The sequence below is a fragment of the Sus scrofa genome, chromosome 1 (genome assembly GCF_054392235.1).
Source record: "Sus scrofa isolate SSC_HxYL_T2T_F1_AM1 chromosome 1, Sscrofa_HxYL_maternal_Yorkshire_Landrace_v2.0, whole genome shotgun sequence".
NCBI lineage: Eukaryota > Metazoa > Chordata > Mammalia > Artiodactyla > Suidae > Sus > Sus scrofa.
The window spans coordinates 262,866,132-263,010,310 of record NC_139383.1 but is presented as its reverse complement, the minus strand read 5'-3'; the positions used below and the strand labels follow the sequence as shown (position 1 = coordinate 263,010,310).

At 40.8% G+C, this 144,179-nt stretch overlaps 1 long non-coding RNA gene and 1 pseudogene across 2 annotated transcripts; one reads left to right on the top strand and one right to left on the bottom strand.

The window, feature by feature from the left end:
• Nucleotides 1-3,235: 3,235 nt before the first annotated feature.
• LOC100157583 (protein NDRG3 pseudogene) lies at nucleotides 3,236-5,932 on the bottom strand (annotated as a pseudogene).
• A 21,251-nt stretch (nucleotides 5,933-27,183) lies between these two features.
• Nucleotides 27,184-114,234, top strand: LOC102160537 (uncharacterized). Of its 2 annotated transcripts, XR_014825657.1 has the most exons (4): nucleotides 27,204-27,324; nucleotides 97,498-97,597; nucleotides 113,819-113,942; nucleotides 114,055-114,234. It is a non-coding gene; the product is annotated as an uncharacterized LOC102160537 (long non-coding RNA). The 2 variants fall into 2 exon arrangements; XR_002338984.2 differs by lacking the exon at nucleotides 114,055-114,234 and having other exon boundaries at nucleotides 27,184-27,324; nucleotides 113,819-113,956.
• The last annotated feature ends 29,945 nt before the right edge of the window (nucleotides 114,235-144,179 follow it).

Genomic DNA, 144,179 nt, shown 5'->3' with positions numbered 1-144,179 from the left:
GGAAGAAAGGGAGGATATGTGAGTGAAAGTCGTGGATCTGTTTGCCCAGTTTCCCTCTCTTCTTTCTCATCTCAGTTTAATGGTTTCTAATTTTTAAAGAGAAGTAGAAAGATCAACCACGGAGAGTGAGGGAAGCAGGCATGAATTGCCATCCAGGCTCTCAGAGACTGATAAATGCTGTTGCAGTATCTGCTCTGGGGTAAGGAAAATGAAATCAACCCAGGATGAAAGAAAAGAATGATAGAGCATCTTTGACGGCCTGGAGATCTGTTACATTTGGGTCTGGAGCTAATGATACGTTGGTGCCACTCTCAGGCTGCCAGACTCCCCCGAGGACATGCTAGCTCTTAAAAATTCACTTTTCCATTTCCTTTCATATTATTACATCATTGGTCAAATTATTGACTTTGTTCTGGAATTCAGCTAGCAGGCTTCATTGAATAATGAATAACTTTTGTTTTGTGTAGCAGTTTCCCAGAGCAGCCTGCCACATTAGCAATGGAATCCTTCTCCTTTGTTTGTTGTAGATAATTCTAACTGGATTTATCCTAATAGAAACAATAACTCTAATCAGAATTTCTTGAGTACCTATTATGTTGTAGCGCTGTACTAGACATTTCACATGTATTAGACAGATGTGTACAAGCCATCTCAGGTTCACATGTGGGAACGGAGTCTTGGAGAGAGTCGTTCTTTCAACAAATATTTATTAAGTGTTCTCTACGAGTCAGGTTTCATTCGAGACAGTGGGGAGACATCAGTGAGAAACTAGACGAAGGTCCCTGACCTGTGAAGTCACATTTTAGTGAAAAGTCTAAGTGGGTAACTATCTTAGCACAGGCTGCTATGATAGCATGCCATAGACTGGGTGGCTTATAAACAACAGAAATTTATTTCTTGTTGTTCTGGAGCCTGGAAGTCTATAACATCAAGATGCTGGCTAATTTGACATCTGGAGAGGGCCTGGTTCTTCCTGCTTCGCTGTGTCCTCACCTGGCAAAGGGGGTGAGGGGCTTCCTCTCTGGGTCTCCTTTATAAGGGCACTAATCCTATTCACGAGGCCTCCATCCTCATGTCCTGATCACTTCCTAGAGGTCCTACCTCCAGACTGGGTTTCAACATATGAATTTGGGGTGAGGATGGGGGGTGGAACAGAAGTTTTTAGTAAATGGCAGTAAGTGATTTGCCTAAGTTCTCACAAATAAGCTGCTGCAGTGACTTACCAATTCTTGGCTACCTCGTGTCGATTTCACCTTCCGTTGGTAATCTTTTGGGGACAACTGGCATGTTCTCTATTGAATACATTTTTGAAGGACTATTAATCAAGGTATCCTGTTTTCATATGACTGGTCTAATTGACTAGGCCGATTGAATGATTTTTTTTCATGAAATTTGAATCCCATATAAAGAAAGAACAGGACCAAGAATTTATTAAAATGCACCCATCCTTCTGTTTTCCTGAAGATTTTTTTGAAATGAGATCCTCTGATATGTCTGTGGGTTTTGTCTTTTCTGACTTTGGTTTACTGGCCTTCTGTTCAGTTCTGAGGGCTCCCCCATAATATCACTTCATCCTCATATTTTTTGCTTAAGCCTTAGTTTCTGCTGCTCATCCTCAAGGAACCTAGGATTGTCTAATGGCAGAATCAATCCCCTAACTGCGTGAAGCTTCACCAGTATACATTCTGCAGCACATGGGAGTTCCTAAGAGATTGTTCCAGGGATTTTGGGTTTCTATAAATATCCTGATTTGAAAATTTTCTAAAGCTAGACAGGGCAGGACATCACATCATCTGTGTCTCCCAATACTGAGCCTGACTTAGAAGGGATGAACCCTGCTTCATTTCTCTTGGAATATGGACCAAGCTGGACAGAATAACAAATTAGCTTTTACTCAGTTGGCCCTCCTACCATTGTGAAGTACTTTGAGGACTGGGCAACAGTCTTATGGCAATGACATGGGCTTGGTGTGACATTATTCCAGCTCTACGGGCCCAGTCCACAGCTCCTGCCACCTCTGGAGACTTACAGTCCTGGCCCTGGCTGTCAGTGTGCAGAGGACATTATGAGCACAGGAGGGATAGCCAGTACTGCTGTCAATCTCAGGGGGTCACCTCTGTTTGCAGAAACATGATAATGCCGTTCTGAGTCTCCTTACGGGGCTGCAGCCTTGTGCAAACACTGGGGCACCACTCACATCGTAAGCCTCACAAATGGCACCCCCCAGAGTCAAACCACGACGTGTCTCTGATTCCTGGTGTGGAATTGGCTTCTTGCCGCTTTCTTCTTGCTTGGCGTTGTACCTCTGGATGCTGGCCCAGACTTCTTTCTTTGGACTCTCTTCATGGCTGGTTCCTCACGCTTTCTCTCGGAGTTTCAGACTCAGTCTGAGCTCTGCCCTCTGGATTTATTTTCTGCTCTGTTTTACACAAGAGCTAATTCCAGGTGATGCTTGGGTGTGTGCCGAGACCCTCACTGTTCTTCACGCCTGGCCTGCCTGATGCCTGAGTCTGCCTCTTCTCACTGTCTCTATCAAATGCTACTAAAGAGCCAGTTCTGCCACTTCACAGCTCTCTGCAGTGTAAGGGCGGAGCCATTCCTCAAACTGACAGAGCTCAGCCCAGATACAAACGACGTCCATATATTGTGATGTCTAAATATTTATGTCATATTTCCATTCAACATGTTGTTACAGAAAATATCTTCTGTCTACCTGTCTTGACTAATATACCTTCAAAGTGACTTAGAAGGTCGAGTTTCTTGGACTTCTGACAGTTCCACTCCTAAATATGAGCATGACTTGTGGATTTATCATGTGGGAAGCTGACCCCCAGCCCATCCTCTTTCCTTCTCTGTTCAGCACCATGAGGGGACCCACGGGTATGTGTGTGGATACCCCAGCCTACAGGGATGAACACCACCCATGTCTGCACAAACAGGCCTCTGTTGGCCACTCCCTGGGCCTAGGAATGTCCTAGGTGTGGTCTGCTCTCAGGGTGAAGGCCCAGGGAATTAGCCTGCTCTGGATTGGAAGGGGGCTCAGGGCCATTTTTGGCTGGGAATTCTGGGGTCCATGGAGAAGAAGAATGGTCTTCAGGGAGAAATACAGGCTCTGGGTAACCATGCACCCTTGGCTCCAAGAAAGCCTTGCTCCATGAGAAGGAACATGACCAGAGAATTCCAGGGATCTTCTTCCCCAAGTTTAAAAGTATAATGGTAAAGGGCCACACCAGTCTCATTCTCCTGTAATGCTGACAGCGTATGCCTGTTCAGCCACGCTCTCCATCTTCATTGGGGACATTTGGAGCAGTTGGGAGATAATGGTTATCTGTAGGTCCAAGATGGGGAAAAATTTAAATAGGATGTTTCTGACCTACTTCTCAGAAGGCAATGGCCCTGAAAGGAATCTCATTGTCTCAGGTTTTTCAGATACTTATGTAAGTGATAGAATTTGTTTCTGAATAGCACTGTGGACGAAAATGGCAAGTCCAAATAAGACACAATTCAAATATCATGTACGTAGGAGAAAGTGCCACACAACTCCAAACATCAGGGGATATGTCACTCTCAATTCTGTGCAAGAGTTAAGGACAAATTGTCTTTTAGCTGTTCTGTCTTCATGTCATTCAGCAAACTTTTGTTGAATATCTATTGTTTTGAATTCTGACTGCAAGGCTGGGGAGGAAGGAAATGGAATGCATCTTGAGGGATCGGTAGATTATTACTGGATGAGCAAGTTGGAAGATGTCCTTAAGAGGCAAGTTTCCTTGTCTGTGCGTGCGGATGATAATAGTGTTCTTCTTATAGGGATTTTGTGAGATTATAAGAGTAACAAAGGGAGTTCCCGTCATGGTGCAGCGGAAACGAATCCGAATAGGAACCACAAGGTTGTGGCTTTGATTCTTGGCTTTGCTCAGTGGATTAAGGATTTGGCGTTGCTGTGAGCTGTGGTGTAGTTTTTGGACACGGCTCAGATCCTGTGTTGCTGTGGCTCTGGTGGAGGCCAGCAGCTGTAGCTCCTATTGGACACCATGCCTGGGAACCTCCATGTGCCTCAGGTGCATTAAAAAAAAAAAAAGAGTAAAAAAGGACAGACACATAGATCATAGCTCATGCTCAGTAAAAGTTAGCTATTCCAATTATTATTTTGAGTCCATTTTCTTTTTTTTTTTGTCTTTTTGCTATTTCTTTGGGCCGCTCCTGCGGCATATGGAGGTTCCCAGGCTAGGGGTCGAATCAGAGCTGTAGCCACCGGCCTACACCAGAGCCACAGCAACGCAGGATCCGAGCTGCGTGTGCAGCCTACACCACAGCTCACGGCAACGCCGGATCCTTAACCCACTGAGCAAGGGCAGGGACCGAACCCGCAACCTCATGTTTCTAGTCAGATTCGTTAACCACTGCGCTCCGATGGGAACTCCTGAGTCCATTTTTTTTTTTTTTTTCAGCAGAAGCTCTACAAAAAAGCATGTCTAAAATCACAGAACTATGCACACAGAAACACAGACATGAGTGCTCATACACACATGCTTGGGGAAGCACAGGGAAAAGCTGACAAGAGAAGATATGGAGATTTGAGTAACTAAAGATATGGAATGCTATGGAAGTGGTTCTTGGTACATATGAAAAGTGGGGCAGGCAGGCAGAGAGGATGATAAATCGAGGATACCAGACAGAGTCAGTAGCCATACAGTATTTAAAGATAGATGCCAGTTTGCTGGATGAAGTGTTATATTATGGAGTGGTTGTTTGAAGGAGATTGGACTTGCATGGTCCAGGGGAGGAGCATCTGCTTTGCAGGACCCCTCCATGGTCTGGTGTCTGTCCAGAACATCAGGGGACTCAGAAGATTCTTGAGTTCCATCTGACTGATTGCTGGTGGCATGTAGGCTAAAGGCACTTCTTCCACAGGCAATGCTACTTGAAGTTGAGTGGGTTTGTGATTGGGCAAGCCTAGTCATGCTGGCAAATGGGATGTAGCCCCTTCCCTGCAAAAAGTACCTGAAGGCCTAGATAAGCTTCCCAGGCTGAACTATTTGGGGTAGTCTACCACAGTCTGCCATCTTTAGCAAAGTTGTATTTATAGGATTCAGGTGAGAATTACATTCAACCATAGCCTCAACTGGGGGTGAATTGTTGCCTACCACCAATAAAGCAGAACACTTTAATGTCTTTGATTTGTTATCATTTTGTCTCAGGATGCGTCTTTCAATCTCTAGGTCTTTGCATTTGTTATAAGAACTCAGGAAGAGGTGTAGGTTTTATTGGTTGATACCTTGGGTAATATGCAGTCTGTAGGTTTGAATCAGGTCCAGGTTGGCCTGCAACTCTTCCTGCCCAAAGTGATGAGCCAAAATAATGTCCACAACATCGATTGTCAATCCTGAGAGTTTGAAAGCTGCCCCGTCAATCCAGCCTTTAGCACAAGAGCCAACATTAATGAGTACAAGACCTCCCACAAACTCTGGGTGATTGACTGCAAATCTGCTGAGAATAGAAGCTCTAGCTCCAGCTCCAACACTAAATCTATTTAGATTTAAGTGGTTGAGAACAGAAGGCAGCATTTGGCTAGCTCATCCAGTGTGGGGTACTGGTACCCAGTTGGGGAAGAGGATGCAACTTCCTGCTGGCCCGAGGAGTCCATGGTTCAGACAGCAAAGTGCTGAGTGATTTCTTGCATATCCTCAAAGTTAAAGAATATATTGAAACAGGATTTATAATTGAGACCAATGTCATGGTATGTTATAATAACTGGTCTTTTTCCCTTCGGTAGGCTTCTTATAGTGACATGAACCATACCATATGTTGTTTCTGTATCATGTTCCTGACGGTCAAAGTTCTGGAAGTTTTGTGTACTATTCTTATCATTTAGAAGTGATTTGATCTATGTGAGTTGAACATTCTGAAGTTCATCCATGAGGACAGATGACAATAGAGGAGTCTCAAGGATAAATCAGTAACTCTGAGGCTTGGGCACATGCCGTCAGCACAGCAGTTCTGGCAGTGGGATTTGGGTGGGGGAGATGTTCCAATTATTTTTTCTGAAGGGAACAGCAAGACAAAGATGTGGAACATGAAGAGGTAACTTGTTTGAGAAATTGGGAGCAAGTTTCTGCATAAAAACAGCTTGCACAAGGGAAGTGCCTGGAGATTAGTTTAAAGAACTAATTGAAACCAGATTGTTTTTTTTTTTAACCATAAAATATTTTATATAGCATAATAAAAAGAATAACTTAACTGGTAAGAATAACAAAAATAATACACCCTCTGAAAATAAGTAAAATATAAAATGCATAAATTGGTTAAAAAACAGTGTAACTATATAAATATGTCCTCGCAATTTGTTACATCTTATTGATTCTTCAATAAAGGCATTACACCATTCTAGGTGATGTGATAAACAAGACATAGACTTTACATTGTACCATGGAGAGAAATGGTTATTAATAACACAATTGTAGAACTATATTATTTAATTGTACAGTTGCATTATTTAATTATAATTATCAAAAATTATAATTATCAATTATCAATTATAATTATCAAAAATTCTTTGATGGAGAGGAAATCAGAATCAGTTCTAAGAAGACTTCAGCATTCCAAGAATGATGTCAAATGACCCCTTTCATGGTGGATTATGCACTTATTTACTATGAGATATATTTCTTCTTCAGAGATTCCTTGTTTGTGTATCAATTGCAGATTTTTGGTTTGCACTTTTTCTGAAGTTTTGATATAAGAGTCTATATGTATATGAGATTGTTTTAAGTTGTTGTTCTCTTAATTGCAAGTTATCTCCAGCATCCTGCATTTGTACCCACCTCTTCTCATGATTTCTGATTTTGGTGGTATAATTGTATATGGATGATTTCGTATCTTTATTATATATATACCTTTACTGGTGAGCCTTGTCATTTGTGGCATTTTTGTTTCCTGTTGCTGTCTTTTCTTTTCTGCCTATAGAAGTTCCTTTAGTATTTGTTGTAAGGCTGGTTTAATGTTGCTGAATTATCTCAGCTTTTGCTTATCTGTGAAGGTTTTGATTTCTCCTTCAAATCTGAATGAGAGCCTTGCTGGGTAGAGTAATCTTGGTTGGAGGTTTTTTCCTTTCATCACGTTGAGTATATCATGCCACTCCCTTCTGGCCTGCAGAGTTTCTGGTGAAAAATCTTCCGATAACCTTATTGGGGTTCCCTTGTATGTTACTTGTTTCTTTTCCCTAGCTGCTTTCACGATTTTCTCTTTGTCTTTAATTTTGGTTAGTTTGATTGATATGTGTCTCAGTGTATTCCTCCTTGGGTTTATTTTGTATGGTACTCGTTGTGCTTCCTGGATTTGAGTGAGTGGTTCCTTTCCCATGTTAGGGAAGTTTTCGGCTATTATCTCTTGGAATATTTTCTCTGTTTCCTTCTCTCTCTCTTCTCCTTCTGGCACCCCTATAATATGGATATTGGTGTGTTTAATGTTGTCCCAGAGTTGTCTAAGACTCTCTTCGTTTGTTTTCAATCTTTTTTCTCTTTTCTGTTCTGCAACTGTAATTTCCACTAACTTGTCCTCTACCTTGCTTATTCGTTCTTCTGCCTCCTATATTCTGCTGTTAGCTGCTTCTAGTGAATTTTTTATTTCAGTTATTGTATTTTGCATCTCTTCTTGCCTAAGTTTTATATCTTGTATCTCTTTGGTCAGTGTTTCCTGTAAGTTATCCATCTTTGCCTCCAGTTTATTTCCAATGCCTTGCATCATCTTCAGCATCAACAGTCTAAAGTCTTTTTCCTGGAGGCTAAGAATCTCCTTGTCACTTAGCTGTTTTTCTGGGGTTTTTTCTTTCTCTCTCATCTGAGTTATAGTTCTCTGTCTTTTCATTTTTATACGTTTTTGGTGTGGTGACATTTTTACAGATAATAGGGTTGAGGTCTCTCTTATTTCTGGTGTCTGCCCCCCTGTGGCTGAATTCGGTATGGGGGCTTGCTGTAGGCTTTCTGATGGGAGGGGCTGATGCCTGCCCACTGGTAGGTGGAGCTGATTCTAATCCCTCTGGTGGGTGGGGCTTAGTCTCTGGATGGGATTAGAGGCAGCTGTGTGCCTGAGGGGTCTTTAGGTAGCCTGTTTATTGAGGGGTGGGGCTGTGATCCCACCTGGATTGTTGTTTGCCCTGGGGCTTCTTAGCACTGACTGATGGATGGGGCCAGATTGTCCCAAAATGGCCACCTCCAGAGAAAGGCAGCCACTGAATATTCCCGAGAGCTTTGCCTTCAATGTTCCTCCCTCACAACAAGCCACATTCACCCCTGTTTTCCCAGGATGTCCTCCAAGAACTGCAGTCAGGTTTGACCCAGATTCCTATGGAGACCTCCCTCTGCCCTGGGATCCAGTGCACGTGAAAGTCCATGTGTGCCTTCCAAGAATAGGGTCTCTGTCTCCCCCAGTCCTGTGGAGCTCCTGCACACAAGCCCCACTGGCCTTCAAAGCCAGATGCTCCAGGGGCTCTTTTTCCCAGTGCTGGATACCCGCATGTGAGGGTTTGATGTGGAGCTCAGAACTCTCATTCCTGTAGGTGATTCTCTCTCTCTGAACCAGTTAGTTTTCAGTCTGTGGAGTTTCCCACCCGTGAGGTATGGGGTTGTTTATACCGCGAAATCACCCCTGCCACCTCTTGATGTGTCTTCCTCTTTTTCTTCTGGAGTAGGGTATCTTTTTTAAGGTTTCCGGTCCATTTGGGTGGGGATTGTTCAGCTTTTAGTTGTGAATTTTGTTGTTTTTGGGAGAGAAGTTGAGCTCCAGTCCTTCTATTCACCATCTTAATCCTCTCTCAAAACCAGATTGTTTTATCTGAAAAAATTTAAATATAGTTCCATAGGCAAGGGAACTCACTGATGAGATTAAGGAGAATCTTGAAAGGACAAACATGATGAGATTTATCATTTTAGAAAATTTACTCTTACAGCTGTCATAGAGGACAATTTTGGGATGTAAGAGACTAGAAATAAGATCTGCAATAATTAGGATAATAAATGAGAAGGAATTGAACTGGGCTAAGGTTGTGGAATATATGAGTGGATGGGATTTCCTGTCGTGCTCAGTGGTGATGAATCCAACTAGTATCCATGAGGACTTGGGTTCAATCCTTGGTCTTGCTCAGTGGCTTAAGGATATGGCTTTCCTGTAAACTGTTGTGTAGGTCACCGATTGTGGCTTGGATCTTGTGCTGCTGTAGCTGTGATGTAGGTCAGCAGCTGCAGCTCTGACTCAACCCCTAGTCTGGGAACTTCCCTATGCAGTGGGTGTGGCCCTACAAAGACACACACACAAAAAAGTGGATGAGTGTTGGCAGTAAAGTTACTGGTACTTGGTTCAGAGACTTAGAAAAGTTAAGTGATAAAGGATACTTGAAGGTTTCTGGCTGTGGCAGAAGCACAGATGGAGAGATTATCAATTAAGAAAGGGTGTGACAAGAAGTTCCTTTTGTGGCTCAGTGGTTAATGAACCTGACTAGGATCCATGAGGATGAGGGTTCCATCCCTGGCCTCACTTGGTGGTGCTGGGATCCTGCATTGCCATGAGGTGTGGTGTAGATCACACATGCGCAGACGTGGCTTGGATTCTGCATTGCTGTGGCTGTGGTCTAGGCCAGCAGCTGTAGCTCTGATTCCACCCCTAGCCTGGGAACTTCCATATGCCATGGGTGTGACCCTAAAAAGACAAAAATAAATAAAATAAAGTAACCGTATTCAGAATCTTCTCGACTTTCTAACCCCCCTTGTCTGAAAAATATGAAAACAAAAGGCTTGTTGCACAGAACTACCTTACTCCCCCTTTGAGTTCTTGACAAAGAGGTTATGCTGTCCTTTGGCTTAAGACGAGCTTTTCTAGCTATTTGAGATAAAACCAGTATTTTATCCTGGTCTCTGAAATCATGTGAAAGAAGAACTTCCAAAACATTTTAAAAAACAGAGAAACCAAAGACTTGATTTCAAGTCTCAAAGGCGGCAACATGCATGGATAGAATAAGACTCAAAGGGACCTTCCAAGATAACTTTACTGTGTGTAATTGAAGAGAGTGACAAAGAAAAAGGCATTACTAAAATCAAATTCTTGCTTGCTTTGTTCATGTGAGCACCACATCTTGGTTCTGAGAGTCAAGCAGACGCCAAGGACCTGTATATAATAATTTTAATGGGATTTTTGGAGAACTTGTCAAGAGTCCACACTCTGAAATAACTATATGCTCTACACTGGGCACATCTGCACTTAAATGTGTGTGAAACATCATCAAGTGGGATTCTTACATCATTTCAGGCTCACTACACACTGATATCCATCAGAAGTTGAATCATTTTGTTTCTAATCCAGCCTGGTACCCCATTCTCTTATGTTTTTGCATTTCTACATCAGAACGCCCCTTGCTTATTTCACATCCTACCAGCATTTGCACACAGTTCTTAGTTTTGCATCTCCAAGTGTTCAAATTTCACTTTCTGTACAGAATTTTGATTCTCTGTAATTTGTCCAGTTAAAATGCTCACCATATGCTTGGTCTGAACTTTGGAGGTAGTTTGTCTGTTTTCTGGGTCTGACGGTCTAAAGTTCTGGTGCTTCACCTTGTTTTTCATTCTCCTTGCTGACCTTTTGCTCTTTCACACTCTCCAACAGTGTTTCAGAACCTCTGGCTGCCCATTAGAATCACTGGAGAGGGGCAAGGGGAGAGAGCGTTTAAAACACATACGTGCTTCGACTAACCGGAATCTATAGGGGTGAGACTTGAACATCAATATTTTTTTAAGCTGCCCAAGGGATTCTCATGTGCAGCTTGATTTGAGAAATATTACCATAGGGTTACAAGGGGACATTCTTATGCTATTTCTTTTGGTAGGAATGTACTTCCTTGTTGGGTGCCAAAAGGAAATTAACCATCTAATTCCACAGTGAAGTGATACTTCCTGTGGAACTCTATTAAACATCTCCTTAGCAGCAGTAGCCATATTAGATAAACCTGTGCTTTAGCCTGGTCTCTGAATCATGCTAAAGAAGAACTCCCAAAACATTTTTAAAAAGCAGAGAAACCAAAGGAGGGCCTAATGATGTCAGGGCTCAAAGTCTGTAGCATACATGGATAGAAAGAGACTCAGAGGCATCTTCCAAGATAACTTTTCTGTGTGCAATTTAACAAGTGTCATAGGATGAATAAATCTTTACTAAAATAGAATCCTTAGGAGTTCCTGGGGTGGCTCAGTGGTAATGAACCCAACTAGTATCCATGAGGATGTGGGTTCCATCCCTGGCCTTGTTCAGTGGGTTGGGGATCTGGTGTTGCCATGAGCTGTGGTGCAGACGTGGCTCAGATCCCTCCTTGCTGTGGTGTAGGCTGGCAGTTGTGGCTCCGATTCAGCCCCTAGCCTAGGAACTTCCATATGCTTCAGGTGATGCCCTAAAAAGCAAAATAAATAAATAAATAGAGTTCTTAGCCCATGAATATGGCTATGTAAGCATTTCACATTCAGTATCATGTAGGCTAGTAGCCAGCATTATTAATATAGGAGCACTTTCTTTAAGAATTGGACTTCTGATTACATTCACTTGTAAGTTGACTTTCATGGGGTGGGTGGGTCTCTGTCATTGATACTAAGTTGATGCAGAAGGAGTGATCGACTTTTTTTATTCTAGGACTGGATTTTTTTTTTTTTTTTTAGGTGTGCACCTGAGGCATATGGAAGTTCCCAGATAGGGGTCAAATCAGAGCTGAGCTGCTGACCTATACCACAGCTCAGGGCAATGCTGAATCCTTAACCCACTGAGCAAGGCCATGGATTGAACCCATATCCTCCTGGATGCTAGTTGGGTTCGTAACCCACTGAACCACAACAGGAACTCTCTAGGGCTGGAATTTTTATGATGGGATGGTGGTTGCTCTGTTTTCTACTTCTCCAATCCCTGCCTCTTAGGACTTGAAGATGACACATCAGCTACTCTCTTCAGGCACAGCGATAGGTTAAAGCTTTCTGGAATAATGCTTGGTTCACACCAGCCTGTAGGGGAGGCTAGTGTGGCTGTAGTGTCTTTGTTTCCCAAGCCGTTGTGTATGGGGCCAGAGGTTGAATTCTGAGGGATCATGTCTCATTAGAGACTGAGAAGCAAGTTCAAGATGGCCATAAAGGCAAGAAGCTGGCATGAGGCTATATTTAGAAGCCTCAAGTTCAACTTTGAGCCCAACTCTGGGACCAACAGAGTTCAATGAATGAGGAAAAATGAGAGGTGCACAGATGTGAATGAGTGATTGTGAGGTCTTTTTGAAAATTCTGGAGATGGAGAGTCAAATTTTTGACATCTTCAGGCCAGGTACCTCTGTAGTGAATATTATTTACTAGAGGCTTGGATGGGAGGGGCACTAAAATAAACATTCCCAGAATGGTTTGATACACTCTAGAAGTATTGATATTGCTTACACAAACATCAGTTTTATCTCTGCTCCACATGTAATATTTCAAATTAATATGGTGAAAATGATATTTTAATGAGATTTATTAAGGCAAACAATTTGCGACCCTCGTGAGTATAAGTCCATTGATTCCTCCATTTCTTCATTTGGCAAACATTTATTGGGTGCCCGCCATATGGCTATACCTATGATATAAAATTTATAGAATTCGTAGTTTCCGTCGTGGCTCACCGGTTAATGAATCTGACTAGCATCCATAAGGATGCAGGTTCAATCCCTGGCCTTGCTCAGTGGGTTAAGGATCCAGTGTTGCTGTGAGCTGTGGTGTAGGTCGAAGACGTGGCTTCGATCTGGCGTTGCTGTGTCTGTGGTGCAGGCTGGAAGCTACAGCTCTGATTCGACCCCTAGCCTGGGAACCTTCATATACCATGTGTGTGGCCCTAAAAAGCAAAAAAATTAAAAAAAAATAATAAATAAAAATAAAAAATAAAAAAGTCATAGAAATCATTTTTGCCACTTAAAAAAACTTTATTGAGGTATAATTCATATGTCATAAAATTCACCAATTAAAAGTGTACAATATATATGATTTGCCTATTCTGGACTTTTGCCTATAGATTTGCTTATTCTGAATGTTCAAAATAAATGGAATCACAAAACACATGGTCTTTTGTGACTGGCTTCTTTATTTTTTTATTTTTTGCTTTTTAGGGCCGTGCCTGCAGCATATGGAGGTTCCCAGGCTAGGGGTCAATTCAGAGCTATAGCTGCTGGCCTACCCTACAGCCACAGCAATGCAGGATCTGGGCTGCCTCTGTGACCTACAACACAGCTCATGGCAACGCCGGATCCTTAACCCACTGAGTGAGGCCAGGGATCGAACCTGCAACCTCATGGTTACTAGTTGGAGTGGTGTCCACTGCACCACAACAGGAACTCCTGACTGGCTTCTTCTACTTAACATATTTTCAGGGTAGACTTATGTTGTAGCCTGTATCAGTGCTTCATTCCTTTTTATTGCCAAATAATATTCCACTTTATGGATGCATTGCCTTTTATTTATTCATTAAGTAATGGACTTCTGGCTTATTTCTCCTTTTTTGCTATTGTGAATAATGGTGCTATGGGCATTTGTGTACAAGTTTCTCTGGGACATATATCTAGGAGTGGAATTGCTGGTTATATGGTAACTCTAAGTTTAACCCCATGTTGAGGAACTACCCATCTATTTTCCAAAGTGGCTGCCTCACTTTGCACTTTCGCCAGCACTGCATGGGGGTTCTAATTTCTCTACATCCTTGGATGTTCTTGTTATTATCTGTCTTTTTGATTGTAGCTATCTTAGATTTTGCTACCTTTAATGAAAAGTATATGTTGTTTAAGCCCTTCAGGTTTTCACAATTGTGTTTTACAAATGAAAGGACAGAAATCATGAAATCATGCTGTTGCAATGGAAGATTGTATTTTATGCTGTTTTGGTCTTTATAAAATAAGATGCAGTATGAGAATCTCAGCAGCAAAACAAGACAGATTGTGAGGGATGTATCAACTCTGAATGAAACCCATGAATGAAAATGAATTCATCCGAGAGGGAGAAGCCTCTGGCAGAGTGAGCTCTCAGCATTCTGAGAACCAGGGCTGTTTGGTAAAGTGTGAGCCAGATGCTTAGGGTTGTTTGCCTGATCCCCATGGGAGGATATAAGAGGTCAACACAGCCTCTCAAAAGGCTTCCTCTTAAAAAATGAAAAATATGATTGGCAGGAGTGCAGAAGAAATGCCAAGGTTGAGAACGGGACTGGCTCCCGATTCTCGGACGGAATAATGACCTCTGGATCAGGACATGAGAACAAGAGAACTCTGTATTGCTACCGTTGGGTATAAGGGCCTGCTCTGTTCCAGGCTGACCATCTTGTGCTGCAGGTAACATCTGGAGGCAGGGATGGGAGGCAAGCCTGCAGCTGCTGGCTGTCAGTGTTCCCAGAATCACGCAGACAGCAAGAGGCCTCCTCCTACCAGCCCTTGCATCCTTACCAACTGTGGCCACCCCTCAAATGGAAACCCTTTTTGTCTTCTTGTTCCTCTGTTTGCTTCCTTTCTGTGGAAGTTGTCTTGCCCGACCCAAGTCCACCCTCCTCCTCTCCCCTTCCCCAGCCTTTCCTGTGCACTCTCTGGAACACTCATGCCTTAATAACAAACAGACTCTGTTCTTCTCAATCTCTTGCCTGAACTATCCGCCTCCTGCCTTAACTGAAGCGGGGCTCTCACTTGAAGACACACCCTTCCCTTGCTCGATTGGAGGCTGCCACCCAGCTCTCAGCTACTAGACGGATCGACATCCTCCCCATCCATTGCACTCATAACCCATTCCTCTTCCAGTTCCACTGCAAATGTTCCCTCTGGAGAAGGGCAACCTATCCAGCTAAGCCATCCTTTGTACTCCAGGTCATAGATGTCATCCAGGACTCTTGCTCCCACGTCATATTTGTGGAATGTTCTTGGCTCAGTCTTTGCACTGTCTGAGTAAATGACATGCCCATATGGACAATGGCCCCAGGACCCTAACCTCACAGATTATTGATGTTTTAAACTCTAGTGAATCTCTCTCACCCACTCCAGGATGACACCTTAGTCTCATCATCATACCTCACATGCCCATCTCTTAAATCTTTTTTTTTTTTTTTGTCTTTTTAGGCATATGGATGTTTCCAGTCTAGGGACTGAATTGGAGCTGTAGCTGCTGGCCCACACCACAGCAATGCTAGATCTGAACCACGTCTGTGACCTAAACCACAGCTCATGGCAACGCTGGATCCTTAAACCCACTGAGCAGGGCCAGGGATCGAACCCACATCCTCATGGATACTAGTCAGCTTCGTTACCGCTGAGCCATGATGGGAACTCCCCATGTCTTAAATCTTATGCTCTAATAACTCACTGTTGGCTATAATCTCTCATTCCTTGTTCTATGCCTGTTTTTTCCTCATTCTAGACTGAAATTTCTCTCAACCAAAAATATGTATTAGAGGGGAAAAAAGCAAGGCTTTGGGAGTTCCTTGTGGCACAGTGGGTAAAGATCTGGTGTTGTCATTGCAGCAGCTCTAGTCACTGCTGTGGCCCAAGTTCAGTCCCTGGCCTGGGAATTTCCACATGTGAGACAGGAAAAAAAAAAAAAAAAAAAAAAAAAGCAAGGCTTTGGTTACGTTTTGCTGGCTTTAAACCTGTGTTTTCTGTTCACTAGCTGTCTTTCTTTTTCTCATCTGCTAGTTGTTTAGTTCTCCTTTGAGTGATTTATTTCATGTAGGAGCAGTTTGGAGTCTGCATACCTGAGAATGCTTTTCTGTTACTTTACACATGTCATGTTGTCTAGATGTAGGTTTCTTGTTATTGTGTTTTCCCCCAAAAACTCAAAAAAACATTGCTCCATAGTGCCTATTTTTCTGTCAGTCTGGGGCTGGACTGAGTTTTATTCCTTTCTATCTATCTGGTAGACTGTGGTAGTGTTTTCATCCAGTTGTTCTGGTTCCTTTGGGGAAATCCACATGGTTCTGTTGAGCCTGTTGATAATGATGCCCTGGGGTTTCCATCGTGGCTTAGCAGAAACGAAGCTGACTAGTATCCATGAGGATGCAGGTTCCATCCCTGGCCTCGCTCAGGGGGTTAAGGACCTGGCTTTGCTGTGAGCTGTGGTGTAGGTCGCAGACACAGCTTGGATCCCGGGTGGCTGTGGCATAGGCCAGAGGCTACAGCTCGGATTCCACCCCTAGCCTGGGAACCGCCATATACTGTGGGTACGGCCTTAAGAAGACAAAATAGGTGTTCCTGTCGTGGCTCAGTGGTTAACGAATCTGACTAGGAACCATGAGGTTGCGGGTTCCATCCCTGGCCTTGCTCAGTGGGTTAAGGATCCAACGTTGCTGTGAGCTGTGGTGTAGGTTGCAGATGCGGCTCGGATCCCGAGTTGCTATGGCTCTGGCGTAGGCCGGCGACTAAAGCTCTGATTCAACCCCTAGCCTGGCAACCTCCATATGCTGCAGGAGCGGCCCAAGAAATGGCAAAAAAAAAAAAAAAAAAAAAAAAAGACAAAATAAATAAAATAAATAAATATGCATGCATGCATGCTATGCAGGCCCCGCTCCTCTTCCCCATTCCCCATACAAGGCAAGCAGGTTGGTCAGAGTGTCATAGTCACTGGAAATGGTAATTGCTTCTCAGAGGGGATTCTGACTCTACCTGGCCACTCAGAAGTCCCCTGGGATTGCTGTGAGGAGTTGGGAGAAATAATTGTTTCTGCCAGGTTTGGTTAGTAAGCAATGTGAGTCTGGGGTTACCAAGGGTACTGGTAGCTATCTCTTTATTTTCACTCTGTCTCTACCTACCCACCTATTTTTCAGTCGGTCAATGTATCTACATATCTGTCTATCAATATCTATCTACCTATCTCTAGATATTTCTCGATAGATAAGTAGATAGATATAAATAGATTAGATAAATGTAGAGAGATTGAGAGAGAGTGAATATGGAGATGAAGATGAAGATGAGCAGGGGTATTCAGAATTGAGAAATGAAAAGAGAAAGATAACTCCAAAAATACTCATGGAGCCCAGATTCAGCTGACTCTAAAACCAAATCCATCCTGGACTTCCCAGAACTTTCCAGATTACATGAATCAAAACTTTTTTTTTTTTTTTTTTTTTTTTTTGGCTTAAGTTAACTTTTTTGTTAAGCTCCTTTGAGTTTCTTTCATTTGCAATTGAGGGACTTTTTGACCAGTAGTAATGAATCCCTTTTCCCCTTTGAATATTTATGGGATTCTTTTTCTCATCCATGAAGTTCAAAAATGTCTGCAGAACATGTTTAGGTTGAGGTATCCCCTTAGTAGGTTTGCTTAAATCTGTAAAATCAATCACAAAAGCTTTTTTCCTATTATTATCTCTTAATACTGCTTTTGTTCTATTTGTTCTTTTCTCTGTATGTTGAATATATAAGACTAGTGATTTGAATTTGTCATTTATTGACATTTCAACTTAATCTTTTTTCTTTGTAGGCTGGGAAAACTTCCAACATTTTCTTCCTTGCCATGGATTTGATTTTCTACATTGTGTATATGTGTGTGTGTGTGTGTGTGTGTGTGTGTGTGTGTGTGTGCGCACGCACACACACATATGTATTTATACTTATTTATTTAAAAAATTTTAAATTGAAGTATAGTTGATTTACAATATTGTGTTAGTTTCTGGTCTACAGCAAACTGATTTGGTCATCTATCTATATAACTATGTAGATATATTCTTTTTCATTCTTGTTTATTATAGGATATTGAATATTGCCCCGGGTACTACACAGTAATATATTGTTGGTTATCTCATTTATATATAGTAGTTTGTATCTGCTAATCCCAAACTCCTAATTTACCCCTCCCAACCCCCTCTCCTCTTTGGTAACCATAAATTTGTTCTCTATGTCTATGAGTCTCTGTTTTGTAAATAAGTTCATTTGTGTCATATTTTAGATTCCACATATCAGAGATATCATATAGTGTTTATCTTTCGGGTTTACTTCACGTAATACAATAATCTCTGGGTCCATCCATGTTGATGCAAATGGCATTATTTCATTCTTTTTTTTAATCCTGAGTAGTATTTCATTGTACATATTTACAACATCTTCTTGATCCATTTTCCCGTCAATGGACATTTAGGTTGCTTCCATGTCTTAGCTATTGTAAATAGTGCTGCTATGAATATTCGAGTGTATCTACATTGCATATTTTGATTACTTCTGCTGTATTATTTTTCTTCTATCTTATGGCTGTATTAAATTTAGACTTATTAAAAAATTTTTCTGGAGTTCCTATCATGACACAGCAGAAATGAATCTAATTAGGAACCATGAGGTTGCGGGTTTGATCCCTGGCCTCTCTCCTTGGGTTAAGGATCCAGTGTTGCCGTGAGCCGTGGTGTAGGTCACAGACCAGGCTCAGATCTGATGTTGCTCCAGCTCTGGTGTAGGCTGGCAGCTGCCCCTCCGTTTGGACCCCTAGCTTGGGAACCTCCATATGCTGCAAGTGTGACCCTGAAAAGCTCAAAAAAATATTTTTTTCCTGCCTAGTTCTCGTCTTCTGTGTTTGAGGCTGTAAACGTTCATTAGTCTATATTTTCTCAAATTTGTGGAAAGCACCAAGAAATTCATCTGAAAATTTTCTTCCTGTTACAAATTGTTTTCAAACACATACGCTTCCTCTACAGAATATTTTTGTGTTCATATGCTTGTAAATTTCATAGGCTCCTTTTCCTTCCATTTATATCTTCTTGAATAAAGAGAGGTCTATTTGCCTTTGGTGTTTACCTATTTAACCATAAACAGGGTGGCTGAATCTCCTCCCCATGTATCTGATGGTGATGATAATAATAATACAATAATAGTAATAATTAGATTTTAAGCTGGAGGACTGACTGGCATATATTTACATTGCCAGCAGATTAAGGTGAGTGGAAAGGAGCAGGACTTTGGACTCTTACATGGGCCAGAACGTCATGTTTATTTATCATCTTCTTTCTTTGAAGCTGTTGTGGCCGGATGCTGCATGGCTCTCCACAAGGCATGGCTCTGTCTGTCCTCCATTCTTGTTCTTCTGCCAGTGCCTCAAAAAGAAGCTGTGCCCCTCTGGGGAGAGGTGCTGCTGTTGCAGAGAAAACTTGCCACACTGCCTGCTCCTGCCTGGTGGATGGAGAGCAGGGTGCCTGGGATCTCCTTGAGTAGCTGTTTTTGCAAGATGCTGACTCACAGCTCTAACAAGGGCTTCCCTTCTGTTCTCTGCTGCTCTTCTCCCAGCCTGTGCAGTGCCCCCTCCAGCCCTTTTTATGAATGTTAGTAGGGTTCTGCCAGGATGGTGTCCACTTTCTTTTTTCTCACTAGAGGCTCATAAGTTCTGTCTTTCCATTTGGTTTTTATCAGAATCATTCAGAAGCCACACACAAGCATCCTTTCTCAGTTTTTAGATTTTCTTTCTTTCTTTCTTTCTTTCTTTCTTTCTTTCTTTCTTTCTTTCTTTCTTTCTTTCTTTCTTTCTTTCTTTCTTTCTTTCTTTCTTTCCTTCCTTCTTTCCTTCTTTCCTTCTTTCTTTTTTTTTTTTTTTTGTCTTTCTTGCCATTTCTTGGGCCACTCCTGTGGCATATGGAGGTTCCCAGGCTAGGGGTTGAATCGGAGCTGTAGTCACTGGCCTATGCCAGAGCCACAGCCACATGGGATCTGAGCCGAGTCTGCAACCTACACCACAGCTCATGGCAACACTGGATCGTTAACCCACTGAGCAAGGCCAGGGATCAAACCCACAACCTCATGGTTCCTAGTCGGATTCATTAACCACTGAGCCACTGTGGGAACTCCTAGATTTTCTTTCATTTTTATGTTCCTTTTCTTATTTTGATGGGGTTTGGGAGGAAGAGAGGAAACCTGAGCCCAGTTTTCCAGGTATCTCTTCCATCTATACCCACTTACACCCTCTCCATTGTTCCTGCCTTACCTTATCTGATCACACCTCTCTTTCTTTTTTTAGCCTTTTAGGGCCACACTCTTGGCATATGGAAGTTCCCAGGCTAGGGGTCAAATCAGAGCCGTAGCTGCTGGCCTACATCACAGCCACAGCAAGATGGAATCCAAGCCGCATCTACGACCTATACCACAGCTCAGGGCCATGCTGGATTCTTAACCCACTGACCAAGGCCAGGGATTAAACCCACATCCTCATGGATTCGCTGGATTGGTTCCCTCTGAGCCACGACGGGCACTCCCTGATCGTGTCTCTTTATTGCTAGAGTCCCCTGCTGGCTTTTTCTGCCTCTTCCTGGCACCGCACTCCTGGTGTTGGCACTTGGTTGGATAATGGCATGGCTCCAGGAGATACTTTGTTGTATTAGAATCCTGTTCAATTTCAAGTAACCATAAGGAACTTGACTGTAGCTTCAGTAGAAAACAAGAAGTCCTGGGGTTGTCCATCCAGGCCTGGCAGGGTGACTCAGTGACGCCATCAGGGGCAGGCTCCTTCTGGCCTCCCACCCTACTGTTTTCCATGAGGTCGGCTCACCTCCAGGCTGTCTGCATTTCCCAGGATCGGGGATGGGGAGAGGACAGGGCAGCACCAGGAGACTTCCGCCTACATTTCTTTGGAAGGAATGTGCTTCCTACCACACGCCTAGTGCACAGGAGGCAGGGAAAGTGGGTTGGAACCTTTTACAGACTCTGGCAGAGGCAGGCAAGCAAGGAAAGGCAGGAGAAAGAGGTGGCTCAGCTGGATTCTGGCACTGGCCACCTTTATGGTTCCCAACATCCGCCGGTCAGAGGAAACTCTCCTAGCCATTCATACCCTTGGCCTCAGGATTTTTTGTTGTTGTTGTTGTTGTTGGTCTTTTTGCCATTTCCTGGGCCACTCCCGTGGCATATGGAGGTTCCCAGGCTAGGGGTCTAATCGGAGCTGTAGCTGCCAGCCTACGCCAGAGCCACAGCAACGCAGGATCCGAGCTGCGTCTGCAACCTACACCACAGCTCACGGCAACACCGGATCGTTAACCCACTGAGCAAGGGCAGGGACCGAACCCGCAACCTCATGGTTCCTAGTCGGATTCGTTAACCACTGCGCCACGACGGGAACTCCTGTTTTTTTTTTTAAACACCTAAAAAGTTTTTTTTTTTTTTTAATTTAAGCATAGTTGATTTACACAGTTGTGTCAATTTCGGCTGTACAGCAAATTGACCCAGTCATTCCCACTTCCGGGAATATTATCTGGACGAAACTGCAATTCAAAAGGACACATGCACCCTTATGTTCATTCAGCACTATTCACAATAGCCAAGACATGGAAACAACTTAAATGTCCATCAGCAGATGAATGGATTAAGAAGATGTGGTACATATATACAATGGACTGCCACTCAGCCTTAAAAAATGACAAGAATGCCATTTGCAGCAACATGGATCCAACTAGAGATTCTCATACTAAATGAAGTCAGAAAGAGAAAGAGAAATACCATATGATATCACTTACGTGTGGAAAGTAAAATATGGCACAAATGAACCTATCTACAAAACAGAAACAGACTCACAGACATAGAAGATGCTGTTTTTATAGAAGGAAAAAAATGTCAATTGCAGGGGGAGTGGCTCTAGGTCTGTGCTTTGTTTATTCTTTTCCCCATCTATCACCTCCAGACCTCTGTCTCTCCAAATTGGAGGATATTGTGGTTTTCCCCCAATTTTCTTCCGCTTTATCCCAGCACACAGCACAATTCTTTCAAGAACAGTGACGTGGGTGCAATAGTTGTGGAGACTTACACTATGGGCTTGGAACTTTTCCATGGATTTTACATGGACGACTTTTGTTCCATAGCTGTGCTTCATTTAAAAAATTTTTTTTAGAGTTCTGATCGTGGCACAGTGGAAACAAATCTGACTAGTAACCATGAGGTTGCAGGTTTGAGCCCTTGCCTTGCTCAGTGGGTTAAGGATCTGGCGTTGCCATGGCTGTGGTGTAGGCTGGCGGCTGTAGCTGCGATTGGACCCCTCGCCTGGGAACCTCCATATGCTGTGGGTGTGGCCCTAAAAAGAAAAAAAATTTTTTTTCAGTGTCTTTGGGGAGGGGAGATTGGTAAATATGTATGTCACCAGCTTTCTTTGAAGTGTCCTTGGTGTTTTGTTTTGTGTTTTTGTTGTTGTTGTTGTTGTTTTTTTTGGGTTTTTTTTTGGATGCCAATGATGGTGTGGCCCCAGATCTTCAGGATCCTTGCTGCCCTCATTTCTAATAGTCCAGCAGGTCCTAATTCTTTCTCTTCTGTCCTTTACCCTGTGTGCTCTGGCTGCTCCTTGGCATTTTGGGCCACTCCAGACATGAAGTGGCTTTTTCCATTTCTTTTGTGTGTCTCAATGGTCACAGCAGGTTCACAGTTGCAGCCCAACCCTGGAGAAGGTCAGAGAATGCTAATGGGACATTTAGCAGCAAGGGTTCCTGCTTGACTTTCTGTGGAAAACAAAACTGAATGGACAGAAGGAGGAACACAATTCTATCAGTGCAGAAACAGTCTCAAGATAGGACGGCCTGTGACATAAGCCATTTGTAGATATAATTATAGACATTATTTCACAAGAAATGACAGGGAGGGGCAAGTCACTCTGGTCTGTGTCACCAGAGTACTGAGCGAGTGCTTACTGAGTACTTCTTTTGTAAGACAGAAGGTAGAATTTGAATGTGTTTAGATGCAGTAAGATGTGTACCTTAGAATGATGGTGAAACTTTGAATTTTGAGAATGAATGAAAATTATAATTCTGTGATGTATGCCATTATAATTACAATTCAAAAGACTTTTAACTCACATACCGATGGAGAAACATCAATGCTATTAGGCATTCTTGTTCTCCACCTATGCGTGTGTGATGCCATGAAAAGGCCAGGCGTTTTAGGGTTAGGAAAACTCTAAAGTGTGTGTCCTGGATCTCACATTTACTAACTACAAATTCAGAGAAATTCCTTGGTTTGGGACTCTCCACTTTACCATTTACAGAATGGTGAAAAGTGGTGTATTTTGGAGTTGGAAGTATCACATGACAGGATGAAGTGTGTACATTGCAAAGCATTTTATATATGTAAGTATGTGCTATTTCGTAAACTACTTTTTCATGTAACAAACTACAACACACTTTCTAAGCGGATATGTGATATTTCATTATATATATGACCCACGCATTTACGTTATCTATCTCTCTAGCAAGTATCCTGAGAAGCTTTCAAATATACAGCGCTATTTATTTATTTATTTATTTATTTATTTATTGTCTTTTTGGGGCCGCACCCATGGCATATGGAAGTTCCCAGGCTAGGGGTCGAATAGCCACAACCACAGCAACATCAGATCCAAACTGTGTCTGCGATCTACACCACAGCTCAGGGCAACACCAGATCCTTAACTCATTGAGCAGGGCCAGGGATTGAACTCATGTACGCATGGATACTAGTCGGGTCTGTTAGCCACTGAGCCATGATGGCAACTCCATAAACTGCTTATTCATGTAACAAACTACAAGACACTTTGAGTGTGATATGTCATTATCCATATGACCCAAGCATTTATGTTGTTATCTATCTATCCTGATAAGCTTTCAAATATTCACTACACTATTGCTAACTGCATTCACCATGCTGTACATAGATCTTCAGAATTTATTTATCTTCTGACTGCAAGTTTGTAACTTTCGACCACCTTCACACAGTCCCCCCCACTCCCAATCTCCTAAATTCAGTTTTTATTTATTTGTATCGATTCCACACAGAAGTGAGAGCAAGTGGTTATTTTTATGTATCATTCTGGTTCATTGTAATGACCACTTATCTTTTGTATAATCATGAGAAACTGTTTTTTGTGATAAGAGCTCACTCCCAACTTCTGCAATGCAAAAAAGATGCTACAAATGAGATAAAAAGGCAAAAGGCGATCTTTTTACAAAAGCAAAAATGGCAAATAGCTTTACTTTCTTAATACACAAAGGGCTTTTAAATAAATCAACGAGAAGAGTTGAAAACCCTAATTTAGGTGAAGAATGTGCGTCAGCAGTTTATAGGAAAAACCAAAACCCCAAAACAAATGCTAAATATGTGAAAAGATACTCATTTCTTTTAAAGAAATGTATTAAAATGAGAGTTCTTTTTTCACTTATCAGATGAGTAAAGATTAGAAAGTTTAAAAATATTAAGCATATTTGAGGATATAGAAAAAAAATAGTATGGATATTTAAATTGGTGTGACTTTTTAGGAGTCAGTTTTGTAAAACCTTAAAACATTTCGATGCGGAGTTCCTGTCGTGGCTCAGCAGAAGTGAAACTGACTAGCCTTCATGAGTTAGGGATCCAGTGTTGCCCTGATCTGTGGCATAGGTTGTAGACATGGCTCAGATCTGGCGCTGCTGTGGCTGTGGTATAAGGCCAGTGGCTACAGATCTGAATTGACCCCTACCCTGGGAACCTCCATATGCCATGGGTGTGGCCCTAAAAAACCAAACAACAAAAAAAAATTTCAATGAAAATTTTGACACATTATTCTCCTTCCCAGGATTTTTTTTTTTGGGGGGGGGGTCTTTTTAGGGCCATACCTGTGGCGTATGGATGTTCCCAGGCTAGGGGTCTAATCAGGCTGTAGCTGCAGGCCTATACCACAGCCTTGGCAAGGCGGGATCCAAGCCACATCTGCGACCTACACCACAGCTCACGGGCAACACCAGATCCTTAACCCACTGAGCAAGGCCAGGGATCAAACCCGTATCCTCATGGATCCTGGTCCGGTTTGTTTCCACTGCACCATGATGGGAACTCCTCCTTCCCAGGATTTTATCCTGTAAAAGTACTTGATGAATATCAAAAGATAGCTGGATGAGGATATTCATTATGATATTACTGCGTATGTGTATGTCAGCAAAACAAATACCGCATCTGTAAACTGCCTGTATAGCCTATATATCTCTTAACAAAGCACTGCTCAAATTGATGTATATTCAGGAAATGGAATTTTATATAGCAACCAAAAAAATGGGCTGAGCTCTGCATACTTATTAGAAAAGACATTCCTGATATGTCAATAACCGAAAAAAGCAAGGTCAGACTTGTTGGTATGCTTTTAGGCACTTATGTCATGTGATATTGTTATCAGGTAGAAAAAAATGTGCTTGCATATTTACAGACAATTCTGGTAGAATAAATAAGACATTGTTAACAGTGATTACCTTCTGGGAGTTAGATTGACGGAAGAGGAGAGGAATTTCCTTTTTTTTTTTTTTTTTTTTTTTTGTCTTTTTAGGGCCTCACCCGTGACATATGGAGGTTCTCAGGCTAGGGGTCAAATCAAGAGCTGTAGCTGCCGGCCTACACCACAGCCACAGCAACACCAGATCCCAGCCGCATCTGCGACCTACACCACAGCTCATGGTAACCCCGGATCCTTAACCCACTGAGCGAGGCCAGGGATCAAACCTGTGTCCTCATGGATGCTAGTCGGATTCCTTTCCATTGAGCCATGATGGGAACGACTGAATTTACTTTTCACTCTCTTGGCTTCTGTACCTTTGGAACTAGTCCCCCTCCCAACAATATTTTCTTATGAAAAACTTCAAAATACAGAAAGTTAAAACAAACAACTGAACAGTGAAAAGTAATAAATTCACCACCTTGAAGCCCTAAGAACATTTGCTATGATTGTTTTCGTTCTAAATTGAAAACAAGGATGGTGAGTCATTTTTACAATAGCAAGTAGAGTTCCGCAAGAGGAGTATGTTAGAGTAATTAGTAAAATCAAAAAGGACACAAATCTTCGGAAAGAGAAAACAAAATAATGTGATAAGTATAAGCAGTTGTTAGGAGCAGGAAGTTCAGTATAACAACTCTGGGCCGGACTGAAGACAGAGACTCTGAACCATCAGGAGGGTGTTATTGGCTGTAGTTCTTCAGACCTGAGGGCAAGGGAGGTGGTCCCGGAGCAGAGAAACCTCAGGGCAGGTGGCTTTCTGGCTCACCTGAAAGCCTTCTAAGCCTCTTCTCAGACATTACCAAGTGGTCATCACCAAGAAAACTTGCTAAAAAAGCAATTAACCCTTACAAGCTGTATCTTTGAGTGTAGAAATGAGAGCGCTTACAAAAGTGTTGTAAACTAGTTAGAATCTGAGTGGGGCCTGGAGCGTAGAGTTTTGTTTTTTAAAACCTCCTAATTATTCAACACAGCCACTGCTCCCGGGGTGAAACTTGGTTCGGTAGAAAAGAGTTGATGTCCAGAAATCTGAATTTTTAACAAGCACCCAAGGACTTCACTGCAGGTAAGTGCTGCAAAATACTGTCCTTTTCTAAAGATGTGGTTTATTTAGACCCTGTGAAGATCCAGCTGCTCCAAGAGGCTGCACATGGCTTTGATAGGCGTGTGTATCTTCTCAAACAGCTCTCACTCATTTTCTAGTTGACCTTAATCACTAAACTCCTAAGAAGCAAGCCAAAAAGGGCTTTATCTCTTGGTCAATGATTTCACACGAGGTGTTGGAAACCAGCTTGGACCCGGGGGGCTCTAGAGGAGATTATTATTATTATTCTTTTAATAGGAATACAATTTTATAACTTTTATTTTCCCTTTTTTAAATCTCATTTAAAGTATAAAATTAAAGTAAAAATTAAAGTATGGTTGATTTACAATGTCGTGCCAATTTCTGCTGTGCAGCATAGTGACCCAGTCATACATATATAAACATTCTTTTTCTAGTATTATCTTCCATCATGTTTTATCCCAAGAGGTTGTAGAGCGTTCCCTGTGCCACACAGTAGGACCTCATTCCTTAGCCATTCTTCATGTAATTATTATTTTTTAACTGCCTGGTTGTTTGACGTTTACACTCTGCGTAAGCCATCACTGGAGCATCTGATGCCATCTTCTCTCTGATGTACTGGGTCTTCCTGATGTATGTGGTTTAATACGTTTCCTAAGGGGGAAAAGTCTCCAAGTCCCCTGTCCTGGTGTTTTTCTTTGGCAGCTTCTACCTACGTTATCACAGAGTATTTGAATTCTCATCCATTTTCTTGTGACTTTTGTGGAATGCGCTGGTAGAGCTGCAGCTGTTGCATCTTCTACTTAGAACAGGTTTTCTTCCCCTGAAGGATTAATAGGGAGGCAAACTATTTGCAGTTGCTTCACTCCACCTCTGACAGTTCTTTAACCCCATGAGAAAGAAGAATCTGAGTTCCTCATTCTTTCTCAGAAGGACAATTGTCATGAGTTCTTACTTGCTCTTTTTTTTTTTGTCTGGACCTGTCAATGTAAGCTGAGAATTGGTTTCTATGGCACTCATGAGCTGAAAGAAAACATGCTGTACCAAGTAGTGAGTAACTTCGTTTTTATTTTTATTTTTTAATAACACAATGGACATTTCTTGAGCTCTTCCGGTGTGTCATGTTAAATGCTGGCAACGTGGGTGGAAAAGCAGACAGTGGCAGCCAAGTCTTTGGAGAACCTTGACAACTCCTGGTTGAGAGCATTTCATAGAGGGAGGAACAGCATGAGTAAAGGTCTGAAAGTGAATTGGGAGAAGAGAGACTAGTCAGACATGATTGGGATACAGGGCGATTGGGGAGAAGGAAGATGTTCTTTGATGACTTGGTGCTGCTGTCAGAAATCTGAGCATCACTCCATAGGAAATTACTTATTACTAAAAAAAAATTAAGATATGGAGAACACATCATTCTAGTGTAAAAACACAATAAATAATACCTCCATTTTCTTTTGTAATCAGGTGAGGGAAGTGTGAGAGGAAATGATAAGTGTGGAGATGACGAAAGGAAGAGAAGAAATTCAGATAGAGAGATGGTCGGAAAATAAGTATGAGCAGAGAGAAAGCTACAAAGAGAAAAAGATAGGAAGATACATATCCTCAGGGACAGAACAGTGTCTGGCCCTCTGTAGTTGCTTAGGAAATAGTTATTAAATGAAAGACAGCATGAATGGTGTGAGGAGAAAGAAAAATAAAAGGAAATAGGGAGATGCACATGTCCAGAAAAATATCGAGATATTACAAGAAAAAATATTAACAACCAGTGCAGATAGAAATATATCCAGGGAGTTCCTGTTGTGGCTCTGTGGGTTAAAAACCCAGGTAGTATCCATGCAGATATGGGTTTGATCCCTGGCCTCACTCAGTGGGTTAAAAATCCGGTGTGGCCATGAGCTGTGGTATAGGTCACAGGTGCAGCTTGGATCCCTCGTTGTTGTGGCTGTAGTGTAGGCTGGCAGCTGTAGCTTTGATTTGACCCCTAGCCTGGGAACTTCCAATATGCCTCAAGGCTCTAAAACAAAACAAAACAAAACAAAAAACAAAAAAACCCAAACAAATCCTAAAGCAGCAGATTAGAAAGGGAGAGAGGGAAAGAGGAAGGATTTGGACTCAAGGAGGCTCATCAACTTATATAAATACTACCGAGGAAGTGATTCTTTGTGCTGTGTCTTAGACACTGTGCTGGGTAGGTGTGGTGTTCACATGGGGATAGTCATTCAGTGCTCGTTGTGTTTATCTGTTAAAAAAAATTAAGGTGTTGAAAAGAAATGGAGTCAAATAAGTATTGTAACATGTTGTCATCTCATGATGTTAGTGCTGGGGACATGGGAATTTTGCTGTACTATATTTAAGGGTATGTTTGAAGCTTTTCATAATAAAAAGAGAAGAAATAATAGGACGGTGAACAACTGAACATGGGCTCATCTAGTTCTTCCTCCCTCCCACAAGGTCATAGTTAGATGTAGACACGTGGCAAAAGATGGGGAGGCAGATGGGAGCAGGAGGTCATGTTCTCTCCAAGGGGTTGTGTCCAGGTGACTTTAGGGGGCAATCTGAGGTTGGTGCCTCATGGAATGACAGGTTAGGAAGGAAGCTCGTAAGTCCATTGGTTCGTATTGTTGGGGGAATGCTCCAGGTGTAGACCAGAGAGCGTTACCTCCTTAGAGAATCAGGGTTTCCCAAGGCACAGTGTAGCGACCTGCACACAGGGAGGTATGGAGGTGGGATGAAGAGGGGAGACTGGCTGGGGAGGGGTGGGAAGAGAAGCTGGGGGCCTGGCTTGTAATGTTCAGTAGTAAAGAAGGAGGGGCTGGGTGCAAGCCTTGATGGAGGGTGTGGAAGGATAACAGCTGAATCTGTTGAACTCTCTGGCCACGGAATGTTGACTTGCTGGCCTCTGCAGAGTTCTTTGCCTCCCAGGTGCTGGGCACAGTTGCTCAGAGCGGCTCCTGCAGGGAGGGTCAAAGGGTCAGGAAGGAGGGAGGTCAGAGGAGAGAACTGGAGATACCGGCCTCTGCAAAATGCTCTTATTTTTCTTGGCATTGACAGGTGGTCCAGATGAAATCTAGCTGGGAGCCAAGCCAGTCCACAGATTCCCTTAACCCCCACAATTCCACCACCCCCACAAGGTCCTCTCTTGTTTAAGGCATGTTTAAGGCATCTCTTCTTCACATTTTTTCTTTTAGTGGTCATTCTATGTCAGTGTGTGTTTGCTCAATGACATTTTAAGGGCATAGGCGTAATAAGTAATTCAACTATAGCATTTTTTGAAAATGCAAAACCCGTTTCCTTAATCAAAGAAAATTTAATGTTACTAAGAATTCCAGATAGTTAATATTATTATTATTATTATTTTTGGACTTGGAGGTGCCTAACTCATTAACTGAATGAAAGAAAGATGTTTTGGATGTCTGAGGTTAAGAATTATATTTTCAAAAAATTTATCTTCACAAAGGAAGATTCTTAATGCAATGCTTATTGACTGGTTTAGAAAACCATAAATCCGCTTTATAACATGTTCATGACAATAAACAAACACTGTATCACCATGGATTCCAAGCAAAACCATTATCATGTCCCAAATAAGTACCAGCTGTTTAGAACATCATCATAGAGGGGGATGGGAGAATACAAGCTCCATTAATTATTTCCTTGGTTAGAAAACAAAATCTTCAAACAAAGAGAACATTATATCTGCAAGACACTAGCATTTCTAAGATTCCACCCACAGTGAGGCCAGCGAACATAAAGCCAAGCCTTTCAATGGATTTTGAATCACTTGTATAAACTTGGAAAATTACAACGGAGAGTGAGAGATTGTGTCCAGATAGCTGAAGTCAAAAGACTGGTCTGCTTCCTTTTCTCTCTTCCTCCTGCCTCCCCCCACCCCCTCCCAGAGCTTACCACCCTGGGTACTTGTCTTTAATTCCTTGGCAGCCAGATTGTCATCAAATCCTATTTCTGAAAAATACCATCTATTTCATATGATTCTTCAAAAAGTCAGTTTCAATCCAACTTCAAAACATAGTGGAGTGGGCAGTTTAATAAGAGAGGAAGCCACTGAATCCCAGGCAGTCATGCACACATTATCATATTTTGTCTTTATAACAACCTTCTAGTTGGGTGTTATGATTGTGGTCATCATCACAGTTTCACAGGTAAGGGAACTGGGCCTTAGAGCAGTGGTTCTCAGCTGTGGCTGCCCATTAGCATCCCCTGGGGAACTTATTTTTAAATTTAAAAAAACCAACTTTATTGAGTTACAATTCACATGTAATAATACACACCCACTTTGAGTGCACAATTCAATGAGTTTTGACAAATATAGATCCATGTGTAATCAAAATTTCCGTCACTGCAAAAAATGAGGTTATCACCTCATGCCCCTTTGCACTCAATTGCTGTCATCCTCATCTCCAGTCAACCACTGATCTGCTCTCTGTCAAGACAGATTAGTTTTGCCTGTTCTAGAATTTCATATAAATGGCAGTCACAGAGTACATACTCTTGCGTCTTTTTTCTCGCCCACAGCATAGTACTTTTGAGGTTCATCTGTTCTGATATTGATAGTTTGTTCTTTTTTATTTCTGAGTAGTCTTCTATGGTATGGATATATCATAATTTTTCTACCCATCTGTTAATGGACATTTTTGTTGAAGGTCAGATCTACTGGTTTTCAGAACAGTGCAATAACCAGTACAAAGTCAGGGGCTGATTGATGGGGTTGGGGTTGGGATCCAGGTTGGTTAAATTTCAGAGCCTCATTTTAACCTCTCTACTGTATTGCTTCTCAAAATATCTTAAGTTTGTTTTAAAATAAAATCCCAAACAATTATTAACCTTTCTATTTTCATATTTTATATACCTGTAGAGAAGTGCATATGAAACATATGTAGAGCTAATGAATAAAACACACAGAGTATAAAAACCATACTGATTTCAAAAATAGGACATTAGGGAGTTCCCATCGTGGCTCAGTGCAAACAAATCTGACTAGTATCCACAGGGACGTGGGTCCGATCCCTGGCCTTGCTTGGTGGGTTGGGGATCTGGCATTGCCATGGGCTGTGGTATGAGTCGTTCACATGGCTTGGATCTGGAGTTGCTGTGGCTGTGGCGTGGGCCTGCGGGTACCATTCTGATTTGACCCCTAGCCTGGGAACCTCCATATGCCACCGGTGCGGCCCTGAAAAGACAAAACACACACACACACACACACACACACACACACACACACACAATAGGACATTGTCAGCATCTCAGGAACTCCCTATGTGTTCCCCAATCACCCCCACTCCCCCACCTCCACTCATAACTTTCTCCCTTCTCCTTAGAAGAATTCTACATCATGATTTTTTTGATAATCTTTTTTTTTCATTATGTTTTACCAATTATATGTGCTTTTCTAAACAATATTGTTAAGTTTGCCTGGTTTCGAACTTTACATGGAAGGGTTCATAGGGTGTGTGTTATTATCTTGTGTCTGGCTTTTTTTCCCCCCTCAATGTTATGCTTGTGAGATTCTTCCATCATGTTATGATTATCTATTGTTGCTTCACGTTCATTGTGATATGTTATTCTATTGCATGACTATACCATCATATTTTTACCTTTTTAGGGCTGCACCCATGGCATATGGAGGTTCCAAGGCAAGGGGTCGAATCAGAGCTGTAGCTGCTGGCCTATACCACAGTCATAGCAACATGGGATCTGAGCTGAGTCTGCAACCTACACCACAGCTCACCACAATGCTGGATCCTTAACCCACTGAGCGAGGTGAGGGATCGAACACTTATCCTCATGGATGCTAGTCGGGTTTAACCACTGAGCCATGATGGGAACTCCCCTACTGTACCATAATTTTAAAATCCATTTTAGTGATAACTTTGGGGCTGGTTCTAATTTGGGGCATTTGGTAACATGTTTCCCATTGTGCATATCCATGAGACTCTCTAGAAACAGACTTATCAGGGCATAGGGTCTGACTGTTTTCAAATCAATAGGTAATGCTAATCAAATTTCCAAGCTGGTTATCCTAATTTACCTTCTACCAGCAGTATATGAAATTTCTTTTCTTTTTTTTTTTTGTCTTTTTGCTATTTCTTGGGCCGCTCCTGCGGCATATGGAGGTTCCCAGGCTAGGGGTCTAATCGGAGCTGTGGCCGCCAGCCTACGCCAGAGCCACAGCAACGCAGGATCCGAGCCGCATCTGCAAACTACAACCCAGCTCATGGCAATGCCGGATCGTTAACCCACTGAGCAAGGGCAGGGACCGAACCTGCAACCTCATGGTTCCTAGTCGGATTCGTTAACCACTGCGCCATGACGGGAACTCCAGTATATGAAATTTCTTACTGCTCTACTTTCTAACCAGCACAGGGTAATGTCAAGACTTTAATGTTTGCTAATGAAGTCGTTTTGAAATAATTATAACTTTTGGTTTATATTTTTCTTTCTACCAATAAAATTTAAAATCTTTTCCTATGTTTATTATTTGGAGTTCCTCTTTTGTGAACCATCCGTTTGGAACTTTCATCTATTTTTCTATAGCTTGTTATGTTTTTTAAAATTGATTTATACAAGTTCTTTATAAATTTAGGATTCTAAAATATAGGATTCCTGGAGTTCCCTGGTGGCTCAGCAGTTTAAGGATCCAGCATGGTTATTGCTGTGGCACAGGTTCGATCCCTGGCCCAGGAACTTCCACATGCCACAGGCATGGCCAATAAAAATAAAATAATAAAATAAGATAAAATACAGGATACCTATATTTTAAAAACATCATAGTTTTACTTTTCATATTTAGATTTCAGTTCACATAGAACTAACTTTTGTGTGCATGAGAAAAACTTAATTTCATTTTTCCTCATGTAGATGCCCAGTGGTCCCAGAACCATTTTATTTATTTATTTATTTATTTTTTCCCACTGTACAGCAAGGGGATCAAGTTTTTCTTACATGTATACATTTTTTCCCCCCACCCTTTGTTCTGTTGCAATATGAGTATCTAGACATAGTTCTCAGTGCTACTCAGCAGGACCTCCTTGTAAATTTATTCTAAGCTGTATCTGATAACCCCAAGCTCCTGATCCCTCCCACTCCCTCCCTCTCCCATCGGGCAACCACAAGTCTATTTTTTAAGTTCATGATTTTCTTTTCTGTGGAGATGTTCATTTGTACTGGATATTAGATTCCAGTTATAAGTGATATCATATGGTATTTGTCTTTGTCTTTCTGACTCATTTCACTCAGGATGAGAGTCTCTAGTTCCATCCATGTTGCTGCAAATGGCATTATGTCATTCTTTTTTATGGCTGAGTAGTATTCCATTGTGTATATATACCACCTCTTCCGAATCCAATCATATGTTGATGGACATTTGGGTTGTTTCCATGTCGTGGCTATTGTGAGTAGTGCTGCAATGAACATGCGGGTGCATGTGTCTCTTTTAAGTAGAGTTTTGTCAGGATATATGCCCAAGAGTGGGATTGCAGGGCCAGAACCATTTTTTGACGAGTCTATCCTTTTCCCTCTGATTTATAGTGCTGATCTGCCATATAAAAAGTATCTATGCATGAGTCTGTTCTGGCTTTTCTATTCTGTTGCTTTGGTTGATTTGTCTATCTTAGAGCTATTTCACATATTTTTAATATTCTTAGATCTTTATTTCTATGAAGTCAGCTTATCAAATCTCACACAATGAAACCTATTGGATTTTGATTGACTTTGCAATAAGTCTGTCAATCAATTTGGGGGAATTTATATCTTTAGAATTTTGAGCTTTCAAATCCCTGACATGGTCTATCTCTCCATTTAAAAAAAGTTTTCATTGATAGCTCTTAAGAAAGTTGTATAATTTTCTTTATACAGTTTTGAGTGTCTTTTGTTTGAGTTAATCTTATGTCCTCCCTGTACATGAAGTATTGTCTGTTTAGAGTGTTATCTGTATAGGAGTTCCTGTCATGGCACAGTGGAAACAAATCCAACTAGGAACCATGAGATTGCGGGTCTGATCCCTAGCCTTGCTCAGTGGGTCAAAGATCTGGCATTGCCATGAGCTGTGGTGTAGGCCAGCAACTGTAGCTCTGGTTAACCCCTAGCCTGGGACCATCCATATGCCATGGGTGCAACCCTAAAACATAAAAAAGACCAAAATAAATAAATAAAGTGTTATCTTGTATAAATTTAATAATAAATTTAATTTTGAATGATGGTTGATAGAGGCTAACATAGTCATAATGCTGCCACTTGACAGGGATACTAAAAATATGAAAAATTAGAGAGCATCTTACTTATGACAGTGATGCAAAAATCCTTTAAAAAATTTCACTGGAGTTCCTGTCATGGCTCAGTGGTTAACGAATCCGACTAGGAACCATGAGGCTGCAGGTTCAATCCCTGGCCTTGCTCAGTGGGTTAAGGATCTGGCGTTGCCATGAGCTGTGGTGTAGGTTGCAAATGTGGCTCAGATCCTGTGGCTCTGGTAGGCTGCTGGTTACAGCTGTGATTAGACCCCTAGCCTGGGAACCTCCATATGCTGTGAGTACGGCCCTAGAAAAGACAAAAAGACACACACACACACAAAAATAGCTAATCAAATTCAACACAATATAAAACAGCTAATTTATAATGTCCAAGTTGGATTAATTCCAGGAATACCATGTCAGTCAGGTCAGTCTAATGTTTCTAATACTGGAAACTTTATTATATAATTCACCATACTGACAAATAAAAGGAGGTAAAAATATGATCATTGAGATGGTGCAGAATTTAAAAAAATAAAGTTAAATATCCATTTATGATTTGCAAACTAATAATGGAAGACTACTTTAATCTAAAAATGGTTAGGGGGTTCCCATTGCGGCTCAGTGGTAACAAACCTGACTAGTATCCATGAGGACTCAAGTTCCATCCCTGAACTTGCTCATTGGGTTAAGGATCTGGCATTGCTGTGGCTGTGATGTAGGCTGGCAGCTATAGCTCTGATTTGACCCCTTGCCTGGGAACTTCCATATGCCGCAGGTGCAGCCCTAGAAAAACGTAAATAAATAAATAAGTAAGTAAGTAAGTTTAGGTTCAAAAAGCATAAGGAAACATTTTTGATGGTTAAAAATAGAAAACATCTATCTCTTTTTAGATTAAGATTGCAAGGATGAGTTATGTTTAAGATTAAAATGGAAATCCTTGCCAGATCAATTCAGTAAGAAAAATAAAGAGGGAGTCCCTGTAGTGGCTTAGCAGAAATGAATCTGACTAGTATCCATGAGGATGCAGGCTTGATCCCTGGCCTTGCTTAATGGGTTAAGGATCTGGTGTTGCCATGAGCTGTGGTGTAGGTCACAGACAAGGCTTGGATTTGGCATTGCTGTGCCCGTGGCGTAGGCCAGCAGCTATAGCTCTGATTCAGCCCCTAGCCTGGTAACCTCCATATGCTGGGGGAGTGGCCCTGAAAAGCAGAAAAAAAAAAAAAAAAAAAAAGAAGAAGAAAGAAAGAAAGGCATAATGATAGGAAGAGAAGAAATAAAACTATCATTATTCACAAATGATAATATCTTCACTGAGATTTCAAAAGAATTTGTAGATATATTAGAATTTAAAAAGGAATTTACTAAGTTTGCTTGGTAACAGAAATCACTATGCACAAATCAATTGCATTGCTTAATATCAGCAACCAGTAGTTAATGTAACTGTAGAAATGCATATTGTTTAAAATTGCATGAAGCTATAGATTACCTGGGAATAAATATACCAAATATTTGTGAACTTTTAAGGACAAAACCTAAATATTTCATTAAAATGGCATTAAATTCCATACCAGGCCCATGGATTGGAAGCATCAAAATCATAAAAATGGAGTTCTGTCATGGCTCAGCAGAAACGAATCTGACTAGCATCCATGAAGACACAGGTTCAATCCCTGGCCTCGCTCAGTGGGTTAAGGATCCAGCGTTGTGGTGAGCTGTGGTGTAGGTCGTGGACACTGCTTGGATCTGATGTTGCTGTGGCTGTAGTATAGGCCAGCGGCTACAGCTCTGATTTGACTCCTAGCATATAAATATAAGCTTTGTTTATGACAGAGCTTGCATTGAAGATGTGCTTTACAATAAATGGAGCCATGAAAACTGGTTATTCAAATGTGAGAAGATGAAATTGGATTCCTATTCCTACCATATCCTTCTTCCCAATAAACTCCACCTGTGTGAAAAATTTAAATATGAAAGATAGGAGTTCCTGTTGGTCCTGGCTTAGCAGTAACGAACCCAACTAACATCCATGAGGATGTGGGTTCAATCCCTGGCCGTGCTCAGTGGGTTAAGGAACCGATTTGCCCCCTAGCCTGGGAACTTCCATATATTGTGGAACGTAGTCCTAAAAAAAGCAGCAACAAAAAAACTAAACCCCAAAACAAACAAACATAAATAAATAAATAAATATATATGAAAGATAGAACTACACAATCTATATAGGAATTTATCTTGGAATACACACAAACCATAAGATAAATAATTGATAAATTTGACTCTTCTACAATTAAGTATTCTGTTTAGGAGTTCCTGTTGTGACTCAGTAGTAACGAACTCAACTAGTGTCCATGAGGATGTGGGTTCGATCCCTGGCCTCTCTCAGTGGGTTAAGGATCTGGCGTTGCTGTGGGCTGTGGTGTAGACTGGCAGCTACAGCTCTGATTCAACCCCTAGCCTGGGAACTCCATATGTGGCAGGTGTGGCTCTAAAAAGAAGAATAAAAAAAAAAAGAATTCTGTTTAGTAAATGACATCATAGAAAATAAAGAGATAAAACCTGGAAAATACTTGCAACATATAGAATTGTGAAAAGAAAAGTAATCAGAACATAGTAAAAAATTCTACATAAAAATAAGGAAAAAAAGCCTCAAACAACCCAATAGATAGGCAGGCAGAAGTTTTGAATGACACTTCATAGAAGAGAATAACAGAATAGCTAATACACATATGGAAAGATCTTTACTTTATTACCAATTAGGCAAATGAAAAGTAAAACACTGTGAGATACCCTTTTATACCCTCTGCAACGAAAAACAAATGAAATGTCTGAAAATATCAAGTGCTGATGAGGATACAGCTCGATGAGTGCTATTATATACTTCTGGTGACAATATGAATTTATGCTATAGTATTAGAAAACAGTTTGGTATTATCCAGTTAAAGTGAATATATTCATTACATGTCTGGATATATATATCTGATATTATTGCATTAGGGTACATGTGTAAGTATATTCATAGCAGCCCTTTTTGTAATGGGAAGAATCTAGCAACAAATGTTCACCAGTAGGATGGATAAATACATGGCAGTGTGTGCAGTAGACTGAATGTTTTTGCTCTTCACCAAACTTATGATGAAATCCCAACCCCCCAATAAAAGGTATTAGGAGGGAGGCCTTTGGGAGGTGATTAGGTTATGATGGCAGAGCTCTCATGGTATTCTGTTATAGTGGTCTGAATAGACTAGGATAATATGTTAATAAAATGGAATACAATACAAGAGAATTATGATTCCATTTATTTACCACCATGACATCATGTAATTTTATATTTGGGTATATTATCATATTTGGAAAAACTGTTAAAGGGAAAGGTAAAACAGAAATTTAGGGAAGGTCATGGGAGGAACACACAGAAAGGCTTCTGATATAATGTTCTATTTCTTAACTATTGCTTTTATAAAATACATTTTTATTAATACAATTCTGGCAGTATAAAGTTCCTAGGAAAAAAAACTAAAACAAACCCCGCAACTCCCCATCAAAAATATTATCCTATTAAATGATAATCATTCCACAGTATTCTTTATGCATATATACAGAAAGAATAGATGACATTGAACTTTATTCTAAGGGAAAGAGAAGCCATTTCTGGTTTTGAGATGTGTGTTTTGGAAAGGAAACCAGCACCCCTGGTTGAAGAATATTTTGAGGGGATGGCAAGACTAAGTGCTGGGCAGAGGGATACTGTAGCCTGGGCCACAGTGATGGGAGGACAGTCCAGCACGTGAGGTATAGTCAACAATATGGGCTAGTTGATCAGTTTGGGGAAAAGACAAGAAGAGTCAGGTATGTATAGCGGGTATAAAATATGTATATTTTTAACAAACCTAGATGCGCAAAAATTCTTTAAAACAATTTAAAGGAGTTCCTGCTGTGGTGCAGCAGAAACGAATATGACTGTGACTATGAGGTTGCAGATTTGATCCCTGGCCTGTCTCAGTAGGTTGGGGATCCAGTGTTGCCGTGAGCTGTGGTGTAGGTTGCAGATGTAGCTCGGATCCTGTGTTGCTGTGGCTGTGGTGTAGGCTGGTAGCTTCGATTCAACCCCTAGCCTGGGAACCTCCATATGCTGTGGGCGTGGCCTTAAAAAATTAAATTGAACTCTGAACCTCTCTCCTGCTTTTCTATGGCTCCCTTTCCACACCTTTAAAACCCAGAGAGGTGTATGAAGAGGTCTAATACCTACTCAGAGAAAAACACTCTGGGAGGCCCCTCCAGTCCATATCACTAAAATACTTGTTGTCCAAGCCATGGCAAATGGACCACAGAGGTCCTTTACTGAAGCTGGGAGCCCAGTGCTTATGGATGGAGGCTCCTAAGTTACTCCAAGCATCCATTTCTTGCTGGGTCTTGGTCCCTAACCTAGGTATGGTGGTTAAGGTCAGCAGATGGTGATGCAAAGTCTCTGCTCTAGTGACCAAAACCTTGCAACCTTTTTCTTGCATGAGAAATTCATCTTTTGCCTCCCTGCACCCAAAGGCACTTGCTCTATGCCTTTGCCCTTTGGGACACTAGATCTCTTCAGGTAGTTTTTTAGGGTTTTATTCCTAGGGTCCATGATAGGAAAAATTAATCTTTATTTTCACAGATACCTAACTATGGTTCCCCATGTCCTTCAGTTATGAATGTAGGCTGTAAGCCAAGGTTGTGTTAGGGGTATTTGCAACTTTGTCATTAGTAGGAATCACAGATGTTTTCATATCCTGGGGTCATAGATATCTGGAAACATAGTTTACCAAAGCACTTCTTTTTTTTAAAAAAAATCTTTGATTTTTTTCATGTTTAAAGGTTTTACCAAAGTATACTTGATTACAGTGTGTCAATTTCTGCTGTACAGCAAAGCGATTCGTTTATATATATAAATATATACACACATATCCATTCTTTTCCAGATTCTTTTCCCATATAGGTCATCAACAGAATATTGAGTAGAGTTGCCTGTGCTCCACAGCAGGTCCCCATTGACCATTCCATATACAATAGTGTATATGCCAATCCCGAACCCCCAATCCATCCCTCCTCCCCCACCACTTCCCCTTTGGTAACCATTAGTTTGTTTTAGAAACCTCTGAGTCTGTTTCAGTTTTGTAAATAAGTTCATTTGTATCAATTTTTTTTTAGCTTCCACATAAGTGATATCATATGATGGTTGCCTTTCTCTGACTTACTTCCCTTGGTAGGGTAATCTCTAGGTCCATTCATCTTGCTACAAATGTCATTATTTCATTCATTTTATGGCTGAGTAGGAGTTCCCCTTGTGGCACAGCGGAAATGAATCCGACTAGGAACCATGAGGTTGTGGGTTCGATCCCTGGCCTTGCTCAGTGGGTTAATGATCTGGTGTTGCCGTGAGCTGTGGTGTGGGTTGCAGACGTGGCTCGGGTTCCACGTTGCTGTGGCTGTGGCATAGGCCAGCAGCAACAGCTCCGATTGGACCCCTAACCTGGGAACCTCCACATGCCGTGGGTGTGGCCCTCAAAAAAGACAAAAAAAAAAAAAAAAAAGGACATTTTATGGCTGAGTAATATTTCATTGTATGTACCGCATCTTCTTTATCCATTCTTCTATTGATGGACATTTAGGTTCCTTCCACCTCTTGGCTATTGTAAATAGGACTGCCATAAACACTGGGGTGCAGGTTCCAAATCCTTCCCCTTCCCTGAGCAGGCCACTGTCTACTTCTTTCAGCCTCATCCTACTGGACTTCTACCCTGCTTCTCTAGACTCCAGTTCCTTGGTTGCATTTGCCACACTCCATTCCAGGCCATTGCACATACCATTCAGTCCTAGTATTCCCTCTCGGTCAACTCACTCATATGTGAATGGTAGCTCCTAGGGTTTGTGTAGTGTCCTGCCTGTTGAGCCTTATGCTTCAGCCCTTCCCTATCTTCCCTCCCACTCTTCCATAGAGATATCTACATATCTATGTATCCATCTATTTATATATATATTATTGAAGCATAGTTGACTTACAATGTTGTATTGGTTTTAGGTATTATAACCTGGTGATTCAATATTTTTATCGATTATACGCCATATGAAGTTATTATAAAATATTGACTATATTTCCTCTTTGGTAATCATATCCTTGCATCTTATATCTTTATGTTATACTTTCCATAGAGATATTTTATCTGACCCTCTGGCTTAAATTAATTGCTTCATGTGCTCCAATAGAAACTGGTACTTCTTTTTCTACACATAACGCTTTTAGTTGTTTGTCATCCCGCTAGACTGTAATATCCAGGAGAATAAATACCTTGCGTATTTTAGGATTACTCCCCAGTTCCAGTACAGTACATGACACAATGACACGTAGTAGATGTGTCATTCATTCTTTATCTATTCAATAATATTTGTTAAATACCTCATATGTGCCTAAGTATCTCTCTCTAATACACACACTTATTTATTTATTTTTGGTCTTTTTAAGGCCGCACCTGTGGCATATGGAAGTTCCCAGGCTAGGGATCAAATCAGAGCTGTAGCTGCCTGCCTACTCCACAGCCACAGCAACATGGGATCAGAGCTGAGTCTGCAACCTATACCACAGCTCACGGCAACACTGGATCCTTAACCCACTAAGCAAGGCCAGGGATCGAACCTGCAACCTCATGGATACTATTTGGGTTTATTACTGCTGAGCCATGTTGGAACTCCTGACTTGATTCACTTTATTTATTCATTCATTCATTCATTCATGCTTTTAGGGCCGCATCTGTGGCATATGGAGATTCCCAGGCTAGGGGTCAAATCAGATCTAAACTGTCAGCCTATGCCACAGCCACAGCAACTTAAGATCTGAGCCATATCTGCGACCTACACTGCAGCTCACTGCAACACCGGATCCTCAACCCACTGAGCAAGGCCGGGGATCGAACCCTCAGCCTCGTGGTTACTGGTCAGATTCGTTTCTGCTATGCCACAACGGGAGCTCCTTGATTAATAAGGACTTGTTAGATATATGTGTGAGGCACCAAAGGAGAGACAAAAGATTAGACACACAGGATTCCTGCTCCTATGGTGGCAACAGTGTTGAGTGCTCATGACTATATATCAGAGAGGTAAGCTAAGTGCCGTACGTTGACGTTGGTGTAGTACTAGAGGCCTGATAGAAGCCAACATATCATTTGTTTTCGGGAATCTTTGAGTCTTCATGATGGGGATTGCAGCTGAGCTAGTTCTTGAAGACTGACTACATTTTCCTTTTGTAGGGCACCAGCAGGCTTGTAGGACAGAACCATTACCATCAGCTCAGATGGTGGGTACCTATTTCCTCCTTGTTTCCAGATGAAGCAAGCCGGTGTGGGCATTAATGGTACTTCAGTGATTTCCATTTTCTACCTGAATTCCTTGTTTAAATGATCTATTTACATTGCTACTCTGCATGACACCTATGCCTGGAGATGTCTGCTTGTTGAAAATGAACAAACAGCAACTAGGTATTTCTTATCTCTAATGGATAATCTGCAAAGCCCTTAGCTGGAGCATTTTGTGTGCAATGAATTTTTTAAAAAAAAGAATAAAAGGAATAGAAAGTGAGGGACACACACATCCAGGTGCTTTGTGCAAACATGATGTTATTTTTCTGTCAAGGTGACTTTAAGCTAAGGATATGCAGTTTGGATGTGGTTGACACAGAACTGCGTATGCCTTCTCACTCAGTCTCTCCTTCTCTCTCTTCTTTTTTAGGGCTGTACCCAAGGCATATGGAAGTTCCCAGGCTAGGGGTTGAATCGGAGCTGTAGCTGCTGGCCTACACCACAGCCACAGTAACGTGTCTGCAACCTACACTGCAGCTCACGGCAATGCCAGATTCTTAACCCACTGAGTGAGGCCAGGGATTGAACCCACATCCTCATGGGTACTGGTCACATTCATTACAGCTGAGCCATGGTGGGAACTCCACTCAGTCTCTTCTTTGCGAAAAATGGGCTTGTGTTTGAGGTTCAATGTGTGAACTTCTGTTATGTTGATAAAGCACCATCTTAGTCAGGATACGCTTCTACACAAAAGGTTAACCTGAGTCTGAACTGCTCACTTTAGCCTGCTCTCCCTTTTTGTGCCCTGGGTTCTCAGAATAATGTCTGTAGTGTATCACAAACATCTTTCCTTTCTCCCCCTCCCTCTGAAATAGTCTTTCATGTATTCCTTCATTCCATAAACAAACATTGGTTAATCAACTATTATACACAAGCCATGGTTCTATGGACTTGGGGTACTTTGATCAGGAAAACAGACAAAATCCATATCTAGTGGAGCTTACATTCTAGCAGGGAGAAACAGAACATAAATAATAAATTCGGTTTAAACAAAGACATTACATAGTATTTTTTTTTTCTTTTTTTGCTGCCCTGTGGCATATGGAGTTCCCCAGCCAGGGACCAGATCAGAGCCACAGTTGCGACCTATGCCCCATGTGCCAGGCTGGGGGTTGATCCTACATCCCAGTGATCCAGAGATGGCTCTGATCCTGTTGTGTCCCAGCAAGAGCTCCTGTATGGTATGTTTACAGGTGATTAGTGCTATGAAAAAAATAGAGGGCAAGGAGGTTAGAGAGGAGTGCATGAATTGCAGCTTTAAATGGATTTGTCGAAGTGGGCCTCTGTTAGAACTGGGTTAGCTTCTGGTCCTCTGGGGTGAGAGCCTTCTGGGCAGGGGTGGCCACTCATGCTCAGGCCCTAAGTGGGGCGTTTGCCAGGATTCTCTAGGAACAGCCCAATAGGTTGGCATGATTAAAGTACAGTGAGCAGGAATAGTAGGATTAATAGGAGAGGGAGTGACAGAGGGAGGTAACAGGGACAGTTGGCGTAGGGACTTGTAGAACTTTGTAAGAAATTTGGCTTTTACTCCTAGTGAAGTTCTGCAGGAGAGAAGTGATCCTCTCCCTTTCTTTGTGCTGCTGGCATATATTTTACCTCTACAAAATTGTTAACTATTTTTGCTTTAAGCATCAGTTGACATTTTGGGGAAGTAACTTTTGGACTAATGTTTGCACGATACATTTTTTTTTTTCATTTGCTTACTTTGATATACCTAAGCTTTTTTTTTTTTTTTTTTTCTTTTAAGGGCTGCACCCAGGGCATATGCAAGTTCCCAGACTAGGGGCTGAATTGAAGCTATAGCTGCAGGCCTACACCACAGCCACAGCACTAGGGATCCGAGCCACATCTGTGACCTATACCACAGCTCACAGCAATGTCGGATCCTTAACCAACTGAGCGAGGCCAGGGATCAATCAAATCCGCATCCTCATGGATCCTAGTCAGGTTTGTTAACCACTGAGCCACAAAGGGAACTCCCTACCTATGCTCTTATATTTGAAGGGAGTTTTTTGTAGACAGCATATTAATGGATCATTTTTAAAAAACCTACTCTGGCTATTTTGTTCTTTTAATTGGTATATTTAGATATTTATTTTTTGGGTAATTATTTATATGTTAGGGCTGAAGTCTGCATTTTTACGATTTGTTTTCTGTTTGGTTCCTCTGTTTCACCTTCCTGTGGGTTACATGAACACTTCTTTTGGATTCCACCTTGATTTCTCTATTATCAAGTTTTTGTTGATATCACTTGTATAGTTTTCCTAGTGGTTGTCAAGGGTAACTTTTTATTTTGGTATAATTTTAAACTTAAAAGTTGCAAGGGTTGTATAAAGAACTCCCTTATTCTCTTTTATTTCCTTTAAAAAATTGAAGTAGGCGTTTCCATCGTGGCTCAGTGGTTAATGAATCCGACTAGGAATCATGAGGTTTCGGGTTCCATCCCTGGCCTGACTTAGTGGGTTAAAGATCTGGCATTGCTGTGAGCTGTGGTGTAGGCCGCAGATGTGGCTCGGATCTGGCTTTGCTGTGGCTGTGGCGTAGGCTGGCGGCTACAACTCCGATTCCATTCCTAGCCTGGGAACCTCCATAGGCTGTGGGTGCAGCCCTAGAAAAGACAAAAAGACAAAAAAAAAAATTATAGTTGATTTATTAAGCATTGTATTAGTTTCAGGTGTACAGCTTAGTGATTCAATATTTTTCCAGATTATACTACGTTTAAAGTTATTACAAAATAATGGGTATATTTTCCTTTGCTGTGCAATCTATCCTCATTGCTTATTTACTTTACACATAGTAGTTTATATCTCTTAATCCCATACCCCTCTCTTGCTCCTCCTCTCTTCCTTCTCCCCCCCTGGTAACCACTAGTTTGTTCTCTATATCTGTGAGTCTGTTTCCATTTTGTTATAATCATTTATTGTTTTGTTTTTTAGATTCCCTGTATAAGTGATAACACTGAGTACTTATCTTTCTCAGTCTGACTTATTTTCATTAAGCATAATATCCTTTAAGGTCCATCTATGTTGCTGCAAAAGGTAGAATTTCATTTTTTTAAAATGGCTAATATTCTATTGTGTAGATATGTCACATTGTCTTTATTCCATACATTTGTTGTCAGACACTTCGTTTGCTTCTCTATCTTGGCCATCCTAAATAATGCTTCTGTGAACATAAGGATGCATTTATATTTTTGAATGAGTGTTTTTGTTTTCTTCAGATATATACCCAGGAATGCAATTGCTGGATCATGTGGCAACTCTTATTTTTAGTTTTTTGAGGAACTTCCATACTGTTTTCTGCAGTGGCCGCACAGATTTACTTCCCATCAATAGTATTCAAGTGTTCCCTTTTCTCCACATGCTTGCCAATATTTGTTATTTGTGTTCTTTTTGATGACAGCCAATCTGACTTGTAAGAGGTGACATCTCATTGTGGTTTTGATGTGCATTTCTTTGATGATGAGTTCTGTTGAGCATCTTTTCATGTGTCTGTTGGCCATCTGCATTTCCTCTTTGGAAAAATCTCTCTTCAAATCTACTGCTTATTTTTAATCATGTTGTTTGTTTTACTGATATTGAGTTGTATGGGTTTATATATTTTGGATATTAGCCCCTTAATGGTCATATCGTTTGCAAATATTTTCTCCTCTCTGTAGGTGTCTTTTTGTTTTGACAATGGTTTCCTTTACTGTGCAAAAGCTTTTAAGTTTAATTAGCTTCCACTTGTTTATTTTTGTTTTTTTTTTCCTTTGTCTTAGGAGATAGTTAAAATAAAATGCTACTATGAAGTATGTCAAAGAGTGTTCTGCCTATGTTCTCTTCTGGGGGTTTTATGGTTTTGGGTCTTGCATTTAGGTCTTTAATGCATTTTGAGTTTATTTTTGTATATGGTGTGAGAAAATGTTTTTTTAAAAAAAATTTTTTTAGCTACACATGAGGCCTATGGAAATTCCTGGGCCAGGGATTGAGTCTGAGCCACTGTTGCCACCTATGCCACAGATGCAACATCACCAGATCCTTTAACTCACTGCACTGGGCCAAAGATTGAACCCATACCTCTGCAGTGACCCAAGCCACTGTGGTCAGATTCTTAACCCACTGCACTACAATGAGATCCAGAAGATGTTCTGATTTCATTCTTTTACATGTAGCTATCCAGTTTTCTCAATACCACTTATTGAAGGGACTGTTTTTTCTCCATTTATGTTCTTGCCTTCTTTGTTGTAGATTAATTGACCATAAGTGCTTATGGTTTATTTCTGTACTGTCTATTCTGTTCCATTGATCTATGTGTCTGTTTTTGTGCTAGTTCCATGCTGTTTTAATTACTGTAGCTTTGTAGTATATACTAAAATCAAGGAGTGTGTACTTCTAGCTTTGTCCTTTTTCTAAGGATTGCTTTGCTAGGTCTTTTGTGGTTTTAAATAAATTTTAGGATTATTTGTTTTTGTTCTGTGAAAAGTGTCCTGAATATTTTGACAGGGATTGCATTAAATCAGTAGATTGCTTTGGATAGTATGGACATTTTAGTAGTATGAATTCTTCTTCTTCTTTTTTTCTTTTTGTCTTTTTGCCATTTTTGGGCCATTCCTGTGGCACATGGAGGTTCCCAGGCTAGGGGTCAAATCGGAGCTGTAGCCACCGGCCTACACCAGAGCCACATCAATGCAGCTACACCACAGCTCACGGCAACACCGGATTTTTAACCCACTGAGCAAGGCCAGGGATTGAACCCACAACCTCATGGTTCCTAGTCAGATTCGTTAACCACTGAGCCATGATGGGAACTTCAATATTAGTTCTTCTAATCCAGGAACAAGGAATATCTTTCCATTTCTTTTTATCATCTTCAATATCTTTCATCAATATTTTATAGTTTTCAGAGTATAGGCCTTTCACCTCCTTGGTTAAATTTATTTCTAGGTATTTTATTCTTTTTGATAAAATTCTAAATGGGATTGTTTTCTTGTTTTCTCTTTCTGATAGTTAATTATTAGTGTATAGAAAAGCAATAGGGGAGTTCCCATTATGGTTTATTGGAAATGAATCTGACTGGTAACCATGAGGATGCAGGTTCAATCTCTGGCCTCACTCTGTGGGTTAAGGATCCAGCATTGCTGTGAGCTGTGGTGTAGGTCACAGACGTGGCTCAGATCTGATGTTGCTGTGGCTGTGGCATAGGCTGGCCTCTGCAGCTCTGATTCGACCCCTAGCCTGGGAAATTCCATATGCAGTGGGTGTGGCCCTACAAAGAAAAAGAAAGGAAAAAAAAAAAACCAATGGATTTCTGTGTATTAATCTTGTATCCTGCAACTTTACTGAATTCATTTATTAGTTCTAGTAGTTTTTTGGTGGAGACTTTAGGGTTTTCTATATAGAGTAGCATGTCATCTGCAAGTAGTGATAATTTTACTTTCCTTATAATTTTGATGCCTTTTATTTCTTTTTCTTGTCTCCTTTTATCCTTTTTACTGAGATTCACCAATATTTTATGTATTACCTTATTTGTTTAACATTCTTTTTGTTGGGGTTCCCATCGTGGCTCAGTGGTTAAGGAACCCAACTAGTAACCATGAGGTTGCAGGTTTGATCCCTGGCTTTGCTCAGTGGGTTAAGGATCTGGCATTTGCCATGAGCTGTGGTGTAGGCCACAAACATGGCTCGGATCTTACGTTGCTTTGGCTCTGGCATAGGCCGGTGGCTACAGCTCCAATTCGACTCCTAGGCTGGGAACCTCCATATGCCATGGGTGCAGCCCTAAATAGAGAAAACAAACAAACAAACAAAAAAACCCAACCCCTCCCCCCAAAAAAACCCATTCTTGTCGTGGACTCTGTGTATATGTGTGTGTTTTTGTGAGTAAATATTTTTGAGCCAATTGAGAGTAAACTGAAGGCATTGTGCTTCTTTATCTCTAAATGTTTCAGTATATATTTCCCAAGAATTCTTTTATAGACAAAGTATCGAAATCAGGAAATTTAACATTGATACAATACTATTATCTAATCCACAGTCCATATTCAATTTTAAAAATTGTTTCAGGAATTTCTTCACGGCTCAGAGGGTTAAAAATCCTCCATTGTCACTGCTCTGCATCTGGTTACTGCTGTGGTTTGGGTTTGATCCCTGGCCTGGGAACTTCTGCATGCCATGGCTACAGCAAAAAACAAATTGTTTCCATTATGTCTTTTATAGCCATTTGCCACTCAACCCCTTTAGTCTCTACTCTGGAGCAGTTTTTCATTTTTTTCTGTATATTCCTTAATCCCAATTTTTTAGAATAATAAAGACAATTATTTTCTAGAATGTTCTTTAATCTGGGTTCGTCTGATATTCCTTAAGGAATGATTCACATTACTTATTTATAATAGAGGCAATTTGGAAACAATCTAAATCTGGCATTATAGGGGTATGTTTAAATAAATTAAGATTACTATGAGACACGCAATCATCAAAATGATAGTATAGATATTTTTTTAACATAAAAAGTTCTAAATACATTAAGAACAAAAGACAAGGCATGGAACAGTTTGTAAAAAATAATACAGAGTTCCCATCGTGGCTCAGTGGAAATGAATCTGACAAGTATCCATGAAGATGCAGGTTTAATCCCTGGCCTCACTAGTGGGTTAAGGATCCCCTTGGTGGATTAAGAACCTGGTGTTGCTGTGAGCTGTGGTGTAGGCTGCAGACATAGCTCAGATTTGGTGTTGCTGTGGCTGTGGTGTAGGCCAGCAGCTGCAGCTCTGATTAGACCCCTAGCCTGGGAAACTCTGTGGGCTGTGGGTGTGGACCTAAAAAAAAAAAAAAAAAGATACAGTTTTTGAAGCAAATTTGTAGTTATTTACATGGGCAAATTTGCATACAAATAGTCTGGAAGGAAATACATCAAGCAATTAATTCTAGATGTTATCATCTCTGGGTAATAACCCAGAGATTTTTTTCTTTTCAAATTTTTCTCTTCTTTTTCTACAGTGAAGATCTATTACCCATGCAATTTTAAAAAGGAGAAATTTTTTCCTATAAACTCAACAACATTTTCAAGTTTCAAAACAGAAGTACCTGGATTTTTCTAGGGAAAAAAAAAGAGAGATAAAGAGCCATTACGGTGTAAGGGAAAATACATTGAACTGAGACCAAGACTAAACATTATTATTTACTGCTTATAAGATTTTTGTCAGAGTTCCCATCTTGGCACAGTGGAAATGAATCTGACTAGGAACCATGAGGTTGTGGGTTCGATCCCTGGCCTCACTCAGTGGGTTAAGGATCTGGTGTTGCCATGAGCTGTGGTGTAGGTCACAGATGCAGCTCAAATCCCGAGTTGCTATGGCTGGGGCGTAGGCTGGCAGCTGTAGCTCTGATTTGATGCCTAACCTGTTTCCTCATTTTTAAAATGGGAATCAGGAGTTCCTATTGTGGCTCAGAGGTAACGAACCTGACTTTAGTATCCATGAGGGTTCGATCCGTGGCCTCACTCAGTGGGTTAAGGATCTGGTGTTGCTGTGAACTGCAATGTAGGTCAAAGACCCAGCTTGGATCTGGCATTGCCATGGCTGTGGTGTAGGCCAGTGGCTATGGGTTTGATTCAACCCCTTACCTGGGAACTTGCATATGCCATGGGTATGACCCTAAAAAAATAAAAAATAATAATAAAACGGGAATCACAGTATAACTTTCCTGTCTGCTTCAGAGTTGTTTGGAGGATCAAATGGAATAATGTATTTTGTTGCCGTTAGTGATTTCTAAAAACCAACACCAATAAAAGGTATTCTTATTTTTTTTATGGAAACTATTTCCAGATCATTGCATACCAGAAGTAAATTTTTCCTAAAATTATTTACAATAAAAAAACTTCCAAACTACCAGCATTTGAACTTTGCTCTTGAAAGTGTCTAGTGTTACTAATCTTTTCATCTAGAATAGACAGAGCAGTAAGAGGAATTAGCAGATCAACCACTGTAACATTTAGAACGTACCTATGTCCTCAGCTAAAAAAAAAAAAAAACTTTGTTTTTTTCCATGTCTGCTTCAAGTTTTTTAAACTTATGTGATCAGTTATTTCTTAGCCTCGAAAGATTGTTGAAAGTTCTTCTCTTCAAAGACTTCTGATATGCCACATCCTAGGAAATTGAAACATGGAGGAAGCTGTTAGGGAACATGCAGGTACACGTGGATGATATGAGCTGTCGATCTTTTGGTAATAGTACAGCCCATTTCCGGGATGGGAATGGCTCATTACCTTTTGCTCTGCCTCCAGCCCAGGACTGCAAACCATTGGGAGTAGCAGGGGCTGGAAGATGCAGCATCTGTGGCTGAACCTGATAGCCTATAAGGAGGTACCCAGGCTACGGCAGAGAGACTTCTAGAGCCACCCAGGAATTTTGCTGGAAGCCAAAAGATTTGGAGCAGTAGAGGTGGGAAGAAGCAGGAATGAAGCTCCACCAAAGAGTCTTACAAGGCCACAGACATAGAGCGTTGGTTTTGGTTGTGTTTGTCTATCTAGAGCCATTGGATGGTCCTATCTTAGGCTGGTGGCATTTCACGCCACACATTCATGTACATTCTTTGTAGAATATTTAAGAAATAATAATTGTTCACATAATGCAGTTTGGAGGCCAACCTGGCCCCTTATATCCCATATATAGATATTCGTTATGTTGCACAGAGTTCATAGGAAAAACTTCACAGTGGCAACGTGAAAGAAACTCTTGCTGAACTCAGCCTCTGTCCACCGGGGCCAAAGAGAGATGTGGAGACAGAGTTTTGGGCAAAGGAGAAAAAAATGGTTTTATTGTTTTGCCAGGCAAAGGAGGCCATAGCAAGCTGATATCCTAAAGACTTTCTCTTCCCTTGGGAGAGATTAGGAGGTGGTTTTATAGTTTGAGAGTAGAAAATAGGGCCTTAGATAAGGATCAGGGTAGATTCAAACTTGTATTCTTCTTCAAAGTTGGCGTGTGGTGGCCCCAGGACTGGTTCTGGTGGTCCTCCTCTCTGGTTTTCATTTGTTGGGGTTTTCGTTCTGCAAAAGAACTCAATGATCTTGTTATGTGTATTCCTTGAAGTGGAACAAGGACTCTGCCCCAAGGCTGTGTCTTTGCATCATCCCCTCTCTTCCCTGATTAGCAATTATTTGAACCTATCCTTTTGAACTCAGGGAAGGTCATGAAGGCTGAAGCTTATACCCTAAAAACAAGAAATGGGGGACACAGGAAGGCTTGGATCCAGGAGCCCTGCAGGGCCCTGCTTCGTTTCAAAACTGCTAGGTTTGCCAAGGGAGGAATGCACAAGGCCAAGTTAATAAAGCAAAAGAGATTTATTAAGGCATCAGCGGGGAATGGGCTGAGCTCAAGATGGCACCAGCCCTGACCGTGAGGAGGTGCTAGGCTTATAAAGGATCTGTGGCAGGAATCTGTGGCTGGATGGAGTTCATGGGGGGAATTTGTGCAAAAATAACGAAGAAGGAGGGGAAGGTCAAGGGAAGGATAGGGGTTCAAGTCCCATGACAGAGGGCAGTTAATCCTTGTAGGAGGTTAATCTATGCAGGCAGTTGTTTTCTGCAGGCCATTGTTTTTTGCTGCCCAATTTGAGCCCCCACATTCCGGGAGAGGGTGTCTGGAGCAGGTCTCCAAGGTGAACAGCCACATTTTGGGTTGGTGTGGGGGGGGTCTGTCTCTGTCCTCCTGGGAACCTATCAAAAACCATTTGTAAGTCCATAATACACAGAGTCAGGGGGGTCACTGAGTTACTGTAATGCATGGTTCAGCTAACTTTTTTAAAAAATGATGGCTTAAAAATGCATCCCCGAAGCAATCTAAACAGTTGAGATGTTATCCAAAACCATTTTGCGAAGCAAAATATTATAAACACAAATATTTTTTTTTCTCCTAAAGACAAAAGCTGCTGGAAAATTAAATCTTCAGGGCTTCTTTTAAAGATTTGCTTTTTTTCTTATAAATTTAATATTGAAGAAGGAAATAGATAAAGTAAAGCAACTGATCTATTTATTAAAATCATGGGAGACTTACCTCTGTCAGAGTCCAAGAGCCTTTTTTTATGCTGATTACCTTTTAATTACTTAGGCCATTGGTGTCTCTATTCTAATCTTAAGACATTGCAATAATTTTGATGATTTCAGTAGTGTATAGAGAGGGTCCATACTCAGCATACAGATTTGGGAGATGAGCCAGGCTCGGTTCAAATGCTTGTTTAGTCTTTTTTTCTACCTATTTTCTTTTGGTGAACAATTCTGTATATTATTCTGATACCATGGATAATTTTTTGATGGAATTTAATGCAGAAAGCTCAAACTGACATAGTAATTGCAGCTTACATAGTGTTGATGTGAAGTAATTAAATGACAACATGAGTGACATACTGCAGGAAAATGATGAATGGGGTTTCAAAGAAGCATTATGACATCTTAAAGGCACATAATGAGGAACCCAAAGGGGCATCTTTGTTCTTTTTTCCATTGCCACAAAAGATGATCATTGGGTTAGAAAAGACAGAGTTGCCTATGGAAAAAGCTACTGACAGTCACTTCGGCTTGGAGACACAGAGAGCTACAGCATCACACAGCCTCGGCCTGCATTGCACAGTGAACTCTGGAGGAAAACAAAGTCTTCCATAAGCACCAAATAAATTTCTGAGATAACCACTAAGAATTAGCAGTATGTTCCATGAAGCAAGAAGTAAACAGCCCAGCATAGAACAAATGGTGGGACATACCAAGGAAAAAAGGAACAGTTAGTTGAGTTGATTAAAGATCAGTTGCTTGGCATACCTTATTGAGAGGTGGGATCAGTAATCGCCTTCCCCTTGAATCTGAGCTTACCTTAGTGACCCACTTATAATTCATAGAATGCAGCTGAAGGGACGTTGTGTGATTTCCAAGGCAAGGTTGGAAAAGACCATGCCACTTCCATGTTGACCTCTTCTGGAATACAGAAGCCCATGTTCTGTCACGGGATAGAAGAAGCTCTTTAAGAAGTTCGACTAAAAATAAATAAAATAAATAAATAATAAAATAAAATAAAATAAAATTCATTGAAAAAAAAGGAGAAGTTTGACTACCTTAAGAGTGCCACCTTGGAAAGGGTGTGTGTAGTCAGTGGCGTGCCCAGCAGAAGATCAGTAGCACTTGCCAGCTCCAGGATTGAGCCATTCTGGATGTTCTGCCAGGGAAGCCAGTCATCCAAATGACTCAGCCTCAGTGGACATCTGAATGCACCTGCATGAGGGACCCCAAGTGGGAGCCTTTCCCAAATTCCCGACCCTTGAAATTGTGAGCAAACCCCAACCATTGTAGTTCATATCACTAAATTGTAGAATAATTTTGATGGAGCAAGAAGGATCAGAACAGTCACGTGGCCTCATATATTTTAAGGACAAGTAAAAGCCAAGGTTTCTAATGTCGCTATTCTGCTATGAGAATCCCAGAGCCGGCATTACCCCTGCCAGGGTCTGGTCTTTCATTTCACACATACCCCCCTACGCCCCCTACCCCATTCCTTGCACTCCCTTGGTCATGCCCAGCAGCCCTGCACCAGCCCCAAACCTTAGCAAGCTAGTTCAGGTTTTTCCTAGACTTTTTCCTTATTCTAGTAGTTTCCATCTCTATAAAAATCTACTGTGTGCGAAATTCTTGTTGAGAACCAGCAGGAGAAGAGAAGACGTGTTTTGCTCAAAGCCACTGATTGGATTTTGAATTATTTTGATTCTCTCTGACATTCCAAGAACAAGATGCTTGTTTTTCCAAGATTCTTTCCTGCTGAATAACAGGTTACAAATCATGGTGTAACAGACTTTTGTTGTGAACCAGCCACACGGGCTCAACTGTTCTCTTTTCTTCTTCCCTTTGCTTTTGCCCAGGCTGCCTGCCTTAGGTTACCCTGGAGGCAGGAGGAGCATGTAAGAGGTAGAATATTCTTGACCAATGTATAGACATTTCACATCTTGCCCCTATTATAGTGTCTTATAGTACTGCTCTGGTCAAAATTTAATTAAAATCTAACTCACGATTTAGCAAAATTTTCATGGACCCATAATAGAAAACTCCTGATTCATTATCTATTTGAGGAGAGACAGCAATACTTCCTTCCTCCCTCCCTCCCTTCCTCTCGCTTTTCCTTCGTCCTTCCTTTTTGCTATTTCTTTCTTTTTTTTCCTTTTTAGGGCAGCACCTGCAGCATATGGAAGTTCCCGGGCTAGGGGTCAAATCAGAGCTACAGCTGCCGGCCTACACCACAGCCACAGCAACGCAGGATCTGAGCCACATCTGTGACCTACACCACAGCTCACAGTAACGGCAGATCCTTAACCCACTGAGCGAGACCAGGGATTGAACTTGCATCCTCAGGGATACTAGTCGGATTGTTTCTGCCGCACCACAATGGGAACTACCTTTGTGCTATTTCTTGATTTAAGAAAGAATTTATCGCTTCTGGTATTTTTCCACTTAGAAATAAGTCACTTTATTTTTTCTTATTTATCCATTCAACAAACATTTATTGAGTACCTACCATGTGCTTCTCACCACTCTAGCTATGAGAATCAGTAAACAATACAAAATTCTTGGCCTAATGGAGATTGTATACTTAGTGTGTGTAAAATACTATTCAGAAGAATAAAGTACATTAAGGTAGGTGTAGAGATGGAGCAGAAGCTCTTTATTTAGGAGTGTCATTGTCTTTTTTTTTTTTTGGCTGCGTCCAAGGCATGTGGAAGTTTCTGGGACAGGAATCGATCTTGAGCCACAGTAGCGACATGCCAGATCCTTAACCTGCTGAGCTACCAGGGAACTCCTAGGAGCATCATAATCTTTTTTTGTCTTTTTAGGGCCACACCCATGGCATATGGAGGTTCCCAGGCTTGGGCTTGAATCGGAGTTGTAGCTGCCAGCTATACCACAGGCACAGCAAGGCGGGATCTGAGTCACGTCTGTGACCTGTCCCACAGCTCAGGGCAGTGCCAGGACCATAAGCCACTAAGTGAGGCCAGGGATCTAACCTGCGTTCTCATGGATACTAGTCAGATTCTTTTCTGCTGAGCCATGGTGGGAACTCCCAGGAGTGTCATAGCCTTTTGGATAAAGTAATGGTTGAGCAAAGATCTGAAGGAAGTTCTGTAGACAAAATAATGCCCTGCTCCAAAGCTTTCCATGTTCAAGTCTCTAAAACCCATGCAAGTGTTGGTTCCCTTACATGTAAAAGGGACTTGCAAATATGATTACTGATTTTGAGATGAGATTTTCCAGAGAGGTCCAATATAATCACAAGGGTCCTTATAAGAGGGATGCAGGAGAGACAGTCAGGAGATGTGATAAAGAAGCAGAGTCAGATTTGAAGATGCTAGGTTGTTGGCTTGAAGATGGAGGATGGGACCATGAACCAAGAATGCTGATTGCCTATAGGAGCTGAAAAAGCATGGAAACAGATTCTCCCCTAGAGCTGCCAGAAAGAATACAGCCCTGCTAACACCTTGATTTTAGGACTTCTGGCCTCCAGAACTGTTCAGATAATAAACTTGTGTTGTTTCAAGGCACTAAGTTTGTGGTCATTTGTTCAGACATTAGTTGATACAGCAATGCAGAAGCAAGATTTGCAGGTAACTGGGGAAAGAGAAAACCCAGAGCAGGGCATTGCAAGGTCTCGAGGTGCAAGCACACAGGACGGGTCGAAAAACAGAAAGGAGTCCATGTGGTCATGAGTCAAGGATGTGGAGGAAGCATGTAAGGGTGGTAGGAGGAGATGAGGTGGGAGAACAGGAGGTCTATGGACTTGGACCTTTTCTCTGGGTGAGCTGGCAAGCTCCTGACAGATAAAGCATTATTATGTCTGAAAATGTACAGTCCAGGTGGTTATTATGCTTGGTTTTCTGTAATTGCCACAGTTGCTAATTTTCATGTTATCAGGTCTGCTACATTTTTCCTTCAAGGATTCCTCCATTGTTTTTATGCTTAGAAATTCCTTTCCCACTTTAAGATCAATTAAATAATCAGCTGTAATTACTTTCAGTTTTTTGTTTGCTTTTTTTTCTTTTTTCTTTTTGTCTTTTGGGGCTGTACCCATGGCATATGGGCGTTCCCAGGCCAGGGGTCCAATCGGAGCCATAGCCGCCAGCCTACACCACAGACACAGCAATGTGGGATCTGAGAGGTGTCTGCAGTCTACACCACAGCTCACTGGCAATGTTGGATCCTTAACCCACTGCGCGAGATCAGGGATCGAACCTGCGTCCTCATGGATGCCAGTTGGGTTCGCTACCCACTGAGCCATGGTGGGAGATCCCAGCTTTTTATTTGCTTTTATGGCTGCACCTGTGGCATATAGAAGTTCCTTGGCAGGGACTGAATCCAAGCCACAGCTGTGACCTATGCCACAGCTGTGGCAATGTGGGATCCTTTAACCCATTTTGCTGGGCTGGGGATCGAACCCACACCTCCACAGTGACCTGAACCACTGCACTCAGATTCTTAACCCACTGTACCATGGCGGCTCCATTAATTCTAGTTTTAAAAGGCTTTGTAGCTCCATTTAACATTTTAATCTGGTCTGTTAACTTTTATACATAGTATTAGGCGAGGCTTTCACTTTATTCTTTGTCACTTTTTTTTCTGGGGGAAGCCAATGTTCCCAGTAATATTTGTTAGACAGTTTATTATGTTCCAACTGCTGTGTGACACCATTTTATAATATATTAAGTTCTTATACACACTAAAATCTGTCTTCCGACTACACATTCTGTTCCACTGATGTGTTTGTTTGTTCTGGACCAGGCCCCTTAGGTCTCTAGCAGTGTCTTGAAATATAGATGAGTAAATATTTTTTGAACAACTTGCCAACGGTTTGGAGGTAAGAGGGACTTTGGCTCATTTGGGAAACAAAAATCCATTGTTCATATTGTTGGAGCAGAGGGGGACTTTGGATAGAACGTAATGGGAGGGGACAGTGTCTGGAAATGAGGCCGGAGGCATAGGCAAGCCGTGTAATGCAAGCCGAGTAATATGTACTTTATTACAAGAGCAAATGGAAAATTATTTCTTAAAAGGTTTTAGCAGAGAAGTGACGGGATCCCATACAGCATGCCAAGGCAATCAGAGTCCACATGAACTCAGAGGAGAGCTAGAGCTCCAGGCCAGAGGTGAGCATAGGAATTTGAATTCCCTAGAGGAGGGCGGGATCTTAGGAGTGGGCATTGTACCTCGCCAACAGCTTCCCAAAAGTGAGCCCAACTGATCTTGGAGTCATAGGGAATGGGCAAAATCAATGGTGGCACATCCATAATTTATTATTTTTCATATTGGAATAAACTCTCACCTGTAACCCCAACATGACAGATGATGTTGTAGGAGAATTTTAATGAAACGGACAACAATGTATCACATACTATTAAATGAAACTGAAGGGAGTGGGAGGGCCTGGGAGTTTGGGGTTAGTGGATGCAAACTATTGCATTCGGAGCGGATAAGCAATGAGATCCTGCTGTAGGGCACAGGGACCTAGATCTGATCACTTCTGATGGAACATGATGGAGGATAATGTGAGAAAAAGAATGTGTATACACACACACACACACACACACACACACACATGAATGACTGGGTCACTTTGCTGTACAGCAGAAATTGACAGAACAATACAAATCAACTGTAATAAAAATGAAAAAAATATTAATCTTGCTAAAAAGAAAAAGAAACTGAAGGTCATCTCTGGGTAGTAGATTTATGGGTGAGTCTGACCTTTGCTATTGCTTATTTGAAAAATCTTAAATAATAAACTTGTTATACATTTTATATTTAAAAAGAAAGAAATTTACTCAAAAAAAAGGAGACACTTTGATTCTTTTTATTTTTTTATTTTTCATGTCTGGAATGACTATTTTTTTCTTTCACCATGGAATAACCACTCATGTCGAAATAGCATTCTTCGGCCACCAGTTTACCCCTAGAAAATTCTGTAGGCTTTTCTTTATTTTCTTTTGACATTTTTTTAATTGGAGAGAATTTTGAGGCCAGCCCAATGTTTTTTTGTTTTTGTTTTGGTGGTGATGGTGGTGATTTATTTTTTTGGCCACACCCGAGGGATGTGGAAGTTCCTGGGCCAGGGATCAAACCCACACCATAGCAGAGCCACTGTGGCAACAACACCATATCCTTAACCCACTGTGTCACAAGTACACTCCAGTAGTGGTGATTTTTAACTTTTTAATTTTTTTTTTTCCATTTCTAGGGTCGCTCCCGCAGCATATGGAGGTTCCCAGGCTAGGAGTCTAATCAGAGCTGTAGCCGCCAGCCTACACCAGAGCCACAGCAACACTGGATCCGAGCTGCGTCTGCAACCTACACCACAGCTCACAGCAACTCCAGATCCTCAACCCACTGAGCAAGGCCAGGGATCGATCCCGCAACTTCTTGGTTCCTAGTCAGATTTGTTAACCACTGCGCCACGACGGGAACTCCAACTTTTAAATTTTTAATTAACAAATTTCCTTTGTGGGTAACATTCCGCTTGCCCCTGAAAATAGGGTATTTATCCTTGCAATGAAGTAATTTTGACATAAGTCTTTTTTGATAATTTAGAACTTAATTGCTTTTGATCTGAATATTCTAATCCTTATGTTTTTAAACTCAGAAAAGTTATGACTTCTAAAATTGCTTTGATTTTGTTGGTGTGACAGCACTAACTCCTTGATTAGATTTTCATCTAAGTCCTCTATGTTTATAGTTTCTCACTGAACTTTCAGCTCCTGTCCTTTACAGCTACTTTTTAGGAAGCCTCTTCAAGTTATTTTCCACATTTGCTTTATTTTCCAAGTCATCCCTTCTCTTTAATGACTTCATTACAGATTTTTGTTTGTTTGTTTTTGTTTTTTCTAGGGCCGCACCTGAGGCATATGGAGGTTCCCAGGCTATGGGTCGAATCAGAGCTGTAGCCTCCAGCCTACACCACAGCCACAGCAACATGGGATCTGAGTCACATCTGTGACCTGCACCATAGCTCAAGGCAATGCCAGATCCTTAACCCACTGAGTGAGGCCAGGGATCGAACCGCAACCTCATGGTTCCTAGTCGGATTCATTAACCACTGAGCCACGACAGGAACTTCTCCATTGCAGGTTTTAATTCTGCTATTTCCATGCTAGTTTCCTTTTTGTTTTTCCTTATCTCACTCAGCTCTTGCTCATCTATAATTATTGCCTTTGCTCTCATTTTGTTGCATTCTTACTTGCTCCTGTTCTCTCTCTTTTATATTCATTATGTCCTTTTGGACCCTATTAAGGATGCCAAGTTTTTAAAACTTTTCCTTTGATTTCTGCCAAATATCATTTTCAAAGATGGGTAGGTCTTGGAGGAGTTCCTACTATGGTGCAGTGGGTCAAGGATCTGGTGTTGCTGCAACTGTGGTATAGGTCACAGCTGCTGCTTGGATTTGACCCCTGGCCCAAGAACTTCCATATGCTGTGGATGTGGCCAAAAAAGAAAAAAAAAAGTTAGATAGGTCTCTTTTACATTATCAGAGTAATATTTTCTTTTCCTTGTGTTACATTACTTTTTCCTGTAGGGCATATTTGCATTTTTTTCTTGTTTTTAAAAAAATGAAAAAGTAAAAATTTTATAAACATTTAAGTTAAAACATTTCAATTAAAAACAAATTTTAATTTAAAAATTTCAATGAAAAATTTTCTCTTAAAAATTAAAATTTTTTCTTCTTTTTTAAAAATGATAAGATCTATTTAGACTTGGTGTTTCTGTTATCAGTCAAGATGAGTGGCTTTTCCTTGAGTCTTTGTTCTATCTCATTGCGTGTCCCTTAGCTGAAATTTCATTGCGTTGTGTACATTTGTTGAGTGCATTCTGCTGGAATGAGGCATGCTTTTCTCTTAGCTCCCCTTTTCCAGGGCTGCACCTGTAGCATATGGAAGTTCCCAGGCTAGGGGTCAAATTGGAGCTGCAGCTGCTGGCCTACACCACAGCTCATGGCAATGCCGGATCCTCAACCCACTGAGCGAGGCCAGTGATGGAACCTGCATCCTCACGGAGACTAATCAGGTTCTTAACCCGCAAAGCCATGACTCGAACTCCCTAAGTTCCCCTTTCTGAACCCAAGAACATGTGAAATCCCAGCCTGTGTTGTACATTCTTATCAAGGCTCTTCCCATTTCTGCCTTTGCTGTAGTTCCCTCCTTGTATGGGACCAGAGGGGGAGTGTAGGAGGATGAAGTGTCTCCACTGTCATCTTTTAACCTAGCAGAGTCCTTTGTTTCACGTAGTGAAGCTTGAGAATCCTTGAATTAACTTTTTTCAATCCACCTCCACTGATATTTTAGGGAGTGAAAACTCCTTTCCTTCCATACATTTCCATCATACTCTCTATTAATCTTATTGCTGGTTTCAAATTTTCCTGAATCTTCGTCAGAAGGTTAATGTGTTTTCAGGAAAAGTTGCTGCAGAAGTTAATAAGTAGATACCATTTTACACCAAAGCTTTACATTTCCCTCTATTTGGCAGAAATATCTAAGTCCTGTGTTCAATCAAAATATTTTTTTTCTCAACATCATTTTCTTATATAATTACTTATTCTACTACATACCCCCAATGTCTCAATTAATTTTTCCTTTCATTTTCTTTTTTTTATTAAAAAGAATTTTTTGGAGTATAAATTGATTTACAATGTTCTGTCTATTTCTGCTGTATAGCACAGTGATCCAGTCATAAGTATATATATTTATAGATATCTATATTCTTTTTCTCAAATTACCTTCCATCATGGTCTATCCCAAGATCATTTTCTTTTAAGTCTCTTAAAATCCCTTTTAGAATTTGCAAGGACATAGATAATAAAGGAGTACATGCAATCAATTTTTATTTTAACAAGACTAGCCAAATCATTAAGATTAAAATGATACGTAACTTCAAAAATTAATGATACTCAGATTTCCAAGCCAGGTTGCAAACACTGAATGCCTCCTATGTATTAGTAAATTGATTGTCTACTCAGCAAACTGGGTAAGCACTGTCATATCAACCTCCGTGCCAAGAATAAATGAATTGCAACCCATATTGGAGTTAATAATTTGATGTTTATGCTGCATTCTTGTTTGGAAGCAGATCCTGGACCTTTACAGACTTTTTGTTCATTTTTGAAATAGTCCCTGAGGAAGGAAGTATTTCTATCTCTTTAGACAATGGGTTGTCATGGGCTTACAGATGGATAGACAGGCATTCTTGAGGATATATTTTCCAGCCCATATCTGTCTCCAAATTCTGTTTTTCCTCTGTGTCATGGTGCCTCAGTTTTATCAATATTTCTGTCCCAAAAACAAGGATGGTCTCTTTGATAAAATCTGTACAGATCCAATATACTGTAATAGTTGTGCTCCGTCGCAAGCATTTTGTGTACTGTCATAGTTTCCATGAAATTTTATTCTGTCCAAATTCTCAAAAGCATAATATATGACCAGAGAGCATTTCAAGACTAAGGGAGATTTCTACTCAGTTTCCTAATTGTGTAAAATAACATCATTTTTCTAGAATTGTTCAAGAATGCAAAAGGATATCAATTATTTCTTAAGACATATGTGCTTCACATATCATTAGGCATCCTCTATCCTAAAACATAAAGTTAGTGAATTATTTCATCTGCTTTTGTAAATATTTAATATGGCATCCCTAAATAACACATTAGGCTGGTGAACGCTGATGTGACTGTCACAACTCTCAGTGAAAATTGTTGAAGAAGTTACTGTTTTAGGTTCATATGATGTTAGACTATACATAACAAATGGAGTTAATCTTTGCTGTTAGATGTATTTGGGGGTTCTATCATGCTTAACAAGTGTGTGCACACTGTTTAGCTTGGGTCTTCTTCATGTTCCTTGCCTCTGTCTTTTGTTAAGAATGTTGTTAATGCTCAACCGGAAAGCTTTGTCACTGAAAAAATATGGTAGACCACTGGAATTTCACCCTAACAAGACAAAGTAGAATTTGTACTATGCTATAGCTCCTTCCAAACAGCTGAGTTATCAAGGAACTGAAAACACCCTGTTGAACCTCAGGACTATGTATTTTACTTTGAAATAATGCTACTCAAGAAATGATCCATCTTTCTAGCCATCCATCCATCCATAGAGCTTCACAAAATACTATATAGAAAAGGGTAGTTTTGGAGTGTGGTGATTTAAAACAGTAACTTATCTATTTGCCTAATTAGACTTATTATCAAATCATTTAAAAATTTTGTCTCCTTTATGTTGTGGATAAACATACCCATTTTCCCTTCTTGCGCCCTAGACTTCTCATCCATTTTTACTGGCAGTGAATGTTGCTGCATGTGCGTTCTCTCTCCCACTGGTGTATTAGTATAGATATTACACAAAATGTGATGGGAGAATGTTGTTCTGGTCTGTGGGGAGGCAACGTTCCTGTTTCTCTCCACACCTTCTTCCATGTAAAATTATTTCAAGTTTAGAGTAACTTCCTAGATATCTTTTTTTTTCTATATATGAAAAACAATAACATGATATGGAAAATAGAAAGCCACTCTATGTGTTCTGGTTATAAGAATTTAATATGGGTTTAGAGACCTTCACAATCATTGTACCATAAGAAGAACTGGAGGAATGAAGGGCATGCTACTTCTAAAAGGCTTTATCAGTTAGAGGGATTAGTCAGAAAGAGATTGCTACAGAAAGGGACTCTGGCTTATTGAAGCAAAAAAAGACATTGTTAAAATTTCTCAGAATGTTGAAGGAATGGGGGGATCTTCTAGGTACTGTTTTCTGAGCAAAGGACAGTTCAGAAATGTACTCTAGGGTCTGGGAGGTCCATCTACATCAAAGAAAGAGTATGTCTCTCTGCCTCAGACACATGACTAAATGGAGATGCTCTACCCGTGTCCCTGTAGAGTAATGGTGGGGTTGCCAATCCTGCCACCTTTGGACTGCAGGTACCTTTCTCCATGCCACTCGATCCCATCTTTCACTGATCCTCATTTGTTCATTCCACCAAAAGCTCACTCTCCATTAACATGCCTATGACAGAGAATGGACAAAGGACCTAAGAGCAATCCCGGAACCATGATGGTGCCCTGGGTTGAATGCAGGGATTGATGGAACAGTCCAGAGACCTTACGACTACTGTACAATGAATATTTCTTAAGTAATGTACGATCTCCCCTGAATGCATTGAGTCATCAGTAGACACTGTGTACCATTACCCTAGGGAAATTTCTAGTCTCTGCCTCACAAATATTGAAATATTGCTTCTGACTGTAACCGTGGAAGTGAAACAGGATCGAAACAAGAACTCTTTTTTTAGTTGAACTTATTTTACTAAAGTATAGTTGATTTACAATGCTGTGGCCATTTCGGCTGTACAGCAAAGTGCCCCAGTCGTACCTGTATATACCTTCCTTTTCTTACATTGTCTTCCATCATGGTCTATTCCAGAAGACTGGATATAGTTCCCTGTGCTATAGAGTAAGATCTCCTTGCTTATCTGTTCTGAACATAATAGTTTGCATCTACCAACCCCAAACTCCCTGTCCTCCCACTCCTTCCCCCCTCCCCCTTGACAACCACAAATCTGTTCCCTATGTCTGTGAGTCTGTTTCTGTTTTGTAGGTAGGTTCATTTGTGCCATATGGAAAAGAACTCTCGATACCACATTAACGTATAATGCTGTCGAGGATTTACTGGCAATGCGGTAATATCCAAGCAGTCTGGGAGCCTTAAGAACTCTTCACCTTCTTATCTTCTTGATTGGCTGTAAAAGAGCTATAAACAAGGCAGCTGTCTCAATTTTCCCTGGAAAGCCCTGGTTTACACTTGTTGTCCCAGGGCAATTAATCAATATGGTCCCAGCTTGAATGATAAAATATATAATCGCCCTGTTTATAAATATTTCCCTTCCTCTTGATACCATTATTCCAAAAAATCTCTACACATTTTTAAATCCCTCACTACTTGAACCTATATTCCCTGGTGTTTCGAGCAGATGTTTTTTTTTTGTTTGTTTGTTGTTTTGTTTTCCACGCGTACCTTTCGAAATCACACTTTGGGTTTCCCATTGCCTCTCAAGCACATCCTCATCTGGGATGCTGACTTTGGTGACCTTTTCGTCTGTGAGTAGGTACATGAGCAGGCAGGCTAGTAATCAGAATCCCTGATGGCCCATACCCCAAATTACAGACTTGGCACATTGTGCAAGTTTGTAATGGCTAGGAGAAAACTCATGACATAATGGTAAGTAAAAGAAGAAGGATATAAAACTATTTCCATGTGTGGTACTAATTATGACTTTTTTTATAGCAGTGACTGGAAACTAGTCATGTGACCTGGTAACAGTTTTTGTTACTTTGTGGGAAGATTATGCACCAAATATTATTTTGTCTTTTTTTCATATAAATTGTTTTAAATTCCCCAATTCATACAAGTTCATAATATATTTACAATCAGAAAAAAAGAATGTAAAAATAATTCATCATCCCTTTTGCTTTAAGGAGTTCGATGTCCAAAAAATCGCAGAGATGGCCTAGGAACCCTTAGTAGATGGATTTTAGATTAATGACAAACTCCTCTACCTTTTCTTATTTACAAAGGAAAAGAGGCTCTAAATGAGGTTTTCAGGGCTACTCTATAGTATTTCCTCCAGAGGAAGTAGAGTCAAGGTCTCCTTTGCTATCTGGAAAAAACTCCTAAATTTGTCATTAACCATTAATTTGTCATTGCATTAACCAGTTCACAGTGAATCCAAGGAATATTTACTGGACTAAATGGCCAGTTCTAAGCCCATCTAATAGTTCCTCTTCATATTCCAAAGACAGGTTGTATTATCTACTCCAGACATAAAACAATCAGTTCAGCATTGTGGGCTATTTCTGAGGAATCTGATCTGCCAGTATATCCTTGTGAGAATTCTCATCTCTTTAGAGGTGGCCAGCACAATGTAGTGAAAAGAACATGACTTTCTAAGTCAGGTTATCCTCGGTTTGTTTGAATTTTTAATCTACCACTTACTAATTTATATTAGCTTTGTATCTTTGGATAACTTTTTTTTTTTTTTAAGATTGCTGTGACTCTGTTTCCTTAGAATAATCACAATTTCTCATTGACCATTTGAGGCTTTAAAAATTTTTTTTTTTTTTTTTTTTTTTGTTTGTTTTTGTCTTTTTGCCATTTCTCGGGCTGCTCCCGCAGCATATGGAGGTTCCCAGGCTAGGGGTCTAATCGGAGCTGTAGCCACTGGCCTACACCAGAGCCACAGCAACACAGGATCCAAGCCACGTCTGCAACCTACACCACAGCTCATGGCAACGCCAGATCCTTAACCCACTGAGCAAGGGCAGGGACCGAACCCGCAACCTCATGGTTCCTAGTCGGATTCGTTAACCACTGCGCCACGACAGGAACTCCTAAAAATTTTTTTTAATTGAGGTGTAGTTGATTTATGATGTCATGTTTCAGGTGAACAGCACAGTGATTCAGTTATAAGTATGTTGTGTATATATGTATAATGTATTATTTATTATATATATTTATTTATTATTTTCCAGGTTCTTTTCCCTTTTAGGTTATTACAAAATATTGAGTATAGTTCCCAGTACTATACAGTAAGTCTTTGTTGGTTATCTATTTTACATATAGTGGTGTGTATATGCTAATCCTAGCTTCCCAATTTATCTCTCCCCCCATGCCTCTTTCCCCTTTGGTAACCATAAATTTTCTGTCTGTGAGTCTGTTTGTTGGGAACTTTTTCAAAGGTTTCTTCTTGGTGCCAGGTTTATAAATGGTTTGCTCTAGTGGTTGGGATACAGAGACTGGCAAGTGAAGGGGACTGGCAAATTGAGTCTGTCCATTGGCTCTATTGCTTTGGCTTCTGTTGCATGTTGCTGCTGCAAGGTTGGTTCTGCTTAGCCAGATGAGTGCCTGTCTGCAGAGAAGGGAATGTTTTTGAAGATCTGGATTCCTGCCAGTGCTACAGTGGTTCCTGGCTGGACTGCCGTGTTCTGAGCTTGGTCACTGTTCTGCAAAAAGTTCAACCCTAGGCCAGAGTGGCTGCGTCTGTAGAACGTCCTCGCTAGGTCACCTGCTGCCTTTCTTCTTATAAGCTCATCTTGAGGCTATACCACATACTCAAGAAAGGCCAGTTTTCGCCCCCTTAATGATTTCCCCTCATGTTACTGAATGGGTGGAGTGGACCTACTCTGGGATCCTAGCCAGGCTGGGAGTTTCTTTTTCTGATTGAATCCCGTAGTCACTAATGAAACCAGTGCTGAGACTGGAATAGCACAAGCTTTATTCAATGGCCAAAAAATGGAGACTTGGGAACCTAGTTCACAAATAAACTTCTCAACCTAATTCCAATGGAGACACCAATATCTAGGAGAGCTAAGGTGAAAGGAAGGGAATTGGAAAGAGTGGGAGGAATATTCACGAGTTATCTGAGAGCAGGGGTGAGGTTTGGACCCAGAACTTGATGCAGCTCTCCTTTTCAGTCCTTTAATGGGCTTTTCTAGTTGTTGTTGTGGCAATTGTCAACTGTCAGGGTGCTGGTGGGTGTGTCATTTAGCATGCTAATCAATTACACTGAGCATATAATGAGGCTCAGGGTCTACTGGAAGTCAAATCTTCACCACTTTGGGGCTAGTTGGTGATAACCTGTTCTTAGTTTTTCTCTCTTTGCAGCTTCCTCCTGAAACATAGATGAGAGTAATTGGTTTCTCTTCGAGGGAGGGGTGGGGGTATGATTCTGGAGCAACAGCTTTGGTAAAACTTGGGTGTACTCATTATCACTTCCAGCATCTCTTGCTCAATGGCAAGCTAGTTCATCCCAGATTTCCTGGGTCTTTGATCTTTGGGGAAAAAGCACTCTTCAGGGATGCGTAAATAACCATTATTTAGAGTTCGATTCCATTTTCATTGATAACACTATTCTGTATATGGTGAACTTTATTGCCAATTTTTCTTTTTTATATGTCTGGATTAATTTCGCTTCTGTCTTTAATTCTTTTCTCTTGCTTCTCTTAGATTAATTTATTTTCCAATTCTTTGATGATATTAGCTAATTTTCATTCTTTCTAATTTACTAGAAATACACTGCAAGAATTCATTTTGGTTATATTTTTAGTTTCAAATATGTAAGTACTTATATATTCAGTGTTGTCATCATCATTTTTAATAATCTCGGCTCCAAATATTCTTCTGATTTAACTCAAGGAAAAAGAGATATTATTTAGAAATCAGGTTTGGCTGCTGCGAGAGTGGCTAAAATAAGGCAAATGAACATGGGAGGCAGTCTAGGGTGGAAGGCAGTTTTTCTATCTTGTTATCCCACCAATTTCCACAATAAGCAATTTCCACATTAGGATTTCAGATCAACATTCCTAGCCCACAGAAGGGGAATGGATTTGCAAAGTGTAAGTTGCACCTATCACTACCATCCACATTAGAATTTAGTCACATGGCTGCATCTAGACTCAAGGGATCCTGGGAAATGCAGTCTTTTCCTGGTTGGCCATGTGCCCAATTAAAAGTTCTATTACCAAGTAAAATGGAAAAAAAAAAACAAAACAAAATAGATAAACAGGGAGCAAGTATTAATATCTGACACAGAATTTTAAAAATTTTTCCAGTGGGATTATCTTTTTTAGTTTTTATTTTTAATTTCTAATATTTTTGCAGTGCCTTTTTCTGGTATTTTAATTCATTGATGATTTTTATACCTTTATACATCATTCTATAATTTTTAAATATCCACAGATATTGAAAAGGAATATGTTTTCTCTGTAGGATACAAAGTTGTATACCTATTTATAAATCAGCTCTCCTGCTTCTTGCTGTCTATTCTTAGATAAAATGCTTTGTCCATCAGTAAACACTCCTCCCAGGATCCACCCCTCTGTTGGTTTCCTTTTACTCATTTTCCAGTTTTCTACAACTTCTCTATGAATAGAGATGCTTAGAAATGACAGAATTGTAGGAAATGACAGCTTCACATATCTCAGTGTCATAACTGTATAAAATGTAACATATCTTAGAAATGGCTAATTTGCTATTTTTCACTGACATTAATAAGTACTGTGCAAAATGTGCAACTTTAATAAAAATTAGGAGTTGTAATTACTCAAATAATATTAATAATAACTGGGCTATATTTCAAGTTGTAGTTTCAGCATAAATTCTTATTCCTAAATTTTTTTTATAATAACATAATTTGGTTTTAGATTAAGATTTTAGAAACTACCATAAATTGTAGCCAAAAATTTTATTCAACCTATCTATATTTTCCAGCAGAAAGAACAGGCATCATTCCTTTATTGCTGCATGTCTCCACTATTTAAAAAATTTTTAATTACACCATTATTCACTTGATGTCTTTTAATAAAACTGTATGATTTTATAAACCATGTTTCAGTTTCACATGTGTCCCGAAAAAATTATATGATGCTTTTAAGCAAATCCAAAGTTTTTCATTTTATAAAATATAACTTCTTATATGTAGGTCAAAACTGGAACGTGAAAAATAATACGTAGACCCAGAGTTAAAAATTAGAGTTAAAAATTATAGAAGTGACTTCTTTGAAGATGTGTTTTCCCAGTGTCAGGTTAATAATTTTGTGTGCCCGGCACAGCAGTTCAACTGTAAAAACAATGGAACGCAATCAGTATGGGATTGTTGAGGGGGAGGGAAGAAGAAAGCAGAGAAGGGTGAGGAGGATATGATTTTAACATCTGAAATGCAACTTCATAATGAAAACCAGAGGAGACATGATGTCATACTGTAGAAGGTAGCTCCACTGTATTTTTTTTTTTTTTTTCAAGCTGGCTTGACCTGAGGTCTCAACTAAGTCCAGATGGAAGGAAGGGAGAAATATGTATATATTCCAAGTTTGAAACAAAGACTTAAAGCAGGGGGTTTCTCACTCATGAATTTAACATGCTTGCATTTAAGGCAGACCAAGTAAAGCCACCTCATTATTCCCTCTATGTTGCCTGCTCGCCCCAAGCACTTTTAACTTCTCTCTGAATCTACAGGATGCCCTCTGGCCAGGTTACTTTCCTAAACTGCTAAGGTCAGGAGAGGGGGGCAGGAAATTGTTATTTCATTCCTACCGATGGGGAAGTCATCTATTATTTTTTCATCAACTCTAAGACTCAGGTTTGGCTTTTTTGTTTTGTGTTTGGTTTGCTTTGGTTTTCATATTTTAATATCTCTGAAATTGGGATGGGTCTTATAATCAATAATGCTTCAGATTTTAATTGGCAAAGTTTTTTGTTTGCTTACTTTTGTGGGTTTTTTTTGTGAAACATAAAATAATGTTGCATCCACTGTCAATGTTGTCTTAGGATTTACAAAATATAGTAACTTTAATGAGAGTGACTGATGAAGCACATGGATTTTGCTTTGCTTTGTTTTTATTCGGGAGGGACATCTCAGTTTAAGACCTAGAAAGAAGTCCCCTGGGAGTTGGTCTGTATTCTGTGAAACTTCATTTCGGTGGCTGCTCTTGATTAAGCAAATAGAAAGCCGGTAGCTGCTTTTTACCTGGTGGAAGTTCTCCAACACCACCCCAACCCACCCCAAAAACTCTAGGTAGAGAGGTATCAACTTGCATAAGATGCCCACTACATAAAATAAGGAAAGTTTCCCAATCCGTTATTACAGTGCCAGCAAAACACTGGTACCAAAATCTGACAAATCACACAGGCAGTATTAAAAGGCTACCTTTATGGTCACTGAAACAAAACTTCCTGAAATTCTTACTGCAGGCAGAAAGTTGTACATTTCCAATTGCAGAGGCGAAACAAACAAAAAAAACAACAATTGCTATCTAAAATTCTTACAAAAAACAAAAATGAAACTACATATATATATATAACTGTAGAGAAAAAAAACTACCTAAATTCTTTACAAACCAAATGTATTTTTGGGGGATTTTTTGTCTTTTGTCTTCTTGAGGGCTGCACCTGCAGCCTATGGAGGTTCCCAGGTTGGGGGTCTGTCGGAGCTGTTGCTGCTGGCCTTCGACAGAGCCACAGCAATGCCAGATCTGAGCCGCATCTGCAACCTACATCACAGCTCATGGCAATGCCCGATCCTTAACCCACTGAGTGAGGCCAGGGATTGAACCTGCAACCTCATGGTTCCAGTCAGATTCCTTTCCGCTGCACCACGACGGGAACTCCTACAAAACAAATGTAGAACTACATTAAAAGAGATGTGATTTCTAGGAGTTCCCATTGGCTCAGTGGCTTAAGAACCCAACTAGTATCTGTGAAGACATGGGTTGGATCCCTGGTCTTGCTCAGTGGGTTGAGGATCCATCATTGCAAGGAGCTGCAGTGTAGGCTGCAGCTCAGATCTGGTGTTGCTATGGCTGTGGCATAGGCTAGCAGCTGCAGCTCTGATTAGACACCTAGACTGAGAACTTCCATATGCTGCAGGTGTGGCCCTAAGAAAGATTTTTTTTTAAAAGAGAGAGATATGATTTCTAGGAATATGGAATAGTTTAAAGTTAGAACTAAACATAATATATCACAGTATCATTAGATCAAAGAAAGAAAACCATTTGAACATTTTTATAAATTCTTGAAATAAATTCTCTCCACCTGGAGACGCAAATTTTAAATCCAGCCAAGATAAAATCCAAGGAAAACTAAGGAGCTAGATAACATCATAATAGGATAGTCGATTTCTCTTTCAAATTAGCATGAGCATCATACTTAATAGTAAATGCTGAAGGCATTTTATCAAGACCACAAAGAGGGCAGAAATACTAGCTGTCATCACTTTTTTTCCCTCTCAGTTTTATTGAGCTATGTGATGTGCAGCCCTGAATAAGTTTTTTCATCACTTTTAAAAATAATATTTCGGCTGTTTGAGCCAAGAACAAGGCAATATTAATAATTCTTCTTGTTGATATTTTCAATGAAAACAAACAAAATTGAGAACAAAAAAACATAGAAAAAAATAACAGGAATAAAGAATCCAGTTAAAATAACTATTATTTTTCTCTACGTGAGAAACAACCCATTGGTAAAATTAACAGAAAATATATAATTACAATTTCTACAAAAACAATTTTTAACTTAAGGGAAAACACCCAATAAGAAACCATATTCACATAAAAATGAATAAATGGAATAAAAGATGTTTCCGATATGATGACTCAGTATGTCATCAGTTCTCAGGTTAATTTATGTATTAATGTGATTCCAAGCAAGACTCCAACATGGGGCCTCTCAATTATTGTGCATGTGTATAAGTATGTAAAACCAAGAATATTCAATATATATGCATTAAACATTTTTAACATTGTTTTCATTGAGGTGTAATTAATATAGTAAAATATCCAGATCTTGATTTTCCAGTTCCATGAACTTTTGCAAAATAGATACAGAACATTTTCATATCTCTAGAAAGTTTCCTCATTCTCCCAGTCAGTAGCCCCAATACAGAGGTAACTGCATTATTTCAAACATCATAGATTAATTTTGCCTAATACTAAATTGCATAAAAAATGGAATCTTACAGTAGGGAATCTTTGGAGCTCTTTTTTATATTTATCCATGTAGATAAGTATATCAGCTGTTTGTTCTTTCTCACTGCTCTGTAGCAGTCCATTGTATGACTATAACTCAACTTGTTATCCATTTTCCTATTGATGGACTTTTGGGTTATTTCCAGTTTGGGGCTATTTGGAATAAAGCTGCTATAAACATTCTTGATCAAAGCTTTCTGTGGCTTCATTCATTTCTCTTAGACATATGCATAGGAAGAGAACAGCTAGATCATAGGGTAGATGAATGTTTAACTTGATTAGAAACCCATAAATACCTTTCCAATCTCATTTTTATCACTTTTCCTGCTCCCACCAGCATTGTATATGAAGGCCAGTTACTCTGCATTCTCATCAGTCCTTCATATTGTCAGTCTTTTAATTTTAGCCATTTTCATGGTGTGAAATGATATTTCACTGTTGTTTTTTAATTTTCCTAATTGTCTTAATCCAGTGAGGCTCCTGTGACAAAATTACCATAGACTCCATAGCTTAAATAAAAGCATTTCTTTATTTCTTTTTTTTTCTCAACATTGTTGTTGTATAATTCCCTTTCTATGAAATGTCCAGAAGAGGCAAATCCATATAGACAGAAAGAAGTTTAGTAGTTGCCAGGGGATGGGACAAAAGGGTAATGGCAGTGAGTACTGATGAGCATAGGGTTTCTTTTTGGGGTGATAAAAATTATTTTGAAATTAGATAGTGGTGATGGTGGCACAACCTCATGACTACACTAAACTCCACAGAATTGTACACTCCTTAAAATGGTGAATGTTCACAGACATGGAGAACAGACTTGGGGTTGCCAAGGGGGAGGAGAAAGGGAGTGGGATGGGTTGGGATTTTGGGGTTAGTAGATGCAAACTAATACATTTAGAGTAGATAAGCAATGAGGTGCTACTGTATAGCACTATCCAGTCTCCTTGGATATTCCATGTTGGAAGATAATATAAGAAAAGGAATGTATATTCAACTATGACTGGGTCACTTTGCTGTATAGCAGAAATTGGCACAACACTGTAAGTCAACTATAATTTTTTTAAAATGGGGAATGTTCAGGTGAATATTTTCTCAATGAAGAAAAGGAAAAAGAAAGAAGCAGAACCAAAAAGAACAGAATAAAAATTCAGGCTTCTTGTTTCCTCTGTTTTTTTCCCTTTGCTCCCCTGTTCTTCAGAGTCATTCTCAATACCATTGAGTCTTTACTCTTGTAATTCTCTATTGACTGGGGCATGGGGTGGGGGTGCGGAGGGATGTCACAGTCTCAATGTGCCAAGGGCCAATTCAGAGACCCCTACCCCCTGATGGAATTCTACACCCCCTCATTTCCATTATGTCAGGATATCAGGAACCACATTTAAATACAATGATGGTGGATAGAATTTCATGGAGCAGTTCTTTTACCAGACAGCTTTCAACCATGCATAGAGGCTCTGAAGTATAGAGGGTGTGAGGATCAGGAGGGGACAAAAATTAGATTCAGTGAATATGTACTCACCTGAGAGACCGGAGACCTGGCTACCAGTCCTGGCTCTGATGCTCCCTTCTTGAATGATTTTTTAGAAAATTCCTTTCCTCCTTTAGATTCATTCCCCCACCCCCATGCCCATCATTTCTTATAGGACCCAGTCTTTCCAAGTCCCAGCTCTGCCAATGGTTTGCTGTCTGATCTTGGTCAAGTAGATGTCATTCTCAGGTTTGCCAATGCATCATTTATACTTGGAGAAGATTGGATCTGTCGTTTGACCTTCATTAGGCCAGAAGCTTTTATTTTCATGTCCGAACTCCTCTGCCTGCAGGCCTGGGTTTTGAACTGTTATGGAGTATTTTTTTTGTTCCTGTTATCTCAGCTTCCTTAGATTTCACAACTAGGTCTAGACCAGTGGCTCTTAAGCTAGCCTATATGTGTGTGAAAGTTATTAATTACAGATAGTATCTCATATTTCCCTAATTCTTTGCTTTAAAAAAAAGTTCTGGAGTTCCCATTGTGGCGCAGTGGAAACAAATCCGATTAAGAACCATAAGGTTGTGGGTTCGATCCCTGGCCTCGCTCAGTGGGTTAAGGATCCGGTATTGCCGTGAACTGTGGTGTAGGTTGCAGATGTGGCTCGAATCTGGTGTTGCTGTGGCTCTGGCATAGGCCAGCAGCAACAGCTCTGAATAGACTCCTAGCCTGGGAACCTCCATATGCCGCAGATGTGGCCCTAAAAAGACAAGAGACCAAAAAAAAAAAAAAAAAAAAAAAAAGTTCTATTTTCTCTGTGTTTTAATTTGTTTTTATTGGCCTGTCCTCAAATTCACCAATTCTTTTTCCTGCTATGTCTAGTCTGATATTAAGCCCATCCACTGCTTTACTAATTTTAAGTATTTTAGAATCCCCATTTTATTGCTGTTAGTTCTTTCCATTCCTCTTTTGAAATTCTCCATCTTTTCATAAATTAAGTCTATTTTTTTCTCTAATTTTTAAAACATTGCTAGTAGTGGTGAAAATGCTATAGTCATTTTTAGTTAACCCCACATTTGGGTCATCCATAGTTCTCCTTCTATAGATTATCATTTTCCTTGGAATAAAAGTCACATTTTCCTTCTTTCCATGACTTGTAACTTTTCATTTTGTTTAAAAATTGTAGAGACTGAAGTAAATATTACTTTCCCCCAGAAGTGAGAAAATCTTTTCTTCTTATCAGAAAGCTAAAGGGGAGTGGAGAGGATTTTTACTTTGATCCTATCAGGAATTTAACAGACTGCAGGCTGGTTTGTAGCTATATAGTTAGCTTTAGGTTTCATTTTCTTTCAAATTTCTGGAGAGTGCAATCTTATCTGTGTATACAGCAAGCTCTTCCTTCTAGTGGACTTTGGGATCTATATTTGCTTTCCAGCCTCACCCCCAGATTTCTAGATGTTTCTTCCAAGCAGAAGTCCAATGGGGAGAATTGGTGGCAGGAAGGACTTGCTCTGCATTTGGAGTTCCTAAGATTCTATTTCACTGCATCAATTCACATGGCATTTTCACCATGCCAGTTAGGGGCTTAACTGATTCTCCTTATACCAGCAGATTCTTTTTGTATAAGCTCAGCAAGTGTTCCCAGGAGAAGAGCAGTCCAGGATTTCTGCTCATCCAGGAAGGGCCTGTTCTTCTCTGGAAGTCTTTAGATTCTTTTCATTCATAGCTCTCCAGTGTGTTAAAACATAGGAATTTTTAGTTAATCCATACTTTTATAATTTTTCTGGCGAGAGCAATGATCTGTCCCAACCTTCTACATCTTCACCTGAAGTAAAATTCTGCCATAAAATTGTGGGGAAAGAAAAGAATTATGAAGTGACATTTGCGTCATGGAATTTTGTAACATATTATCATTTCACATTGTGGTGTTGGCACAAGAGCAGACCAATGCAGTTAAGTCACATGGAATAGAATGTCAAGAAATAGGAAAGGTTTTAGCTTGTGATAAAGATAAAGATAAAATTCAATATAAGGAAAAAATATGTATCTGTAAAAGAGTGAAAGTAGAACCTTTTCTCACCCAATACTTCAAAAAGAGATTACATAAAAGTCCATTTAAAAAATAAATCTACAAGGTAAAAATTCTTAAAAATACAGAGGAGCAGATTCTGCTTACAGGGTAAGTAAAATATTTCTAAGAATAAAATTAAAAATAATAGAAGAAAATAAGAAATAGAATTTTTCTACCTCAAAAATTATCATAAACAAATTTAAAAGTCCATCTCCAAAACAGATTAAAATGTATCTATAAAATAAATGATACAGAGTGGTTCTCACCCTCTCTATATAAAGAAGCTCTTATAAACCAACAAGGAAAAGGCAAATAGGAACATGTCTTAGCAAGTAATTCACAAAGACATACAAAGGTTTTAAGATATAAAAATTACATCATTAGTAGTCAAAGATCCATCTTATACCATTTTTTGTTTCTTACTCCATTGTAGTGGGGGGGATAACCTTAATATTCTGTTAAGCTTTAAAAGATAATTTTAAAATAATAAAAATTTGTCAGGGAGTGAATTGCCTAAAACATAGTTAACTTGCAGTATTTGAGAAGCTTGCTTTGCTTCTCTTCAGTCTACTTAAGTAGCTAATTTTTTCTGTGCCCCTAATTGAATGTGTCTTTGTGAAAACTGATTTTCCCAGAACTCACTGGACCTTAGGTCTGCTTAGGGTCAATATATTATAAATTCCACTCATATTTGCCCAGGCTGACATAGAATGTTCAGCCCTTTCAGTCTTACTTGACTATTTTTCTGGTGTCTTACTTCAGCTCATGCTCTTCTACTCTGTGTACCCTTTTGCATATCTGATGTTCAGGAAACCTCCTGAGAACTGTGACTCAGCATCATCACTGCTGCTGGTGTCCGACATGGCAACATCAATGATCTTGCCCCAAGGGTGATTTCTGAATCCTCAGGCCCTGGGGGTATCTGAGTATCACTGCAATTCCTTTAGTCCTCACAAACCAATGCTATGTGTATATGGACAGAATGAGGGAGCCTGCATCCTTCCCGACTCTAGATCATCCTTTGTCACCTGGGTCATATGATGCTCTTTTTTCTCCCTTGGGTTAATAGCTTATTTACCTCTTATAGTCCTTCTGTCTATTCCAAGGCCCCAGATAAGGAATCAAAGTGAAGATAGACCTTTTATTCCATCCCAATTAGAGAATGGTCCCAAGCAAAGTTCATCTGAACTTGTTCCACACACAAATGAGTACAGGCTACCACCTAAGATGCCTGGTCCACCGTTTGTCTATCATGTCCAGATAAGAATGCATCTCCTTTAGGCTCATCCACAACACACAAGAACACATTCACAGGCTGAGGTGGAAATGAAGGAAACTCCATTCCCTTATCTCCTTCTGAATTTGTCCTTCACAGATGTCAGGAAGGAATGAGTGACCCTCCATTCCATGATCCATTTTTGAATTCTCCTTCACCTGTGGTGGAAACTCTACTTCAACCTTGACTGTACGGCAAATACCTGTTTGACCCCAGCTAATCCATTTTGCTCCATGGCCCTCATTTTCTCTCTCCATATGACACATCAATATTTTTACCTGTGGTCCAGGGACATGGTGATGCCACACTGATTGACTCTAGGGAAACAAGTGGTGGAGAAGCCTGTGGCAGACATAGTACAAATTTTAAGACGCTAAGCCAATGAATCAACTAAAGAGGCAAAAACCTCCATAAGAAAGAGGACTGACCTTCTGAGCTTTTGTCCCTCAGGGAATATTAGTTTTACCTTTCCTGCTAAAGTGATGGCAACCAGGCTGGGAATTTAGGATAGATTATTTATTCACTGTGACAGCCCCTCCTCCTTTTTCCCTCCCTCCAAGCCTTTACCCATGACCTTTTCAGACTCTTCAAGTTTTTTTTTTTTAAGACAAATCTCATCAGAGAATCAAAATTAGGTGACTGGGCATCCATCACCTGAGTTATTTTTGTTTCTCTTTGTCTCAGAAAAAGTTTAAACACTTCCCAGATGGTCTGTACCTACGGAAACTCATGGCAGCAACAGCAGCCTTTTAAAAATGTTAAATGATCTCACCGATGATCAGAAAAAAACAAAGGTTCTGTCGTTCCAACTGCATGTGTGGTGGAAGGAAAAAAAAAACGAATTCTTGAAAAAGGCCTGGTGATTAAAACTTTCCCTTGTTAAGAGAGAGATTGCTCAATGGGAAATGGAAGATCACAAATCTTCTGCTTTTGGAACCAAAAAGATAGAGTTATAATATCCTAACAAAAATAAAACCTCTACCCTCAATGAGCTACTCAAACCCTGCATGGCTTAAATAATGTGCGAAGTTAAGTAGAGAGGCCTGCGAGGCAATAATTACCCCAAGGAGGCTGCAGGGAAAGGAAAGTACATTCCAGACACCTAATCATTTACAATTGGGTTTAATGAGGTAGTAATTTACAGCTTCGGGGGTGGAAGTATGGAAAAGGTCCCTGCCAGGAACCGGGCAGACTCTTTAAAATCCCGGAGTTTAATGAAGGCATTGAGGGGTGGAATCATACAGCTGAACTTGTGTAATTCCATCTGCTCAGTGCTTGGACAGGAAGTAAATGACAGGGCACGCGGGACCTACATCTGGAAACAACATGTTTCAAAGGATTTCATAAATCCCGCAGTAAAAGAAGAAGAAGAAGAAAGAAGAAAACAAAACAGAGGTGAAAGGCCAGTGTTGTCGGGGGATGGGGAAGCACAAACAGAGAAGGGCCATTGCAGGGTTTTTTGGGTTTTTTTTTTTTTTTTTTTTTTTAAAGTTTGAGGAAATAACATTTTCTAATGTCAAGGTCAGTCATGGTAATGGTTGACAAAACATACTTGTCAAGCCCAATATGAAAACAGGAGTGACTGATATTTCCTTTCTGGATGGGATTTGGGTGAAAACTGCAAAAGAGTTCAGCCTCCATTGAATTTACCTGAAATGTCCCCTTTTCAAGCTTCCAATAATATTGCTGAAACCTTCTGTATTGTCATCATTTCTTGGGTCATCATCTACTGGGTTAACTGAACCCTTTTTGTCCATGGGTACTTTTAAAATCCAGCTGGCCCTCGAATGAGTTTGTCTTAAAGAGCTGGAACAGGGAGTTCCTGTTGTGGCTCAGTGGTTAACGAATCTGACTAGGAAGCATGAGGTTGTGGGTTTGATCCCTGGCCTCGCTCAGTGGGTTAAGGGCATTGCTGTGAGCTGTGGTGTAGGTTGCAGATGAGGCTCGGATCCCACATTGATGTAGGTTGGTGGCTATAGCTCCAATTAGACCCCTAGCCTGGGAACCTCCATAGGCCCCAGCTGTGGTCCTAGAAAAGACCAAAAAAAAAAAAAAGAAAGAAAAAAAGAGCTGGAAAAGGGTTAAGGGATAATTATGGAGTGTGAGGATAAAAAATAGCTGCTAGACTGGCATCTCATGATGTCATACCAATGACTGGCATCCACAGAATTCAGTAGTTGTTTTCTCCTCATTTAGGCTGCGCGTCCTTCATATTACATTTGCTGTTACCCCATTTCCATTCTCTGATGGGTCAACCTCATTCTACCCAATTTCCAAATCCCCCAAACCCAAAGTTTTCCTCAGTCTTTCCTTTTCTAGTTGTTTCTGGAAGTTAGGAAGAAAGTTGAAGGAACAATGAAGGTAGATGGAATGGAATGGCAAAGAGCCTTTGAGTTTCTTGACTTTTAAGAGCATGGATCCAAGGTTAAAACCCATCCCTTCATCAGGCTATCACAAAATATTACAGAAGGAAATACTACCGACTGTGTGCCACTCAAGCAAGTGGCACTGGGAAGGACAGTCTGGATCAGAATCACATTCACAATTGGAAATGCTAATAACTGGGCTTGCACATTTACTTTGTGCGAGGTGGTTACATGCATTAGTCCATTAGTTCTTTCTGTCATCCTGAAAGTCTAAAACGGGCCATGCTTTTGTTCCATTTTATAGGTTACAAAATCGGGGCTCTTGGAAGTTAATTTAAAAGCTCAAGGTCACTAGGATAGCAGGTGAAATGGAGAATTCCAACTCAAGTCTGATTTGAGAGCCTATAGTCTTTTAACTCCTTTATCATATTGCCTTGATTTTTATATGTTTGGATACCAGATTGTAAAAGAGGACTTTAAAAAGATTTGCCCATGGAATTCTTGCTGTGGTGTCGTGGGTTAAGAATCCAACTGCAGCAGCTCGGGTGGCGGCAGAGGCAAGGGTTTGATCCCCGGGCCTGGCATTGCTGCACCTACATTGTAAGTTGAAATTGTGACTCAGATTCAGTCCCTGGCCTGGGAACTTCCACATGCTGTGGGTTTGGCCATTAAAAAAAAAAAAAAAAAAGACTTGGCCAGAATGCAGAGTGATGATCCCTTGTGACGTCTAAGAAACCATTCCATTCTCCCCCAAAGTGAAAAATTCTACCTTTAAAGTATCTCATATGATATTTGGAATATTGAGTAAAGGAGGAAGAGGAGTGTTCTTTTCTCATGTGATATCTTTTTACTCTACATCTCAGAATCTGGCTCAAAGAAAAGGGACAATTGGTTTTCAAAAGCTTTATTTTCCTCTTTTCCAGAGAATGAGTTGTTTTCCATGTTTTAATTTTGGACACAGTCTTTTGCTGATTAAAAATCAGAAACAAGTTTTTAGGTTTCTCAAGGTCTGTAGTCTACCTTTTGAAAGTCTGGTGAAATCTGTTCACTGGAATAATAATTACTGTTTGGAAAGCTAGGTATGGCTATCCACAATAAGAAACATGTGACAAGGTATTTAGTTATGGTTTCAACCCACGTGAACTGGGAAGGACTTTCGAGTTAAATAAATCCTCCCATGTGTGACAAAAACAAGCTTCGATACGCTATCGGCAATGCCAGCACTGAAATCCGAGACCAGAAGCACTAATGAGGGTGGAAAAAAACTTGAAAAATTTTGATATTAAGCTCTTGTTTCTCTCTTTCTGGTCTGCAGGGTTAACAGCCTGGTTATTGGAATTTCCTTTGGCACTGTTAGTTTATTTCCAGTTTTGAGAATATTATACTGCTAATCTCAGCGAAAGCAACCTCTTACTTGAAAAGTGTATATATACATAGTTACCCACAAATAAGACTATTTTATTTTCTCTCTTTAAATGATCACAGCACTGCTAAAGTAAGTCATCTCTGATTCCTTGGACCAGTGAACACTACCTTGTGTTGGATTGTTGATGTGACTTCCCTGATACCAAAGTCGTGATGTACAAATGACCTCTCAAATACCTTTGGCCTGAGTCAAACGCAAAAGTAAAAATCGAGTCTAGGTGCTGATTTTCTTAATTCTTCAGAGAAGTACACTGATAACCTGTTTATCCAGCATCCTTGGGGGTTGAGCTCTTCCATCAAATAGATTTTTTTCCCCCCAGAAATTTTTACCTCTTCAAATGCAGCCTTTAAAAACTTACAACCAGATTCGATGGATAGCTTTCTAAAATATATGAGTTATCTGTCTGTCTTCTTAAGAAAAAGATACTGAATACTAAAATTTAGATCTTACCCTCTCGACCTCAGATCATTGTTCTAAACAATTCCTGTCTCATGGCACCCTGTACTCAAGCGCAGGAGGAGAATCAGTGCTGTGGTGTGAAGGGCTGTGCTAAGGCTGAATAGAAGCACATTAGGTCATTTAGGTCCTTGGAAAGGCATTTGGAAATTGTGTGTGTCGATGTGTGGGTGTGTTTCCCTCTCCTACCATACCTCACAGCTGGTTACATTTGAGCTTCTGTGGTTGGAATACCTGACCTAAACTTGTGGCTCTGAGAGCCCGCTGAGCTCCTCGTGTGTAAGCTTGGGCTTTGTGACATTTGCTTAGGTCATTTAGAGGCTGTGGTTGTTCCTTTTCTCATTCTGGATGGTGTAGTAGAAATCCTTGACTGCCAGATTACTCACCTCTGAGTCAGCAGGCAGTGTCTCTAATGTTATGCTTATTTTGCAAACTAGTGAATGATTTCACCACTCTCTGCCTCCAATCTTCTTGCTTATAGATCCTACTTTACTGATGACCAGGTCAGCTATTCCCATCACCCCATCAGAAGCCCAGGTGGTAGCATGAAGCTTGGGGTACATGATTTTACTTGTTTTTATTTTTATGTGTGTAACTTTATTTTAATCTACTTTGTAGCCACATTCTTCTGAAATAGAAAGATCATGTTGCTACGGTTGCTTGTTTTTAACCAATTTACAGTTTGCATTTTCTATTTAGTTTTTCATAATCGTGCTTTCTAAGCTCATGGATATGACTTAAATGATAAAAGAATGAGCATAAAAAGACAAGGAAACTTTATGTCGTAGTGTGCTGATTTCATCTGCTGAGGTAATGGGGTACATGATTTTAAAGTCAGGTACATCTGGCTGGAGTTCCTGCTACGGCCGAATGAGTTAAAAACCCCAAATAGTCTCCGTAAGGATGTGGGTTCAATCCGAGCCCTTGCTCAGTAGGTTAAGGATCCAGCGTTGCGGTGAGCTGTGGTGTAGGTCACAGATGCAGCCTGGATCCGGCGTTGCTATGGCTGTGGCACAGATCTGTAGCTGCAGGTTCGATTTGACCCCTAGCCTGGGAACTTCCATATGCTGCCGGTGCGGCCATAAAAAATTTAAAATTAAAAAATTAATTGCATGATCTTACACATGATAATTTATGTATCTCACCTACGCATTTAACCAACATTTACCGAATACTTGTTATGTGCCACGCAATGCTCTGAACTTTACGGCTAGGGTTCATGGAAACTACAGCCTCATTGGGAGAGATAGGCAACAAATAAACAAGTACATATATGATGTGTCTGATGGTGGCGCAAGGAATGTGGAGACGAGAGAGTGTGAGTGATGGGGTAGATTTGGGGATGTTTATGGAAGCTGTTTCCGGCGGAGTGGTTGGGAAGAGAACCTGGTAGAAACGCATTCCAGTGAGATTTGAGATGCCACGCGTAGTCCACCTTTTATAGAAGTTTTGCAGTAGAGGATGGCAGAGACGGGTTATGGTAGCTGGATGGGGGGACAAAGGGGGATGTGGGGTCAAGGGAAGGTTTTATTTTAAGATCTAGCATTTTTGTGCGCTGATGTGAACGGCTCAGTCGAGAGAGGGAAATTGAAGATGCAGGGGAGAGAGGAAATCATTGTCGAAGCAGTGCTCTTGAGTTGGCAAGAAGGATGAAATCTACCACACAAGTAGTAGCTGAGGCTTGGCCACAGCTCGGAGGCCAAGAGTTTACCCAGAGCCACGAGAGAGTTGGGGTACACAAAGCTTGATGTCGGTAGATGCAAAGGGGGAGGTATGTCAAAATCTTTCTCAATTGCCTCTGTTTTCTCAGTGGAAGGGAAAGCAGGTTCCTCATGTGAGAGAGACGATGGCGAGGAAATGTTGGAGGTTTGAAGAGAGAGAAAAAGGTACACACTAGTCCTTTTAGAGAAGAGGCAAGTAAATGAGCTACAGAAACATAACTGAGTTGCCTGGAGGCTCTAAGGGACCATTTGAGATAAGCGGTCCTCAGTACCAAGCTAGTATCATTTCTTTTTTATGCCACACACTTCCCCTATTTTTCTACCTTAAAAAAAAAAAAAGTTGTAAAACTATCATCACCTCTGAGAAGAACTGGATATTTCTGCTTCCATCCTTCCTTTCGCCCTCCTCCACAATTTCTTTGCCTGGTTCCTTCACTCCTAGGAACGTCAGTGGTTTTCTCTTGAATTTCCGAAACAGCTTCCAGACACCATTGCGGGAGCACTCTTGCAATCATTTCTTTGCATAGCTGCTTCCATCCTTATCTCCATGATGCACGTCTTTCTCGTGCTGTATCTTCATATTGTAGATTATTAGATAAATATTTACAGAATGGAGGGAGGAAAGGAAAATAAAAGTTCTGCCTCTTAGTTTCAAATTTACAGTCCTGATAGATGTCCCATTTCTGCTCATCAAAGGTTAAAAAGCGAAGCATCCTTCACTTTTCTGCCTCTAGAGATGGATTGACAGTGATATTTTTTTCCTTTGGATTTATTGTGGTGACTCCATTTATTTACCGAATATTTGTTATTTTTCTTCTGGTGTGTCTGAACACTGAAGACTATTTCTTGGCACCCATTTTAACAAGGCCCCGTCAGAAAAGATTTATTTTTTAACAACTGTTTCCCTTTCAGAGAATGGCAAATTACATAAAACATTTTTAGGTCAAACAAGGCAACTGAGAAATTTTGACTTTGACCACGGCTGAGGCAATTTAATGTGGAGATGGCTGGAGGCATACAGAGGTTCCTGAAGCCACTTGGGGGGCTGTAATTGATTTCAGATGTGCTCCGAGTAACACTGAAGATAAATGTCCCAGAGGTAGATTATTGGAGGGCTCTTGAGCTGTTTCTAATAAAATTTTCTTAAAAATTCCAAGATTTTTTTTTTCTGCAGATGCATATAATAATTCTAGCATGAACTAGCAGGCCTGAATGAAAACTACACGTTTGTTAATAATTTTCCATTTCCCCCTAATTATGAAAGGAATTCATGGTCTCCAGAGAAAAACTGAAAGTTACAGATAACTCTAAAGAACAAAATAGACTTAGTGGATATTTACCTATGTTTATCTAGTTGAGATCATGCAGAATATAGTTTTGATATTATTTTTTATGTGCTCTGATATTCTGAGCTTTCGGTCTCATCATTATAAATACTTCAAGGTATGAAGTCAGTCGTCTTATATATTGTACAGCACTTTTTTCTTCCAGAGGTTCCTATGAAGTATTAAGGATTCATAGAGGCATCTCAAGGCCACCATAGGGCTTGGGGAGAGCAGGAATCCGGACAGAGGTCATTGAGTCAAGGCTCCCCTTGTTCTTTTCAAACAGAGCATCTCCACTTTTAATGAATTTATATATTGGGCTTCTGCACAAAATTCTCCTTGAAGGATTCCTAAGCATATCAAAATTTGAAATCAAGTACCGATGAGCCATAATTTAACCGTTTCACATTTGTTGCATATACAGTTTTTTTTTATAGTTTAAGTAATATCATGGACAACTTTTAAATTGTATTAAAAAGTAATATATTAAATGTAACTTTGTAAATAAATATATAACACATCATATATTTTAATTTTATAAAATATATAAATATATAATTATTTCTTTAGGATTTATACATATATATAAATGGATACAGACCTAGATGCTGGGACAAACATAGATGCCGTTCTATTTTGTTAGATAAATATGACCTGGAGAATGGCTGTGCAGCTTCAACTCCTAACAGCAAAGTGCAAAAGGACCTGTCTCATGGCACACAACTTACCATTTTTTGGTGTTATTTTCTATTTGCTGATTGTGAAATAACACATCATTATTTTAATAAGCAGTTGTTTTATTATGGTGAGGCTAAACTTTAATTTGCATGATTATAAGTGTTATTTTCTTGCATGAATTTTCTTTGCTAATGTTTCTGTTGGAGGATTCATGTTCTTCCAATGGATTTAAAAATTTATACTTTGTCTCTTAGGGTATTAACCTTTTTTTCTTATTCGTTGCTATTTTTCCAGTTTGTCACTTAAATGTTAAGATGTTTTAAATATCACAACATATTTTGTGGAGTCTAATTTATCACTTGTTTGCTTTATGACTCTTCCCATGGCTTTTACATTTGGAAAATCTATTTCCATTTACTTAGACTTTCACCTGTAATTCTGATAGTCCAGTAATTTCATTTTTAAAAATTAACATTGATTCACAAGAGTTTATGTGGGATTAGGATTTGTTTTGTTTTTAATGTACCACAGCTAATTTTCATGTTATTTTAAAAAATAATTTCTACCAGCTTTATTGGACTTTTAAGTGTGAGAATGCAGTTGATTTTATATATTGACCTTTTATATAACTTAGCTAAACTATATTGTTTGCTCTACTAGTTTGCTTGAAGAGCTTTTTTTTTTTTTTTGAGTTTCCAAATGTCAAGAAATATCAACAGAAAATAATTATTGTTTTCCTTCTTCCTCTCCAACCTGTATACCACTTATCTTTTCTTCTTTGTTTGCTCATCTGGCTAGGGCATCTGGTGCAATGTTGAATAGAGGTATTGATTGCGGGTGCCCTTATCACAGTCCTGTCTTCAAAAGGAAGGCTCCAGCCTCTCACCATTTGGGGTGATTATTGTAGGTCTTCAGTTGATTATCTTTATCAGGTTAAGGAATTTCATTTTTATTTTTATTTGCTAAAAGTTCTTTAAAATCATGACTCTTTTGAATAATAAAAATCATTTCCCTTATCCATTGAAATATTCATTTCTTTCCTCTTTTTATTTTGTTACAGTAGTTGAATTATACCAATTAGGTTTTCAGATGTGAACCCATGTGAAATCAGGCATACATTTATTGGTTTTTTTTGCTTTGCTGATTTCAATTTGATAATATTTAGGTACTTTTTTTTTTTTTCTTTTTAGGGCTGCACCAGTGGCATATGGAGGTCCCCAGGCTAGGGGTCAAATCAGAGCTACACCTGCTGGCCTACACCACAGCCACAGCAACACCAGATCTGAGCTGCGTCTGAGACCTACACCACAACTCATGGTGACACCAGATCCTTAACCCACTGAGCGAGGCCAGGGATCGAACCTACAACCTCATGGTTCCTAGTCAGATTCATTTCCTCAGTGCCACAATGGGAACTCCTAGGTACTTTTTTTTTTTTTAAAGATTTTTTTTTTATTATAGTTGATTTACTATGTTCTGTCAATTTCTGCTAAACAGCGAAGTGACCCAGCCATACATACACACACACACACACACACACACACATATATATATATATACACATTCTTTTTCTCACATTATTCTCCATCATGTTCCATCACAAGTGACTAGATATAGTTCCCTGTGCTCTACAGCAGGATCTCATTGCGTATCCATATTTAGGTATGTCTTGATTAATATTTTTAAATGAGACTGAATTAAACTCATTTCTTAGTCCTTCAGTGTACTTTTGAAATCAAGTTTATGTAAACATTATAAAATGAGTCGGAGACTTTCCTTATTCTGTTGTCTGAAGGAGAATATTTAGTAGAATAGACCTACAAAATCAATGGGGCCTGGCTATGCATATGTGAATCATAAAAATAACAAAATTTATTTCTGGTAGGTTGTCTGCAGACGTGGATATGAGCAATGGGATAAGAGGATGCCATCTGTGCCTGCACAGGAAACTGCCTTTTCTGGAACCTGGGCGGATGTAACTTGCTTCGGCCAATAGAATGCAGCTGTAATTATGCTGTGCTGTCTATGGGCCTTGGGAGGCTGGGCAGCTTCTATTTAGGTTTTCTTGTGATCTGTCCCCATGTACAGAAATTCAGGCTAGATGACTGAATGATGAGAGGCGAAAGAGAAAGAGAAAGAGGGGGAAACTGAGAAAAAGGGAGAGACGTCGGTAACAATCCTGGAAGCTCCAGCCCCAGCTGAGCTGCTGTAGTCAACACAATATGAGGTAGAAATAAGTTGCCCCTTCCAAGCCTTACGGAAATTTCAAAATCATGAGAAGCAAGAAATGATTTTCATACTAAATTCCAAAGTATACTTGGGTGTCTTTCTGTCTCTCATCTTTTAGTGGGATTGACATATCTTTTTTTTCCTATGCATCTCTCACATTGTTCATTTTTGGCACCACGCCCACAGCATGTGGAAATTATGGGGCCAGGGATCGAACCCATGCCACAGCAGCAACCTGAGCTGCTGCAGTGACAACACCGGATCCTTAACTTGTTGTGCCACAGAGGACCTAACATTGTTCCTAATATAGTTTGATTCTTAATATAGTTTGATTACATACTTTAATTTTAGTGCAATTCCCCCTTCTTATTCTTGTTTTTTAAAAACATTGGAACTATTGATCTCTGTTTTTTCTTTCAGGTGAACTTCAGAATATTTCTCTTGATTTCCTACACACTTTGGAATTTTCATTAGAATTGCATGACATTTATGAGTTATTTGGGGAAGAATATTTGCGTGGTTTTCTTTACAACATAGCTCATGATTTCACATATTTTTCCATTCCTTAGTCATTTTTTTAGTCTTTACATAGTCTTTAGTTACTTACTAATTCAGAGGGCACATTTCTTTTTTTCTTTCTTTTTTTGTCTTTTTAGGGCTGCACCTGCGGCACACGGAGGTTCCCAGGCTAGGGGTCAAACCAGAGCTACACCTGCCGGCCTATGCCACAGCCACAGCCATGGCAATGCAGGATCCTTAACCCACTGAGCAAGGCCAGGGATCGAACCCAAGTCCTCATAGATACTAGTCAGGTTCGCTACTGCTGAACTGCAATGGGAACTCCCAGAGGGCGCATTTCTTTTTAAGTTCAGATTTGCAGCCCACTGCTAACAAGGGTACAGGACTTTACAGAATGTGCTTTGTATAGCCATCCTATCATCTGGCATTATTTTATTTTCTACTTCACAGTCTTTTTCTATTTTTTTTTTAATTTTATTGTGGTGCTGCTGTATTAGACTACCTGGAGTCACCCTGTGTGCATTAATTGTTGAATTTTTATATCTCTAGCTTGCTGTTGGATGTATGCTGTCTTGGGAAGGGTATGACCTTGGGCAAAGCAATTCTAGGCAGATGAGGTTGACCCCGAATTTGCCGTTAGCTGGAGGCTCACTGCAGACCACGTTCCTCTTAGCTGAGTAGACAGTCTGTTCTTGAAGGTGGACCGGCTGGTGTATTGCTGTGTTCACCACAGCCCAGTTATGAGAAACTTGGGAAAGTTACGTCCTTGGCTTCCCAGCGGAGGTGGATGAGATGGTTCTCTGTAATATCTGCTGCTTCTCACTGTTCTGAATTCTGTCTTTCTCCACCACAGCTCTTTCTTTTTTCCCTGATGGGTGTTTATTTAACTTGCTTTAAAGTCACTGGAGAAGCTTGACTTCCAGCTTTGAAGTAAAGAGTGATGGCAAGACCCTCAGCATGTAGCTGTTCACACATAAGCCACAGCAACGCATGGCCTCGACAGAGCCAGGGCCCCTGTTTCTGGCTCTGGAAGGCGATCCCAATTAAATTGCATGGATGGCTTTCCCTCTAATTGAAACCTCTTGGTATGCCACCGCCTTTGTTTGCCATTTAATCACATTCAGCTGATGCCATCATTTTTAAAAGGTCATCCATAAGCAGAAAAAAAATTTTTTTCTTTCTTTCTACATTACCTGTTTCTCTAATCACCTCAATTAAGTTCTCTTTAGGACCATTACCTAGAGAAAGTGAGACAAATTTAGAACTGGATAATAGCAGAACCCCAGATAGGTTTTTATTAAAATAAAATTATATAAACCAAGTTAGAGGCATAGAATTTCCAAAGAAATATAAAAATCTATTCACAATTCGTCTCAGCAACTAATTCGCAACCGTGATCTGTGATCAAGATGTTTTGAACACGCCTATGCGGTGGCCACTGTTTGGCAATGCCTGCTTAGATTTGGTGCTACCACATTTGCTTTTAAAACTCAGTGTATGATATGCCATTTCTCAGTATTCCATTAGGGTGTTACCAGTTTATGTAAAATTAAACAAAAAAGACCCTAAAACCAAATAAAATGAAATAAAGAAAGCCCCTAGAACTATGGATAAGAGGAGACCGTGTTCCAGAGAACAGAAGGAAATTCCACCAGCTGCGGTGACGCAGAAGTTGGGTGGAAACTGAAAGATCCAAGGCGTAGGTGCTCCGTTAGTAACACCGCTAGAACGTGGCAGGTAGCAAAATACGGCAGAGATTTTGACTCACCTCCACTCTCTGGCCTTAGCTCTGAAAGACAGAAGATTCACCGGCCAGAAAAAGGTCACCCCCCACCTCCCTCAAACATATGAATTTTTTGGTAATATTTTTTGGCCAAATATACTTCTCTCTCTCCCTCAAATTCCTAGTCCCCATCAACGATCCCATTTTGTCGCTCAGGGCAGCAACCTGATGGTTGCACAAACTAATGCGAGGGATACAGGGACGTGTTATTTTCCAAGATGTGTATGTGTTTCAGCGGAGAGATGATTCATCTCAGGGTAAATGAAAAGGATTTACCCTGCAAGGAGGACTTTCAGAGTGGGCTCTGTGAGCAAAGTAAAACCTCAGGCTGCATCAGTTTCCTGTTACAGTCAGAGACATAGAGCTAAACTGGAAGGCTGTGTACACCAGTAGGTCTGGGAGGGAGATCTGGGCAGAATACAAACAAGTGGAAAAAGAGTAAAGATAATCTACTTTGTAGTAGGCAAAAGTCAGTTCTCAATAGATGTCTCCTTGTTTAACCACGAAAAACAAAGCGAAATAACATGATGCTTGTGACATATTAAATTTTTATTTTCATACCGTTATAGTGTTAGCATCTTAAAATGCTGTTCGAAACTTACTTGAAACCTATTTTAATGTCTGTTTGTTATACTGAATGGAGATACTAACACTTTCTTAGATATTTTCCTATTCTCAGATATTCGTATTTTTCACTAGCACAGATGAAGCTCTAGCAACAAAATTTGTGCGAAAGATTCTACTGTAATCAAAGTTTTTGTTAGAGGAGAATCCTAGAACTAGGATTATTGGTCAATGACTATTAATTTTTAAATATCTTGTTACATGCTATCTAGTTTCTAAAATACTATAGTGGAGTTCCTGTCGTGGCTCAGTGGAAATGAATCTGACTAGCATCCATGAGGACGCAGGTCTGATTCCTGGCCTCAATCAGGGGGTTAATGATCCAGCATTGCTGGGAGCTGTGGTGTAGGTCACAGATGTGGCTTGGATCCCGCGTTGCTGTGACTGTGGTGCAGGTCAGCAGCTACAGCTCTTGATTCGACTCTTAGCCTGGGAACTTTCATATGCCACAGGTACGACCCTAAAAAGACAAAAGACAAAAAAAAAAAAAAAAAAAAAAAAAAAAAAAGTAGCAATTTTTTTGCCACCACCACCAGTGTATGCATGCATGCTTATTTTAGTTGACAGCTGCCAGTAGTGGGGTCTTGTGTTTGTTTTCCTTTAATATCATAATTGGTGAAATTGTTGTAACGTTTTTCCTTAGTAGGAAGGTTGAACACTTAGGATTATTGGATGCAGTGATTACTTTCTCTTCTTGTGAAATCTCTGATCACTTACTTCCATTTACTCTGCTAATAACACGGTACGAGAAAAGAGTTTAATGACCTCAGTATCTCTCTAGGTAAAGAAGGAAGACATTGTGACAGCTGAAGGATAGATTATATCCCTAAATTAAATCATGAAAACTCTAACATCCTCAGGATTTTCGAAGGCCTATTTTTATCACTTAAATATCTTATGATTAAATATTAATAATTGTAGTGATATTATTAATGACAGGTATTGTTTATTATTACTTTTCCCCAACTAAGTGCTTTAAGTATTAAATTAAAAAAGTGTTTTAAGGTAAGACCTATATTTTCTTAATGGACAGGAAAAGCAAGACTTAAAGGGACAGAGCGAGGATTCATATCCAATATAAATGATTCCAAAACACAGCTTCCATTCTTCCAGGGTAATCATTCCCCACATTCACACCTGCAAGTCCTTTTCAGAAATGTTACCATCATGGCTCAGTGGTTAATGCATCTGATTAGCATTCATGAGGACACAGGTTCAATCCCTGGCCTTGCTCAGTGGGTTAAGGATCCAGGGATGCCATGAGCTGTGGTGTAGGTTGAAGATGTGGCTCGGATCCAGCATTGTTATGGCTCTGGCGTAGGCTGGCAGCTACAGCTCTGATTTGACCCCTAGCCTGGGAACCTCCATATGCCGCAGGTGTGGCCCTAAAAAGCAAAAAAAAAAAAAAAAAAAAAGGAAAAAGAAATTTTACCATCTTTGTTTAGCTCTCAGCATTTTGTATATCTTAGGTAGTTTTCTTTTAAAAAGAATGCTTTTTAAAGATGGGCACATGATCTTAAAAGTAGTTACTATCCTTGCAAAACAAACTTTTGCTGTCTCAATAATAAAAAGACAGTAAGAAGGGATGTTTCTAAGATGTTTCATATTTGCACCATATTGTGAAATAAAAATGGAAATACAAAATAGCATGTCTCTCTGATCCTATTTTGTTATATATATGTATCCCTTCACAAATATATGCAAATATATGCATAATAAAAAGATAAGTGTATATTCCAAAATGCACACTGGGTTCGCATTTATGAATAATTTAAAATTTTTTAGCGTGTCTCTTTACAAACTATAATATTTATTTGTCCTTTTTATAATCATTGTACTTCATCTTTTTTAATATTTTCAAAGCAACCTAAAGAGAATTAAGGGCAAACACCAGACTTAAACATTTTAAAAAATGGTTATATACTTAATATATAAAGAACCTATGTCATTTTATCACAAACACGTAGGAAATTGCCGCGTAGTAGAATGGCCAAAAATTATGACCTTTGATTCTCATAATAATCTAAAGTAGATAAGACAGATTTTTTTTTTAACAGAAGAAGAAACTACGATTTAAAGACATTTGAGTGATTTTCTCAAAATCAAACAATAAATAATCTATGAAGCCAGCACTAGAACTAAAATTTTCTGTGAATAGGCTGCGGTAGACTCTTAAACCAATTAACATTTCATTTTTAAGGACAAACAGAGCCAAATAAAGCAGCTGCAGTCCCTTGTAACCTGAAAAAATGAGAAAAATGCCTTGGAGAAAATGAAGTCAGAACTTGGATTATCAAGTGGCGATAGGCACCCCCAGGTTGCTATCTGCTGATGGGTGTGCACCTTCTCAATGCAGCCACATGTATTGTATCTTCATCTATATTTTTTTTTAAACAAAGTTTTTAATATCATGGCTTTTGAAATAGAGCTTTAGAACAGCCATCATAGTACTGTGTAGCAGGAAGACACAAAAGCATCTGGAAAAGTAGTTTCTGTCTCATCGACTGCCTATTAAAAGAATTTATTGGTTTGTAACCCAGAGGTTGCTGACCTCTGCGATTGTCAGAAGTAGCACTTCTCTTCAATTCTAAATGAAAAGATCTGAGCCCTCATTATGTTTGACCACAGGAAAGTTAGGCTTTGCCCATTTTTTCCTTTCCCAAGCTCTCTGGGACCGCCTATAGAATATTCGAGTATTTCCTCCATTAGTCCTGAATTTCACTGTGTACTTGGACCAGCGACCTCCCTGTGGCCTGCATCTCTAGTCTTTGGATAATAATTTTTAATTATTTCTTAATTGACTTCCTAAAGACACTGCAGTTCACCTTGGACGGCTTCCACCCGAATATGGACACAGGCCCATCAATTACTACCCAGAGCTCAGCTAAGATCAGGCTGCAACAATTAACCAAATTCTACTAACCATACCAGATAACAAAAGGAGATTCAATATAGAAAAGGAAATTCTAGGTATTTGGTATGAGTACTTTCAGGATTCATACTCCATAACCTAGTCCCTATTCCCAGGACTCTCCAGGCCTCCCATTTTCCCCATCCTATTATGAAGTTATAGGAACTGGTTCACATTCTGCCAATGGGTTGTCTTTGACCTTGTATCCTACAAGAGAATCCAGGGCTTTCAATTCCTCCATGACCCAACAAGGGAAACCCCCCCATCCTCACCCCCTGCCACTCAGTTTTTGCCCAATATTCTAATCAAAAAACCAACAAAAATCAGGAGTTCCCATTGTGGTGCAGCAGAAACAAATCCGGCTAGTATCCACGAGGATGCGGGTTCAATCCCTGGCCTGGCTCAGTGGATTATAGGATCCCAAATTACTGTGAGCTGTGGTGTAGGTTGCAGATGCAGGCCAGCAGCTGTAGCTCTGATTTGACCACTAGCCTGGGAACTTCCATATTCTGCTCTTGTGGTCCTGAAAAAAGTAAAAACAAACAAACAAACAAAAACCTGTACAGAAATGCATTTATCTATAATGAATTCTCCATAAATTCCAAAGAGCTAATACTAACCGACACAGAAATTGATTTTTTAAAATCATAAAGCAAAACACCACACTCAGGGAATTTTTTTTTAAAAAATGTGTAAGTATTGATTCAAAGTGAAATGTAACTAAGAGTGATTATCAGAAAAATACATGATAAAATTTAAGTGTTACTTAAATTATTGTAAGTCACATTCCTTGTGATTTGGAGAAAACTCCAAAGAATAAATCTAAAAATTGCTAGAACTAATAAAACATTAAACCAAAAGTCTGAATTAAAGAAAAATATGTACAGAACTAACTGGTTTTAACTATTTCCCCTAAGAGATAATGAAGAGGTATAAAGAGGCAATGAAAGTTTAAAAAAAAATTAATAAGAAATGTGGGAATCCAATGAATACAGTTATCAAATGTAGCCAGTGATTAAAAAATTCACAGAAGGAGTTCCTATCATGGCTCGGAGGTTAACAAACCTGACTAATATCCATGAGGACGAGGGCTCGATCCCTGGCCTCGCTCAGTGGGTTGGGGATCCGGGGTTGCCCTGAACTGTGGTGTAGGTCACAGACAAGGCTTGGATCCTGCGTTGCTGTGGCTATGGTATCGGCCGGCAGCTACAGCTCCAATTTGACCCCTGGCCTGGGAACTTCCGTATGCCGCAGGTGTGGCCCTTAAAAAAAGAAAAATTCACATAAAAGGGGAGTCCTCTTGTTTGTGCACTCATTCTTTAATTCCGAAACTATCTTTGCACATATGCAGCCAAGGACAGCATTTATCACTGGGATCTCATCAGTGAACAAGACAGACGTCCACTCTGCCTTCATGGATTATTGCTATTATGGGAGATAGACTTTTTTTTTTTTTTTTTTTTTTTTTGTCTTTTTGCCTTTTCTAGGTCTGCTCCCACGGCATATGGAGGTTCCCAGGCTAGGGATCTAATTGGAGCTGTAGCTGCCGGCCTATGCCACAGCCTCAGCAACTCAGGATCCTTAACCCACTGAGCAAGGCCAGGGATCGAACCCGCAATCTCATGGTTTCTAGTCGGATTCGTTTAACCACTGCGCCAGGACAGGAACTCCAAGGGAGATAGACATTTTAAAGATGTGCATACTTAAATGATTACGTGCCTAATTAAAACTGTGATAATTGCATGTAAAAGGTAGGGGCTAGCTACATATGTGTATACCATACGGGGGAAACAGTGGCACGTTTGAGAAGTTCAAAGAAGGCCACAGTGACTGAGTATAGAGGAGGGATGGAAACAGGTGAATTAAAGTTGCAGAGAGAAGGAGAGAGGCCCCGGGTCATGTGGGGTTTTGTGACCCTGCAAAAGATTTTGACCTTTATTCCAAGAGCAGTAGGAAGCCACTGAAATGCTTTATGAGGGTCTAAGAAAATATTAACGACAGGAAAAAAAACCTATCTATCCCACACAAGGGAGAGGCTTTAGAAATTATTTTATAATCAGAGACAAAATACTTTTTCGTTATGAAAAACGTTTCTTGGGACTTTTTAGTGACATGAAAAATGAAGGTGACGGAAGTGAAATTTAGCATCAAGTGTGGTGTCAACCACATGAATATATGAAAAAGTGAGCGATAGTAATAGGGATTGAGGGGTTCAGTGACTATTATTTTTCTGAGTTTTCCACATTGTCTACAGCAAATGGGTGTTTAATTCAATGTAGAAAAATCTTGGAATATTTTAATTTCTGATCCCTTCTGAGTTGGTCCCATCAAATAATTTCCTGGCAGGCCCCATAACTGAATTTGAAGGTAAACTTTATTCATTTACTTTTCTTTGTTTAATTTTATCTGGATATGGATGAGCCTTACACATGTGTGTATGTGGTTTCCCCATCTGTTCACCTGGTAACTTGTATCTTAAGAGTGAACATGTGTGTGCAGAAAAGAGTTAACACAGGGGGCCCCAGATTGCTCTCCTTGGAAATGGCTGTTGGCAAGGTGGCCCCTGATTGGCATCTGGAAATGTGGATTTCTGGAAGGTTTCTACCATTCTCAGAACTGATAAGAGCAGCTCACTCTGCTTGGACAGTTTGGACAAACAATGTGGTTTTTGCTGAATACCTGCTCTCCCTCTGAGAGTTTTGGAACATGCCAGGCAGAGGGTGCCTATGACCAGCCCCCTGGAAAAACCCTCGGTACTGAGTTTCTACTGAGCTTCCCTGGTAGACAGCATTTTACATGTGTTGTCACATTTGTTCCTGGGGATTTAACTGCTTCCCATGTGACTTCACTGGGAGAACACTCTTGGAAGCTTTGCATAATTTCCTCTGGCCTTTGCTTTGACATTTTTGCCATAATAAATCATAGCCATGAATATGATTTTATGCTGAGTCCCGTGAGTCTTCCTAGCAAATCGTCAAACCTGGGGATGGTCTTAGGGACCCCTGACCCAGTCTTCCTGTTGTTGAAACCCTTTTCCAAGAATTGTGTTTTTAATTGACTATGAAAAAATCATTTAAAAGTAAGCTTTTAAGTGAAGAACATGCTGGCGTCATCAATCCAGTGGAATGTGGTGGTATATTTATATTTGCATACGAGAATATGGAAATAATTAAACTTGTGCTCATTTACAGTAAGTGTATTGCTGACTTGGTTTGGGCATTTGTGATTCACAGGGACAGCATTGGGACAGTTGCATTCGAAAACAAAAATTTCTAAATAACTTCCAAATAGTATGCAGGTCACCTAAAACCAAATAGTTCCTACTTTATCATATTTTCTTATTTTGCTCAAAGTTCTTAGAATTCAACACAATATACAGTTTTAGCTTCAAACTTCATGACTATGTATGTGTGTGCGTCTATGTATAGCCCTTTGTTTCACTTAACATTAAATTAAGAATATTTTCAAGTCTGAATATATCCTCCTAGAGCAAAATCTCATTTTCCATAGTGTTTTATCTTATAGGTGTTTTGCATAATCAACTAGTCTCATCTTATGATAATTTCAACATTTTCTTAATTTTTACTACTTAAACCATACTGCTAATAACATCCTTGATCCAGAGTTTTAAAGGATTACATTTTTAAAGAATTACAGAAATATATGAGATGAAAAGATAGAAAGGTATCAACAATTTAAATATATGTAAAAATGAAAGATTAGTTTTCATAGTTTCAAATAATGGCAGAAACTGCAATAAAATGATTATTTGCTTTGTCAGCATAAGAAATAGGAACATATTTGCTAAAAAAGGAATAAGCCATAAAAAGGTTAAAAGACAACAAACTGAGAACAAAGAAACCAAGAAAACTACTTCCAACCCATGCGACAGATTAAAAACAATGGCAATAACTTACATGTTTATTCAGAAAAACAATAAAGGCAGCAATTGATAGATGGGAATCAGTAGGAAATTTACAATGGTCAAGGAAACCATGAAAGTTTTCAGCTTCGTTATGGAAGATAATGAAACACAAATTAAAATATAAATATATGTATTCTTTCTTGTCAATCCAAGTACAATGAAGAATTATAAGACGCCATGTGAACATGGGTTCACTGAAAAACTCATCTACTGGTGAGAGTATAAACTAGCATAATATTTAGCGTATACTAGGCCCCCCACATATTTGTTAATTGAATAAAAATGCATAAAAGTAGGCTTCTAGGACTGCTGATTAAAAAACGGTTTGTGGAGAGTTCCTGCTGTGGCGAAGTGGGTTAAGAATTCAACTATAGCGGCTCAGATCGCTGCAGAGGCATGGGTTGGATCCCTGGTTGCAGGGACAGGTTGCAGCGGCAGCTGGGATTCAATCCCTGTCCCAGGAACCTTCATACACCGTGAATGCAGCCATAAAAAAACAAACCAAGAAACCCCAAATGGTTTGTGAGCACATAGGTTCACCTCGTTCATAAGAAGGTAACTTGGGTTTTGTTGCCTATCAACTCCATTCTCTTTGTTGACAGGCTGCTGGATGTAGTAAATTCAGTAGACACTGTACCTTCTTGCCTTCAGCAAAGTGTGTGACATGACCTTTCCAATGTGCTTATTACCAAGAAAGAGAAATAGTCTTCGGTAAATCAAAAAGTGAATTCTGGCAACATTCGGTTTAGTTGTCATTTGTTGGACATTGTTCTAGATCTACTGAATCGGAATCTATAGCTGAATTCAGGGAATTTACAAGCTACCCACGTGACGCCTAAATGCACTAAGGTCTGAGCACCTATGGGCTGGATGCCAGAAACATGATGAGAACTAATTAAAGCATATGGAGATTTTCATATTTTCTGCAGCCTGTGTCCCCCAAAATGTCCTGATAATCATTTTCATCAGTGACTTTTTTTTTTTTTTTTTTTGTCTTTTTGGGGCTGCACCTGCGGCATATAGAAGTTCCCAGGCTAGGGGCTGAATCAGAGCTACAGCTGCCGGCCTACTCACAGCCACAGCAACGACAGATCTGAGCCGTGTCTTTGACCTACACCACAGCTCATGGCAATGCCGGATCCTTAACCCACTGAACGATGCCAAGGATTGAACCCACATCCTCATGGATACATGTCGGGTTTGTTAACCGCTGAGCCACGAGGGGAACTCCCTATCAATGATTCGCATGATGACCTAGGATTGTTCCTTACAAATTTTCAGATATCACAGGGTTGGCAGAGTCCAGGAATACCTTGAATGACTGCATCAAACGCAAAGGATTGGCCCAACTAGATCAAGATGAAATGTGATGGAAATAAAGGTAAGGCCACATATTTGTTTCCAAATATTACTGCACAATGGACAAAACGATAAAGGTAGTTTTGGCTTAGCAGTACTGATGATGAACAACTTATAGGACTTCAGTCACTAGTCTTTGACTTAGTATCAGCCAACATTGTGAATTAATTGCCCCAAAGGGCTAATATGATCTTAGGGCACATTAATGTAAATGAAGTAACCAGATTAACCACCAAAATAAACCTTTATTTTGTGCCAGTCTGTCCATGTTGAATACATTCAGCTTAGGTGCCAAACTCTAGGGAGGCTATTCATAAATTAACCTGTATTCAGAGAGACTCAGCAAGGCTGAAAGAGCAATTTGAAATTATGCACATGAAGATATATTTAAAGAAGAGGGATTTTTTTTAGCTTGAAATAGAATAAACTAGCATTGGAGAAGGGGATGCATAATTTTTATTTATTATTATTGTGCTTCTTTGATTTATTGTTTTGTTATTTAAAAGTAATGACTGGGTCACTATGCTGTACAGCAGAAATTGACACAACCCTGCAAATCAACTACACTCTAACAAGAAAATAAAAATTGAAAAATACTTCACTGAGCATACTTTTAAACCTTGTAGCATTTCAACACACATGACACAATATCCAAGGGAACTAATTCAGTAACCTCAACCAACTTAAATTTTGTAATATTTTCCAGGTTTTTTTTTTTAAGGATTCTTTCATGTTTATGCTCCCAAAAGAAGTGTATAATCATTTTGTCAAGTAAGAAAAAGTCCTATTAAGATTTTGATTGAGCCAGCACAGAATTTATGGATTAATTTGAGGGAGTTTTCCTCTCCCAAATAAGACAGCCATTGTTTTATGTCTTTCTACAGAGTTCTTCAAACGGAGATATATTTCAAATCCATTGAATTCACTCCCTTTAAAGTGTATAATTTAGTGGATTTTAATATATTCAGAGAGTGTACAAACATCACCAGTAACTACTTCCAGAACATTTTCATCTCCCTGAAAGAAACTCCCTATCCATTAGCAATCACTTCCCACTCCCCCTCCTGCAAGGCCCTGGCAGGCACTAATAAGCTTTCTGTCTCTCTGGATTTGCCTATTCTGGACATTTCACATAAATGGAAACATAATATGTGGCTTTTGGTATCGGAATTATTTCGCTTAGCATAATGTTTTCAAGGTTCATCCATTTTGAAGCATATGTCTTGGATCTTGATTCTTTTTTATGGCTGAGTAATATTCCACTGTATGGACAGACCACATTTGTTTATCTTTTCCTCAGTTGATAGACTGGATGATTTCCACTTCTGCTGTGAACATTGTGTACAAGCTTTGGGGTGAACTACATTTTCAATTTTTTGATATATATGTAGGAGTGGAATTAATCATATGTTATGGTTACTCTGAGTTTAATTTTTTTTTTTTTTGTCTTTTTAGGGATGCACCTGCGGCATATGGAGGTTCCCAGGCTAGGGGTTGAATCAGAGCAGTAGCTTCTGGCCTATGCCACCGCCACTGCAATGCTAGGTCCAAGCTGCATCTATGACCTACACCCTAGCTCACGGCAACACGAGATCCATAACCCACAAGCGAGGCCAGGCATCAAATCTGTGTCCTCATGGATGCTAGTTATTTCCACTGAGCCATGACGGGAACTCCTATATTTAAATTTTTTTTGAAGTTGATACAGTTTTAGTTTCAGTAATTCATCAGTCGCCTATTTCCTGGTTTTCATTGGTAAGATTTCAGAAGTTAACCAAGAATTTTTTATATTAGATATTTTACATAGTTTCTCTTTAAGAATTCTTTTTTATAGTTAATTCTGTTTCAACTTAGGTTTACTTTGATTTTCTTTACTCATATCTTTAACTGATTTTGGTGTATAACAAATCAGTTCTTTTATAATATGATTGCCTCCAATCTGTGTGTTTAAAATTTTTTTTTTCTGGAGTTTCTGTTGTGGCTCAGGAGTAATGAACCCAATTAGTATCCATGAGGATGTGGGCTCGATCCCTGGCCTCACTCATTGGGTTAAGAATCTGGCGTTGCCATGAACTGTGGTATTGGTTGCAGATGCAGTTCAGATCCTGCATTGCTGTGGCTGTGGTGCAGATTGGCAGCTGTAGCTCTGATCCGACTCCTAGTCTGGGAGCCTCTGTATGCCATGGGTGCAGCCCTAAAAAGGAAAAAAAAACTTTTTTTTTTCTTATTTTCCCACCTCCCCAGCTGCTCAGAAAGAATCAGAGTCAGTATAATTTCTGAATCTTTATGTATCAGGGAATAGCTGTCTGTAGCCTCATGAGTGAAAAATAGTGTATATCCGTGTATGATTTTGAAGTCACAGCATTTTCCTCTCAAAATTTATTTCCAGTGACTTTTGACATTTAAATTTGAGCAATAGAAAATATGGCTGGCAATGTTACTCTGTGTTTACATTTTTAGAGAACTGCCAAACTGTTTTCTAAAGTCACTGTACCATTTTACAATTCCATCAGCAATGTACAAGGGTTCTAATTTTCCCCCATCCTCATCAAAACTTGTTACAGTCTTTTTTTAAACTATAGCCATCCTATTGGGTGTGAGGGGGTAGCTCAATGTGGTTCTCATTGGCATATGCTAATGATGTTCAGCATATTTATTGGCACACTAGATTGTTTTCTTTGGAGAAAAGTCTGTTCAGATCCTTTGCCCATTTTTCAGTTGGGTTATTTGTTGAGTTGTAAGTGTGGTTTATATACTGTGGATACAAGTCTCTTAACAGGTATATATGATTTGCAAATATTTTCTCATAGTCTGTGAATTTTTCCACTTTCTTCTTAGTGTCTTTTGAAGCACATGTTTTAATTTTTTATGGAGTCCAGTTTACCTATTTTGTCTTTCATTGTTTCTGTTGATCTCTATGTCTAACCATGTGCAAATGCCATGCAGTCTTGATTATGATAGCTTTGTGGCACATTTTAACATTAGGAAGTGTGGGTCCTCTAACTTCTTTTATAAGATTGTTTTGGCTCCTCTGGATTCCTAGAATTTTCAAACAATCAGCTTGTTAATTTCTGTAAAAATAAAAGGCAGCTAGGATGTTGTTAGCTATTTCATTGAATTTATAGACCAATTTGTAAATAATTTCATACTTAACAATATTGTCTTCCAATCCATGAACATGGAATGTCTTTCCATTTACTTAGGTCCTCACCTTATTTCAATAATGGGTGTAGTTTTCAGTGGTCAAATATTGAACTTAAAAAAAAAACTTACTAAATATTTAATTTATTTATTGTAGGATTGTAAATGAGTTGTTTATAAAATAATTACATTTCTCCTCACCCTTCGTGCTATTGTTGTCTTATATTCTGCTTTTCCATATGATATAAACCCTACAGCACAGTACCATTATTTTTGTTTTAAATGTCAGTTGTGTTTCACAGAAATTAAGGGGAAAATGCTAGTCTTTATATTTACTCAAATATTTACCACTTCCAGTGTTATTTATTCCTTTGTGTCAACACAACTCTTCCTCTGCTGTATCATTTCCTTCACCTTAAAGAAACTTCCTTTAGCATTTCTTATGGTGCAAGTCTACCTGAGTAGAAATTCTCTTAATTTTCCTTTATCTGAAAATGTCTATTTCATTCTCATTTTCAAGAGACATATTCACTAGTTAAAGAATTTTAGGTAGACCTTTTAAATGGATTTGTTCAGCATTTTAAAGAGGACATTCCCTTGTGTCCTATTCTTCATTGTTTATGATAGAAAGTCAGACATCATTTTTACCCTTGTTTTTCTATGTTTAATGTCCTTTTTTCTTCTATAGCTCTTTTAAAAATATTCTCTTTAGTCATTTGATTGCTATATATCCAGGTTTGCTTTTGCTCTCCTTTGAGTTTATGCTACTTGTGGTTTGCTTGGCTTCTGGGATCTGTAGGTTTCTGTTTATCACCAATTTGAGGAACTTTCAGCTATTATGTCTTCAAATATTTTTGACCCTCGTTTTCCTTGTTTATAGGATGTTGCTTTTACTTAAGGTTATTGTTCTATTCCCAAGACATGACATTTCTGGAGTTCTCTACAAGCCTCAGCACTGGCTGGCCTAGAAATTCAACATCTCTCAGCTCCATGTGAACTTTCTTGTTCTTTGTCAGCTCTCAGTCCTATATCATTTCCTCTTTGCTTGCTTTGTGGCATCTCATCCTGTGTGTGTATATATATATATATAGCCCAGCCTTGTTCGAGTAACCCATGGGGCATCTCAAGGAGATTTCAGGATCTCTCCTCTGTACAGCTACTTCTCTTTTTAAAAATTTATTTATTTATTTTTGTCTTTTCTAGGGCCTCACCTGTGGCATATGGAGGTTCCCAGGCTAGAGGTCTAATTGGAGCTGTAGCCGCTGGCCTGTGCCAGAGCCAGGGCAATTTGGGATCCAGGCTGCATCTGCAACCTACACCACAGCTCAGGGCAACGCCGGATCCCCAACCCGCTGAGCAAGGCCAGAGTTGGAACCTGCAAACTCATGGTTCCTAGTGGGAACTACTGAGCCATGACAGGAACTCCGCAGTTACTTCTTTTGAACAATGAAGCACAAATTCCAGTAGCTTCAGTAGCTTCCAACTGTGACTTCAGCTTCATTAGCTCAATGAGACTTCATGTTCTGCTTAGTCTTCACTATTCTACTCAGTTATCTGGAAATTGGCCCCAGGCAGCAATCTAGGGAAAATATGAAGTTATCTCATGCATTTTCCTTCTCTTGAGGTTCACGGTCTTGCATTGCTTGTGGTTCAATACCGAAAGTAGTTGCTTTGCATACTTTGTCCAAGTTTAGAGTTGTTTAGGGTGGTTTACTCTGTCATGGCCAGAAATGGAACCTGCCTTTTCTTGTTAAATACTTTACAGTATGCAAAATATGGAGTCCGATACATCTAATCTCAGTAAGGTTAGTTATTTAAATGCCACAGAAATAATCCAGTAACATAACATTTATTTTTATTTTAGTTTACTTTATTTTGTTTTGTTTTGTTTTATTTTATTTATTTTGTTTTATTTTATTTTTAGAGCCACACGTGTGGCATATGGAGGTTCCCAGGATAGGGGTTCAATTGGAGCTACAGCTGCAGGCCTACGCCACAGCCATAGCAACGCAGGGTCCGAGCCGCATCTGCTACCTACACCACAGCTCACAGCAACACCAGAGCCTTAACCCATTGAGCAAAGCCACATATTGAATCCACAACCTCATGATTCCTGGTTGGGTTCGTTTCCACTCTGCCACAATGGGAACTCCAAGTAATATAACATTTTTTCCCCCTATGGAGATTGAAATCTTTTTTTTTTCTTTTCATTTTTTTCATTATAGCTAGTTTACAGTATTCTGTCAATTTTCTACTGTACAGCATGGTAACCCAGCAAGTAACATAACATTTAAAAACAAGTAAGGTGATCTAGATATAACTCCTCTAGCCACTGAGCTATATTTAAAACAAAAAAACAAACAGGGAGTTCCCGTCGTGGTGCAGCAGTTAACAAATCCGACTAGGAACCATGAGGTTGCGGGTTCCATCCCTGGCCTTGCTCAGTGGGTTGGGGACCTGGCGTTGCCGTGAGCTGTGGTGTGGGCTGCAGACGTGGCTCAGATCCAGTGTTGCTGTGGCTGTGGCGTAGGCCACTGGCTACAGCTCCGATTAAACCCCTAGCCTGGGAACCTCCATATGCTGCAGGAGCGGCCCTAGAAAAGGCAAAAAAAAAAAAGACAAAAAACAAACGACAACAACAACAACAACAAAATAAAACACCATGTTTTTGGGAGTTCACGTAGGGACACAGTGGAAACAATCCGATTAGGAACAATGAGGTTGCATGTTTAATCCTTGGCCTCACTCAGTGGGTTAAGGAGCCAGCGTTGCCGTGAGCTGTGATTTAGGTTGCAGATGTGGCTCAGATCTGATGCTCTGTGGCTGTGGCATAGGCTGGCAGCTGTATCTCTGAATGGACCCCTAGCCTGGGAACCTCCATGTGCTGGGAGTGCAGCCCTAAAAAGCAAAACAAAAAACAAAAACAAAAACATGTTTTGGGGCTATCCCAGTCCATGAGCCACTAGTGGCAGCCTCTTTTAAACTTTGGATTTTGGCTTTGCCGCCTAAGTCTAAGACTCAGTTTCTTTATTTATCAAGTGAGAATAATGACACTTAACTCTGCAGGCTATTGTAAGCGTTAAGTGAGATAAATACAAACAATATTTGGTGCATAATATTCATCCAATAAGTGGATGCTCACCTCGTAGCTCTTTTATCTGTAGGTTCTGGATCCACCACCGTCTTAACTGAGTTAAGTCTGGTGACCCGTCCATTGACTGCCTTTCTCAAAGAGACTGCTGAGACCAGACCTCCCATGCTGCTTCTTTCTTTTTAATCAGCCAAAGCATAAATCAAGCCCCCATCATACTTTTGGCTTTCTTATTCTTGAACTGGCTGCTCTACATTGCCTCACCTCCCAAACTCGTTTGCTATTCTCTCCAGAACTGCTGCTCCATAGCCAATGACACCTATCTCCATATTTTCAACCTGTTGCCTGAATATTCCCTCTTCTTCCTGGCCTTTCATGAAATCTGCCTCTTTCCTGAGAAGACCTGAAGCTCTCCTAAGTGGCTGTGGCTGTTTACTTTCACAAACCCTGCCTACCTTAAGACCAGAAGATAGGGCTGGTCTTCCTAAGTTACCATTGTCACCTCCGTTTTGCCAACGTCTTGTAAAAGCCCTCTCCGTTGAGACTTAGTCCCTTGAGGTTTTATTACCTTCTATCCTATTGCTTGTTATCATACACCATTGTTCCCAACCACTTCCCCTGCCATTCATCTAAATTGTTGGCACCTGCCTAATCTACTCCATTTCAGTTCCTCCCAGGGTGGTGGCTTAGATGATCATTCTATGCTACTGACTCTGAGCTCCTTAATCTCCTAACCAGTCATGATTTCCTCCTCCTCTCCACTTCTACCATGTGCTCTCCCATCGTTATTACTTCTGATTGAGCCACTTACAAAATGACCACTTCATACACCACTATCTGTAACCATAATCTCCTTCTCTTATAGTTGTGTGTTTAACACTCCCCTTCTAGAATTTTCTAGAATTTTCTAGAATTTTCTTTTCGAAGCACGTAATCTGCCAACTCTTCTGACTTCTTTTTTTCTTCATTTCCCTCTTTATCTTTGGTTTAGAGTTAAAGCTCATAATTTCAAAAACACTCCTTCCTGTAGCCCAAATTCTTTCACTTCTGTTTTGTTCATCACCTTGGTCTGGCACATTCCCTGATCCTAGATGAATCCCCTTATCCATTCCTTCCACATCTGCACCAAGTGCTGCAAGAGAAAGTCACGCGATAGGTCGCAATGGCTCAGCTACCAAATTATAATGTACGCAGCCACTCTCCGCAATGGCTATGTCAGACCTCCTGCTTTCCTTCCTCCCACTCTGAAGTTTTGAACAACTGGAATAATGCAATCTGGGCCCTGCATTCTATGAAATGTAGACAGTGGCTTTGGGGCTAAGGCTAGGGGCGAATGTCTAGCTTCTGTTCATAAACTGGGGGAAATGTGTAGCGATCCTCCAGTCCCAGTTCTCAAGTGAGCAACATTTTCAGTGCCGTTTTGCAGAGCGACCCCAGTTCTGGCTTATCACATTCAGTCTAATGGTTTCAGCTTTCTCACCACAGGGCACTAGAACCCCAGCCACAAGGCCCACATCTCATCTGGGTCCTCTGCTATCTTTCTTTTTTTTTTTTTTTTTTTTTTTTTTTTTGGTCTTTGTCTTTTGTTGTTATTGTTGCTATTTCTTGGGCCGCTCCCGCGGCATATGGAGGTTCCCAGGCTAGGGGTCGAATCGGCGCTGTAGCCACCGGCCTACGCCAGAGCCACAGCAACGTGGGATCCGAGCCGCGTCTGCAACCTACACCACAGCTCACGGCAACGCCGGATCCTTAACCCACTGAGCAAGGGCAGGGACCGAACCCGCAACCTCATGGTTCCTAGTCGGATTCGTTAACCACTGCGCCACGACGGGAACTCCCCTATCTTTCTGACTTTAGTTCCTACTAAACACTATGGGTACCTTCTCTGGTTTTCACTCCTTAAGATCTCTCTCCCCCCAGCTCCCTCCTTCCCCCCATCCCTTTTCTCTCTCTCTCTTTCTCTCCTTCCCTCTCCCTCCTCCTCCCTCCCCCTTTGTCTTTGTTTCTGTGGTTTTAAATATATTTATAATTATTTTGGCTGCTCCCCTGGCAAATAGAAATTCCCAGGTCAAGGATCAAACCTGAGCCACAGCAGTGACAACAAGCCCAGGAGAGACTATGCTGGATCCTTAATTGCTAGACAACTGGAACACCAATATATATTCATAATTTTTTATGTAGCAGTGATATTCCTTTGGAATAGGAGGAAATGAGTTGTGGTTTGTGCATTTTCCTATCTTGACCTAGAAATCTAAACCTCTCTTTTGTAGCAGATGTACTTTTATTTGTAACATGTAATTTTACATTTGTTGGTATGATTATGTGATTAATGTCTGTGTCCCCCATTAGACTCAAAGCTTTGTTGAGGCAGACACCATGTCTACTTTTGCTTACTATGTGTCCCCAGCCCAAGGCACAATTCTGGTATTTTATGGACATTCACTAGTCGATCAAGTGAATATGTTATTTTTATTATTACACATGCAACAACGTTTTTTAGCTTCCCAGACCATTTGCTGTTCTTCCAAAACTTAATTCCAAAACTTTCCCTCCCCTAAGACTCAGGCTGTTTGGATGAAACCATTCTCATCTCTGCTTGACAGCTTCAGACTTTACTCCATATTAGTCACTTACAATTGGAAAAATTCACTGTCATTTTCTGAAACCACCCTTGAATCATTTAGCATGCCTTTGGCTTCAATGAACAGAAACCTAGTTTAATTTGCTTTAAAAGATAGGGAAGTTTATAACTCACATAAAATTTAAGACCCAAGGCAGCTTTAGGCATATTTATTGGGGCTAATTTTATTAGTCCACAGTTCCTGTGGTCTCTGTCCTCCTGTCTCTATTGGCTTTGGTAGCAGGGGCCAAGATGCTACAGCATCCAGCAGAGGAGGAGGGGCTGGGTTTTGTTTACGTGCCTCTTTTCTGCAGCATTGAAAAACATTTCCAGAAGCTCCCCAGCAGACTTTCTGTCATTCCACCAAGACTAGATTACAAGCCTCGTCCTAAACCAATTCTTGATAGTGAACTTGGGATTACCATGTTTAGTTTAGTCCAATCACTGGGATGGATTGGAAGTTGAGGGACTCAGCCATTTTGAGCTCCATGTCTCTATATTTAAAATTTCATTTGGGGAGTTCCTGTTGTGGCTCAGTGGTAATGAACCCGACTAGTATCCATGGGCATGTGAGTTTGATCCCTGGCCCTGCTAGTGTTACCGTGAGCTGTGGTGTAGATCACAGACACAGCTTGGATCCTATGTTGCTGTGTCTATGGTGTAGGCTTGCAGCTGCAGCTCCAATTCAACCCCAGCCCTGGCAACTTCCATAGGCCACAGGTGCTGCCCTAAAAAGGCAAATATATACATATAAAATTTATAATCCCAATTCTTTTCTTTTTACTTTTTTGTTACTCTTTATTATAGGATATTCAGTATAGTTCCTTGTGCTATACAGTAGGATCTTGTTGTTTGTCCTATATATTAGTCGTTTATCCTATATGTAATAGTTTGCCTCTGCTATTCCCAAACTTTCAGTCCATTCCTCCCTCCACTCTTAGCAACTACATGTTGCTACCCTCTATGTCTTTGAGTCTGTTTCTGCTTTGTAGGTAAGTTTATTTGTATTTTATTTTATTTTTATTTTTTGGAAATATTTATTTTTATTTTTTTAATTGTTGCTTCCCCAATACAATTTCTTGTGTTGTATTTTAGATTCCACATGTAAGTGACAGCATATTGTATTTGTCTCTCTCTTTCTGTCTTACTTCACTTAATATGAGAATACCTAGGTCCATCCATGTAGCTGCAAATGGCTTTATTTCATTCTTTTTAATGACCTTTGTATATACATAACACATCTATTCACTGTTGATGGGCATTTAGGTTATTTCCATGTCTTGACTATTGTACATAGTGTTGCAATGAGCATTGGGATGCATGTATCTTTTCAAATTATAGTTTTTTCCAGGTATATGCTCAGGAGTGGGATTACCAGATCATTTGGTGACTCCATGTTTAGTCTTTTGAGGAAACTCCACGCTATTTTCTGTAGTGGCTGCATCAATTTATGTGGAATTCCAATTCTGATTATACCTCCTCTTCTTCTATTTTTCTCATTTCTTGACCTTCCTTCAATCTCATCTTTGTCTTTATTGAATCCCATAAGCCTGTCAGTACAACTCAATTTTACTAAAACATCAGCCCTCAACTGGCAGCACTATCTCCCTTCCTAATCTAATGATCATTCCCATAAGACTCTTCAGCACACTCAATTCCTTCACCATGACCATGATTTACCCAAAACATCCAGGTCAATCCTCACTCATTCCTAGAGGACTTCAACAACTGGCTTCCTGCATTCTTTTTGTCAACTTGCCAAGCCTTGCTGGGAAAAATGGCATAGTTCTTTAAGCTTGTGTTACTACTGTAAATTCATAGAAGTTAACTGGATGTGCCATGCAGATAAGGTAGGTTGTGTCCTGGTTCTCTAATTCACTGGGCTGTGCGACCTTAGACAAGCATTTAACCTCTCTGATTCCCAGTTACTTAATCTCTAAAATGAGAACAATAGAACCTACATCAAGAGATTGTTTTCGGGAGTTCTCATCATGGCTCAGCGGTTAAAGAATCTGACTAGGAACCATGAAGTTGTAGGTTCGATCCCTGGCCTTGCTCAGTGGATTAAGGATCCGGCGTTGCCGTGAGCTGTGGTGTAGGTCGAAGATGTGGCTCAGATCCCACATTGCTGTGGCTCTGGCATAGGCCGGCGGCTACAGCTCCGTTTAGACCCCTAGCCTGGGAACCTCCATATGCCACGGGAGCAGCTCTAGAAAAGGCAAAAAGACACACACACACACACACACACAAATCAATGTGTGTAAAAGAATTTGTCCACTGGCTGGCACACAATACTCAGTGGTAGCCCTATTTCAGTGGAAAACCCTAAACATTGCTCTTCTCCTTATATCCTCCACCTTGAATCTGCTTTTCTTCTTCATTAGCTGCTGCTGCTACTGCTGCTGCTTCTTCATCATCATCGTTTTCTTCTTCTCCTTCTCCTCCTTCTCCTTCTTTCTTCTTTTGTCTTTTAAGGGCTGCACCTGTGGCATGTGGAAGTTCCCAGCCAGCCTACATCACAGCTCATGGCAATGCAAGATCTTTAACCCACTGAGTAAGGCCAGGGATCAAACCTGCAACCTCATGGATACTAGTCAGGTTCATTAGCGCTGAGCCATAACAAGAACTCCTCCTCCTCATTGGCTTCTACTCTTAACAATTGTCTTGACTTTATGGAGTTTTGGGGCCAACATTTCATCTCCAAATACTCAAGGAACTGTATTCATGTTACACACCCTAAATAGCGCAGTTGTGACAGATGAAAATATCCAGTGTTTACTCTATCGAATTAGATTTTTTTTAAAATGTTCATTCCATGAAATTAGGGAAAGATAAGGGGGCGGGAATCACAATTACAGTCATTTGGAAATGAGGCTAAGTATTTGCTTGTGATGGTTGGTGAAAAACAAATCCTCTGGTATTCCAAATCTGCCTGAAGGAGACTTGGGAATCAGGAGACATCCAAACGAAAAGATTCATTTAGCTCTGATAATTAGCACCATAAACAAAAAACAGATGAATAAGCTGGCTTTATTTGTAAATAACCATTTATGGTCCAAATAATTTCCCCTCTGTGACAGAGACTTCCTTGCTCAGTATTGCAACATCTCTCAAATATAAACAGTAAAACCAAGTGGCTACAGACAATGATCAATGTGTTTTATGATAGCAATACAGAGGAAGAACAAACATTCCCTTACTAACTAAACACAGCCAACCAAGCAAAGTCATTTTAACCTTTCTTGTGTTGGGATCGGAATATAATAAATGTGTTTTTCAACATATACACAAACTGAACTTCTCTGAGCAATTCTAACATCAAATTAAATTTCTTTTCCCTGAAATAAGCTTGGAATTAGGAGAAAACATTTGAATGATGTTATTTGCTTGTGGATATTTATCCTAGTAGATAAGTTCACTAAGAATCTTGGTTTAAAAATCTAAGATAGGGAATTTTAACAAAGGAAGCTTGCAGATTCAAACTCCTTTGAAAAGTCATTTGCTCAACAACTTTCGTTCCCCCCTCAAGACTATCCATTTTATTTGTATTCTCCCAGTTGAATATATGGCCTTCCAAAGCCACTGGTCTTTATGGGGTTTTGAGGAGGAATGACACCTCGGGTGCTTTCTGAACTATGAGTAGATTGGCAAAGTGAAAGTAAGCTGGTTGTGAGTCAAACACGCTACCCTTCAGGAGTTTAGATAATTTAGAGATTACCTACCTTCCATACAAATTTCACGTGCAGTGGCAATGATCTAGAATTGTCTGTACAGATTTGACGGGGCTTTCTGCTTTTGTAGTAGAAAACTGTAACCCCAGTTTCTTTTCTTTGGCTTTTCTTTATTCAGTCAATAGATGTAGCGTTTCCTTTCCTTTTCATTCATTTCTCATGTTTTCCAAAAAGATCACCTGAAATTGAGAAGGGAAAATAAATTTGAATTGACATCACATATCAATGTATTGAGTTATGTATTTCAGTATATCTTAGTGTATTGAAATGTGTTCCTGGGAAGTTCCCACTGTGGCTTAGTGGCAGTGAGCCTGACTAGTATCCATGAGGACACAGGTTTGATCCCTGGCCCTGATCAGTGGATTAAAGGATCTGGCGTGGCCGTGAGCTGTGGCACAGGTGTAGGCCAGAAACTGTAGCTCCGATTTGACCTCTAGCCAGGGAACTTCCATATGCTGTGGGTGTGGCCCTAAAAAGCAAAAAAAAAAAAAAAAAAAAAAAACGAAAGAAAGAAAGAAAGAAAAAGAAATATGTTCCTAATGATGATCTATTCATTAGGATTCTAAGTAACAAGACCCAAACTCTAATTAAATGTAAACGAAATAGGTGGATTTGTTTGAATGATGTTAGGGAATCTCATGGGATTCAAGGGCAATACAATGGCATGTTTTAGGAGTAGACTGAGCAGGAACTGCTCTGTACATCTTTTCTCCATATTCTCACAGCACATCTGCTTTATTCTTTACTTTTACTGGATTACTCTGCTCTTCGGATCACATAGCTGGACTGGTTGGAAAAAAAAGGGGGAATTCCTAGAACATGTATTGGGTTGGGTGGTCCACTGTAAATACTTATTGTCTACTACAAATCATGATAAAAATAATTTGTAGAAATATCTTCACACAATAAATTCTGTATATTTTTAGTAGATCATTGGGCCTTGTTACCCGAGAGTAGGGCCACAAAAGCTTTGTTCTTTAGGCATTTCGGTGCTGATCATTCTCCCTCTCCCCACCCTCCTACCCATGATCTACCTTTCTCTGCACTGTTGTTTACCCTAGAAGCCTGCCCTCTTCCCTCTGTATCGCCAAGGGTACTTTGCCACCTGATTTCCAATTGGGTTTAGCTGATGGAGATCAAAGGGGGATGAGAAGAAGGTCAGAGTATCTACCCCTTGATCCTTGCTGCTTTGGTGCTATATCTTTGGCAATAGCTGTGACTGTCCATGAATTCAGCTTCTTACTGTGGACTCTATTCTCACTGAGCTCCATCCAGAAACATTGTTTCCTCCCTTTGTTCCTCAGGCCGCTAATGTTTCCTTGTTGGTGCTAACTTCAGAGTAGCTCAAAATTCACTAATGCTGGAGTTCCGGTCGTGGCGCAGTGGTTAACGAATCCGACTAGGAACCATGAGGTTGCGGGTTCGGTCCCTGCCCTTGCTCAGTGGGTTAACGATCCGGCGTTGCCGTGAGCTGTGATGTAGGTTGCAGACGCGGCTCTGATCCCGATTAGACCCCTAGCCTGGGAACCTCCATATGCCGCGGGAGCGGCCCAAGAAATAGCAAAAAGACAAAAAAAAAAAAAAAAAAAATTCACTAATGCTGCCTGTATATTTAGAAATGGTGCTTTCATTGGAGTTCCCATTGTGGCTCAGAGATAACAAACCCAAATAGTATCTATGAGTATCTATGAGAATGAGGGTTCAGCCCCTGGCCTCGCTCAGTGGGTTGAGGATCTGTTGCTGCCGTAAGCTGTGGTGTGGGTTGCATGCAGATGCGGCTCAGATCCTACATTGCAGTGGCTGTGGTGTAGGCTGGCAGCTGCATCTCCAATTTGACCTCTAGCCAGGGAACCTCCATATGCCCTAAAAAGCAAAAAAAAAAATAGTGCTTTCATTAAAATGTGTTCATTTGAGCTACTGGGGAGAAATCTGTTTATTGTTAGGACTCTGACTGGTATTTGGTACCAAAAGTAGTCCCAGAATCAAAGCTCATTGTGGAAATTCTTGGAAGAGATTGCTCTCTTTTTATTTTTTTATTTTGAGATGGCTCTCTTATTAAATGAAAATAGGAGTTCCCTTCGTGGTGCCGAGGAAACTAATCCGACTAGAATCCATGAGGATGCAGGTTCGATCCCTGGCCTCACTCAGTGGGTCGGGGATCTGATATTGCCATGAGCTGTGGTGTAAGTCACAGATGTAGCTTGGATCCCACCATTGCTGTGGCTGTGGTGTAGACTGGCAGCTGTAGCTCCAATTCGACCCCTAGTCTGGGAACTTTCATATGCTGCAGGTGCAGCCCTTAAAAAAGCAGTAACAATAATAATAATAACTTCTTAGGTTGAACATAGGGTGGGGAATGAGAAGATAGCAAGACGTTGTATTGCAGTGGCATCGAGATTACTAAACGTATCATCAGTGGACTCTCTGACTGCAGCTGCTACTTCAAATGTGATATTTCTGCTAGAGAAGATTGACACATTTCCTGGTTTTTGATATAAAACTGTTGCCTCAGCAAAGGGTTTTTATTCCATCCTAAGTAGTGATTACACTTAATAGCAGTTTACATTCACCTGGTAGGACAAACAACTCCCCTTCACTGTCTTAACTTTGTACTGTGTTGACTCGCTTGCTTTCCATGATCATGTAGCCTGGAGAAACTCAAGTATCTTGATATATTCAAAAACATCATGCTAATTGATTATACGTATGAGATCATGCAATTTAACCCAGTAGACAGGACGGAAAAAGATCCTACATGCCTTAGTAAGTTATATGTATGCCAAATGGTGGAAATAAACTCTGGCTCTTCCTTTGGCTGGCCTGGGACTTAGAAAGAACAGGATTGGTGACATGGAGCTATGTGGGTGAAGCTCTCAGAATGGCCAAAGCTTGTGAAGCAATTTGTATCCCATCAGATGGTAGCCAGTAGAGAAAGATCTCAACAGTCACATGGCCAAGAGGACCCATGCCATGAATGTCAGTCTCTTCCCTGCAAATGGCTTGTTTGATGGGCTTATGCACAGGGTGACCACGCTGGCAAGGATGGAGGCTATGCATGGCCTCAGGAATGTGGACTTGCCCTTACCAAAATTAATTTGGCTGTTACTCTAATGATTGTCTACCTGGTCAACAAGCAAGGCCAAAGCTAAGGCCTTGCTATGGCACCATTGCCTAAGGGGACCTGCCGTCACCATCATAGGGGATGCAGCATTTTATCCTCACGGAAATACATACAAATGCCTGACACAGATGTGCTTCACTCTGATAGCACTACTCAGTGTTTTATAACTTGCCTTATCCATTGTCATGCCATTCCATGCAACATTTCTTCTAAGAAATGGTGAAAGAAGTAGATCAAAGGGTATGTGCCCAAGAAATTCACTGGTGTGACATGTCTAGAGGCAGCAAATGGCCTGCTGAAGGGAGGCGTTTATTTCATTCTGTTCTGGTTCATCATCAGTTTTCATCTTTTCCCAGTGTGTTCATAGACTTTCATAAGAAGTGGACAAGCTGAATGGGGAGCTGCTGGCCAGATGTCATTGTATTCCAGAAGTGTTTAACAGAATTAAAAAAAAATCTAGGGCAAATTTTAATTATTTTGAACTCTATTAACTGTCCAGAAATAGCCATCACTCTTTGTAATTGGATGTTTCTCACCAGGTTTCCTGGAGGCAGTGACTCCTACATCTTGAAGATGAGCAAAGAAGTTACCAAAGAAGTGGATGGAAGAAAAGGTTGTTACCAAAGAAGTCAATGGTGGATGGAGGGGCACCTTTGGAGATATGTGAGCAGATCCTGGCAAGTGTGTTTTATAAAGCATGGGTGGAACAGACAATTTAATTAATTAATGTATTATTATTTTTTCCTCTTTTTTGGCTGCCTCGCTGCGTATGGAGTTCTCTGCCAAGGATTCCATCTGAGCCACAACTGTGACCTAAGCAACAGCTATGGCAATGCCTGTATCTAACCCACAGTGCCAGGCCAGGGAGTGAACCTGTGTCCTAGAGCTCCCAAGATACCACGGATCCCCTTGTGCCACAGCAGGAACTCCTGGAATGAACAATTTAGATATCAAGGTGGGCTTTGCAAAGTGCAGTATTCAATAATTGTTTATCAAGTGAATGAATTAAAGACTTTGTCAGGTGCTCTGCTAAAGTGCAGGTAAGAGTTTTCTATTGCCTTTCCCTGGTGAGCTTGTCAAAATCTGTTAAAAGAGAAATGAAATTAGTTTACCACAATCGTTGTTTTCTGTAACTATAATGGCTTTAGTGATCTCTCATTTGTTTCTCAATGGTTACAAGTTGCCTTTTTTCTTTTTCTTTTTTCTTTCTTTTTTTTTTTTTTTTTTGGTCTTTTTGCCTTTTCTTGGGCCACTCCCGCAGCATATGGAGGTTCCCAGGCTAGGGGTTTAATCAGAGCTGTAGCTGCAGTCCTACGCCAGAGACACAGCAACGCGTGATCCGAGCCACGTCTACGACCTCACAGCTCACAGCAACGTCAGATCCTTAACCCACTGAGCAAGGCCAGGGATCAAACCCGAAATCTCATGGTTCCTAGTTGGATTCGTTAGCCACTGCACCACGATGGGAACTCCTACAAGTTGCCTTTTTAATCAAGATGAATGCTAAAAAAATTTGTTAGATTTTGTGGAATCTGTTTTTTTCAATATCGGAATTACATTTTTCTTGCTTTTACCTTTTTTAAAATTTAAAGATTTAGAGATTTTATCAGTCAGTTTGCTCTGTAACCTGGCATATAATTATCACTTCCCCTCAGCCAATTCTATGTTGATCAGAATTAGGTCCAGAGAGGGAATATTTTGTTGATTAATGGAAAAGTATGGATTGGAGAATGAAATCAAACCTAGCTTTGAAGAATAATTCTCCCACTTACTAGCTTGTGTAACCTCTGAGTTTTATTAAGAGTGTTAAATGTGATAACACCTGTGAAAGCAATAATTCATTTTCCCTTTCTCTCCCTTCTGGGTTGTCAGACCATTCAATTGACTTCCTCTTTTTTTTCCCCTTCAAAAATTCAAAAAACAGGAGTTCCCGTCGTGGCGCAGTGGTTAACGAATCCGACTAGGAACCATGAGGTTGCGGGTTCGGTCTCTGCCCTTGCTCAGTGGGTTAATGATCCGGCGTTGCCGTGAGCTGTGGTGTAGGTTGCAGACGCGGCTCGGATCCCGCGTTGCTGTGGCTCTGGCGTAGGCCGGTGGCTACAGCTCTGATTCGACCCCTAGCCTGGGAACCTCCTTATGCCGCGGGAGCGGCCCAAGAAATAGCAACAACAACAACAACAACAACAACAACAAAAGACAAAAAAAAAAAAAAAAAAATCAAAAAACAATTAAGGAGCGTTATCTCCAGTACCTCATTTCCACATACAGTCTGCTTCATTCTCCATCTTCTATATCAATTCTCTCTGTATTCAGATCCCTTGTAACGTAATCCATTCTCACCCTAGCATCTCACTGCTTGGATTACTTTATAAAGTGTTTCAGTGAGGAATATTGAAATGTGTTTGTTGGAAGTGTTTTAAAAATTCGATAAATCTAGAAATCAATTTAGAAGTGAATTTAAGGCTTTTTGATAAATTGATCATCACCCTATCTGTCGAGATTAAGGATCTGATAGTTTTGCATTCTGTATGTACAGTGACACAACACTCTTTATAACCATAAAGTCAATGCTATTGTCCTCCTTCTACAAGTAGAGAGGTTGTGGCTCAGGGGGATTCTCTAGCTTGTCCTCATTTGTATCTACAAAGTGGCAGAGCTGGGATGCAAAGCCAGGTCTTTGCCTGCTGCACCACGATACCGTCTACCTTATGGCATTCATTCATTTCATGTTTTCTATCTTTACAGTTGCTGTGAATTAGGCATCCGATTTCTTCCTGAGGTTTCTGCGGCTCTTTTTAATGGCAGTTCATGGCCTCTACCCCTAATACCAGATTTAATGGATGTTAATAATATGTCATAGTTGCTTCAGACTTTTTTTTTTTTTTTTTGTGAAAGCCATAACATGCTACAACAGAGAAAAGTCCATCTTTTCCCTCCCTCTTGGGAGCTAGCTCGTGTCCCGAAGTTCTCTTGCCTGTCTTAAATCTTTTTACCACAAATGTGTATCTCCATAAACATAATATTCTAAATATGAATAATATGGTCATTTCCTCATATATGTTTTCATATTTCAAAGAATCAGACATCATTTCAAGATGAACCAGCTCAAGATGAACAAATAAGCAGATGTATCACTTAACAAAAATGTGGGCGGGAACTCGACCAAAAGTATTATATTTAAAACAGATGCTCTACTATCTGGAATAGAAGAGAAAAATTTTTTAATCACAGCCTGAAAAAAGAGAAAACGGTCACTTAAAAAAATGTGTGTTACTTTATATTTTAGGGGGGAGATATGTTACAAATATGTACTTTGGTTGAAATTAATCAAGTATGGAAAAATTGATACGAAAGGAGAAAATGGAAGAAAAAGAAACCCAGTGAGGCTTTCATACGCTTTGCATCCCAAGGACTAGAAGATTTCCTGGCATATTAGTTAATGACTCTAATTGGAGAGATTGATGATGAAACACATCAGTACAGGGTACTTCTCCTTCGTCTAATTAAACTTCCTGAATCATGGAATTTAAATTATACGTGGAGGTGCTCTGTCAAAAGAGGCGCTCCTGCTTCTCCAGTAATTGAAAGCAGCTGGACATTTACCCGATCCACAACATCTGGGAAATTTTCATCTTTTTTTTTTTTTCCAAGAATGTATACACATAAAAGCAAGTTTCCCAAATAGATTTCAAATTTGTCCTCGTTCAAGCATTTTTGTTGATTTTAATTTGTCATTAAAGTTATGTCATAGATGAAGGGGGACCTAGTTTAAGTTTGTACTTCAATGCTTGTGTGTTTACCTGAGCCCTAGGTTTATCCAGCCCTCAGGTCTATGCTTAGGGCATGACATTTCAGGGTTATTTCACATGGGTTTAAGATTCTTTTGTGGAATGCGGCCTCTGAGTGATAGCCCCGGGAGCTAGGTCAGATAAGGATGGAACTCGGGTAAACTCTGCCTCAGAAGTTGAGACTTCCTGGGGCTGTGTTAGCCTTCTGAAGCTGATGAAATGCTTCCCAAGATGCTGGCAAGGTTTTGCCACGGTGGATCCCAGGCTCTGATTTCACTTTTCTCTTTATCTGGAAGAACCCTTCTTTCGAAGTGAGATGGAAGTTAGTGTAAGACACAGGGGATCTTAAAATATACAGGTATGTAAATATTTTGATTCTTCACTCAAAACATCCATAGGATTTGTATGAGAAATAACTAACTCTCTATACTTAAGCTATAATGTACTGATTTTCAAATATCTCAATGTGTTTGGAATAATTTAGAATAACCCTCTAAACATTTTAGAGTACTTATGCAAAAAAGAAAGTCAAGTTAAATTCTTAAGTCATCAATAGTTATAAATTGGGATATATCCAAAAGACACGTTTGAAATTGCTGTTGGTAAAAATATGATCTTTGGTATTTTTTCTAAAAAGATTAATTAAAAAAAAAAAGTGGCATTGGGAGTTCCCACCACGGCGCAGCGAAAACAAATCTGATTAGGAACCATGAGGTTGAGGGTTTGATCCCTGGCCTTGCTCAGAGGGTCTAGGATCTGGCATTGCCCTGAGCTATGGTGTAGGTCGCAGATTCGGCTTGGATCTGGCATTGCTATGGCTGTGGTGTAGGCTGACGGCTACAGCTTTGATTAGACCCCTGGCCCAGTAACTTCCATATGCCGCAGGTGCAGCCCTAAAAAGGCAAAAAGACAAAAAGACAAAAAAAAAAAAAAAAAAAGGCATTGAACAACAAAAAGATAGTTAAAAACAAACAAACAAACAAAAACACTTGGAGTTTCTTCTGTGGCGCAGTGGGTTAATGATCTGGCTTGTCTCTGTGGAGGCACCACCTGGACCAGTGTAGTGGGTTAAGGATCCAGCACTGCTGCAGCTGTGGTGTAGGTTGTAACTCTGGCTTGGATTTGATCCCTGGCCCAGGAACTTCCATATGCCTAGGGGGTGGCCACAAAAGAGAAAAAACACTCTCCCTGCGCAATTGGTAGGCTTTTTTTTTTTTTTAAGTTATAGTTGATTTACAGTGCCAATTTCTGCTGTACAGCATGGTGACCCAGTCATACATGTATATACCTTCTTGTTTTATATTCTTTTCCATCATGGTCTATCTCAGGACACTGGATATAGTTCCTGTGCTGTACAGTAGGGCTCTGTTGTTTATCCATTCTAAATGTAATAGTTTGTATCTACCAACCCCAAACACCTTAACTGGGCATCAGGGATCAAATCTGTGTCCCCATGGATACTAGTTGGGTTTGTTACCGCTAAGTCACAGCAGGAACTCCTGTGATACATTCTTTTGCTTGAGGTGTATGACAAAGATATACCACCCACAGATAAGTAGTTGGAAAAGGGAGGAGAGTTTTAAGTCATTTCAGCAAAATTTAGAAGTTCCCATCGAGGCTCAGAAGTTAACGAACCCAACTACTGTCCATGAGAATGTGGGTTTTATCCCTGGCTTCATTCAGTCAGTTAAGGATCTGGTGTTGCCATGAGCTGTGGTGAAGATTGCAGATGCAGCTTGGATCTCACGTTGCTGTGGCTGGGGTGTAGGCCAGCACCTGCAGCTCTGATTTGACCCCTAGCCTGGGAACCTCCATATGCCACAGGTGTGGCCCCAAAAAGACAAAAAAAAAAAAAAAAAAAAAAAAAAGAAAGAAAGAAAGAAAGAAAGAAAACTTTATTCTTCTTTGATACCACAACATTTATAGGTGGTAGTTTCTTAAAAGTTAGTTGCAATGCGAAATCTGAAACTACATCAGATAACTTTCACACTTAGTCCATGAAGAAGCTATTGGTCTCCTTTCCACCTTAAATGGATCTTTTACCCGTTCATGATGTTATAGGTGATCTTTAAATTGCTGACACATTTTATTATACAACATCAACACATCCCACCTGTTCACATCAATACCAATCTCAGAAAAAAATATATATATAAGTAACTTAAAGACAGTCAAGTCTTTAAGTACTGGGGAGTTGTCAAGTTCAAGGTACAGGCACACATTTTCCAAAATTGTAATTTTTGCTTGAAAGCTCAAATTTTGTAAATTGGCAACAAATGCTTTTGGTTATTTTTCTCAACTTGCTTTTTTAATTTTCAAAAAGCTGTCAAACAGCCAAGTCTGAATAAGAATATTTGTCTTTTCACCTCTTCTTTCTGGTGAAAATCACGTTCTCTGGAAGAAAAAGAAAAGTAGCCAGTTCTCCTTGAAACGCAGAATTGCACAGTGCTTTTCTTGCAGACAAAACACGTAACCTTGGAATGCATCCGGCTTAATGCATACTGCCAGATTCATTACCCGGAATATTAAAAAGAATCAAGAGTTAATGAGATCAATACTTTTTACTGCTATTATCAAAGACACTGTAAAGCGAAACTGGCTTTTCCCCTTGTGAATATGTGGCAGTCAGGAATGCAATGACTATCGTCCATTTGGAGTTTTGGTGTCCTTGCCTTGATTTATACCAGTAGTTTTACCTGCTATTGCTTCTGTACCATCAGTCCAAATACCAATGCAGTGAAAAAGCCATGATATCTTAGTATCATCACGGCAAGAATTTTGAACTATGATCTTCCTGAACGGGTCTCCCAGACTCCAATGTTGCAGTCTTGGGAAGGTCAAGGCTTTCACGTTCTTGAAAATTTCCACAGTGTCTATGTGGAGCTGCAACAAAATCGTAAGAACAATGCCACAGTGGGGGCCACCCATGGAACCCAGACTTATGACCTGCTGTTCTGAGTTTTCTTTATTCCTAGTTGAGCTAAACTCTCAGGAATGGGAAAGTAAGATCCTTATAAAACTTTTTTCCCCCCAGGGCCTGGAAAGATGGGGCAGGAACAGCAGGAGGTGTGGCCTGGTGGCCCTGCCATCATTAGAGAAGCATAACGGAACACATTCCAATGTTTCTGAAAACCTGGTAACAAGGGTTGCCAGAGGGCACTTTGCCTTGAAACTCTTCCACCCACAATTTTGTAGCTTCTGCAGCTCCATTTGGAGATTACAAACCCATCCCTCCATCTGTCAGGTCTACAAAACAACTCTTCTTCCATCCTGCCTCTGTTCAAGGTATTGGTGAGAGCTCAGGGCAGGGTGGCCTTCTTGTATCCTGACCGTCAGCTATGACTGAAGCTACGACTCCAGAGGGCTAGCAAGGTCCTTTCCAGGATGCTGGTGGCCTTACTTGGAGAACAGCATTCTTAGGATTATCAGCAAAGCTTGTTCCAAAGTAAAGGAATGGGAGAGGCTGGGCCTGAGCCCCTTGGGGGTGGAATTCTGAGAGTGTCTGGGAATTACGTTTATGGTGTCATTCCGATGACATCTTGGCTTCCTCTGTTGCTGGTTGAGGATTCACCTTCCTTGAATCTGATAGCTTGGTTATCATTCATCTTTCTGCGCTTTTAGCTTCCAAAAATGTATTTATTATTTCACTGAGTCAGCTCTAGGATGATAACAATGGGCCTCTTTTTTTCCTGGCACCATCATGCCCTATTGGTCATGGTCCATACCTGGACAAATGTGTCATATTTAATCTCTAAAAGGGGACCCAGGGCCACTTTACATAATTGTGTGTCTATTTGACAAAGGTGCCTGATCTGGCAAGTGAATGGGGTCTGACGCCTTGCCCTGTTTTGCTCACCAAACTCTTTTCCCACAGGGTTTTGTCTGTCCAGAGTGGGCATCATTTCTCTCTTGTCTTCACAGAATGGGTACCTTTCTTTAGCTCATCCTAAGGTTCTTTTTTTTTTTTTTTTTTTTGTCTTTTTGCCACTTCTAGGGTCGCTTCTGTGGCATATGGAGGTTCCCAGGCTAGGGATCTAACTGGAGCTGTAGCTGCCGGCCTACACCAGAGCCACAGCAACGAGGGATCTAAGCCGAGTCTGCGACCTACACCACAGCTCACAGCAATGCTGGATCCCCAACCCACTGAGCAAGGCCAGGGATCGAACCTGCAGCCTCATGGTTCCCAGTCAGATTCATTAACCACTGAGCCACAATGGGAACTCCCACCGAGATTCTTCTGTAGAGGCTCTATCAGGACCTACTTTGAGCCATCCTGGATCCCTTGAATGATGTTTTCCTTCCTGTCTGGCCATTGTGTTCTACTTAGAAGGGCCTCTACTATGGCCTTCCAGACACAAGTCCCATTGTTTTTTTCTTTCCTGCTCAAAGTGGCCCCTGGAGAAGTGGGCCAAGAGCTGTGCTTCATCCCTACTGGACAGCTGGGATGTCCAACTAAATTGCAAGGACTGAGTTCTACCAACGAATCTCCTTCCTGCATCCAGTCTAATGCACACCATCTTCCTGGGCAAAAGGAAGGCCTTTGTTATATGTAAATATAGGGAGGAGTGTCTGATAAGCCAGAGGCCAATATGCTGCTGGCAAGCACCAAGCACTCACCACGGAGACCTCGTGAGTGAGAGCAAAAATGTGGTTTTACTCTCATCATGACCAGATGACCCCGACTCTGACAAGATCATACTCAGTCACAGACGTGGCTACGCCTGCTCTTGCTACAGTTCCTGTTGGGCAATCTTTTGTCTAGATCTGCTGTGTGCAACAGCATCTGATACAGATATTTCTTTTTTCTTCCTGGCCCTTCACATCAAAGGGTGTTGTGAGTTTTCTGCATTTGCTTGCCCTGAAGTATCTCCCAATCCCTGGTTCCTTTCGTCATGGCCTAGGTAACTAGTTCCTTTACTAAAAAGCCTTTAAACATTTTCATCTAGGGAGTTCCCATTGTGGCTCACTGAGTAAAGAACCCAACATAGCATCAGTGGGGATGAGGGTTCAGTCTCAGGCCTCGCTCAGTGGGTTAAGGATCCAGTGTTCCATGAGCTTTGGTGTAGGTCACGGATGTGGCTTGGGTCTGACATTGCTGTGGCTGTGGCATAGGCCTCAGCTGCAGCTCGTATTTGACCCCTAACCTGGGTACCTCCCTATGCCACAGGTGCGGCTGTAAAAAGAAAAAAAAATTGCATCTGGGAGTATGGTTGATTTTCTGCCCCTGGCTGGTTCTCGCATCATCATGAAATTACAGAACCCTGGAGACAAAGAGAACATCCCATCAGCTCAGAGGCAGAAGTGGGTGGTTGGGAGAAGATGTTGGCAGTGAATGATTCTGGAGTTTTTAACAGCAACAGAGGAAGTTAGAAATCAATGGAGCCATTTCTTCCAAACTCTGAATGGAAATTATTTTCACTGTTGAATTTTATTTCCGGTCAGAACATCAATTAAAGATGAAATAGACTGAAGATATTTTCAGACCTTCAGGATATCTAGGAATTGACATCCTTTCTCAGAAATCTACGAGAGGAAGTGCTCCATCCCAGTGAGAGAGTAAACAAATGAAAAGGAAGGCATTCATCTCCATGGGAGATGGAGGTGAAGGGAAACCTCCGGGTGAAGGCTGGCAGGACAGCAGGTGTGTGACAGGTACAGGAAGCCACCAAGCCAGGGAAAACAGGTCAGGGCTCCAAAAGAAGCAATGAGTAGAATATTGAGAGGAGATTTGCAAAATGGAGAAGGGCTTGAAAAGGCATTAGTGATAAATATCTAGAATACCAAGCAAAGAATGCATACCTTCTGGCTTGACTATGGATGATGCAAACACTGACTATTAATCTCAAATTAATATACAAGCATGTTGAGAGTACAAGGGGGTAGGACGTGTTGGAGTGGCTGAGTGTGTGTGTGAGTGTGCGTTAGCTCAAGCGGTGATGGTGGAGTTGGAGGAGCGATGAAGCACCACCTAGGCCAAAGCACTAGCCAACTAGTAAATAACATCTGAAACTGATAAAGCAAGAAAAATTGCTGTGAGCATGGTATTGAGATATATGGAAGTATGTGCTTAAAGAATCAGCTCAGGAGTTCCCGTGGTGCAGTGGTTAACGAATCCGACTAGGAACCATGAGGTTGCGGGTTCGATCCCTGGCCTTGCTCAGTGGGTTGGGGATCCAGCGTTGCTGTGAGCTGCAGTGTGGTTGCAGACATGGCTCAGATCCCGCATTGCTGTGGCTCTGGCACAGGCCCGTGGCTACAGCTCTGATTAGACCCCTAGCCTGAGAACCTCCATATGCCACCGGAGCAGCTCAAGAAAAAGGCAAAAAGACAAAAAAAAAAAAAAAAAAAAAAGAATCAGCTGAAAGACTTGAAAGTGGTTTTCTTTGGGTAGCAGGAGATAGGAGGGAGCTTTGGTGCAAAGGATTGCTATTTTCATTTTATGATCTATTGTTCTTCTTATAATAAACCTTATAAACTTAAATTATAAGCAGGTCTAATTTTGAATTACCTATTAAAAAAAAAACCCCGAACTAAAACCTAAATATGGGAAAAAAAAGACGTGAGAATGATGGGATTTATGTGATTTTTTCTTTTATCTAATTTGCTTTATTAATAAATAATCTGGGAGTTTCTGTTGTGGCTCACCAGAAAGGAATCTGACTAGTATCCTTGAGGATGCAGGTTCAATCCCTGGCTTCGCTCAGTGGGTTAAGGATCTGGTTTTGCTGTGAGCTGTGGTGTAGGTCACAGATGCAGCTCAGATTTGGTTTTGCTGTGGCTGTGGTGTAGGCTGGTAGCTGTAGTTCCAATTAGACCCCTAGCCTGGGAACTTCCATATGCCACAGGTATAGCCCTAAAAAAAAAAATTTTTTTTTAAAAGGCAAATTAAATAAACAAATAATCTGTCACAGTTCCAAAACAAAAACCCAAACTATTGAGTGGGGTTTTTGCTTTTTTCTGCTTTTTTTTTTTTTTTTTTTTTTTTTTTTATGGCTGTGCCCGTGGCATATGGAGGTTCCCAGGCTAGGGGTCTAATCAGAGCTACAGCTGCCGGCCTGTGCAACAGCCACAGTGAGGTGGGATCCGAGCTGCCTCTGTGACTTGCACCACAGCTCATGGCAATGCCAGATCCTTAACCCACTGAGTGAGGCTGGGGATCAAACCTGTGTCCTCATGGATGCTAGCCAGATTTGTTTCCACTGAGCCATAATGGGAACTCCAGATTTTTTTTTTTATGGCACCTGTGGTATATGGAAGTTCCTGGTCCAGCAATTGAATCTGAGCCATAGCAGTGACAATGCTGAATCCTTAACTGTTAGTCTACCAGGGAACTCCTAACAAGTGAAACAAGAGGTCTGAGCAGAAAAGATTGCTCCCCTGCTACCTTGGACTGGTTCCAGTACCCATGTAGCTTTGATCTCTGAACTGCAAGCAAAAAAAAAAAATCCCATTTCCTTCCTAAGCATGGTCAGAGCTCTCTGTGTTCCAGTCACTCCTCACCTCTGGACCTTCCTAAGTCTCAACAGTTGTAGTGGGTTAAATTGTGTTCCTCAAAAAGATAGGTCCAACTCTTCACCCCAGGTATTTGCAAAAGTGACTTTATTTGGGAATAGAGGCTTTGTAGATATCATTACATCTTTGGGATCTCAAGATGCGGTCATCTTGGTTTTAGAGTGGGACCTATGTCCAATGATGAGTGTTCTTATAAGAGAAAAGAGAAGGAAATTGGAGATGCACAGACAGAGCAGAGACAGGGAAGAAGGCCCCATGAAGATAGAGGCAGAGATTGGAGGGATGCAGCCCCAAGCCAAAGACCAGCAGGAGCCCCCAGAAGCTGGAGAGCAAGGGAGGAGTCTCCACTAGCACTTTTAGAAGGAGTATGGCTCTGGCAACACCTTGACTTCAGACCTCCGGGCCTCAGGCTAAGAGAATCAGCCTGTGGTCCTTTGCTGCGGCAGCCCTAGGAAGCAGTGCAACACACAGATGTAGATGGAGGAGAGGCAAGTCTTCTAGCCTCTGGCTTGCAGTTTTTGTTTTTGTTTTTGTCTTTTTGCCTTTTCTGGGGCCGCTCCTACAGCATATGGAGGTTCCCAGACTAGGGGTCTAATCGGAGCCATACCCACCAGCCTACGCCAGAGCCACAGCAAAGGGGAATCCGAGCCGCATCTTCGACCTACACCACAGCTCACGGCAATGCCAGATCCTTAACCCACTGAGCAAGGTCAGGGATCGAACCCACAACCTCATGGTTCTTAGTCGGATTCGTAACCACTGAGCCACAATGGGAACTCCCTGGCTTGCGTTTTTCAGGTTCTCTTCCCATCAAGGAAACATTTGCTGAGCTCCTGCCATTTGTCAGGCCCTGGGCTGGGCCTTGCGGCTGAGACGGGAACTTGGGGGCAGAGGGGTCAAAATCTCAAAGCCTTTGGGCTTCATCCCCTGAACCAGAAGGCAGAGGAAGGATTATAAAGTTGAGTTCAGGGCTTTGGAGCGGCCCAAAAGAAATAGCAAAAAGACAAAAAAAAAAAAAAAAAAAAAAAAAAAAAAAAAGGAAATAGAACTTGGAACATAGTGTAGTTGGGAGAACGGATTTTCGTGGGGACTTGGGAAATGTCACTTAGGACCAGGATTTTCAATCAGGGAGCATTGGGCCTTTCACTGAGTCAGCCTGGGCAGGAGAAGCCTGTGCTGTCTGCAACAGAACATTCAACAGGCCTTCTGTTTTCATCCTCTAAATTACAAGAAATCTCAGGATGAGAAAATCTTGGCATGACAAAACACTGTAGGGTGATGGATTTAAAATGATTTTTTTTTCCACCTGCAGCATATAGAGGTTCCCAGGCTAGGGGTCGAATTGTATCTGTAGCTACCAGCCTATGCCACAGCCACAGCAATGCTGTGGGATCTGAGCTGCGTCTGCGACCTACACCACAGCTCACAGCAATGCTGGATCCTTAACCCACTGAGCCAGGCCAGGGATTGAACCCACAACCTCGTGGTTCCTAGTCAGATTTGTTAACCACTGCGCTGAGACAGGAACTCCCAGATTAACATCTTTTACACAGTACAATCGTATACCATCAATATCCTCCACTGAAGGGGAAAAAAAAAAGCCTCTTTTTTCCTATTTAATTTCATTTTGGGAAATCCCTGGTACCTAGCTATGCCACATTTAATAAATGCTTTTATTGGCTTGCTAGGGCTGCATAACAAAGTACCATAGATGAGGTGGCTTAAATGATGCCAATTTTACTATCTCACACTTCCGAAGGCTGGGGGTCCGAGATCAAGGTACCAGCCAGTTTGGTTTTTCTCTGAGGCCTCTCTCTCTCTGGCTTGAAGATGGCTGCCTTCTTGCTGTGTCCTTACTTGGCTTTTTCTTCTGTGTGCATCTGTGTCCACATCTCTTCTTAAAAGGACACGAATCACATTGGATCATGGCCCACCCAAGAGACCTGATTTTCACAGAATGACTCCTTTAAAGACCTGATCTCCAAATTCTGTGTTTGGGGGGGTCAGGACTTCAACATACAAATGTGGGGGCGGGGGGAGAGACACTTTGGCCCATAACATGGTCTGGGGTCACAAAGATCAGAGCCCTGTTCTCACTGTAGTAAGCCGTTTCTTGAGATGACGGGATCCGTTTGCTCAAGCCATTTGTACCATCAGAATGGAGCCAAAAGTGACTTCACTGTGGGACACTTAGCGAAGTTACCTCCCTCTTCCTTATTATGTGGCCTGTTTCCCAGGGCTGGAGAGAGATTTCAGTCATTCTTTGGCATGATTGCTGGCCATGGGGACTTCTCCATCTGATCTTTGAAAGGGATGAGGACATGGGTGGGTGGAGGTTGAAACTTTGTTTAGATAGGAGTACATGGCGAGGCTGAATGAAATGGTATGATCTCAGAGGGTGTGTTGGAACTGGCGAAAAACGATGAAGGTCAATGCTTTGGGGCTTCTGGAACTATGTCCCCCTTTCCCTAGTGCAACTCTCTCTATGAAAGGTCAGCGCACATTCATCAATTTGACATCACGGAAGAAAAGCTTCCTTCCATCATGTTTTTCCTTGTATGACTCAAAGTCCATTTATTAAGGGCAAAGGCTGTGAACGTACATGTCTATTTCCTAATGAAACAAAGTGAGGGGAACATTTTTTTGGCCACATATTGTTTGATCAAAACACATATTTCCAACTAATCAGCTCTCCAATAAAACAAACAGGGTAACAACCTTCTATTGTTTAAAAATCCTCCCCCCTCTCCTCAGTCGAAGTAGTCATTCTTTTGCTCCTCTGTTCAGTGAATGGCTGTCTTTTTTCTTTGCCTCGTCTTTGGCCCCACACTAGAGAGTCTCAAATCTGTATCTACTGTCTAGAATTTCCCCCTGAACTTCAGGAGTTTATTGCCAGTTCTCTCTAGGTCTTGTCACTTGACACTTGTAAAGGAAATCTACACTCTATGTTGAAAAGTGAACTTATGTTTTTTTAATGTGTTTTATTGAAGTATAGTTGATTTACAATATTGTGTTAATTTTGCTATGTAGCAAAGTGATTTAGTGATACATATATACACTTCTTTTTCATATTCTTTCCCAGAGCAGGTGGGAATTAGCACAGATTTTGGATCTCAGAAGGCAAAACAACACCTCTACCAACATCCCCTAGACATTTTCTGTTTTTACGCAAGGTGTATAGAAAGTTCTCATAACTAGCCCCCATTAATTAGCACCCAGTAAATACCTCCCATTTGTTCAGAACGGTCCTGGGATGTCCTTTTGTCTAGGTGAACTTAATAGAGCATCCCTCTCATTCTCTAAGCTGTCCTTGTTTGGTTGATAAATCATGTTTATCCCAACCCTGGTACATATTGGAGGAAGGAAGGAAGGAATTCCTTCCTTCACCCAACAAAGATAAGTGTTTCAGCTGTCGCATTCTGCATCACATTATGCAGCATCATTCTACCTGGAAGCATAATTCAGCCATAGAAATAAAGATTCAGGTTTTCTCATACGGAAGTAGAAAGGGGTCTCTTCTCTCTTCAGTCCTCTTCTCTTCTCTCTTAACTTTCCCCCTTTTCTTTTTAAAAAAGCTGAACACAGTGATCAGGCCTGACAGACCAATGGGGCTGTCACATTTCAGATGGAGTGACTGTCATGACAGAAACCAAGATCCTACAGATCACCCGATGTCAGGGTTGTTTTCACATTGTGTGTGATTTGAACCTGGTGATGACATTCATAACATGTCTCTGTAGAATTAGCATTGGTACCATTCGACCTGGAATTTGAGTTGCCTTAATCTGTTTCAAATGGAAATAATGTTATTATAGTTATGGGTTGAGTCTGTTTGTCCTTTGATCTTTCGATTTCAGAACACCTAGAGATATGGAAAACAAGTCCTTTAACGTGTGTAAAATCGGCGCCTGCCACCCCCTTGGGATTCTTGCCAGGAATAAATGCACAAGAGAGAAGCTCTTTGCATGAGATTCTGGGACTCCTCTGGCTGGAGGTGTAGGCAGGCTCAGCAGTGTGGTGGAAATCTCTTCCAGACAGAAAGTGTGATCCAAGCACTCTCATTAGCCTTAGCAAAAGCTGTCAAGGCAGGGGACCTGCTGGGGGCTGCAGAAAGCCCTCTAAAGCTGCAGGCCCTGGCTGCTGGGTATTTACTTAACACCCTTGAGCGGAGACAAAGGGAAGTTTATGGGGTAGGATCGTGCTAAGCCAACAAATGCCTACAGAAGGGAGGAAGCTAATTAAGGGGAAAATCAGAGACCTGCTGGGATTTCATTTCCTTAAGTGCTGTGGATTGTCATGGGCCAGTTTATCTGGCTCTGCTGCTGTTGTCCTGTGGTCCTACTTCTCCCCGGGTAAAGCCCCACCAAATGTCAGCTCCCCCAACCCCTGCATTCGAGAAGGTCCGCTGGGACAGCTGGTGTAATGGGACTGCCAAGCTGAAAACTGGGGCTGCCAGACAATCCAGGTAGAGCTGTCAGAACAGAAAGGAAGGGAGGGACCAAGTGATCTCACTTTTATGTGGTGTCTACAAAAGTCAGCTCCCAGAAGCAAAGACTAGAATGGTGGTTGCTGGGGGCTAGAGGGTGGGGAAAATGAGGAGATGCTGGTCAAAGGGTATGAACCTCTAGTTATAAATTCTGGGAAGTCAAATATACAGCATGGTGACTGTGGTTAAAAATACTCTAATGTATAATTATACTTTGCTAAGAGCGTAGTTTTTTTTTTTTTTTGTCTTTTGTCTTTTTAGGGCCACACCCTGGGGCATATGGAGGTTCTCAGGTTAGGGGTTGAATGGGAGCTACAGCTGCCGGCCTACACCACAGGCCACGGCAACGCTGGATCCTTAACCCACTGAGCGAAGCCAGGGATCAAACCCGCATCCTCGAGGATACTAGCTGGATTCATTTATCACTGAGCCACGACAGGAATTCCTAAGAGCATGGATCTTAAGTGTTCTCACCATGCACACCCACCCACACACACTCACACACACAATGATAACTATGTGAGGTGATGGATGTATTACTTAGTTTGACTGTGCTGACCCTTTTACGATGCATACGTATGTCAAATCATCACTCTGTAACTGTGTGCCCTTCATGGAAGACCCACTGGGGCACAGTCTGTGGAGCTGATTCTGCAGACAGGCCTGCTGTGCTAAGGCTGGTCGAAGGCAGGGCTCAGGTGTGACTCCAAGCTGGGAGAACAGGGGCTCAGACTCTTCGTGGAGACCTGCAGTGGGTAAGTGCCTGTCTTCAAGCTCTGCCTGACATCCCAAGTCATCGCTAAGGACGTTACTTCATAAAGAAGTAAACTAGGCTCACATGAGTGAGGTCTCCTGAGCTCCTGAATGAAAAGCCAATATCTTTCCAACTCCTGTGGAATCTGGTTTTTAAAAGAATGAGCTGTACGTTCTGCCCTTTGAGACTGAGGTCTCATGTTACATGGTGGAGTGTCATCATATGACCAACTTGCCTTTACTTATTTTGATAGAGTGGTCAAGTGAGCATTTGTTGGCACAGTAGTTCTTGAGGAAGAGGAACATAAAGAGGAGTTACAGCCTGGGCTGGGGTACAGACAGACCCAGCTCCTCGTGGCTGCTTTGGCATTTTCTAGACCTTTTCCCATCCGTAAAGTGGAACTAACAGCCATTAGGGATTAAATGAGATTTTTAACCCTGTCTTTACATAGTAAACCCTCCTTCAATGAGAACAGTTTATGATTGGATTTATTAGGGAAAAAAGAATTATAACTACTCCTTACCAATGCTGGAGACGGGGGTCTGGATTTCCCTGTTCTACTCGTTCCCACCTGCTCTGGGGGGTTAGCACTTGGTCACCCGTTGACAGATTGTGGCTTTGCCTGAAAATGCTCCCATCTGTAGGCTCTTGTGTAATAGACAGACATCTCATTAAGGCTCCCAAGACTGATTATGACCCTGAGATGTGGATGGTGTACATAAGCTCTGAGATATAGGTTATACAAATTCCATCATCATAGGAAAAAGAATATCTAAACTTTTTTTTTTTCTTTTTCTTTTTAGGCCACACATGTGGCATATGGAATTTTCCAGGCTAGGGGTTGAATGGGAGCTGCCAGCCACTGGCTTACGCCACAGCAACAGCAATGCGGGATCTGAGCTATATTTGTGACCGGTACCACAGCTAGAAGCAACGAGAGATCCTTAACCCACTGAGTGAGGCCAGGGATTGAACCCTCATCCTCATGGATCCTAGTCGGGTTCTTAACCCACTAAGCCACACCAAAAACTCTTAATCATTTTTGAATATTACTAGGTGCCGGGGACTGTCCTAGTGTTTTTTTTAATTAAAAATTTTTTTTAGTAAAGTTGATTTACAGTGTTGATTTACAGTGTTGTGTCCAAAGGTTTTAAATGCATTTTCTCATTTAAGCCAATAATGACCCTAATGAATTGTCGACATGTCCTCCTTTATTAAAAAAATCTAACATGCAAATTATCAGGGGATTCTTTTACATTGCAAGCCCTTTTCCCCTGCTATAGTGTTTCTCTAGCTTTATTAAGAAATAATTGACCAAAAGTACATCCGTAAGGTATACAAGGTGATTCATTGTGAAATGATTTCAACAATCAAGCTAATTAACACATCAACTCATGTAGTATATGTGTGTGTGTGTGTGTGTGTGTACAAGGAAGGGGAACATAAAGAGGAGTTACAACCACATTTCTTTATTCATCAATGGACACTTGTTTCTGTATCTTGGTTACTATGAATAATGCTGCAGTGAACTTGGGAGTGCAGATATCTCTTTGAGATACTGATTTTGTTTTCTTTGGCTGTATATTCATAAGTGGGATTGCTGGATTGCGTGATAGTTCTATTTTTAATTGTTTGAGAAGCCTCTATCCTATTTTCCATAATGGCTTTACCAATTTACATTACTACCAACTGTATCCAGGGGTTCCCTTTTCCCCACATCCTTGCCAACACTGGTTGTCTCTTGTCCTTTTTTTTTTTTTTTTAATTGATGTATAGTTGATTTACAAGGTCATGTTAGTTTCAGGTATACAGCCAGCACAGTGGTTCAGATACATGTGTGTATATGTTGGACTTCAAGGCCTCTTCAAGGAGATAGAACTTACAGCCTCTGGCCAAGACAAGAATTACCAGATTCTTATCATTGCTCCACCTGTCTTGTTGTAATGCCCTCTCCCGCATCCTGAGCAACCTGGCCTACTCCTTCCTGCCCCCTACTAGGAAATGCATGCGTGGCCCACTCCTCACCCAGTGCCTAAAGGGTCAATATATGCCCCCAGCAAGCCAGCAGGTATGTCAGAAAACCCCATCTTTCCCCAACCAATCAGCAGGTTAGCAGGTGTATCTCAAGACCTCTCCTCCCTCCCTGGGCTATAAAAACAGATATGGCCCTGTACCCAGGGTTGGCTCTCCCTGATTATCAGGAAGTCATCCTGCTGTGCAAGTTGTATTTCTCTTCTTAATAAACTCTTCTTTCTTTTCACCCCGCTAGGAGTCTGGAAATTCTTCTTCCTACTCACATGCATAGACCATGACACTCTCTCTCTCTCTATGTATATGTATATATACATATAAATATCTCTACAGATAAAGATTCTTTTTCAGATTCTTTTCCCACATAGTTTTTTTTTTTTTTTTTTAAATACTGTATAGGAGTTCCCGTCGTGGCTCAGTGGTTAACAAATCTGACTAGGAACCATGAGGTTGTGGGTTCAATTCCTGGCCTTGCTCAGTGGGTTAACAATCCGGTGTTGCTGTGAGCTGTGGTGTAGGTTGCAGACGAGGCTTGGATCCTGCGTTGCTGTGGCTCTGGTGTAGGCTGGTGGCTACAGCTCTGATTCGACCCTTAGCCTGGGAACCTCCATATGCCGCGGGAGCAGCCCTAGAAAAGGCGAAAAAAAAAAAAAAAAAAAAGACAATAAATAAATAAATAAAAATACTGGATATAGTTCCCTGTGCTATACAGTAGGTACTTTAGGTACTTTTTGATTATCTTCTTTATATATAGTATATATATGTGTGTGTGTGTGTTAATCCCATCCTCCTAATTTATCCCTCCCCTTGTCTCATATTTTTGATAATAGCTATTGTAACAGGTATGAGGTGGTATCTCATTACAGTTTTGATTTGCATTTCCCTGATAATTCGTAATGTTTTGTAGTGATTCAAAATATCAGTTGATTTACCAAAATTCCAAGTGTGGTTGTTCATACGCTTCTTCTCTGCAAGGCAATGTGCATTGATGGTTTTGGGGTTTTGAATAGCCTTTCAGATTCCAGTGTAAGTTCTGTTTCTTCTAATTCTTAATCTAGCGCATCAGGAAAGGAAAGGGGAGACTTGGGGGACCCTGGGAAACTGCAGTTAAGAGTCTCACTGGTCTCCCTGCCAGGGCTTCTGTCAGGTCTGCACTCAGGCTAGGCAAGATGCTGCTTCTACAGCAACTTGGAGTTGATTCGACATGAAGCAGCCTGGTAGCAGAACTTGACTTTTTTTTTTTTTTTTTTTGTCTTTTTAGGGCCACACCCACAGCATAGAGAATTTCCCAGGCTAGGGGTCAAATTGGAACTGCAACTATTGGCCTACACCATAGCCACAGCCATAGCTGTGCGTTTATATTAAAATCCCTTGGGGGAGATTTAAAAAAAAAAAAAAAATGTCAACACACGCCTGGGCCACACTCTAACAGATTCTCTGGAGGAGGACCCAGGCATCAGTGTTTTTTTTTTTTTAAAGGGCTCTCCAGATGATTCTAATGTACAGCCAGGGTGAGAGCTATTTCTCTGCAGAATGGAAGGAGGCAACAGAGCAATGCTTCTCAAACTGAAGATGCATACAAGTTACCTGGGGAAATTTTATTAAAGTGGAGATTCTCAATCTGTAGATCTGAATGGTGCCTGAGATTAGCATTTCTAACAAGCTCGCAGGCCTGCAGACCACATTTTCCCTCACAAATGAGTAGAGATCCTGTTCTCAAACTTGGCTGACTCAGCACCAGCTGGGAACTTTTTTTTTCTCCCCATCTTTTTGCCTTTTCTAGGGCTGCTTCCCGAGGCACATGGAGGTTCCCAGGCTAGGGGTCTAAACGGAGCTGTAGCCACCGGCCTACACCAGAGCCACAGCAACTCGGGATCTGAGCTGCATCTGCGACCTATACCATAGCTCACGGCAATGCCAGATCCTTAACCCACTGAGCAAGGCCAAGGATCGAACCCGCAACCTCATGTTTCCTAGTTGTATTCGTTAACCGCTGTGCACGACAGGAACTCCCCAGCCGGGAACTTTACAGTAAGTTGATGCCTGGGCAGCACCCTAGACCAATGAAATCAGAATGTCTGGGAATGGGACCCAGGCATGAGTTTTTTTTTTTTTTTTTTTTTTTTTTTTTAAGCTTCCCAGGTGACTCCATTGTACTCAAGGGCTGGAAACCAGTGCAGGAGAGGCGTGGTAAGTTCATCTAAATCCTAAAGAAGACTGGTTTTAACCATGTTGAAAACCCAAAGGGCAGAAGCCGTTGACCCCCTTCACTGATGATGTCAAAATCTAGCATCACTGAATTTTTACATCTTAATTTTTTTCGCTTGGTAAAAGGGAATATGCTTCTCTCTTGATTCTCCCACACTCCCTCCTACACACTTCCCCTGTCAAACCCTCGAGGTGGGGCACATGTGCTTCTGCAGTTTCCTTATTCCCAGCGCGGGCCTGGTTATCCTGTCATGTCATGTGACTTTGCTCAGACATGGGCTGTGCTGACTTTCTAAATAAGACATGAAGTCCCCACTTTTAAAACATGTAAAGACCAAAAAAAAAAAAAAAGAGTTCCCATCGTGCCTCAGTGGTTAACGAATCCGACGAGGAACCATGAGGTTGCGGGTTCCATCCCTGGCCTCACTCAGTGGGCAGGGATCCGGTGTTTCTTTGAGCTGTGGTGTAGGTCGCAGACGCAGCTTGGATCTCGCATTGCTGTGTCTGTGGTATAGGCGGGTGGCTACAGTTCCGACTCGACCCCTAGCCTGGGAACCTCCACATGCTGAGGTTATGGCCCTAGAAAAGAACCCCCCCCCCAAAAAAAAAACCAAAAAAAGTGAAGTCATAGGAAATCTTTTTTTTTTTTTTTTTTTTTTTTTTGCTATTTCTTGGGCCACTCCTGCGGCATATGGAGGTTCCCAGGCTAGGGATCTAATCGGAGTTGCAGCCGCTGGCCCACGCCAGAGCTCGGGATCCGAGCCACGTCTGCAACCTACACCACAGCTCACGGCAACGCCGGATCATTAACCCACTGAGTAAGGGCAGGGACCGAACCCGCAACCTCATGGTTCCTAGTCGGATTCGTTAACCACTGCGCCATGACGGGAACTCCAGGAAATCTTTTTAAAACAAATCATTTGGGGGAGTTTCCATCATGGCTCAGTGGTAACAACCCGACTATTATCCTTCAGATCATGTGTTCAATCCCTGGCCCTGCTCAGTGGCTCAGATCTGGCAGTTGCTGTGGCTGTGGTGTAGGCCAGCAGCTACAGTTGTGATTTGACCCCTAGCCCGGGAGTTTCCATGTGCCCAGGGTGCGGCCCTAAAAAAACAATAAAAGAAAATAAAACAAATCATTTGGTGCTCATGGAAACAAGAAGCTTATTGACATGGTCTAAGAAAGCTGTCTGGAAGGAGTGCCCACAGCTCTCAGTGGCTCTTGGTGATCAGGTACCAGGAGCAGCCCAGCTGGCTGGGGGCACATCAGGGTGATGCCATGGAAGAGCAGCTAGATGGGGAATCTTAGAATCTCACTCTTGGTTTCACTCCAGTGGGACAGATATTTCACTTTTTCCTCAGTGATCTAATAGAGAACTTTGATTTGCCAACAAGACCTAAAAATAAATTCATGTACCAGCACTATTTGGCTTGAACTTCCTTTTTTTCCCCAGCATGTGCTAAATTGGGTCTTGTCTAAGTATTTTACACAGACCCTAGTGCTTTTCTCCTGAAATTATGCCAGACTGGGACATAACCAGGCAAGCCTTACCTAGTGATTTTTCTGTTTCCTGAGGATGTGACATGTAAGCTCTCTGTTTTTCTTGTCTGAGTCCTTTGGGTTGTCTTCCAACAGAGGTCTCAACACTATATTCATAGGTAAGTTTTATAGCTGTTTCTGCAGAACGGAGGGGGCTTCGTCTGTCACAAGGAGAAAATTCCTCCAATTACCTTTGGAAGAAATTAACAAGCCAGAAAAGGTCTTTTGTATTTACTGCCATGTTTGCCATTTTATTACTACATTTACCATGTTGACTTTTACTGCCCTTTCTATTTTATTGTTTAGATTTACTGTCAAGTTTATCATATTAAATGCTTAAGGAATCATTAGGTTCTCAGCTAGAACCACCGGCTAATGTTCTGCTGAATTTCTGATTCTTGGAAAATATCAGACAGTATCTTTTTGTTTACATTGCTAAATTGGATTATTTTGTTCCATAGCCACAGATAACTAATATAATAAGTTAACACAGTTATAATCACTGTTTTAAAGTCCTTGTCAGAGTTCTTGCACAGCAGGTTAAGGATCTGGGATGGTCGCTGCAGTGGCTTGGGTCACTGCTGTGGCATGGGTTCGATCCCTGAGTGGTCAGGGAAGTTTTTCCATGTTTGTTGGTCAAACTGAAAGGTTTCTTAACCCTGTGAAAGTTCTGGTGGTTGTTCAACTTACAGATCCCACATAAGCTGTCTTTCTGTTACCTGCTTTTATGTGTTCTCACCCTATACACACACAGCTTATAATTTGTTCAAACATTCAAGGTATGGAGTTCCCGCTGCACCACAGTGGGTAAAGAATCTGACTGCAGCGGCTCGGGTTGCTTTGAAGGTACGGGTTCAGTCCCTGGCCTGGCACAGTGAGTTGAAGGATCCAGTGTTGCTGCCCTTGCAGTGTAGGTTGCAGCTACGGCTCCAGATTCATTCCCTGGCCCAGGAATTTCCATATGTCGTGGGTGTGGCAATTAAACAAAAACAAAAACATTCAAGGCGATTCCCATGAAGATTTATGGAGTAATTTATCTGGGCACCTCATTCCTTTCTGGTGCTCCATGCAAATTCTAGCCACTTTGGCCCTCCTGAACCCTGATCTTTGTGACCTCAGCTTATTGAGACTGCTGTTCTCTGGATGGATTTTTCCTCCTTGTGTTCATGTCTGGTAAATGTCTCCACACAGAAAGCTGGGGTAATCACTGGATTCAACTCACGTGTTTTCCTTCTTTCAGGAGTGACAATCTTGTGCTGCCAATTGTATGGTGTCTAGAAACAGCCGTTTTGTAAATTTTGCCTAGTTTCTAATGGTTTACTATAGAAAGCCCAAGCTGGTATCAGTTATTCTATCCTGGCCAGAAGTGGAATGTAAAGGATTTTTTAGGTACTATCTCATAAAATTAGAAAGCTTCTGGAGTTCCCATCGTGCAGCAGTAATGAGCCTGACTAGTATTCATGAGGATGTGGGTTTGATCCCTGGCCTCCATCCGTGGATTAAAGGATCTGGCATTGCTGTGAGCTACGGCTCAGATCTCCCACTGCTGTGGCTGTGGCATAGGCTGGCAGCTGTAACTCCAATTCGACTCCTAGCCTGGGAACTTCCATGTGCCTTGGGTGCTGCCCTAAAAAGACAAAAAAAAAACCCCAAAAAACATTTGGTAAACTTCTTCTCCAAAGCTGCCATTCATCAGCAAACCTCCAGTGCATTTTATCGTCAGAGGTGGGTAATAAATTTGCTATTTCTGAACCAATCTCTTTTGTCATCAAATTATGCTAATTATAAATCAATCACTGTGATGATCCTAGTCCCTGCTTTGTTTAGTCCCCTCAAGAGTCACCTTTGAAACTGAAGGTGGAATCATGTGACCTCAGTATTTGAACTCCTTGGGGGTGGGGTGGGGGTGGGGCATGCATTTCTGAATGAAATGTATGGGTAATGTTAAGATTACAGAAGTGGGGGGGACTAAATTCTGGGGTAAGTAACATCTCCATTCACTGCATCCAGTTTATAAATGATAAATGGAAGGACAGAGAGGTTAGGTGACTGGACCAGCATCTCCGATATAGGATTAGGATGGATCCATTTCACTCCAAAGGCCGCTCCAGAGCACTATGTTTAAATAGACTATAAATTATAAAACACTTTCATATACCTTCTTTCATCTTAATTGTTCCATCAATCTAATGGGTGAGGAAAGCAGATATTGGACCCATTTTACAGATGAGGAAACTGAATCTCAAGGATAAGAATGATTCAAAAATACATGACTTGTGCAGAGCTGGGACTAGAACTCCAAACTTTGTGTTCTTCCATGGAATACAGTCTTTCTCCTGTACTTTTAGTTATTCAGCCCAGTCGGACCTAGCCTCCCTCTGCCTTTTCTCTTACCTGTTAAAGAGAATAGATTCCAGATACTTCATTGTGAACCATTTGGTTTTTGTTTCTTAATTTTACAGTTGAGTTCCTCTGATTGGGAGTCAAAAACCACATAACAAAAGATAAAATAATGTGTTTGTTTTATTGCTTTTCTTGGTGAAAGGTCTTGGCTCATGAGATAAATTCACTTTGCTTGGCAACTTGAGGTAATCAGAAATTGATTACTTGAATCATTTTAATCTCTTTATCATTGAAATCTTTTCATGCAGAATTAAAGATGGTCATAGGTCAGAGACTAGAGGGAGAAGATTGTAATACATGCTTTTTCTAAAAGTAAACAGTTAAAAGACAGTATCTTGGAAAAAACTAGAGCTTTGGAGACTGGGAACCCGAATTAAATAACATCACAGCTACTTAGTTACTTAATGATTTAAAGCCTCATTTTTCTCAGTTATAAAATGGAGATAATAAGAAGTACTTGGAAGGGTCATTTTAAGAATTAAATGAAATAAGGAAGGTTCCCACTGTAGTGTGATCACATAGTTAATACTCATTACCTTAATACTATGGAAAATTCTGGAGCTTTGAGAGTAGTGTACTAACATTTTTATCTTTGTCAGGTCCTTTCTCCTAGGCTCATTAAAATACATCAGTCAGGTAATCAGGGTCCAAAGTCTTAGAGAAACTGGTAAGGCTGAGATAGCTACTTTCTCTTAGCCTGAAAACCTTGAACTCTTGAGTTGAGAGCCATAGTTAAGGGGACAGAACCTGGAGCCAGAATATCTGAATTACTCCCTGGCTGTGTGACCTGGAATATCCGTCCAAGCTTTAAGTTCAACTTCTACAAAATGAGGATGATGATAGAAAATATATCTACTTACAGACTTCGTTTACAATGAAATAAGACCATCCCTGTAACATATTCAGTAACTTACACCTAGTAAGGACTCCCAGAGTGCTGCTCAAATTGGAGAAGGGCCTGGCGTGATGTGGGGAGTGAAGACATTTCCTGCTTCTCCATGAACTCTACATTTAACTCCCAGGACCTAGGGTTTTCCAACCACCCAGAACTATTTATTAGCTTCCCCTGAATGCCTCTACCATTGTCCACCCCCATTATTTAAAAAATCTCTGGAGAATTGGACTGACCCTCTCTCTCTGGAAACCAGATGACAGAGAAGGCTGCTGAAGTGGCCAAAGGGAAATGCTCGGCAGGCAGACTGACTCTGGACAGAGGATGGGGACCCCTCAAGAGAGGATGAGAAAAATTACAGAGTTAGGAGTTCCTGTTGTGGCTCAGCGGTAACAAACCTGACCAGTATCCATGAGGATGCGGGTTTGATCCCTGGCCCTCATGCAGTGGGTTAAGGACCCAGTGTTGCTGTGAGCTATGGTGTGGGCCATAGATGCAGCTTGGATCTGGCGTGGCTATGGCTGTGGCTGGAAGCTGCAGCTCTGATCCTACCCCTAGCCTGGAAGTTTCCATATGCCACAGGTGTGGCCCTAAAAAGAAAGAAAGGAAGGAAGGAAGAAAAATTTACAGAGTTAGAAAATGCTGCCAGCAAGAAAGGAAGGAAGGAAGGAAGAAAGAGGGAAGGAAGGAAAGAAGGGAAGGAAGGAAGGAAGAAAAAGTTACAGAGTTAGAAAATGCTGCCAGCAGAGGAGGGTGAGGGCGTGGACTCGGGGCCAGAGGAACTTGGAGGAGTATTCAGTGCATTGATGAAGAAGCTGAGAGAGTAACTCTGGGTAATAGCATGTTTCTCAGTGTGAGAACGGAGAAGTGTATAAAGGGACTTGAGGAGGTCAGATAATATATTCCGCTAGTGGCTGCCCAACATGATGCTAGGTGGAAACGAAAGAGTCCCCAGACATCTCAGAGGGGGAATTCCATTCATTGAGCAACTCTAAGAAGCCACTCAATGTCACATCCGTGTTGTCTCAGTTAGTCCTCACAGCAATTCTGTGAGGCAAGTACTATTATCAATTCTATTTTGAATAGACATTCGGTATGTTTCCTAAAGTCACATGACTAGTCAATGTTAGAAAAACCCATCTTCTATCATTCAGTTTAACACAGGTACTTTGCCTTCTAGGAAACCTGGGGAATAATTCCACTGCAGATGGCAACAAGTTTATGTGGGCAAATTTAAGCAGATTATAAAAGAAACACCAGTTCACTAAGAGCCTAAATGCAGCAAAGAGAAATAGAGAAAGTATATTTGGTGCAATGAGAACAGTTCTTGCTAAACAAGGATTTATATGCTCTGTAAATGCCAGCTTGGAAACAATTTAAAATTATTCGATTTTTCAAAGAATAGCAATATGCATTAAAATAATTTTTGTCTTTTTTTTTGTCTTTTGGTCTTTTTGGGGCCTCAACTGCAGCATATGGAGGTTCCCAGGCTAGAGGTTGAATCAGAGCTGTAGCCGCTGGCCTATGCCACAGCCACAGCAATGTCAGATCTGAGCCACATCTGCAACCTACACCACAGCTCACAGCAACTGACCTTGCTCAGTGGGTTAAATAGTGTAAAATATACCCTTCTCTCCACTTCATCCCCCCAATCCTGCACCCTCCTACTCCCCCATAATAAGAGAGTACATCCTACTGTATCTGGATTCTTAGGCTTAACCAAGACATGGAAACAACTTAAATGTCCATTGACAGAGGAGTGGATCAAGAAGATGTGGTACATATACACAATGGAATATTACTCAGCCATTAAAAGGAATGAAATACTGGCATTTTTAGCAACATGGATGGACCTAGAGATTATCATGCTAAGTGATGTCAGCCATACAATGAGACACCAGCATTAAATGCTTTCACTGACATGTGGAATCTGGAAAAAAAGGACAGAATGAACTTCTTTGCAGAACAGATGCTGACTCACAGACCTTGAAAAACTTATGGTCTCCAAAGGAGACAGTTTGGCGGGGGGCGGGGGGGTGCACTGGGGTTGTGGGATGGGAATCCTATAAAATTGGGTTATGATGATCATTGTACAACTACAAATGTAATAAATTCATTGAGTAAAAAAAAAAAAAAAGGAATCTAGGCTTAAGAAGTTTTCTTAGAACTCTTAAGGAATCCATACGGTTCGAGGAGCACTTCCCAGAATTTCTCACCAAACCTCAAGGAGTTCCTGCTGATGACATATGGTGGCTTCTGTGAGCTCAGTCTCTTCCCTCCATGTTAGTCAAGAGCAGATCAAGGCTATTTACTGATTTTTACAATCCACCCAGGTATTTGGTGTGCCTTGGAACCAACTCCTGCCTCAACAAATCCATCCTGATGAGAGAGATCTAGACCAAGACCTTCAGGTCCCCTGCCTCGTGCTACAGGATGTTGGGGGAACCTCACGCCTCTATGACTTTTCATTGGCTCCTTTTCTAAATGACAGCTGGCCTGACCAAGTGACCTCAGAATTGGCCTGAGGCCAGCAGAATACCCTCCCCAGAACAGGATTCAGTCCTCAAGTCATCACCCTCTGTCATCACCCTCTAAAAAGAGGCTGTATAGATCCTTCTGAGGATTTCTGGAGACCCTTGACCAGGCATTTTCCATCTGATCTCACAGAATTCTTGTCTATTAGCTTAGTTTTGCCTCTTTACTTTCCTAGAAGCCATATCAGCTTTCTTTGGAAGATTAACCTACCACTCAACTGAGTTCGGATTCTCCTTTTTTTTTTTTTTTTAATTTTTTATGGGCATATCTGTTTCCCAGGCTAGGAGTCAAATTGGAGCTGTAGTCACTAGTCTACAGCACAGCCACAGCAATGCCGGATCCAAGCCGCGTCTTTGACCTATGCCATAGCTCATGGTAACGCCAGATCCTTAACCCACTGAACAAGGCCAGGAATTGAACCTGCATCCTCATGGATACTAGTCAGATTTGTTTCTGCCGATCCACTATGGGAAATCTTTGGAAGTTCCATGTCTATAGCCTCTGCCCTTTGCCTGGAATAGTTTCCAGAACCATTCTCTAATGGCGTTAGATGTGTCTTCAGCTTTTCCATGTCTCTTCATAAATGCTTAAACCAACAGGTAACTTACTTGCTCTCTTAGAGAGTGCCCTCTGAGCTGGGTTCCACAGCCATACTATTCATTTCAGGATGGAAAGCACACCTTTCTCACTCACCCCTTTCTACCAGCTGTCCCCAGATAGGGTTCTCCTAGTATTGATAGCTCTGGGTATTTTCCGCACTTCTTACTTCTTCCTTGGAAAGGGTATTAATTGTCACAATATCCCACCCTACACCAGGGTGTTAGTGCAAGGGGAAGAGGGTGTAGAAAGATGCTGTAGGAGTTCCCATTGTGGCGCAGTGGAAATGAATCCGACTGGGAACCATGAGGTTGCGGGTTCGATCCCTGGCCTCACTGAGTGGGTTAAGGATCCATCATTGCCATGAGCTGTGGTGGAGTTTGTAGACACGGCTCGGATCCGGCATGGCTGTGGCTGTGGCCGGCAGCCGTAGTTCTGATTGTGGGTACAGCCCTAGAAAAGATAAAAAGTCAAAAAGAAAAAAAAAAAATGCTGAAGTTCCTGTCTAGTGGGATATTATTGGTCATACTTTTTTTATTTTTATTTTTTATTTATTTATATTTTTATAACCGCACCTGCAGCTTGAGGAAGTTCCTGGCTAGGGGTTGAATTGAAGCTGTAGCTGCCAGCCTATGCTGCAGCCCCAGCCATGCCGAATCTGAGCTGCATCTTCAACCTACACTGCAGCTTGCGGCAGTGCCAGCCCTTTAACCCACTGAGTGAGGCCAGGGATCTAACCCACATCCTCCTGGACACTAGTTTGGGTTCTTAACCCACTGAGCCAAAACGGGAACTCATATTCTTGAATAAATTTCCCTGATACCTGACTTATCTGATGCTGAAAAATATCCAGAGAATCAGCTGCCTCTGCCCCCACATCTCCTACCAGTAAGATCTTTGACCGTCCTGATTTTCTTCTGTAGAGCAGTATTTCCTCATGGTGTAACTCTGAGAGAACAGAATGGGGTATGAGAAAGTTGGGATCTTAATCCCTGTAGCAAACGTGTTTTGTGGAAGCATGTTCAGGACTGGGTTCATTCTCATGTGTGATTTAGATTTTTTTTTTTTTTTCAGGAAATAGGATGCCCTTATGCTTGGCTTATGTAACTCACTCTAAAAATTGAATGAGATTCCGGTTTTGAGATTATGAATGTGCAGTGCTGAGACAGTTCCTTTTGCTCGCTGACCAGTCCCTGTGGGCAGGTTTTCAATTGCCATCCCCGGTGAGCAAGCAGAGGAAGTGAGTAAGAGAAAAAGTGATGAGGAAAGAGAAATAGTGGACAGATTCCAGGTTTCCTTTTTTTCCCCCCCTTCTTCAAGAGCAGGATGGGCGGGAAATAATCATAGTTTTAGAGGTTTATAAGTGTGATTACCTTAGGGCTATAGAGATGGAATCTTTGAAAAATGAGTCAAAATAACCTAAAATAGACATCTTTGGGGGAAATTTCATATGAGGAAAGTACAGAAATAGCTGTAGGAATTTCTTTTCCATTCTACCTGGAATATTCCTTTCCTGCCTTCTCCCACACCTACCAATTCTTTTTTTGTAAGAGTTGATTTATAATATTCTGTCAATTTCTGCTATACAGCAAAGTGACCCTGTCCTACACACACACACACACACACACACAAACCCACGCACACACATTCTTTTTCTCACATTATCCTCCATCATGTTCCATCACAAGTGATCAGATACAGTTCCCTGTGCTCTATAGCAGGTTCTCATGGCTTACCCACTCCAAATGCTATGTTTGCATCTATTAACCCCAAACTCTCAGTCCATCCCACTCCTTCCCCCTCCCCCTCAGCAACCACACGTCTGTTCTCCATGTCCATGAGTTTGTTTCTTTTTTGTACCTGCCAATTCTTTTAAGCCACCCTCTAAGAAGTGGTAAATTTCAAAGTAAAATTATTCACATGCAGAACCGAAAATAGCATAGCAGCATGGCTAAGGTCAAATTTGAGAAAGTTATCCTTTTTTTACACATTCCGCAGTGTTTGGGGGAAAAAAAGAGGAACATAAAAGTGTGGAGAAATAGATGTCTTGGTGTGAGAATAGTTTTAATAGGGAAAAAAGGTCACAGCCTCTGGGGTTTGCTACCCAAGAGGAAAGAAGTCATCTGTTGTCTTCATCTCAGGATCTGGCTCTTC